Source organism: Eubalaena glacialis, chromosome 4 (assembly GCF_028564815.1).
Source record: "Eubalaena glacialis isolate mEubGla1 chromosome 4, mEubGla1.1.hap2.+ XY, whole genome shotgun sequence".
In the NCBI taxonomy this organism is placed as follows: domain Eukaryota; kingdom Metazoa; phylum Chordata; class Mammalia; order Artiodactyla; family Balaenidae; genus Eubalaena; species Eubalaena glacialis.
In genome coordinates, this window is record NC_083719.1 from 173,652,392 (window position 1) to 173,791,161 (window position 138,770).

The window sequence follows — 138,770 nt, forward strand, 5'->3', positions numbered from 1 at the left end:
CTGTTTACCTTGAGGCTGGACGCTGGGCAGGGCCGCCGAGGGCCGTCCCCGGGGCCGGCCGCGCCGCCGGCATAAATAGGCCGCGCGGGCCTCGTGGGCGGCAGAGAGCGAGCCGCTGTCCTGCTCCCCGCCGCCGTCATGGTCCTCACCGCCGCCCGCGTTCTCTTGCTCACCTTGGCTGCCCTCGGCGCATCGGGCCAGGGGCAGATCCCGCTGGGTAAGCCGCCCCTGACCCCCAAACGGACAGGACTCGCGGGAGGCCTGGGGTCGCGGCTTCTTGGGACTCGGGGACTGTTCGCCGGGGCGTGCGGGGCGGAGAAAGCAGGCAGCGGGGCGGAGGCTCAAGAAATGGGGTGGGCGTCAGGGGTCCCTGCGGCGGCGGTGTGAGGGGTGGTGATGGGGGTCTCCGGTCCCCGACGCCCCACCAGCGCCCCCTGTCAGCGCAGGTGCAGACCTGGGGCCGCAGATGCTCCGCCAACTGCAGGAGACCAACGCGGCGCTGCAGGATGTGCGGGAACTGCTGCGGCAGCAGGTGCCTGCCGGGGTTGCGGGGACGGGGGTGCCGGGTTGGCACAGAGAGGCTTGGAAGAGGGGAAGGGGGCCTCGGAGGTGGGGAAGTGTGGGGGAGTGGGAGGAGGACCGGAGAAGGGGATCCTGGTGGAGGTGAAGAGGGCCCAGAGTTATGGAAAAGAGGAAAAAGAGGGGTCCCAGGGACAGGGGGTTCCGCGGGAGAGGGGTAGGGATCCGTGAGGGGGGAAGGGAATCCCAGGGAAGGAAGAGAGGGGCTGGGAGAGTAGGGATCTCGGGGTAGGGAGTCCGTGGGGAGGGGGCCCGGGCCGAGTGGGTGGGTCTGAGGGAAGGGAGTTTGAGAGAGGGAGACGGGAGACCCGACGGGGGAGGAGAGGGATGGACCCGCTGACCACACCCCATCCCCCTTGCACCAAAGGTCAAGGAGATCACGTTTCTGAAAAACACGGTGATGGAGTGCGACGCGTGCGGTGAGCGCAGCTGGGGCGGCAGAGACTGGGCGGCGGGGGAGCGAGAAGAGATGGGGAGACAGAGACAGAGAGCGAAGGATAGACCGGGAGGAAAAGAGGCAGAGGAGAAGATGGAGGCTGACAGAGATGGAGAGATTGGATGAGGGATGGAGAGAGAGAAACAGGAAGGGGAGACAGAGACTATGGGAGGGGGAGACCCCCAAAGGGCCAGAAACCATGCGAGAGATGCTGGGAGGTAGAGAGTCGAGGAGGGAGAAGCAAAAAACGGCCGGGCGCAGAGATCCAGATACTGGAGAGACCTGGCGGGCAGAGCGCTCAGTACGAGGCGGGGTCGCAGAACAGCCAGGATCTCACCACGCCCTCAGGGGGCCATCCCGCCCACCCCGGCTCCACCCCTGGGCGTGGCCCTAACCATTCCCGCCCCACCCCCCGCAGGGATGCAACCCGCGCGCACCCACAGCCTGAGCGTGAGGCCCCTAAGCCAGTGCGCGCCCGGCTTCTGCTTCCCCGGCGTGGCTTGTACCGAGACAGCAAGCGGTGCGCGCTGCGGACCCTGCCCCGCAGGCTTCACCGGCAACGGCTCGCACTGCGCCGATGTCAACGAGGTGCGTCCGCCACCACCGCCCCGACGATCCCCCAACGCGTGACCCCACAGCTCCCCACCGCCCCGACGAACTCCTCATCCGCTGGGGGTGCTCTCCCGGAGAGCCCCCTCATCTCCAGGGGCGCAGGTACAGACGACCTCCCCACCGCCGGGGGACACCCACCACTACCACCCCCCTCTCCACCTGGGACGCCCATCCCGACGACTTCCTCCGTAGCCGGTGACGTCCGCCCCGACGACTCCCCTACCGCCGGGAGTGGTCCGCCTCAACGACCCCCCTCACCGCCGGGAGCCGCCGACCCCAGCCACCCTTCCACCACCGGGGGGCTCCCGCCCCGACAGCCTCCTCACCGCCGGGCACGCACGCCCCGACGACCACTTCCCGCCTCCTCTGGGGACACCCGCCCTCAAAATGTCTTCCCCCGCCCATGAGCACCCAGCCCACCGGGTCCCAGGAACACATCTCCTCAGGCACGCCCTGTTCCCCGCCTGGTCTTGCCCCTTCCCACATCAAGGCAAAGCCGTGTGTGATCCCTGAGACAGTGGCCTCTGCCCCACATGGCACTCCCCAGCCCCCAAGAGCTAGCTGATGGCCCTTGCCTTGAACTTTACAAGTACAAGCCCAATAAGACCTGAGGCGCCTCTCTCGGGGAGGCCCAGCTACACCTCCGTCCTCTGACCCTCCGGGGCCCTTCCTCCCCCAGTGCAACGCCCATCCCTGCTTCCCCCACGTCCGCTGCATCAACACCAGTCCGGGCTTCCGCTGCGAGGCTTGCCCGCCGGGGTACAGCGGCCCCACCCACGAGGGCGTGGGGCTGGCCTTCGCCAAGGCCAACAAGCAGGTGAGGGCCGTGGAGGGTTGGGGTGGGGAGCCAGGAGGAGCATTTTGGGGTGGGGGGCATTTTATTGAGTAAAATCGACCTCCAGCCTCGCAGCCTTTTCCTGCCTCGCTCCAGCGGGAGGGCATAGGGACCGGAGTCTGGGGAATAGAGGAAGTTAAGGGTCCACGTCAGGGATGGTCGGGGTTGGAGGCAAGATGTAGGGGAGAGGTAAGATTCAGAGGAGACGTGAACCGGGTGGGAGGTCTGGGGGTATCTGCGTGGGAGCAGTGACCTCTGCCCTCCCTCCCACCCAGGTTTGCACGGACATTAACGAGTGTGAGACCGGGCAGCATAACTGCGTCCCCAACTCCGTATGCGTCAATACCCCGGTAAGGCCTGGGAGGAGAGGGGAAGGGCTGAGAGATGGAGGATGGGACGCGAAGTGTCAGGCGGCGGGGGCTGAACTCCTGTGGCCCGGGCTCAGGGCTCCTTCCAGTGCGGCCCGTGTCAGCCCGGCTTCGTGGGAGACCAGGCATCAGGCTGCCGTCGGCGCGCACAGCGCTTCTGCCCCGACGGCACGCCCAGCCCGTGCCACGAGAAGGCCGACTGCGTCCTGGAGCGTGATGGGTCGCGATCTTGCATGGTGAGTGCGAGCGGGCCAAGGAGGGGCGTACGATGAGGGTCCGGGGGTGGGGCCACGCCGGAGCACCCACTCACTCCCCCACCCGCAGTGCGGCGTCGGCTGGGCTGGCAACGGGCTCTTCTGCGGCAGCGACACAGACTTGGACGGCTTTCCCGACGAGAAGCTGCGCTGCTCAGAGCGCCAGTGCCGAAAGGTGGGCGGGGTCTGGAGGGCGTGGCCTGGTATGAGGGTGGGCGGGGCTCCCTGGCAGCGCCCCTCATGCCCGCCGCGCCCACCCCTAGGACAACTGCATGACGGTGCCCAACTCAGGGCAGGAGGACGTGGATCGCGACGGCATCGGAGACGCCTGCGACCCGGATGCCGACGGGGACGGCGTCCTCAACGAGAAGGTGGGGCAAAAGCGGGGGCTTAGGCGAGACTAGATGGGGGCTTGGCTCGACTGAGGGGTGTGGCCTTAGAGGCTGATCCCGCGAGTCCCAGAGGGTTAGGGGGTTCCCTGCAGAGGAGGCGGGGCCTCGGAGATGGACAGTCTGGGGAGTGACATTTGCCTCTCTAGGCCTGACTACTCCCAACCGGCCCTGACCTCTAGGACAACTGCCCGCTGGTGCGGAACCCAGACCAGCGCAATGCGGACGGCGACAAGTGGGGTGATGCGTGCGACAACTGCCGGTCCCAGAAGAACGACGATCAGAAGGACACAGATGACGACGGCCGAGGCGACGCCTGCGACGACGACACAGACGGCGACCGTGAGCTCTGTGGCAGGGGGGCGGGGAGAGGGAAGGGCTGGCACCAAGGGGCGAGGCTTGGCTGGGGGCGGGGCTCGGCCTCCTTTGGAAGCCGGAGCGGGTATGCTCGCCTAGGGCTCCAGGGACCGTGGACTATGCTCCGGCGGGCAGCAAAATGCAAGCTGGGATATGATGCCGAGGAGAAAAGGAAGGAACTTTTGGAGGAGGGGAAGGTGGTCCCTGTGTTAGATGCTGCAGGGAGGAAATAAGAGGACAGAGACGTGAGCCTGGGGTTTAGGGCCGAGGAGGTACCATTTTTACATCTGGGCAGGGACTCGAGGTGGTGCATTCACAGAGCTAGTCCCCTCACCGCCGTCCATTCATTTAGTCTCTAGGAGGCTGGCGACTGGGCATGAATACTTGGTTTAACTTTGTAGTTATTGGGAGCCAAAGATGGGGTGGGACTCTGTCCCAAGGTAGCCCCAGGTCTGCACCTGCCCTGCTGAAGTCAGCCTGGCCCCGTGCCAATCTTGGGATCCCGTTCTGTCCTTCTGCTTCCCGCAGGGATCCGCAACACGGTAGACAACTGCCCCAGGGTGCCCAACTCAGACCAGAAGGACAGTGATGGCGATGGTGTAGGGGATGCCTGTGACAACTGTCCTCAGAAGAGCAATGCAGACCAGGTGAGGGCAGGCCAGACCCCAGCTGGGTCAGACCCCTGGGGGGAGCCCCAGGCTGATTAACAAGACTCCAGTCCAGTCCGAGCAGCCTGGTGGGGGGGTTCCTCCGCATCAGGAAGGACCTTGGCTCTGGAACTGGGGGTGGGCGGGAGGCTTCTGAATTCTTCTGCCCTGATTGTGGACACCTACATCCTTCCCCCGCCCCCAGACGGATGTGGACCACGACTTTGTGGGAGATGCTTGTGACAGCGACCAAGACCAGTAAGGAGGACATCTGGGGCTGAGGTGGGGACCCAGGGTGGGCAGCCCTTGATCCAGCTTTCTGGAGTCTCATTGTCTCTGCCCCACCCACCCACTCTAGGGATGGGGATGGGCACCAGGACTCGCGGGACAACTGCCCCACAGTGCCCAACAGCGCCCAGCAGGACTCAGACCACGATGGCCAGGGTGACGCCTGCGACGACGATGATGACAACGATGGGGTCCCCGACAGTCGGGACAACTGCCGCCTGGTGCCCAACCCGGGCCAGGAAGACGTGGACCGTAAGGCAGGGTGCAGGGCCTGTGGTGGGGACGGGGCTAGTGTGGAGCCACTAGGGTGAGATTTGGGGTGGGCATGGTGGGGTCAGTGGCATGTGTGAGCGGAGCTGGAGACACGGTGTGGGCAGGGCCGGTAGCCTGTGTGGGCGTGGCCAGGCTTGGGGCGGGGCCTGGAGCTGATTCTACTACGGTGGGGGGCCTCCCATCTCCTCTCAGGGGACGGCGTGGGCGACGCATGCCAGGGGGACTTTGATGCAGACAAGGTGGTGGACAAGATCGATGTGTGTCCGGAGAACGCTGAGGTCACCCTCACCGACTTCCGAGCCTTCCAGACGGTCGTGCTGGACCCTGAGGGCGACGCGCAGATAGACCCTAACTGGGTGGTGCTCAACCAGGTGGGGGCGGGGCCCAGGCGGGAGGTGGGGGGAGCCCAGGACCGCCACAGTGGGTCCTAAGCTAGGGGCGGGGAGCCGAGGGCACACACGGCTGGCCTGAGGCCCTTCTTCCTTTGAACCCCACCAGGGGATGGAGATTGTGCAGACGATGAACAGCGACCCTGGCCTGGGTGTGGGTGAGACATGGGGAGGAGCCAGGCCGTGCAGGGGGCGGGGCTAGAGGAGAGGTGGGACGGGGCGGGCCTGGACTCAGGAAAGGCGGGGCCAGGTTGGGTGGTCTGGGCTCAGGGGTCGGGCGTTCTGGACTCTGGAGGGGCGGGGCCAGGGGCGGATCTGGGTCCCGGTGCGGCAGGGGCTAGCGTCCCTTCCTCTCCCCAGGTTACACGGCCTTCAATGGCGTGGACTTTGAAGGCACGTTCCATGTGAACACGGTCACGGATGACGACTACGCGGGTTTCATCTTTGGCTACCAGGACAGCTCCAGCTTCTACGTGGTCATGTGGAAGCAGATGGAGCAGACATACTGGCAGGCAAACCCCTTCCGTGCAGTGGCGGAGCCTGGCATCCAGCTCAAGGTGCTGGGCCCGACCTGAACTCTTGGTCTCAGTGCCAACTCGGAGGCCTCAAACCCTCCCACAAATCCCCAAAGCCTTACAGCCCCCGGCCTCATTCTATGGACCTCGAAGTCTTTCTACCTAGTTCCTCCCACAGGCCCTCAAACACTCCCCCGGGATCCCCCAATCTTTCTGTGGACCCCAAAACCCTCTCACAGAGCCCCAGACTTTCCCTCAGGTTCCAAATCCTCCTGCAGGCCCCATAGACCCCAGTATTTCACTGAAACCCTAGAATTCCCCAAGTCCTCTAGACTCGAGTTTATCCCACAAACCATTGCTGCCCCTACAGCCTGCCTGCAAAGCTCCACGTGGCCCCCAAGGCTTCCTCGTGGGTCTCCCATCCAGGCATACTGGGGGCCCCCACCACTCCTCTATGACTCACAGCTCCTTGCCTGTCTGGGGGCTCTGGTGGCCTGTGTGGCCTCTGACCCCCGCTCCCCTGTTCTCCGGCGTGGCAGGCCGTGAAGTCCTCCACAGGCCCTGGGGAGCAGCTTCGGAATGCACTGTGGCACACGGGGGACACAGAGTCACAGGTGCGGCTGCTGTGGAAGGACCCCCGCAACGTGGGCTGGAAGGACAAGACGTCCTACCGCTGGTTCCTGCAGCACCGGCCCCAAGTGGGCTACATCAGGTGGGAACCTGCCCTCTGCCAGGGGGCCCGGAGGCCCTGCTCTGTCCTGGCTCTTGAGGGAAGGGGGTAGTGCTTCAGGGGGCCTCGGTCCCCTTATCTGTAAAATGGGAATAATACAGGCAGTTAGAAATAACTGTCTGGCCCTGGGGCATGATACCCCTCCCAGGACAGGGGGAGGGGCCAGGCCGTGCAGGGAGCTGCTCAGGGGGCAGAGCCAGAGGAGAGGTGGGACAAGGGGGGAGCCTGGACTCAGGAAAGGCGGAGCCAGTTTGGGTGGTCTGGGCTCAAGGGCCCGGTGGTTCTGGACTCTGCACGCAGCAGTAGGTGGGGTCTCACTCACTCCCGGTTTCTCAGTCCCCACTCTGCGCTGCCAGCAAGTCCAGGCACTATGCTTAGCACCTCCCGTGTGCAGGGCCCTAGATGTCCATCCTCTCACACAGGGAAACTGAGGCTCAGGCCAGGAGCCCCCTCTGCCCTGAGCATGGCCCAGGCAGGGAGACATATGGCCCCCTCTCCTAGAGAGGAGGGGGCCTAGCTCATGGGGCAGGACGCTGAAGCTCTGAGAGGGGAGGCGGCACCTGGCCCAGGGCCCCGAATCACAGTCCCTTCCTTCCCCGCAGAGTGAGGTTCTACGAGGGCCCGGAGCTGGTGGCGGACAGCAATGTGGTCCTGGACACGACCATGCGGGGAGGCCGCTTGGGAGTCTTCTGCTTCTCCCAGGAGAATATAATCTGGGCCAACCTGCGCTACCGCTGCAATGGTAAGAGGACCCTGTTGGGCAAGGTGGGGAGTCCATACCGCCCAGCCTCACCCCCCTCTCACCTGCTCACCCTCTCTCCACAGACACCATCCCCGAGGACTACGAGGTCCAGAGGCTGCTGCAGGCCTAGGGACACAGGTGGGGACCCGCCACTGGATGACGGCCACCCTCACAGCTGCCCTCACTGTGGAAGGCCATCAGCACCCGGCCCCAAGAGGCAGCTGGCCTGGTGGGGAGGGAGAGGGGCTCAGAGAGGACCAAATAAAGTGTGTGTGTGGCGGAGCAGCCGGCTGTGGTCTCTGCCGCGGGGAGATGGCAGGGTCGAGCCTCTGAGGGGAGGCTAGGGACCCCAAACTCAGGCCTTGGGAGAGTTGCGGGCCTGCCACTGACTCCCCCCGTGACTGGCTGGGGCCCTAGGAGCCTGACTAGGAGTGTCCGGCCCTGCTGCATCCCACTCACTTGCCTGGGGCGTCTGCCCCAGGATCCTGGGGGGTGTGTGTGAGGGGCTCACGCCTGCATGTCCGTGTGTCCGTGTGTGTGTGTGTGTGTGTGTGTGTCCCGTGTGGCTCCTGCCTGGTGCACCTGCAACACCCACAGTTCATCCTCCAGAGGGGAGAAGAGGGCAGGAAAAAAGGAGAGGAGGCAGAGATGAAAACATTGGATTTTTATTATGTTTCATTACAAAGGATGCAAAGGTACACAGACGATAGCGTCCACGCCAGAGAGGATGGGCAGGGGCCGGCCGAGTGCGCCCTGAGCGCCCGCCCCCACCCGCCGTGGGCACCCACGCGTGCGGCCCACGGGACATCTACAGCACAATGTACATGCTGGGGGTGGGGGCAGAGCCAGCCTGAGGGAAAGAGGGACATGAGTGGGACAGGGCTTGGACTGGCGGGTTTGCATATATCAGTGGTACCGCCCAGTTCCTGGAGGGGCAGGGGCAGTTTCCAACGGAGGGCATGGCGGGGCCAGTGGACCTTGACTGCCAAAGCCCTCCCTTCCGGAGTCTGGTGGCAAATGCCACAGCTGTGTCCCCTTGTCCCCGGTTGGCAGGAGGTCAGAAATGACAGGCTGGGCATCGATTACCCCCAAATTCCACAACCCTGCAAGATGGGGGCAACCCAAGTGTCACTGGCTCCTCGGGACAGGGTGCTGTGCACTGGCCAGGAGGGCAGAAGGCAGAGGGAGCTGTCTGGAACCAGCCCCTGACGTCCAGCCCCTACCTGGGATGAGCCTGGGGCCCTGAGACCCGTGGGCCTGAGCTAATGACAAGAGGGAACTGAGGCCAGGGTCACAAGGGTCTTGTCTGCCCCCCGGTGCCTTCAGGAGTACCCCACTGCCCAGGCCTGGGGGTGCAGGTCACCCCACCTCCATTGGGGGAGAACTCTTGTCTGTGGCCAGCCACCTGTGGCACACCAACAGTTATGAGAGGTGCCTGAGCCCCACGCAGCCAGGACCCCCAAAAGCCGAGGAAGCCACAAAGAGTTGGTTCAGGCCAAGCTGGCCGGGCAGGGCCTGACAAAGGAATGTCCCAAGGACCCCTGTCATATGCTGTGAGACCCCCAGGGGATGGGGCCCAGGGTCCACGGAGAACTCGGGCAGAAACAGACCTCGCTGCCCACTCACCCCAGGCAGGCCTCCCAGGGTAGGCGAGGTGCCAAATCCTCCCCCCAGCTCTTCAGGTCACGTGGGGGGGCGGGCGGAGCTCAGGTGGCCACAGCTCCCTCACCTGAAGCGTCACCTGCAGGGGTGGTAGGCCAGGCCCAAGAGCAGCAGGTACCCTTGACCTTGCACCCCTGTGCCCCAACACCACGCCAAGGGCACCCTGAGGACTCTGACTACAGCTCCCTCAGAACCCAGTGAGGGCGATGGGTGCTGCTACTGCTGTGCCAGGGCTGGGGGCGGGGGCAGGGGAGGTGGAGGGTCTCCTGACCCCATCAGGCCTCACCACACCCAGCCTGCACCCTGGGGTGGGGATGCCTTCTTTGAAAATGCAGAAGACTCAGAATTCAGTTGGGGGCAGGAGTTTGGCAGCAAGTTTGGTTATGAACTAGCTCAGGGTCAGCTGAAATGTGGAGGTCTGGGGAGGGGTGCATCATCCCAGGCGTTCTCAGCTGCCTGGAGGCCTCCAGGTCAACAAAGTCTTCTCTAGAAGCAGGTGATCATGGGGGCTCATTAGGCCCAGGAGGTTGGACAGAGGAGGGTAGCCCCTGCTGCTTGAGTCCCACCCAGCACCTCCATGGGCCTCGTACCTACTCCCATCCCCCGAGACCAGGCCGCAGCCAGCACCCGGCATGCACGCGGCCCCCAAACTGGACACCCACCCCAGCAGGATGGATGGACGACACGGGACGTCTCGCCCTCCATGCAGGAGTCTCACAGCATCTGATGGACGGACAGATGGACAGCTGTCCTTGCCCGCCCCACTGTGACATACAGGCCTCACGACGGGCCCACTTGGCTGGCCACCCTCCTGGGAGGTCGGCCGCCTGAAGAAATCAGGCCAAACACACCTACGACATCAGAACCCTCCTGCCCAGCCCTCAAAACCCACAAGGAGATAACAGCACACAGGCCGCAAAGGCCGGCCAAGCACCCCCAGTGCATACCCCCTGGGTGGGCAGGCAGGTGGCCCTGAAGCCAGTGGGAAGGCTGGAGGTGAGCATGGAGGCGTTGCTGGGGAAAGGGCTGCAAACACACACACCTGCCCTTGCCTTCCAGCCTCGCAGGCCTGGTCCCAGGGAACTCCGTGGACCGCACTGGGGTTGGGGGCTGGACCCAATGCAATTAGGGTCCCTTCTGCTGTGTACTTGTCCCCACAGGGAAGCCTGACTGGTTTTTGGATACCGCTGGCCGTGGGCCTCCAAATTTTGCTGAAGGGTCGACCTGCCCCCTGAGCTTTCCACTGAGCGTCTCAGGGCCCCCTGCCCCAAGGGACTGGCCCCTACCCTTCTTGCCCGGAAGAGCGCTGGGGGGAAGCAAGGCGTGCAAGGAAAGCGGGGAGGGGGCTGCAGGGTACCCCAAACAGTGCTGCCTGTCTTTCCTCTGCTAAGTGCACGGTGCGGGTAGAGGTCCTCACGGGTACCTGTGACAGGGACGTGATCCCCATGAGACTCCTCCTTCTCCTTCCCCAAGTCAACCCTGGGCACTGCAGGGGTGATGCTGACAGGCGGGGGGTGGGGACCAGGGGCATGAACTCTCTTCTCTGGGGGACACAGAGACAGGCTGACCCCAGGTCTCATCCTCGGCCCATGGAGCCTCATGGGGGAACAAATTTACCACCCTGGGGGCTCAGAGGACAGAGGGTAAACTGAGGCAGGTGGGGACACGCTGGTTGGCTCACGCTCCCGGAGGAAAGGTTTGCACAGCTGAGGGGGGCTCGGCCACAGCGAGCAGGTCTATGTACACGATGCAGGGGCCCCGGCTCACCCCTCACGGCGCAGCTCGCCTGAAATCACAGTATTTTCACATCACAAGTCAAAGGGCTGATTCCCTTAAGCTGTCCTGTTTCTAAAAGTCTTGGCAATTCATATTCAATATTTAGTAGAGAAATGATATTTAAGAAAAAAACCAAAATCCCCTGTTGTAGACCCCCAGAGGCTTGCCCAGGCCCAGGAGGGGGCAGTGAACCCTTTGAGGACGCCTGGCCGCTGGCTCCTGGCTGGATCCCCTCCCCGGGAAAACTCTGCACCTACGCCCCTCACGGGCTGAGGCTGCCGTGTTAATACAGTGTCACCTGTGCTCCTGGCCGAGGGATGCTAGAAACGGGCCATGGGGCTGGACAGCCCCTCCTTCCCTGCCCATCTGCACCAAGAACCCAGTGCTGGGCAGATGGGAAGTGTGGGCTGACGGAGCTCCCTCACGGGGTCCCCAACTCCTTGTTTGCAAATGGCATCCAGGAAGGTTGCTTGTAATTTTATTAAGGCCATTTTTTTAAAAAAAGTTCTACATACAAGTCTAATGGTAATCAAACCCTTCTATGTACATACGTGTAGTTTTTCTTTAAAAAAAGAAAAAAAGAGTCCTCACTCTTTGCCCCCAGCCCTGGAAAGAAGACGGGCCCTTGACCTGGATGGACTGACACTAGCCCTAACTCCAGTCCAGACAACAGCGGCGGAGGCAAGTGACCGAGGACAGGGGGCTTCCCGACTGTGGGGCCCCGCGGCCACTTGGCCACGTGCTAAGAGCCCGGCCAGGGAACAAGAGAGAGGGATGGTTGCTAGGATCAAATCTGGCTCCCACAGATAGAGGCAGGAGCTCCCAAGACCCCGACGGAGGCGGAAACGCACCAGGCAGGAGGTGCCAGCCCTGCTGGCAGGCGGAGGAGCGAGTAAGAACTCGAGATGTGACGTCGGAGGGAATGAAACGGACGTTCCTATTCCAAAGCAACTGACAGAACACAAAGCCAGCCCTGTCGCCCCCCTCGCAGGGCCTGTAGGGCAGAGGGATGGCCTCTGGTGCGCCAGTGAGCCCCGATGGATGGTCACCTGGGCCTCCTGAGGCACTTTGAGAAGCACCTGGAAACCAGCCGCTAAAATGCACACTGCTCTTTGCCTCCAAATCCAGCCCTGCCAGGAAGGGTTACGAAAGAGATGGCGGGATGGTGGGAGGGGATGAATGTCGGCTGGTCCTTGGGATGGGGGTGCTGAGGACAGGCTCGTCTCCGGGGCATCTCAGGACAGAGGGGCCGCAGCTGCTGCCGCCAGCCACGGGGTCTAGGACAGGCCTGCCCTGAGGACTGGCTGGCACCTTTGGGAAGGCCGGGCAGAGCTGGGTCTTCAGGAGACCCCTGATGGAAGCCGGGGCTCCTTCCCAGAAGTCTGTTAGGGATCAGAGCAGAGGTCCCTCTGGCCGCTGCTGCCAGCTTCTGCCAGAGTGTCCACCCAGCCCAGCGAGCCCAGCCCAAACTCATGTCCTTCTGTTTTGGGATAACGGAGCAAAAGTAAAAAGGCCGGAGATGCAGCTCAGACCCGGGCAGGCAGCAGACCGCTTCCAGTTAGCTTACAAATATTATAACGTTGGATTTCTAGAATAAAAACATGCTCTCAGCAAGTGTTGGCTTGAAGGAGTCAGTTATTCATCTACAACCAAAATGTAAATACAAACCGAAAGAAACAAACCAAAAAATGCCCCGGCCGCTTCCGACCCCCCACCCCCGGCCATTCTTTAAATAATAGTAACAGTGACCACGGTACAGAGAAAGAAAGATGGAAACAAGTCGCAAAACCCCCTAGAAATAATCCCCGCCTCCACGTGCATCCCCGACAGGCCTGGGTGGGGATTTCACAGCAAAGGTGGCCACCGAGGGGCCCAGCTGCGGGTGGCGAGGCGGGGGCGTGGGCTTCCCTACTGGGCCCCGGGGGAGATGTAGCTGCTTCGCATGCTCCGTTCACATGTTCGCATCCCACCTCCGTGGGATGGAGTCTAGTGTTCTGTGTGTGCTCAGAAATATAAAAGACGGCAGTCCAAATAGTGTTTATTTCCGCTTCATGTCCGCCCACCCCCCGCCCCCGGCGCCTTCTCCTTTTGGCGGGGTGGGGCTGGCTCGCTACCTAACCAAGGACTGGGGGCGCGGGCGGTTGGGGGGACCGGGGACAAAGGAAGGCAGTGAGAGCTGGACAACAGTCGCAAGATGCACCTCAGCCCACCACCGTCGCAGAGCACGGCGCCCCCCGAGCCCGGCGGCCCTGCCCAGCGCGCTTTCCGCATCTGACAGGGGGACGAGAGAGCAGGGAGGGTCCGCGGGGGCGACGACACGCGGCCTCACGCGGGAGGTGGACGACCGGGGTGGGCGGGCGGGTGGGCTGGGGCGCTTGGCGGCATTGCAAGCTCAGAATCACAAGCTCGGCCGTTTGCGAGGGACGGAGCGCCGCCGTCCCCAGGCTTGGGGGGACGCCGTGGGGACCACTGACCGGTGGGGTGACGGAGCCGGGGGCTGGGCGGCCGTGTGCCGGGCGTGCGGCTCACAGACGGTCCATCCGGAAGGTGTCCTCGGTGGCCGGGTCGGCCAGGACCATGTCTGGGTCATTGAGCATGTGCAGTCCGTCCAGGGTCAGGGGGTCAATCTTGAGTTCGTCCAAGGGAAACTGGTTGTCAGAATCGAAGCTGACGTCACCGACCCCGGCCAGCGTGCTGGTCAGTTCTTTAGAGAGGCTGGGAGGGGACTCTCCTGTCACTGGGGGTGAGGGGTACACACAAAACGCTCAGCTTGGCCCTGGCTCCCCGCACCCCGACTCTGCGCCTCCATGGCCCCCATCAATGCTCAGGCCATACCAGGGAGCTCACCTGAGCGGTCTGTCCCCCAAAGGACATTTGCGATGTCTGGGGACATTTTTAGTTGTCACGACTGGAGGGAATGCTACTGGTATCAGGTGGGTGGAGGCCAGGGATGCTGCTCAACACCCCACAGCACACGGGACGGTCCCGACCCAGATGTCGGGGTACCAAGGCCGGAAAGCCCTGGGATGAGGGCTGCGACACAGACTTCAGTGTGACGTGGAGGGAGCAGGGGGCTCTCAGGCTCTGCCAGGTTCTGCCAGGCAGTCTGCTCCGTGTGCATCAGGGGCCTCCCTGTGGGTTGGAGGGAAGCCCGGGTTTCCCTGCAGAGACCCAGGTTCACACCTGGGCTCCTTCCTCTACTTGTGGTGAGACCCTGGGCCTCAGTTTCCCAATCTGGGAAACGGATGTGAAAGTTTTGTTCTTTCTGGTTTGTTGGACAATCACAGAGGCCTGATCCTTCTCACACAACCTCCAAGGCCAAGGCTTCTGCACTCAGAGCATGTCCTGCAGACCCTTGGGGCGGGGAGGAGGCACTGGGTCTGCACTCCAGCCGTGGGGAGCTCTGGGCAGGAACCCCTTCCATCCTAGAGATGTCAGTGGGGACTGCTGAGAGGGTCTCACCCTCAATTCCACGACAGCCCTGGCTTATGAGGAAACCACCTCCTTCTTTGATAAAACCTAGAACCTTCAGGGGCATGACGAGGGGTGGGGGTGGGGGACTGCAGGGTCTGCGCTCTGCTGGGAGAAGACTCACTCAACATGCGCGTGCGCAAGCCTGGGTGCCTGGGCACTGTGCTCAGGCCGCTCGGGGAGGCCCGACGCAGCATGCGCGAGCTCTCACGTGTCTGTCAGCTGCACAGGACAACCCCCGGCAGGCAGGGCCTGCCCCACAGTCACGTGCATCCCCGGCACGCTCAGCTACTGGGGTTCAGGGGACTGGGCAGGAGGTGAAGGGCTGAGGGACTGGTTTCACCCTGTTCTCACTCTTGAGCCTGGGACACCGGACACCTGGTCCAGGGTCCAGTGTGCATTCCCCCAGCCTGTGTCCTGTAAGCCCAGCAGTGAGTCGAGGTTGGTGGGTTCTGGCCTCCTTGGGCAGGGACACCTTGGCCCCGTCGCGCCTCACCCTGCAGGGCGGGGACTCCATCTCCCGCGGCCTCTCACCTGTGAGGATGATATTGGGGATGCTGCTGTGGCTGGGGAAGCTGAGCTGCTGTGTGTCCGGCAGGCTCCCGTGGCTGCCCGTGAGGCCCATCATGGCCGCCTGTGAGTAGTTGAGTGTCGAGCCCGGGCTGTACAGGCTGCTGGAGCTGATGGCATTCTCTATCATGTTGAACTGCTCCAGCTGGGAGAGGAAGCATACAGGTGTGAGGCCAGCCCCCCGAGCTGGCCACCCTGGGACCCCGGTCGTGGTTGGCCAGCCGGCCTGCCTGCGACTGCCAGCACCTCCTCCCCTACAGGACGCCCAGCACCCGTGCCAAGGTACACTTGGCGCTGCCAAGCATGAGTCCCTCTGCCTTGGGGTCTCCCCGTCTCCGAACCTGCCTGGGCCTGCCGGCACATGGCCCCCTCAGAGCTTGCTGGATGGATGGATGAATGGATGGATGGATGGATGGATGAGTGAGTGAACAGCTCCAGGCAGCAGCCAACCCTTCCCGTGCCCACACGCCCCCAGTCCCGGCCTTCACGCAATGCCACTGCAACCTCCCGGCAAACCCACGTGCACGGCCCACACCGAGGCACCGCTGTAACAGCCACTGCCCGTCCCTACCAGCGTTCACCACCCACCCTTCCTCCCCCTCCGCTGGCGGCCTCGTTCTGCGGGCAGGGTGCAAACGCCAGGAGAGGCCAAGCCAAGCCACCCCCTCCAGGGCCTGGGCCTCTGCAGCCTGGAGACTGGAGAGGCTGAGAAGCTCACGCAGAGGAGCGGGCGGGGTCTGGCGAGCGTCTGCGGTGGGCGCCCGCTCACCTGGTGGGACAGAGCATTGGCCTGCCTGGCCGCCATCTGCTGCTCATAGAATGAGTCCCCGAACACGCTGCCCAGGGTGGAAGAGTGCTGCAGACAGAAGAGAGGCCCACTGTCGTCAGGGTTCCCAAAACCAGGCAGGGGGTGCGGCTGCTATGGGGTGGGGGGGGGTGCTCCCACGGGCTGGCTGCACCCATACCCTTCTCCCAGGACCTCACCACCAGCCTGGGCTGGGAGAGGATGGAGGCCTCTGGAACTTCCTGGAAGATGCTCAGGACGTAAGAGGATGATGACGTTTATCTCAGGGCTCCTGGGAGACCCCACACCCGCTGGGGTGGAGGGGTGCACCCCTAATCTCGGGATGATTGCTCCTTTCCACCGCCTGCTCCTGGGGGAGGGGGGCCTCTGCCGCCCAACTTCCCCCAAAGTGCCATCCCATCTCCTCTCCTTAAGCTCAGGTGTGGGTGAACCCGCTGTCGTCAGATGGAAGACGAGGGGCCACAGGGACCGGGAACCCCACCTGACAGGCCCCAGAGGAAAGTGTGTGAGTGGGGCAAGGCGGGAGATACTCTGGGTGTTCAGGGTGGGATGCGTACCTTGTCAGACACGGGAGACGCGGGACAGGCAGCAGGCCACACACACGTGGGCAGGAAGGGTGCACAGAGCGAGCACGGGACAGGTACACGGAAAGCCACTGCCCACCTGTCCAGCCGTGGCTGCCTGCCTGCCCACGAGGCCCTGGGGCCTGGGGGATGGCAGGCAGCCTCACTCCTGTTTGCCCAATGCCAGCTGGGGCAGGGGGATGGGGGCTGCCCCTGGGAGAGAAGCAGGGGGCTGGGGATCCTCTGAGGCAGTGGAGATGCCAAGAATAGGAGTGTGGAGCTCCTGCCCATTCTTGAGATGCTGCCAGGGAGATGGCAGGACAGAGTCTGGCGGGATGTGGAAGGGAGGAAAGGGATGGCCGTGTGTGTGGCCAGGTCACACCGGAGGCAACAGACCTGGGGAAACAGATGCCCCGCCCAGGGCCCTCGGCGTCCCCGAGGCTGGGAGCTCTGGCCTGTTTTCTCCTCTGTAGAACAGGGTGGCCTGCAGAAGTCGCTCCCCTGCGGCCGTTTCCAGGTCAGAGTCTTCACGGACCACAGGCCCTAGACCTCCCCCCTTTGAGCTCTCTATTCTAGAAAGGTCCCCGCATTCTCTGACAACTGCCAAAGCTTGACTCTCAGGCCTCCATCCCAGAGAGGAGTTGGCCACAAAGCCCCCAGCCGCTCTGGGTGTTCAGTGGACTGACCATAGAAAGGGACAGCCACTCCGGCCGGTGCGGTGGCTCCTGGGGATGGACATTCCATTCAAACACCAGGAAAGAGTTAAAAATGTGAAAGGAGTAAGAAGAAAAAAAGACAATGTGGCAAAAAGGCCACATTTGCCCTAAAAATCACCAGCTTCAGGTTTGGAAAAGGGGGCTGTGAGGTTGCTGGGTCTACCTGTGAAGGAGGCAGATGATGGCCTTGGCTGAGGCCGGGGGCAGGCTGTTCTGGGGCACCTGACCCTGTCCCCATGGCCTTGGCCCCAGAGAGGCCCGGCACACACAGGAGACCCCAGATATGGTTTCTCTTGTGAAGCTACCATGAGGGTTTGCCAGAAAGGTCTGCCCAGAATGGAAGGGTTGGGGCGGGAGGGGGCAGCACAAAGGAGCCAATTCCAGCTGCCTAAGGTTCAGGGTGCAGCTGGACACACAAGACATCCGCTTGAGGCCAAGTGGGGCAAGGCGGCTGCCTCGTGCGTCCAGGGGAGATGCTGGCTGGGTCGGGGAGGCGTGGGGTGACCCAGGCCCATGGGCTGATGAATGTGTCCCCCGAGATCCAGCTGCAGTGGGAAACCATGGTTTGCCCCCAAGCGAGCCCCTGGTTGGGGCCAGACAGCCTGCCGGCCCCGTCCTCACATCTGAGTGAGCAGCCTGCCTCCCTGGCCAGTGCCTAATTGACGGACGGACAAACCAACACACAGACACGGGCTTGATGAGACAGCAACACGCTTTCCGCTCAGAATGGCCCACTTTGGTTCAGGCGAACCTCTCCTGAGAGCGATCTGCTCCACCCTTAAATTCCTGTCCTGCCTCACGTACACCAGCCCCAGGCAGGGCTGCCCACCGCAGGCAGGCGCCCCCTATTGCTTCCCCTGCCTGGACCAACTTCTCCCACTCCCGCGTCCCCTCGGCACCACGTGACGAGACCAGACGCGAGAGCTCAGAGCCAACAGGGATGGACGGAGACCATGCAGACACCAGGCTGACCCCCGGCCGGCCCCGAGCTCACTGCACCTTCCCTGCCTTCTGCGGAGTGGGGGGCTGCACGCCGACAGTCCCAGCGGGACCCCTGGCTGCCGTGGGTGGTGGAGGGAGCGCCCTGGGAGAGACCCTCCTGTATCAGTGAGCCATGAGAACAGCCTCAGGTCCCCTGAGGGCTAGGCCTACTGTCCTGACATACAGGGCCTGGCTCGGGGTGCGTGGCTGCGAGCCTGGGAGACGGACAGCGGGGCATGTCGCCGGGGACAAGGGAGCCCACGTCCTGCCTGGAGGAACAGCTCTCCTCCCTCTGCTCTACCCGGGAAGTAAGGCCCTATCTTCCCTTGGCTGAGAAGGAGACTTCAGGGTCTTGGGCACTGCAGTAGCTCCTGAGGTTTCTCAGCTTGGTGACATTCTGGGGATGGGGTGGTGGGGTCCTGGGGAGGCTCTGCTGCTACAGCGAGAAGTCTGGGGCCTGGATGTCAGTTTTGCAGGAACCTCTTCTCCTCTGATGGAAGGTTCCGGACAGAATGCAGCCATGGGTGGAGCAGAGCCAAGAGGGATTCTGAGGAACCTGGAAGTGGTGTGTGTGTGTGTCTGTGTCAGAGATCGGGGTCCCGTAGTGCCTGGTATGGAGGGAAAACCTGAGTCTGATAGACATGATCTAGCCCTGCCTGTTACCTGGGGCAAGCCTCAGTCTCCTCAACTGTGGGAAGAGGACGAGGACACTGGATGGGCTGCTTCCTGTGCTGGGGGTCTGAAAGCGAGAGACACGCCATCCGAAGGGGCGGAGGGGGCTGAAGAGTCAGAGCCCCCATCACAGGCTGGCCATCACCTCAGCTGCACCCTGACGCAGGGGGAGCACGCCTCCACCTCCAGAAGCCTGGAAGCAGGAGGCCTCAGGGCGGGCAGACATGGGTGGGGACGGGTGCACGGGCTGCTCGATGCCTGCTCTGAGCCGCACACTGGGCTCGGCATCCCAGCCACGGGGTGAGGAGCTGGGGCAAAGCCGACACCAACATCACCGATGTGAATGGGGGGCCCGCCAACCCCACCTGGGGCTTGGCGTGGACCACAGAGGCGCCGAGGGAGTGTGACAGCTCCGGGAGGGGGTGCCTTCTCCTTGGCCACTGCCCAGGGTGGCCGCCCCTCACCGGTCCCCACCCCGGTGGAGTGAACAAGATGGGGTGGAGTGAGACGGGAGGCACAGATGGTGGACAGACAGGTAGATGGGGGACACGTGGGGGGGGGTGCCAGCTAGGCTGGAGTGGGGGAGGCCGGGGAGGGGAGGCGGCGTCCCTTACTTGCGGGGAGCTCCCGGGGGAGAAGCCTTGATTGGAGACGGGCGAGGTGGGAGACTGGTTGGCTGGGGAGCCGGCGCTAGTACGGTACTGCTGCAGAGCCGGCGCCTGTGACGACAGACAGGTCAGGATGCTCGCGGGGCCCCAGGCCTGGCTTCCCGGGACTAGCTGTTCGCTGCTGACACCCCCGGCAGGGGCCCATCCCTCAGGTGAGCTGAATACCCAGGGCACCTGCAGGAGGGCACCTGAGCCCAGGGCCTCAAGGGGCCCTACCTCCAAACCCCCCTCTGGGAGGGGTGGGGGCATTCCGTCAGAGAGCCTGGAAACCAGCCTCACAGAATCGCCCTGGGGGGCTGGGGAGGGGCGGAGGGATCAGCCTCTACTCAGCAGGTTTTAGAGCACTCACACGAATGCACACCACACCCACGTATGTGTGCACACAGCTGCACACGTGTGAACATGCACACCCGCACGGGCAGGGAAGGCCCAGGGCCAGTCAGATGCCCTCGGGCTAACAGCCAAGGCCGTCTGGGGCACACTGCAGGGCTCCTGGCGCTGGGCAGTCACTATCACTGGTATTGCTTGGGACAAGTCCGCCGGGTTATGCTGTCCACAGACTTCCAAGGACGACCACCTCCTCACTCGAATGACAAAGGGTCTTGGCTTCTTATCAGACCCCTGGGGGGCAGGACGGGCTAGGCCAGGACCTGGATTTAGACCCTGCTCTGGTCCTACCCAGTGAGCCCCTGCTGTGTGCCTCTGGGCAAGCTGCCTGACCTCTCTGAGCTTGTTCAATGAGACCCAGCCGGCCGGCCCAGGGCTCCCTAAGTGCTATGTCTCCTTCATTTCCTCAGCGGCCTGTTCTGAGCAGTTTGGGATGGCGGTTGAGCCCAGATGGGGCAGGGGGCTCGTGCAGCAGGGTGCGGGTGTCAGAGACACCAGCGTGGTCACTTGGCAATGACCAGGTCAGGCCTTCTTCGGGTTCGAAAGAGGAAAATGACCAGAGGGACATTCTCCTCGCTTGGGTGGATCTACAGAAACTCACAGAGGAGGCCACTGGAACCCGAGCCCCGCGGGAGCCACCACTCCCACGGAAGGGGAGGGGGTTGCCTGACAACAGCACCCTGACCCGAGAGCCTGGCCTGGATAGCCCATGTCTCCAATGTCCCCCCAGCTCCATAGCGAGGCACCGCCATGGCAGGGTGTCATGGAACTGGGTGCCCCAGGCAGCCCCACTGTCAGAGCCACCCCCATACCTGCTGTTTCTGCCCAAGGCAAGGCTTGGGTGCAGTCCCATCCAAGGGGACCCCTGAGGTCTGCCCTCTGAGGGATCAGAGCAGCCTGGAAATGTGGGTTTCTACCTGTTGGGTCACCTGCCTGCCCCGGCCAGCTCGGGGGGGGCCTGTTCTTCGCAGAGCACATGATGTTCTGATGACATTTATCCTGGGGCTGGCAGCCATGGGCCAAGTGAGTGGGGAGGGCTGCCTGGGCCCCAAACGTGGGTCCCTGTTCCTCTGGATGTGGCCAAAGGTAGCTGTGACCACTCCCTTCCCATCAGGGCACTGTGCTGTATGAACCACAGAACTGGCTTCATCCCTTCTTCTCCTCCAAGTTCAGCTCCATCCCTCTGGCTCTCAGAAGTCCATTCCCGAGGCCCTGAGAGCTCCGTGTTCTCCCTGCCTCCGAGGAAGCCCTGTCTTGGGTGGGAAGGGCTGAGGGGGGCAACCGGGGCCATGGGGGAGGGCTTGGCAGCCAGACGTGAGGTGGCCCGTCCTGCGTGAAGTCTGGGGCACCTGACCCCTGCTTGTGCCTCAGTTTCCCCATCTATACCGGGGTGGCAAACTTGGCTTGAGGATTCCAGGGAGAATCCCCCACTGAGCTCCCAGCCCCAGGCAGTGTTTGCCTCAGCCCCAACCCCTGGCCAAGTTGGCCTCAAAGTGGAGCCTCAAGGTGGCTGCACATAAAGCCAGGCACCCTGACACTCCTCCTGCAGGTCCGATGGGGGTCTCCCACAGCCCCTGGGCTCCTCCTGCACAAGCCCCACCCCCACCCCCGTCAGGCCCCGCCCCGGGCTTACCGAGGCAGTGTCGATCCCCATTGGCGGCTGGCCCGAGTTCTCTGGGGGGGACTGGGGGAGAGAGGACGGTACCGTGACCGCAAGCGGGGGCAGTTGGGGCCCCCGAGTCAGGCTGGCGCTCGGCATCAGGGAGCCGCCCTGGGGGAGGCCGACAGGCACCTGCGGGGCCGGCGGGGGTGGCTGCTGCTGGGACGCAGGCGGCGGCGGGGGCGGGGGCTGAGGCTGAGGCGGCGGCGGCTGCTGAGAGCCCGCCTGGGTGAAGAAAGCATAGGGCAGCTGCTGCTCCAGAGACAGGGCGTCCATGGCCACGGCCTGAAGGGAGAGGAGGGCATCAGATGGGACACATGCTCAAAGGAGTGGGCCGGGCGGGCTGTGAGCACCTGGCTCCCAGGGGACCCCCATGGCTTGGCGTGATTGACACTGAAGTGAGAGATGAACAGAGGGATGTCCAGACCCTGGACCAGGGAAGCGAAGCGGGCTTCCCCCAAGGCCCACGGAGGACTGGGCCGCAGCTCAGTAGGCCTGCCCCCAGTGAGCCTTTCTCACTGCACACCCTTCCACACCTGCAGAGACTCAGGATGCGCCACCCCCATCCCCCGCCTCTCTGAGCTGGAGTTTCCCCACTGTGGGCAGGCACAGGGCACCACACTCTGGCAGCCCAGTGGGGAGCCAGCACCTAGCCCCTGTGGGGTCCTGCCGGGGAGAAGGAACCCCCTCCCGCCACCCTGCAGCCTGGGCACCAAGGGGAGGCTGGAAACGCTGGGGCTGATGGAGGTCCCTGTGTGGTCACTCGGCAATGACCAGCTCGGGCCCCTCTTGGAGTTGGAAAGAGGAAAATAACCAGAGACAAGTTTTCCAGGCTCACGAGTCTGCGCGGACAGTTCCTCAGGCAGGCAGGCAGGCAAGGGCTCCTGCCTTCTGAGGGAGGATGGATGTGCCCAGCAGCTACAGGATGTAAACACTTAGCAGAACGCCAGAAAGGAGTTTCCGGAAAGGGAAGGCAGGCCTCAGGGGTGGGGCGTGGCGGGGAGGGAAGAAGAGGCTGGGGTCACGGATGAAGAGACTGAAGACACAGCCGCTAGGAGCCACGCATGGCTCTGTTTGGATCCTAATCTGAACGAGAACTGTACAAGAGACAGAGACACGGTGGGGAGCCGAGACCAGGCCGGGCATTGGAAGGTATAGAAGAACTACTGTTAATTTCGTTGTGGGTGGATAAGACCATCGAGGTCATGTTAAAAGCCAAAGAAACAATATTATCTATCAGGGACTGAAAAGCAGACAAAATGGACAAATTCCTCAGAACACACAAACTACTGAAACGGACCCAAGAAGGAAAAGGACGTCTGAGTAGGACCGATATCGAGTAAGGAGGTGGGATCAGCCACCAAAAACTTTCCAGTGAAGATCCGCCAAGACCGCAGCACCTTCACTGAATTCTACCAAATGTTCAAAGAAGAATTAATACCAATGCTTCTCAAACTTTTCAAAAAAATAGAAGAGGAGGGAACACTTCCTAACTCGTTCTACGAGCCTGGATTAACTAAAAAAGAGAAGATTCCAATTATGGAAATCGGAAACGAAAGGAGCAATATTACTAACCACTTTACAGAAATAAAAAGGATTATGAGAGTACTACGAACAACTGTATGCTGGCACGTGGAATAACTTTGATGAAACGGACCAACTCCTAGACACACACAAACTACCAAAGAAGCAGACAAAGCAAACATGGTAAATTGGGGGGAAAAAAAAAAAACCTTCTCTAAACATTTTATTTTGGGAAATTGCAACTAGATCCTAAAGAAGAGAACAGCATAATAAAGAATGCCCAGTCACACGGGCACAAGCTAACAGCCATGATGGGCACAGGGGAATCCAGGCCACTGATTTCTGCATTCCCCGTGTGTTTGAAAATTTGACAACAAAAAGCAAAAAAAATGTTGGCAAGATTTTCAGGATTCTGCTCCCTGGAAGGAGCGTGAGGCCTCCCAGAGAAGCAGAGCAGGGCCCCACCTCCCCCGCCCCCCTGAGCCCTCGCACCTGAGTGATGGGTGACAGTGGGGAGAGAGTGGGCGACACCTGCTGGGCCTGCTGCCGCCTTGCCTCCGTGCTCAGGGACAGCGGGCTGACGCCGGCCGGGCGGTGCTGTGGCGAGGAGCCAGGCGTGCTCATCCCTGAAAGGAAGGGAGGGTGGGCGTGATGCCAGCCACTGGGATCATGGCAGGGGGCACTCACACACCCAGGGTCATTGCTGAGAACAGTCCAATCGCTAGGACAGACGCCAGTGGGCACATCCTGATAACCAAACCCGGGATGTCCCCTCTGAGGTCCCGATACCCTGACCTCAGGGTCCCCCAGCTCTGCATGGGCTCCCACCTCCAGTGCTGACCAACACTCTCCCCACAGATCCTGCCATCCCTCCAGGAGGGGCGTGTCCCACAGGTCCTGCCAATCAGCGCTTCCCCACCTCTGGGCTACCGCATGATTGGCCCCCAGATGGACACGTGACTAGGCTGGCCAAATGAGACCCTGCCCAGGGGCTTTTGATGGAACTCCAGGAAGGGAGGTCCAGAATTGTGTGAGGAGGCATCCTGGTAACCACAAGGGAGCTGAGGGGCAGAGATAGCACCTGAGCCCCAGACCCAGCACGCTGGCACTTCCCTGGTTTCAGAGACAGTCCTCCTTTTTATTTATTTTTTCCTAAAGTGGCTTGGGTTTTGGTTAGCTCCAACCAAATCAGTGCTGCCTGATGCTGCAGTTTCTTCTTGAGCCTCATCGTTCTCCTCACCCTCATTCCGTGAACGTGCCCCTTCCCATAACTGCTCCTTTGGCCAGATCTCCTCTTGGCCCCTGACCTCTGTATCTGGCAGCCCTTCCCCCGACATCACGCACCCACGACCTTCTCCTCCCACCTCATGCACTCCCCATGCTGCAGCACCAACCCCACCAGGATGCCCGAGCAAGAAAGTCAGTTATTTTATCTTCTTCCTGATGGAGCTCTTGCTGGGGGGGAGCTCCAAGTCACCCCTTCCCTCACCCTGGCCCCCTCCCCCAGCAATCTGATCCCTGGATGTGTCTGCTGTGAAGGAGCTAAGTAAGGTCAAGTTCAGTGTGTTGGGGCCTGCCAGATGATCCTGGGGCACTGTGCCAGGGAAGCAACGGGCCCCCTGATGCTGGGGGGGGAAGGGAGCCCTGGGGGCCTGGCCTGATCACCCCAGACTCAGTTTCTTTGTCCTCTCCAGTTCACCGTGAGGCCCTAAGGAGGTCGTGAGCAGGCTCAGAAGAGAATCTGGCCCGCAGTCAAGGCCAGGTGAAGGTGCCTGACTCACTGGGGGAGCTGGGCCCACCCCGCAGAGGGCACCAGATCAACCTGGTTCCAGCGGGTGAGGTGGCAGGTTCCAGGGCTGGCAAGAATGCACCCAGCATACACTGAGGGGAGATGACGGGCAGCCTTTCCTCCACCCCAGGCAGCTGTTCGCTGGGGCTGTGTCATCTGTGCAAGGCGAGCCCGGTCACGCCTGCACTTCCCCTCGGATGCCCTGGCAGCTCCACTCGGCTGAGCACTGCTGGGGGGGCCTGGCACCATCGACAGCTCCTGTAGCAGAGCCCCCGGGGGCCAGTTTCTGCACAGACCTTGGGCCCAGAATCAGGCTGCTGCAAACACAGCAACGTCAAGGGAGCCATCGACAGAGGCCTAGTCAGGAGGAGTCCGGAAGACGCCTGCTGAGAGCACACTGGGAGTCGGGACCCTGCACTGCTCCCTCGTCTTCTCTGAGCATCCGACGCTTCATGTGTCCGGCGGAACGAGGAACGCTCAACATGCACGTCGGGAGCAGATGTCGGGGCTCAGTAAGCAGCAGAGGCAGATGCCAACAGAGAGGGGGACAGAGGGGCGATGGGGACGGGAGGGGCCCGCAGCAAACTGGAGTGCTCTAGCCCAGCTTGAGGCACACGACCTCGACCCACCATTGCTGGGCCTGACTCTTCCAAGAGAAGCTGGAAATCCAGGTTTTTACGTGCATATTTGAATGTCAATTCAAAGCATCACACACACAATCGTAGGCCAGCCAAAATATACTGGGGGGCTGGATTTGGCCCTTCGGCTGCCGCCTCTGACGTCTGTCCTGAAGACAAGGGAGTTTTTAATCCTCTGCTAGGCTGTAACGTGAGCTCCTGGCCTCACATGGGGCGGCCACCACCCCCTGAGACACCAGTTGGGCCGGGAGGGCTGAGGGATGCCTTGCTGTTGAGTTCCTTTTGACAACCTGGATCAACTTCAGGAAAAGAAGTGGGGCCAGCTGGAAGGGAAGCCTAGCGTGGGCAGGGAGAGCTGCCAGGGGAGGGCAGCCCAGGTGGCAGGAGCCCGCCCCAGTGGCATGGAAGCCCTGTGCACGGGGCTAGTCGGCCACGGAGCTGTGCAGGGAAGGAGGACCTCAGCCTGCCCACTTCCCGCTTCCGGCGCGCAGCCAGGGAAACGACTTTGGCAAACTTGGAAGGAGATGAGAGGGGCCACTGTCTCCCTGGCGGCGGAGGCCTCCCTCTTCCTCCTCCACCGGCTCACGTCCTGACTGCAGGGTGGGCCGGGTGGTGCGGGGGGGCGATCTCCATGTGTGCCAGGGGCCAGCGGCTCTGCTTGATTTAAAACACGCCCGGAGAGCGAGGCCCCTGCCAGGCAAGCTGCTGGAGCGGCAGGTTCGCAAACAACCGAACACATGTCAGACATTACCGGGCCGAAGCTCTGAGCCAGGCAGGCTGGGGTCTGGGCCCCACGCTCGGGGTCTGCACTCGTTCCCGCATCTATGGTTTTCACATGTGTTGTGTTTTCCTGTACTTGTTTAGACTCGGTGTGGGCTGGAGGTGCGAGGCTCCCGGGCGGGCGCTGGGGGGCTGCCAAGGGCCCTCCAGCGGAGGGGGTGGTGCCCTGGAGGCTGCTGCCAAGGCGTGAGGAGAAAAACGGGGGCCGGGAAACAGCGACTCTCTGCCGGAGGGCCAGCAGCCCCAGGGCCGGCCTTCTGATTTCTTGCCTTGCACAGGCATCTGTGGACGCTGCCCACCCACTGGTGTCCTGGGAGGGCCACGGATCTGGGGCTCCCCTGAATCTGCTTGTTTTGCCTTCTGGGCCTTCCCTGGAGGTGTGGGTGGGTGAGTGGGGTGCACACAGCCAGGGCCAGTATCCTCTGCCCGATGGCTGAGCCTCAGTGGGCACGGGGCCAGGTGCATGGGAAAAAGAACACAGCCTGAATGGCATCAGGCAGAATGTCACTCTCCTCTTCACCACTCTGGCCTCTATCTCCTTGCCTAAATACCTAGGGAACGTCTGCGCCACCCTCAACAACCCTCACCTGGCCCTGGCCCGGTCGGCACCAAAGCTGGGAATGACTCCGGGCTCCTTGCTCTCCTTCACTCCCTGAATCAAGCCGGCTCCAAGGCTGGCCAATTTCACCCTGAAATCTCTCTGCAAAGCTCCCAATGGGGCTCTGCCCTGGTCCAGGGGCTGCCGCCCGTTCCTCACAGTCAGCTTCTCCCCGGGGCAGTCAGAGGAAGTGTGGCAAACACGAATTTGAGTGTGTGATTCTCTCTCAGAAAACCCTGCGCGGCGCTACCCACCATGCTCGGGGCGGAGGTGCCGTGGGCCTGTGGACGGGGTGAGCGCTGACCTGTGCTGTGGCTCCAGGACACAGTGAGGGCACAGCGAGGCAGTGCTCTCACCGACCGCCGAGTCCGGAGACATGTGGGGACACACTTGAGTCCCCATGGCCCCTCCTGCCCGTCCCACCACCAGGCTGTTGGGGGCCCGTCCTGTCTCCTCCCTGGGCGCAAACCCACGCCTCCCACAGTCAACGTGGGTAGAGGGGTCAGAGCAAGGGTGTGAGAGATCAAGGCCCAGCCCAGGGGACAGACGAAAGAGCAAAATAGTGACTCAACAGCAGCACGGTGAGTGCAGAAAAGCAACCCAGTGTGAGAGGGGGCAGGGGCATGGGCAGGGAGTCAGGAAGGCCTGCAGAGGGGAGGGGAGGCGGTCTGCGTAGGGAATGGGGTGAGGAGCCTGGAGGAGGAGCGCTGTGTGGGTGGGGTGGCATGTGCAAAGGCCCCACGGTGGTCAGCGGTAAGCCTGTTGGCTGGAGAGGAGTCGGCATGGGGAGCAGGAATTAGGGGGCCCTGGGGGTCTCAAGCTTTCACTAGGGAGGAAATTGAGGCGCTGTGCAAGGTCCTGACCAGAGGAGGGCCATGAGCTGATGGCCCTTCTGGGTGGAGAAGAGGCAGGGGCTGCGCGGGGAGCAAGCAGATGGAGGCCACGCAGGGGAGAGGGTCTGAGTGGAGGAGGACACCTCCAGGGTCCCTGCCTGAGTCATAGGAGGACGGTGCTGCCAGAAGTCCCGAGGAGGAACAGGGTTGGGGCAGCACCAGGGGATACTGGGACAGGCCAGGGGCCCATGAAACATCCTCAGGGGAAGGGGCCGGGCCGGAGCATCCTAAGCAGGCAGCCACGGTCGGGGGATTGGGGGATTGGGGGATTGGGGGATTGGGGGATTGGGGGATCGGGGTGGGGGGAGTGGGAGAGGTGGGGGAGAGGAACAGATCAGGCCTGTCCCTTGATTAGGGGCATGAGGAAAGCCTGGCCCACCCGAACTCTCTGAAGCCCCCAGCCCCCCCTAAGAACCATGGTCCCATCCCTGGGGGCATGAGCTTTCCCAGCCCTGGTCCTCTGCCCAGGCTGTGCCCTCTGCCCAGATGCCTTTCCCCCTGGGTCCGCCTGGCAACCCTGAACCCCCCTGGTGGACTCTGTGCTCCACCCCCATGCCTGGCATTTTGGACGTGACCCTGCTAAGTCATCATTCAAACACACTTGTCATTCTCACTAGACAGTGACCTCTGTCAGGGAAGGGAGTGTCCCCGCCACCCAGCCCGGCCTTACCCTGGCCGGCACCGCCGATGCCCAGGTGTGTCAGGTTGGCTGCGAGGTTGCCGGTGCTGCTGGAGCTGCTCAGCGCGGGGAAGGTGGGCTCCTCGGGGTCCAGCGGGGTCGGGAGGGGGGAGGGGAAGTGGATGTTGGTCAGGTCAGGCAGGGAGCCCCCCGTGTTGTGGGTGGCAGGGATCAGGGCTGTAGTGTTTTCCTGGTCGGCGGATGGAAAGATGCTGGGGGGAAAGGCCAGACAGAGGGGGTGGTGAGCTCTCGGGGTGGCGGCTGGCCTGTTCTCCCAAGAAAGCTGTGGCAGGGGCAGGAGAAGGCTGGTGCAAAAAAATTCGCAGGCGCAAAATGACACCCCATAACTAGGCACTGCCCTGCTGGAGAAACGACTGTCAGCACCTCCAGTGGAACCTCAGGAAGCAGCCTATCCCTGTGGGATGGGGGCCGGGGTGAGGGTCCTCCCACTGCCCAGGAAAAGGGTGTGTCTGAGGGGTAAGTGTGCTGGGGCTAGGACAGGGGCTCTGTCATCTCAGGGAAGGAGGGGAAGGAGTGTCCCCCTGTGGTGGGGCTTGCTGGGTGGCTGCCAGCGGCACAGTTCCCCTCTTGTCAGGATTTGTAGCCTCATGAGTGGAGGGGAAGCCCTAGCATCGTCCAAGCAGCCCAGGGTGGCCTTGGGCACACAGGGTGGGCCCTGCTGAGACTTACTTGATTCCAGGGACCTCGCAGGACTTGGGCCTGGACCCCGTCTGAAAGAGAAGACAGCAGAGGCTGAGCTGGCCTCCTCATGTGCGCTGCTCCTCCTCACAACATGGCTTCTCCCCACCAGGGCTAAGAAATGCTCAACAAGAATGGAGTTTACCTGCAGATGAAGAACACGTGGCCCCATGGGATTGGGGGGGCCTGCCCCAGACACACCCAGGGGCAAAACCAAGAGTTGTGTGGAGATGGTCTTTCTACAGCCCCCTCCCAGCTTCAACTCTGTCTACCTGTGGGCACAGCCCAGGGGTGGTGTGGTCCCGTGAGAGCAGGCATTGGGGAAGAAGAGGAAGCTTGCCCACTCTTCACATCTGAACCCCCCAGGGCTGTACCATGGCTGTTAGCAGCCAGCCGGGGGGCAGGGCCACTGAAAACCCAGGGGCCTCCAGGCTAACACCCTGTGTCACTCCGGAATCAAGGCAGGCAGGGCTCCAGTGGCAGGGGCTGCCTCTGTTCTGTGCGCCTCTGTCCATGGCAAGGAAGGACACCACGTGGAGAAGCCTGAGGAGGCTCAAACCGCATGCCCTAAATAACACAGAGGGTGCTCCCCACGCCCCCTGCTGACCCGCCTTCCAGCGGTGCGGTGCCCCAGAGCTGCGACTCCCACGGCGACCCTGGTGCTGACGTGCTCCCTGGCCCACGCGGCCCAAGGACAGAGACCGTGGCTGCCCTGGAGACCAGCCCCGGGGAGAGGGTCTCAGAGAAACCCTGTTTCCCCTTCTGTGAACCCGGGACACTATCGCCATCCAAGAACTGCAGGCTCCAGGCAGGGTCCCCAGACCTGTTCAAGGACAAAGGAGGAAACTCTCTTCCGATGGCAGCAGACATGACTGAACAGAACCTGGCATGCCAGTGGAGGGCTCGGCTGTGTCATGTTCCCTTATTCCTCTCTGCCTCTCGGGCCCTGGCTGACGTGTTACAGGAGCGTGGACACACCGGCGGGGGGCTAGGCCTGCCTCCCATGCACACACCCAGTGCGGCGGGGTGGGGGAGGCCCGACTGGCAGTGACTGGGGAGCCCAAGGGGGGACATGTGACCAGCAGGCATTTAGCCCCTGCAGGGAATGCTGGAGGAACGGGTTTCTACTTGGCCACAGGCTCCTTAATTCCGTGAGTAAACACTCACTTCATTACCAGATTTTTTACAAAGCACTTTGACAATGACTTTTTCTAAAGAATCTTTTCAAAAGCATTCCACGAATGTTATGGGATCCTAATAGATTTCTAAACAGTATTAAAAATTCACCCATCACCCCCCACCCCACCCCCAATGAATCCACAGGAATTCCTTTACTGACATCCTCACAGATGCATCGTTTCGAGCGGCAGTTAAAGGAAGTCTCGCCAAGATGCTGGGCTCTGCCACCATCTTCTCACTCCCAGGATGCTGGGGCCGTCCCCCTCCCCAGAGTCACGACGCTGGCCATCTTCACTTTCTTTATGGCAGCAGCACATTTGGGCATGTGTAGGGACCCTGCTGTCCTTACTGACGCACCTCTCTGCAACTAGACGTTTCAGTTACTTTTTGACTTTGTTTGGGTTGTTAGAATTTTTAAGTTTTTCCCCCCACGTTTGAAAATCATATGTGTTCCTTGTGCAAAACTGGAACATGCAGATGGCGATTAAAAGGCCAACAGTGCTGCTCAGAGCTGCACTCGGGTCTCCCCCAGAGCCTGGTCCTGCACACCCAGGGATCTGTGGGCACCTTTACATGTCTTGTGCCTTTCTAAACAGCTTTATCCTGCTCTTTCCACACACCAGTTTTATCACAAGTCTCTCATGCCTTTAAAATTCCTTCAAAGATCCCAACTCATACACACAGAGCTTTCCACACGAGGGACTGAGGACAACTTCCTTATAAATCCCCTACTGTCGAACATTCAGGTTGTTTCCTGTTGATTCCAAACGTTCTGAACACATGCCTTTGAGGAACATAGTGCTGTTTGTTCATTCATCATCTGCCTCCGAGTTCCTGACAGGGACGAGCAATTCTCGTTGCTGCCCCTTCACCGCAACGTGACCGGCAATGGGTTTCAATTTTTTTTAAAAAAAACATTAAAAATCGCTTTAGTGTTAAATGCATTTTTGTTCTATTCAAATTCGTTGAAATCTGTATTCATGGCACGAATTCTATCTTATCACTAGCCGTTTTTGTAGGCTGAACTTGAGAAATTTGTTTCTGGACCTGGAAATAACACAGAAATCCCAATCCAATTGGGAATTCCAAGCAGACTCTGTACTCTAATAAAAGCTGCAATTATTGTGCAAGTGAATGGAAGTTTATGTTTAAGAATGACAACAGGGAATTCCCTGGAGGTCCAGTGGTTCGGATTCCGTGCTTCTACTGCAGGGGGCACAATTTCAATCCCTGGTTGGGGAACTAAGATCCCGCGTGCTGTGCGGTGCAACAGAAAAAAAAAAAAAAAAAGAATGACGATAAACGATGATAATTACCCAATACTGTGGGTTAGTAGAATGATCACAGGCTAAAAATTAGGAGGTATACGTTCTAAACCCTAAGTATCTTCACAGCCTCGGGCAAATCACTTAACTTCCCTGGCTTCAATTTCTTTCTTTCTTTTTTCATTGAGGTATAATTGGCATATAATATTATATTAGTTTGAGGTGTACAACATCATAATCCGATATTTGTATATACTGCAGTGATCGCCACAGTAAGTCTAGTTAATAGTTAACATCCATCACTACACATAAAAATATGGAACGCTATGTGAATCTGCACGTCATCCTTGTACGGGGGCCATGTTAATCTTCCCTGCACTGTTCCAATTTTAGTATACATGCTGCCAAAGTGAACATAGATTTTAATTCTTTACATGGTTTTCACCAGTGTAACAGGCCTGCCATTAGTATTCAAGGTTTATGCGACTGGTCAAAACTGAATGAGGTTTAGGCAATTCCCTGGTGGTCCAGTGCTTAGGACTCCGAGCACTCACTGCCAAGGGCCCAGGTTCAATCCCGGGTTGGGGAACTAAGATCCCGCATGCTGTGCAGCACAGCCAAAAAAGAAAATTGAATGAGGTTCACACTTCAGGGAAGGCGACGCTCCCCCAATGTGCTATTCCACCATCTTCACGTGGGTTGTGCTATAAAAAAAAAAAGAAAAAAGATCAAGAAGGAAAACCACTTCCGAAAACCCTTAGGCTCTTACCTTCTTGGTGTCCCACGCTTGCTTGGAAAGGTTCTTGTCCATCTCTGATGTGGTCTCCTCCATTCCAGGGACTGTTAATAGTAAGACTGGGGTGGGGTGGGGTTGGAGAAGAAGGAGAAGCAGAAAAGGAATCTTTGCAGCTGCGTGGTGGCACCAGGAGGACACTTCCCTGACATACAGAGTCACGACCGTGATATGAATGTAATTGCCCCAACAGTAACTTCTGGGGATTGTACTAAAGTAAAAAAGAGTTTCGTTAAAAAAAAAAAAAAAAAAAAAGAAAGAAAGAAAAAGAAAAGTTAAAAAAAAAAAGTCAGAGAACCTGTGACTTAAAAAGAAATGAAAATGAAAGCTCTGGAGCTAAGGACGTGTGTCGACTCTGCCTCTCACAGGACCCACTCAGGCCTCGGGCTGCAGAGAACAGCCAAGAATCTCTCCCCATCTCCCATGACTGGTCGCCTCACCCCGTGCACCCCACCTACAGCCCTGTGGACACCTGCCTCCCCCTCTGGGCTGTCAGCACCCAGAGGCCGGGCCCCTCTTGGGCTTTTGGCACCAAGCCACGTAGCTCAACGTAGTCTGAGGTCGATCCAACCATGGTAGCTACGGCTCCGTGAGTTAGCTGCAATGCCAACCAGTCCCAGAGGAGGAAAGGAGGAGAGAGAAGGTCTGAGGGACTGGATGGGCATCGTTCGAGGCCCTGGAACCAGCTGTGCCTGAAGGCCCCTTTCCTTAAAACTTTCAGTTAAGGTGAGATTAAACACTTTCTTTATGAGATCCAATTTCTTTATGCCTGTTGGAGGTTCAGTTTTTCACCTGCAATAGCACCACTACGAACATAATTAGAAGGACGAGGTTAATTCCTCCTTCTAGAAACCTGGACTGGGGGATGGGAGGACAGCAAGGCTAACACCAGACTTCATTACTGCCTGGGCCCCTCCTAGAGGAACGGGGAGAGGTGATGTGTCCCCCCCCCCCACCAAGGCCAACTGGACTCTGAGCTGCCAGGGGTCCTTCCATGGTCACAAAGAGTCCCTGGGGAGGGCGAAGCCCACTCACCCACTCCCAAAGCCCCAAGTTCCTGGAGGACCCCCCTCAGGATAGACAGCGTCCTATGAATTGCCCCCAGCATCAGGAACAGGAGGCAAGTGCCAGGTCCATTCTCGTCACCCCTAGGCATTTGGAACCCTCGCCTTTATTATGGAGACATTCCCTTCTGCAATCTCGCCTTTGATGCCCAATGAGCTGGAAAGATCACATGAGGAGAGCCCCTGCCCACCAAGGGGTGAAGTTCTGGTTGACCATCCTTCTTCTATCAGCAAAATCTCCCCAGTATGTTTACATACTCGCACAGTGAAATGCTACCAAAAAAGTGGTAAACGTTTGGACCTGCAATGTAAATGATTAACTGTCTGGTTTCAGTGTCTTGGAGCAGATCAGGCCCACATGGGTTTCTAGGGCTGGCCTCACAGCGTCACACTCCCCTCTCTGGGTGACACTGCCCCAGTTTTTAAGATGCCATGTACCTTCCTGGAAGGTCCCAGGGATGCTGCCTCCATACCTGGCTCCAAGGAGGAACTGAGGCCTGGGCACAGATCTGCCCCAGCTGCAGGGGTGTGTGCATGACCCAGTTGGAAAGGAGGCTCTGGACAAGAGTTAGGGAACAGTTAGCCTCTTTTCCACCCACTGTTGCCAGGACAGACCCTGTGAACCAAGAGGTTCTGAGCATCAGAGCCGGGAAACGATCCAGTGTGAAGCCCTGGATCAAACGGTACCTGAAGCTGAACATCTAGCTCCGACTGTTGGTCACGAGCTGATAAATGCCCTTTTTCCCCAGGGTTGCTGCTCCCAACATTTGAAAGAATCTGCAAGGCCCCCAGACTGCACGGCCATACCCTGAATCCATAATCAGAAGCCAATCTGAGTTTGCAGGGACTGTTTTCTCTGCCTAGAAAACTTCTACCCACTCCTCAAAATCCAACTCAAATAGCGCCATCTCAAAGTTTCCCTGAACCCCTCCCCTTGTCCCACAGCACCTGCTGAGTCTTCCTTCTCAGGTCTGTCCACCTACATATTTGTGACCCCTGGGAGCACAGCGGTCACCCACTGGACTTGCCTGACCCCAGGAAAGACACCCATGGGCCCTGTTGATACCTTTTTTCTGGTGTGCGTCCTGGGACCCACCCGTAAAAGGCTCTGGCTGGGTGGGCGTCATTGTGCTCTGGTGCAGGGCAGAGTCAGAATTGGTCCTGGGGAGAGGAGAGAATCAGTGAGCCTTGGCCCCAAAGGGGACAAAGGGACAGTCCTGGCTCCACTCTATCTGGGACCCACCCGATGGAACAGGGTGGCAGTCATGGGTCATTTTTGTGAGCTGCATATCTGAGCAAAAACCCTGAAGAACCACAACAGTGACTGTGGTTTTCGTCTGCAAAGGCTGCAGCAGAGCTGTCCCTCCGTTCCCAACCAGCCCCTGCCCATACCTGCCCCTTCGATGGCCTCCGCGGCTTTAGGGAAAGGGTAGTGCTTTCCTGTTGAAACCCTGAAGAGAGGGGGCCTGACAGTCCCACAGTGGCCCAGCCTTGGGGGTATGAACCCATCATGGAGTCCCCTACTGGTGACCAACGGCCAAGGGGGGTCTTGCTCCAACCAGCCCAGTGCTCCCAGGAGTCTGGGAGAGGCTCCACTCTGCCCCAATAACACAATCTGCCCCCAGCTGCAGGTGCCTGGAGGGAGGGTCCCCAGAAAAACCCCTCAGCTGCCTAGGAAACCAGGGGCAGCCATGGGGAGCTGGGCAGACACGCAAAGGGCAGGTCCAGCTGCATAGCCAATTTGGGGAAAGAGCCACACACACCCAACGGGGATGTCCCAGACACTGAGAGTGACGTGGAGGAAACTTGGTTCAAGGACAACAGCAGGTTACAGAGGGCCGGGCTGTCTCTGACCCTGGGGCCAGCTGAGCTGTGAGGAGGCAGGGGGATCCTGGCTCCCCACCAGCTGTCTGTCCCTGAGCAAGTGTCCTGACCTCTCTGCGCGCTTTCTTATGCCTAAAATGGGGAGGATAGCAGCACCAACTCCACAGAGGTCTGTGCGTCTTACATCAGTTAATGTTATGTGATGGTTGAAATAGGACCTGGTATATGAACACGTGCTTGGTGGGCATTTAATTACATTATTTTTTTAATTAATTTATTTATTTATTTATTTATTTTTGGCTGCATTGGGTCTTCGTTGTTGGGTCTTAGTTGCTGCGCGCGGGCTTTCTCTAGTTGCGGCGAGCGGGGGCTGCTCTTCGTTACGGTGCGTGGGCTTCTCACTGCGGTGGCTTCTCTTGTTGCAGAGCTTGGGCTCTAGGCGCGCGGGTTTCAGTAGTTGTGGCACGCGGGCTCAGTAGTTGTGGCTGACGGGCTCTAGAGCACAGGCTCAATAGTTGTGGCTCACGGGCTTAGCTGCTCCGCGGCATGTGGGATCTTCCCGAACCAGGCCTCAAACCTGTGTCCCCTGCATTGGCAGGCAGATTCTCAACCACTGCGCCACCAGGGAAGTCCCTAATTACGGAAGTCCCTAATTGAATGATATATTTTGTGCTGTGTTTTTTTTTAACAGCTTGCTTACTTTGGGTCTTTGTTTACTGAAGTCACCTACATATGTTTTTTTCTGTACGTGTGGTAAAATAAATATAAAATTTGTCTTTTTAACCATTTTTAAGTATACACTTCTATGTCATTAAGTACATTCACACTGGTGTGCAACTATCACCTGTGTTATTGTAGGTATTTATATTAACTATATTATTGTTGTTATCTTAGATCTTCCTAGATGATCGCATTATGGACTTTTTTTTTCATCTTCTAGATGCATTTATGTATTTTCTTAATCTTCTAGTAATAAATATATAATACTTTTCCAATCAAATTTTCTATGGCTTTTCAGGAATGTGGGAAACAATCATAACAGAGCATTAAATTAAATAAAGCAAGTAACAACACTGAATATTCACTACAATCCCAACTTTGTTTAAAAAAGAAAAGGAAAAAAAAAGTCATAAATAGAGGGGAAAAAAAAATCCCTGGAAGACCCCAAAACTGTGACCTCATTGTTTACAGGGATAGAGCTGATTTCTAGAAACTTCTGGATGCTTCTAAGTTTTGTCATTTTTAAGTGACTGCGTATTGGTTTTCCAAGCACGGCCACGATGAAAGTATAGTTTTGCTTCCAATGAGAGGGCTGGGGGTTGGCTCTGGGTCACTGACCTTCTCCAGCTGGTGTCTGCAGGTGGCGAGAGGTACACGGTGCCATATGGGCAGCTGTCCGCGTGAGTATGAGTTAAGGGGATGGTGCTGTCGGCTGAGGCCCTGCCCTGAGCCCCAAGAACCCTGCGCTGGCCAGCCCGAGTAGCCAGGCTGCTGGGAGCCGGCAAACAGCTGGGGCCTCGGGGCGGGGGCCTTTCCTGCCTGGCTGCGAGCAGCCCCCAGGGTGCAGCCCCATCCACCTAGCACTCAGCACTCACCCCCTGCAAGCGCACGTGCAGGCTGCACCCCTTCCAAGAGGGGCCTCAGCCATGAAACGGGGGCCCGTAGGGGGGGCTGCAGGGAGTCTAGTTCAGCTGACCCCAGTCTTGACTCTTTGGGCTGACGGGGTGACTCCCAGGGCCCAAGGGCTTGGTCTGGCGCCCAGTTGCTCAGGCTCGCCTAGCCCATGGAAACGAGAACCAGGAAAGAACAGGCTTCTCTCTTCTAGAGAGCCGGGGTTCCCAGGAGCAGCCATTCAGACTCTAGTGGTGGGGGAGCCTGGCTGGTTAAGTACCAAGGGGCAGCCAAGTCAGTGGTGGGGGCGGGGGATTCCTGACAACCTCTCTGCTTGGCAGAGGTGCAAAGGCAAATTTTGTGTCTTCAGATCAAGCCTCCCTCTGATCTGTGTCTGGCTCAGATCCCCCTTGGCCCCACTGCCTTGGCTCCATATGGCCCCCAGAGGGGTCCACCACCATGGCCCTGACGTGTGGGTGCCCTGCTCACAGCCTTCCTCGGACCCACTGCCCAGTCAGGCATCTGAGCATACCCTCCCAACTCTCATCTCAGGCTGTGTGCTCCAGTGGCCTCCTCTGTGTCATTGTTCCCTGTGCTCCCCTAGCCCTCGCCTGGCTAAAGGCTCCTCAGCTTGCACTGCCTCCTCCAGGAAGTCTTCCAGGGTTGCCATGCAATGGCACCCCCTCTTGGTGGGGCCCGGTAGCCCTGGAGGACTGGAGAGGCCCTGATTCTATCACAGAGCTGGCAGCAGTCAGGTCCATCAGCTGGATGAAGTGGTCCCCGCCCCCCCCACCCCCATCCTCTGGGAAAAGGATATCTGCCTTCCATGTTTGTCCACTGACAGGGGCCGGCGATGCGGGGAGCCAAGGCGGCCACGCTCCCGGTACACTCTGTCCACTAGCCCATGGTGCCGGGTAGTTCGGCTGGTGTCCAGGCCTGAGGACTGGAAGGGTGTCTGGGGGTGGGGAGGGAGGAGAGGAAGAGATGGAAAAAAAGAGAGAGGAACCCAAACCACGGTTACCAGCTGTGGTCCAAGATCCGACCCCAGCTCTGCCCCCAGGATCTGACCTCAGGGTCCCTCCACAACCCCCCTGCCCAGTTCTGGAGACACCCTCGGCTACTCCAGACGGGCTTCCTTTCCTCCTCGGCCCCTGCCCCCAGTCTCCGAGCACTGTAGGGGTGGCGGCGAGCTGGGGTTCCAGGTGCCGGGGCGGCAGGCGTGCAGTGCAGCTGGCATGCACGGGCCAGGCAGAGCGGCGCAAGCTCGGGGCCCGGAGCCGGCCAGGGTGCCAGGGGTGCAGACGGTCCGAGCACCCCCTCCCAGCCTCGCCAGGTGCAGACAGGCCTCCGCCCTCTCTCTCCGGGCCTGGCCGGCCTCCTCTCCCCACCTACGTCATCCCTGGAGGGGCCTGCCAAGAGACAGCCCCAGGGCTTCCAGCCCAGGACGTCAGGGGCCCACCTGGCCAAGTGCTGGCTCCCTGGAGGCTCCTCGTGGAGCCTGGGGCTGGTCCTGATTGAAACTCGGCCCCCACGCACTCTTCCCCACGGCCTTGTCCCAGCACCACCGGCAGCCAAGTGCAGGCACTTTCCGGAGCCCTGGCCCACAGCTTGGCCGGACGGGGCTCCCTTCCAGCACCTGGGGCTGGCATGAGGCCCCCAGTCACGCCCGGCTCCCGCTCCTGGCTCCATGCTCCTGAGGCCCCCAGGAGCCTGCTCTCCGCCAGCCCTGGTGCCATGGGTCCCTCACCATCTGACTGGGGCGAGACTGGCAGCCTTAGCTAGCTCTGGATGCAGCTACCAGCCTCCTACCTGGCCATCTGGCCCTCGGGCCCTTCTGTCTTCTCTGGGCAGCCAGGCAAAAAGCAATTTCCTCCGGAAGACTGCCACTGGCTGGCTCACTGCTCTTCTCCACCTGTCCGAACACCTCGGCTAGCATTCAGGGCTGACTGCTCTCCCTGGCGTCCGGGGACCCCTGGCGTCCGGGGACCCCGTCTTTCTCTGACCCAGCAAGGACGCTGCCAGCTTGGGTCTTTCTGTGCTTCTGCCTCCAAAAGGCTGTGGGCCCGGGAGATGGCAGTGACCGAGGGAAGGTAGGAACCTCACCGTCCAGGCACAGACACCAGAGGACAGGGGCCGTTCATCTCCTCCCAGAGACGCCTGAAAGCCCAGAGGGGAAACCAAGGCGGCTGAAGCAGAGCCAGAGGCACAGAGAAGCTCGGGCCCAGCCACAGCCCAGCTCGCCAGGCCGAGTCTAGGATCCACGCACACGCATGTGTGCATGTGTCACAGGAACGAACCATGCAGCGTTGGCACGCATGCTAGGATCCCCCGGGGAAGGGGTCTCTCGACGCGACCATACGCACTTCCCCAGACAAGGGGGTGCAGAGCGAATCTGCTTCCGTTTGGCAGACGGGACACCTCCCGCTGGGCCACGGGGGCGGCCGCACAGGAATACCCAGCGCCCGCACACGTGCCGGGGATGCCGAGGCCTCAGCCAAGGGGCTCATTTACCAGAGAGACAGGAGCCGCTGCCAGAGCCTCCCCCAGATATCCGCTGGGCTGAAAATGCAAAGAACCAAGACTTTGAGACACTCCTGCCTCGCCTGGCCCCCCAGTGGGAAGCCCAACAGGCCCCCATGCACCCTCGGCCCTCGGGGGCTCTACAGTGGCCTCAGGCAGGGCCAAGCTTGGGGATGCCCAGAGAGACACTGTCCTTGATGGAGGAGGGGATGGGGAAACAGAGGAAGAGGGGAGCCAGGGAGGAGAGGAGAAAACCCAAACTAGAAAGGGCCCTGACAAAGAGGTGAGGCTTTTGGAGCATGTCAAGATCAGCATGACAGCCCCATGCATCTATCTGCTCTGATGTGGAGGCCATCTGAGGAGGGCCGTGCTCCAACAGGCCCTGGGGATTCAGAGCTGAGCCAGCCGGACCCCAAGCCAGCCTGCGGGACCCTGGGCTGGTGCCCTGCCACATCCCAGCAGCGGTGTGGGAGGACTACAAGCAGGGGAATGACTGCGGGGTGGGTGGGGACTGAGCTCCCTGTGGGACCGACCCAGCGCCACCTGGCCTGTCAACATGCTAACGGACGTGGCTGTTTCTGGGGCTCTGTCCCAGCAACGGGACAAGTGCGTGGCTGTTTGGTGGACCTGTCCCTGCAGAGCCCAGACATCGTGCTGGAGTGGGGGGCCCAGCTATCGGCCCAGTTCCTGGGCTCACCGTGCCCCCACTTCCACCTGCAGACCAGGGTCGAGGGACATGGCCTGGGAGAAGAGGCCGGCCCTGCACCAGGCAGGCGGTGGACCTTATCTGTTCTTATATTTATGATAAGGACGTGCGCGGCAGCTATGCGGCCTGCGGGAGCCGTGCTGTGTGGGTCTCTGCCAGAAAACGATTGCAGACAAGTGGGGTCAGGCTGAGGGGCCTCCTTCTGAGAATTGCTGGGCTTGCGGATTAGTGAAGCGGGACGGAGCCAAGCCCCAGAGGCCCTGAGCGGTTCCCGCTGCCGCACAGCCGGCCAACAGGTGTAGCGGCTGCCGAAACACTCACAGCCAGACCTCGGCCTCGCTGCGGGCTCTGCTGACAGGGGATGCGATGGGGGGATCCGGGTGAGGCCTGGCCAGGCCATCCCAGGGGAAGGAGTAGGTGGGGGCCAGGTGGGCGGCGGCAATTGTCCGGTGACCCCAGCTGTTCACAGGCTGTCATGCACGCTCTCTTGCTCTGTGGCCAGGGCCCAGACTGCAACACACTCCAGGTGGGAGGTGGTGTGGGAGAGGAATGGGGGCTCACCTGGAAGGGCAGATCCACGGTGCCGCTCCCAATCTGGTTCACGTTGGGCAGGGACCCGCCATAGTACTGGCCACGGCTTGGGCCCAGCTGCAGGTACTGGGACTTTTGGAGCTGGAGCTGCAAGAGAGAAACCGACAGCTATAGCGTGGAGGGAGCGGGGGGGTGGTTCCTGAGCACACCCTGCGGAGCGCCATTCCCGAGGGCCCCAAGTAGTGGAGTCAGTGGCACCAGGCACAGAGGGTGTGGCACCCCCATGACTCAGATTCTCAAAGGAGCCATGAGTCTCTCCACCAAAACCAGCAGAATCAGAGACCCGAGACGCCCAGGTGGCCCTCCCCAGGCAGGGAAACTCGCCCTGGGGTGCTGCCTCCGTGAACTTGAGGGGGCGTCACCAGCTGATTTAGACAATTTGTGAATAAGCAAGAGTATCAAGTGGACTTGGAGCCTGGAGCCTGTACAGGAGGCCCCTCACCCACCCGGGGGAACCATTTCTTATCACGCCAAAGGCTGCGTTCCTGGGGTGCGGGCCAGAGGCTGCGAATTTACGCCCGGACACAGGAGGAATTGTCTTTCCACTGGCCTGAATCAGAGAGGCCAACTCAGAAGTGCAGTGCTGGCTTTCAAAGTGCAGCATGTACAATCCCTCTGACAGCACACACAGGGCGAGAGGGTCTGCCAGACCCCGCCTGAGTTCTAAGGGGTCCTGCCCAAGCCCCCAGGCTCCTTCTGCCTGTCCCGCCAGCCTCACGCATTACAGAGCCTTCGTCTGGGGTGGCTGCATCCCTGCACAGTCCTCTGCCCATCACTCGCGTGGGGATTCGTCCCGCTGGGCCAGGCCTCAGAACCAGGAGTCCGGGGCTCCCTGACCAGCCACGGCTGCCTTGGAGCGGGGCTGGGACCTGGCCTTTCCTCGCTGGAGCATCGATTCCACTTTGCCAGGAATAGCAGATGCTCGTGACCTGGTTGACACCACCGGTGGCCCTAGGCCCTCAGCCAGGTCCCCAAAGCCCGTCAATCTGCCCTGGCTGGGATGCAGGTGCTGTGACGGAGGGGTGGCAGCTGGGCACCCGGGGAGGGGTGGGTGTCCGCTCCAGCCGGCTGGGGCGGTTGCTAGGGTCGACACTGTGTACACAACAAGACCGGCTCACGTTCCCTCACAAACAGCTCCTGGCAGCGCTCCGTTTGCTGTCCGCCCACACCGCCCCGCTCTCCCACGCCAGTCCCGGCTTCCTGGGGGGCCTCCGACACTGGAGGGGGAAGTGAAGCTCGGGAACTGGCTGCTCGCCCAGCCGAGCACCTCACCCAGGTAAACAGCTGTTTCCTGTGAGCCGCGGTGGAGCCGGGAGGGAGATTGACCTTGCTCCGTTCCTCCGCGGGTGGTTCTCAGGCATCTGTAGGGTCCGGCCCAGGCTCTGTCTCCAATGGCTGGAGACGCTCACCGTGAACACCCCGTGTCCCTCCCTGCGGTTGCATGAGATGAAATAGGCCAACCCCCGGTCAGGAGGGAGGGGGAGGCCAAGCAGGATGGGCGATGGGCACGGGTTACCTTGGACCCGAGGCCCACCCCCCCGCCCCCAGGCCCTTCTTGTGTCTGAGCCACGTGGCAGGAACTCGCCTTACATCCACCTCTCAAGAACCACCTCTCAAGTACCATGTGGCCCTGGGGAGCTACAGCCCCCTTCTGGGCCTCAGTTTCCCCCTCTCTAGAGTGGGTGGTCCAGGTGAGCATGTGTGCACAAACGACAGGTGTGTGATACAGGAAGTGCTTATACCACACATGCTTCTGTCACAGGCTGAACTGCCAGCTCTGGAAACCCCGGCATCCAGGAAAGTACTCTGCAAAGCTGCCACGTTCCGGGCCAGAGGGAGCCCAGACTGGGGACAGGCTGCTCACGGCTCGTGCGCTGCTGCAACACCGGCCCTCTGGCGGAGCCTTTCTTTCCCTCGATGGTTCCCAACCCCCATCCACTGTGCTTTGGGAATGTCAGGCTTTGTGGTGCGGCCTCTGGAGTGGACACAGTGCGGGGCTCCACTCGTCCTTTGGGGGACCCCTGTGCTCACCCTCGGTTGTATGTGGGGCTGTGCAGGAGAGTTAACCTGGCCCAGGGCAGTTTGACCTTTGCGCCCAGCTCCTGGGAATTGAAAGCCTGCCTGATAAGAGTGTCTCTGTTTGCCTAGGTCCTCAGGCCACGCTGGGTATCTATGCCAACAGTGTGACTTCGGGTGGAGATCTCAGGCCAATGCAATACCAGCTCACCCTCTGCAGCGGCTGGAGACAGCAGTCAGCAGAGTCTGCGTGGCGAACCCCAATAAAAACCCTGGACACCAAGGCTTGGGGCGCATCCCTGGTTGACAACCCCCATGTATGCCATCACAGACTGGTGCTGGGAGAAGCAAGCACTGTCCATGTGATTCCACGGGAAGGGACAACCTGCAGCTCTGTGTTTGGAAGTCTCCTGGCCGCCGCCCCATGCCAACTGTGATCTGTGTCCTTTCACTGTAACAGACCGTGACCGTGAGTATGATGGTTTTCAGTGACTTCTGAGTCCTTCCAGTGAACTGCCGAGCTGAATGCAGTCTTGGGAACCCTCAAATTCTGCGGTTGGTGTCAGATGTGAAGGTGGTCTTAGGTACCCCCTTAACTTTTGCAGGGGCTGACTGCCATCCCAGGCCTGGCCAGGAAACCCCAGGAGTAAGGTCCTGGGGTGAGGAGGTGCCAGTCTGGGCTCCACCCATGGACCTGATGCCTCAGAGGGTCCACAAGGAGGACAGCAGAGTGACACCACCAGTCAGGGTCTAACAAGCTGCCTGACGTTGAAGCTCATGCCTCTTCCCGCTGTCAAGCCACAGTCCCTCATGCATCCCTCCACCCAGTGGTCCTCACTCTGTACCCCCTCGATGGCACTTCCTACCCTATCCAAGCCAGGGTCTACCACCCAGCAGCACCTGCTGGTGGAACAAAGGAACATAGAACACAAGAGTGAATGAACGAATCAATGAATGAACACCACTGTTCCCACTCTCAGGAGCTGACTTTCACCAGCCAGGTGACAGTCCCATTTGGAGGTCATATAAGAACCTTTCAGGACACCAACATAACTCCCGATGCCCTCAGGAGGCTTGGGCCGCCCCTTCCCCTCACCCCATCCTCATGGGTTTTGGCAGAGGTGGGCGCAGACAGGGCAGTGAAGCCTGGACAAGACCCACCGGCTCAAAGGAGCTGTGACTCCCAGGCTCCCCCTTGCTTTTCGCCTGTGGGTCAGACAGCCTGGGGTCCAAGTCCAGGCTCCCCGACTGTGAGAGTGGACCCCACTCCAGATGCTGAGGGCAGGCAGATGGTCCATCACCCACGCTTTCACTGTGGCCTCCTTTCCCTCTGCTCTCCCCACTCTTCATTTCCTCTGGCCACCTGACCCCAAAGCACCCCGAGTTTTTGACCCTCCCCCGGGCCTCAGCCTGTGACAGCTCCCTCTCCACACCCATCCTGGAGGGGTCTCCCTGACACCCCACCCAAGGAGCAGGCCCCCCCAAGCCACCTTCACACTGGCCTCTGGCTTTGTTGTTGTTTTTAATAAAGTTTTCGGTTCACAGAAAAACTGCAAAGATGGCACAGGGAGTTCCTGAATCACCCTGCCCAGCTTCCCCTAAAGCTACCCTCTTCCTTTACTGGGTCAAAAGGAAGAAAAATGACAGCACCACTGACTGACCCAGGCCTTTTCCATATGCCTCTTGGTTTGTCTAGCCACGTTTGCCCCATCCAAAACGCCTGGCCCATGAACCCTATCCATCCCCATCCTGTACCCACCAGGTGGCGGGCTCCTGACATTCACGGTCTACTGGTCACAACGTGTCTGGTGCCAGCACTGCATGGGGCCAAGCCGGACCCCCAGGAAGTGCTGCTGCATGTCTGGCCTCGCCTCCCACCAGCATCCTGCAGCCCCAGATCTTTCCAGAACAGTCCAGTTCGTGTCTCTCAAATTCTCTTGCTCTCAGGTGTGAACCAACCAACCAACGACATGGCGCCACACCCTAGGGGTCAGAAGTGTTTCAGGGTTGAGGCCGATGGGGACACAACAGATGACCAGGAAGCACAGCACAGACCTTAGGCACCCTCTGAGCCACCCTCCCACCCCAAGTGTTGCAGACGGCACCCCTGAGCCCCTGCCATGGGCCACAGAGCCCTTCTCAAGTCTCGGCACATTTAATCATCACAACTGCCCTGTCTCAAGTGTCCTGAGGCGACCATAACAAATTACCACAGACTGGGTGGCTTATAACAACAGGAATTCACTCCCTCACAGTTCAAGAGGTGGAAGTCCAAAATCAAGGTGTGGACAGGGTTGGTTCTTTCCAGAGGCTCTGAGGGAGGATCCGTCCCAGGCCCCTCCTGGCTTCGGGGGGCTCCAGGCGTCCTTGGCTCACAGCTGCCTCGCTCCGATCTCCGCCTCTGTCTCTACACGGCCTTCCCCTCTGTGTCTGTGTCTCAAATCCCCCTCTCCTTTCTCTTAGAATAATACCCGTCATTGGATTCAGAGCCCATCCTAATTTAGAATTAATCTCATCTTGGGACCCTTAATTACACCTGCAAAGACCCTCTTGCCAAGTAAAGTCACATTCCCAGGTTCCAGGGGTGAGCATGTGGACATATCTTTTAAGGGGGGGTGGGGGGCACCATGAGGCATGGGGGATCTTGGTTCCCCGACCAGGGATCGAACCTGTGACCCCTGCAGTGGAAGTGCGAAGTCTTAACCACTGGGTCACCAGGGAAGTCCCCAGGACACATCTTTTGAGGGGACACAATTCAACCTAAGACAGGCCCTTTGGGAGCTCCCTGGTGGCCTAGTGGTTAGGATTCCAGGCTTTCACTGCAGTGGCCCAGGTTCAGTCCCTGGTCGGGGAAGATCCCACAAGCCATGCGGTGAGGCCAAAAAAAAAAAAAAAAAAAAAGAAAAAAAATAGTAATAAGACAGGCCCTTTGAGGAGATTACCAGCACACTCCACTTTCCAGATGGGAAAACTGAGACTCAGCAGGCAAGGGAATTGCTCAGGGCCATCGAGCTCAGAAGTGGCCAAGTGGGGCATGGACTCCACTCCTGGAACCTGACTCTCACATAACCCTGTGGACCAGCGGGTGGCTGGGACCGCAGAGTGTCACAGAGGCCACATCACATCACAGATCAGAGCACGCCAGCTCTTCTGGGAGCTTACAGTCAGAGCATCAACCCAACCATTTCGGCTCTGTCAAGGGGGACCCAGCACAAGTCTCACTATAAAAAGCCACTTCAGGTTCTGCTTTCGCCCTGGGCCCCTCGTTTCCACACAGGGTTCCCCTGCCCCGGCCCCTGACACAGCCTGAGCCAGGACCGGCCCTCCCACCCCCATACAAAGTCCTTCTCCCCCACCCGACCCCCACTCCCCCTACAGAACCGTGTATAAATGGGTGGCTTCTCCAGCCTCTCCCAATCCCCTTGCTGACAGGACCCCACAGGGACAGAGTTGCCCAGCACAGCGTGCATCCCCAGTCTGTGTCCACATCCCTACTGGGCACACACCCCCCGATCCTGGCAGCATCCAAGGGGCTGGGAGGAGTGGGGGCCACAAGGCCGGGGAAAAACGGGGGCCCGTGGCCCTGGGAAGGCATAGCATGGCAGATGCAGTCACTTCTCCAGGGCAGCCCCCGTCCTCTGGGAGCCCCACAGGATACAGCAAATTCCCATCTGCCAACCCCTCCCAGGCCTCGCTGTCTAGAAGGAGCCGGCCTCTGTCAGGCCCATCAGCAACCACCATGGCAATTGGCCAAGTTTCTAATGAAATTAAGGGGAGTAGCTGAAGGCTGAGCTCTGTCTTGCAAAACCAGGGCAGGCATGGGGGCCGCAGCAGAGCGCCAGAGAGGAGCTGTGAGCTCTCAGCAGACCTGTTTCCCCCTCTCACCACGAAGGCCTGCACTGTCTGGCCCTCTGCTCTCCCCCAACCACTGTGCTCTACCAGCTGAGGTAACTGCCTCAGGGCCTTTGCACTGGCCCTCCCTCCTCCAGAAGGCTCTTCCCACTGGGCCAGCCCAACACTGCGCACCTCTCCCCCATGGGGTCACCTCCTTCCATGGCTCACTATCCAAAACCACCTGACCAAGGTCTATGTCCTCCCATTAGACTGTCAGCCCTGCAAGGACCCTGGCACAAAGGAGTAGCTTGGCACTCACATGGGGACTGAGAGACCAGGTAACAGCTGAACATGTGAACGCAGGAACAACTAACTGTTCGATGTGCTCAGAATCCCAGGCAGGGACAATGTTTCTCCTGCGCCCACATGGGACAGCCCACCCCCCAACTCTGGGGAAACTGAGGCCCAAGGAAGAACAGACAGCTTCCCAAGTACACAGGCAAAGAGCCACTCGTGAGAGGGAGGTGGAGAGCAAATCCCATCTCAAGTGCAGGATCCTCCTGGGACCTGAGTGCTGAGCAGGACCCCAGGGGATTCGCACACCCTGGCCCGAGCACCGCCCCTCAGGGCTCCCCTAGGTGGAGTCCTCAGGAGGCTGCCAACAGCAGATGGGTCACCTTTGGGGGTTATTCCCTGGGAGGGAGAGACCAAGGCTTCATCAGGTTCTCCAAGTATTCCAGCAGCAGTAGGGGCCTGTGGAGGGAGCCCCACAGAGCCCCTTAAAGGGTCTGATTCTGAGTCACGTGGAGCTGCCAGTACATTTTCCGGGGCCAGCAGTCCCTGAGAGGTGTGTGCACCCCAGTTAGTCTGGCTGTGTCCCTCCAGGTTCCTTCCAAGGCCTGGCCCCAAGAGGCTGCCTGGTCTTAGCTCGTGCACCAGACGTGTTTGGGGAGGAGAGACGGCCCCTCCCGGGCTCCATTCACAACATCTGTGGGTCGTGCCGTCTCTCCCCACACCTCTCTTGCCCGCTCTGGAAAGGATCGGAAACCTGGGGCTCTGGGGGAGACGGCTGTGCCTGCACAGGTGCCCAACCAGGAAGGCCCGGGACCACTCTTCTCCCTTTTTAAACATTTTTTTTCTTTGTATCAAAATAAAAGTCACACAACATAAAATGAACCCTTTGAAATTGTACAATTCAGTACCATCTAGTACATTCACAGTGTCGTGGGACCATCACCTCTAGCTAGGTCCAGAGCATTCCCATCACCCCGAAAGAGACCCAGTGCTCATTAGCAGTTGCTCCGCATCCCCCCACCCAGAGCCCCGGCAACCACTAATCTGCTTTCTGTTTCTATGGATTTGCCTGTTCTTGATATTTCATATAAATGGGATCGCACACTATTTGTCCCTCTGTGTCTGGCTTCTTTCTCTCAGCATGGTGTTTTTAGAGTTCGTCCACACGGCAGCACGTGTCAGAGGTTCATTCCTTTTTATGTCTGAATAATATTCCACCGCATGGATGGACCACATTTTGTCCATTCATCTATGAACGCAAGTGTGTTGTCCCACCTTTTGGCGACTGTGACTAGTGCTGCCGTGGATGTGCATGTACAAGTATCTGAGTCCCTGTTTTCAAATCTCTCAGGTATGTACCTCCAAGTAGAACTGCTGGATCATATGGTAACTCCGTATTTCTCTTGTTGAGGAACTGTCAGACTGTTTCCCACAGCTTACTGCACCATTTTCCATTCCTACCAGCAGGGCACGAGGGTCCCAATTTCCCCACATCCTCATCAACACTTGTTAGTGTCTGTTGCTTTGATAGTAGCCATCCTGATGGGTGGGAGGTGGTATCTCATTTCGGTTCTGATTTTCATTTCCCTGATGACTAGTGATGTTAAGCATCTTCTCATATGCTTATTGGTCACTGTACATCTTCTTTGGAGAAAGGTCTATTCAAGTCCTTTGCCTTTTAAAAAAATTGGGTTGTATGTCTTTTTCTTGTTGAGTTGTAAGAGTTCTTTATATATTCTGGATCTTAATCCCTTATCAGCTATATGGTTTGCAAATATTTCATTTTCTTGACAGTCTTTTGATGCATCAAAGTTTTTAATGTTGATATGCTCCAATTAATCTATTCTTCTTTGCTTGTGCTTTTAGTGTCACATCTAAAACTCCATCACCTAACCCAAGTCCAGGAAGATTTACACCTATGCTTCCTTCTAGGAATTTTACAGATTGAGCTCTTACACTTAGGCTTTTGGTACATTTTTAATTCACTGTTGTTGGGAATTCCCTGGTGGTCCAGTGGTTAGGACTCTGTGCTTTCATTGCCAAGGGCCCGGGTTCAATCCCTGGTCGGGGAACTAAGATCCTGCAAGCCGTGCAGTGTGGCCAAAAATAGTAATAATTCACTGTTGTTAACTTTGTTGCTGCCCCAGTCCCACCTCACCATGGGCCCCCACGCCAACTGACGGCTCCACAGTGAGGAGAGCCAGGCAGCCCCCCTGAAGCGTGCCTGGTACACTGGAGTTTCTCATTACACGTCTACCAAGCACGGGAAGGAATAATGAATGAACCCGGGAATGAATGAAAGCATCACAGGCATGTGGCCGAGCGTGGATTCCAGGCTGAGTCACCCCGGCCCCCGGCCCCCTGGCCGACTGAGACACTCCCCAGCTGCCTCCTCACTCGTTCCCAAAGTGTAAATACAGAACCAGATACACAAACACCGAGTGCGCCTCGGAATGCCTTTAATCAGGCTCTGCTGCCGCTGCCAAATCCCCAACCCCGGCTGAATCAGAGGGTCCGCTCTGAGCATGTTTTGTTTCCCTCGTTGGTGGCAGTTGTTGAGCACAGACGGTCGGGCTGGGATGTAGGAAGGGTCCCTTGGGGTCTGAGTGCAGCACAGCTGGCTCCTGGGGGGCCTCTCTCCCCTGCCTGCCAGCCAGGCACCCACTCTGGGTGGGGCCTTGAAGCAGCCCTGAGATGGGGAGACATGGCTTCACCTCCGTTTTACAAGGGGGGAAACTGAGGCCCGGGGGATATGACTGGCTCGCCCTGAGGTCACCTGGGAAACGGGACGGGGCCTCAGTTACAATCCAGGCTCTTTTCCTGGCAAACCTCAATTTCCCGGTGGCCCACAAGGCCCTCCCCTGCCTCCTGCCTCTGGACCCTTGCACCCGCCTCACCCTTTTCTGGAACCTTCCATGGAGCTCCTTCTCATCCTTTGGGTTTCAGCTCAAACATGACAAGAAGCCTACCCTGACCCCTTATTTCCAAAATAACCCTCTGTATTATAAGGACACCTGTCCTATGGGATCAGGAACCCTCCCTTATGACCTCAGTTCACCTCAATCACCTCTTGCACGCCCCATCTCCACATATGGTCACACTGGAGGCTAGGGCTTCCACACAGGAATCTGGGGAACACAGTTCGGTCCGCAGCACCCTTTCACGGGTAAGCTGCCGGCCTGTGTCTGTCTGGTGGGCCAACAGGCCCTGACAGCTGGGGCCCTGCTTACCTGGCCTCCGTAGGTGCCTCAGGGACCAGCTCCCATCCCGAGGAAGCAACCATCGACAGCTGTATCTGTTGTTGTTGTGTTTTGTTAATATTTATTTATTTATTTATTTATTTATTTATGTGGCTGCGTCGGGTCTTAGCCACAGCGCGTAGGCTCTTCGTTGCAGTACGCGGGCTTCTCTCTAGTTGTGGTGCTCCAGAGCGCATGGGCTCAGTAGTTGCGGCTCGCAGGCTTAGTTGCCCCGCATGGTATGTGGGATCTTAGTTCCCCGACCAGGGATCGAACCCGCATCCCCTGAATTGGAAGGTGGATCGTTAACCACTGGACCACTAGGGAAGTCCTGTGTTTTGTTTCGTTTCACTGCACTGCACAGTATGCGGGATCTCAGTTCCCTGACCAGGGATCGAACCCACACCCCCTGCAGTGGAAGCACGGAGTCCTAACCACCGGACCACCAGGGAATTCCCAACAGCTGTATCTGGAATTGGGAAGCCCAGAACCGCTCCACACCCTGAGTCCTCTGGGAACACCCACAGCTAGCCAGGCCCAGGCGAAGCCCAGGGACCCCAGGTCTCCCCCAGCAGGAGCCCCCAGGGTGCAGGGTGGGGTGGCCTGCGAGGAAAGGTCTTCTCTGGACCTGTCCCGGGAGTCAGTGAGGCGGAGGTGACAAGTGGTGCGTGCTGCCCCGGGGCTGCTGAAGACAGAGATGTGATGGGTGGAAAATCACGGCTGGCGTTTCCAGAATCAGTGGTCCAAATGTAAAGTCATGTGCCTGTTCACCAGGGTCACGGGTGGGGGGCCGGGTGGGGGCACGTGCAAGGCAGCACGGAGGAGCAGGAACAGCCCAGGGTGAATCAGCTCAGCCACTATAGGGGGGCTGCATGCCCACCCGGAACCTCAGGATAGGACCTTGTTTGAAAATAGTTTTTGCAGCTGTGATTAGTTCAGGCTCTTGTGATGAGGTCATCCTGGATTTCGGGAGATCCCTAAATCCAATGACTAGTGCTCCTCGAAGAAGAGAACACAGAGACAGACAGGGAGAAGGCCGTGTGAAGGTGAAGGCAGAGATCGGAGGATGCAGCTACAGCCAAGGGTTACGAGGAGCCACCAGAGCTGGGAGAGGGGCCTGGGACAGGTTCCCCCTGAGAGCCCCCAGATGGATCCAACCCTGCACACACCTTGATCTGGGACTTCTCGTCTCCAGAACTATGAGGGAATAGATTTCCGGGTTTTGTTTTGTTTTTCTTCTGTTTGTTTTTGGTTTTGTTTTGAATCTCTGGTATTTTTTGATCCTTATATTATTAAATTTTTTTTCCAAAACAACTTTTTTATTGAAGTAGAGTTGATTTACAATGTTGTGTCAGTTTCAGGTGTATAGCGAAGTGATTCAGTTACACAAATATATATATAGCTGTTCTTTTTCAGATTCTTTTCCATTGTAGGTTATTACAAGATACTGAATATAGTTCCCTGTGCTGTATAGTAGGTCCCTGTTGTTTATTTATTTTATTTATTTTTTATTTTTTGGCTGCGTTGGGTCTTCGTTGCTGCGCGTGGGCTTTCTCTAGTTGCGGCGAGCGGGGGTTACTCTTCATCGAGGTGCGCTGGCTTCTCACTGTGGTGGCCTCTGCGGAGCACGGGCTCTAGGTGCGCAGGCTTCAGTAGTTGTGGCTCGTGGGCTCCAGAGCGCAGGCTCAGTAGTTGTGGCGCACGGGATTAGCTGCTCCGCGGCATGTGGGATCTTCCCAGACCAGGGCTCAAACCTGTGTCCCCTGCATTGGCAGGCGGATTCTTAACCACTGCGCCACCAGGGAAGTCCCTGTTTATCTATTTTATATACAGTAGTGTGTATCTGTTAATCCCAAACTCCTAATTTAGTCCTCCCCCTCCCCCTCCCCCTCCCCTCTGGTAACCAGAAGTTTGTTTTCTATATCTGTGAGTCTATTTCTGCTTTGTAAATTCATTTGTATTATTTTTTTAGACTCCACATGTAAGTGATGTCATATGGTATTTGTCTTTCTCTGGCTTACTTCACTTAGTATGATAATCTCTAGGTCCATCCACGTTGCTGCAAATGGCATTTCATTCTTTTCTATGGCTGAGTAGTATTCCATTGTATAAATATACCACATCTTCTTAATCCAATCATCTGTTAATGGGTACGTGGGTTGCTTCTGTATCTTGGCTATTGCAAATAGTGCTGCTTTGAACATTGGGGTGCATGTATCTTTTCAAATTAGAGTTTTCATCTTTTCTGGATATATGCCCAGGAGAGACTTGTTGTTTTAAGCCTCCCAGCTTAAGGTACTTTGCTACAGGAGCCCTAGGAAACTAACTCTGGGGACCTAGAGAGGAGGCAGGGCCACTCAGAGCCAAGCTTGGGGGAGGTGGGGACCCTGAGAATGGATGATCGGGGAAGGCCGATGATGGGGACCCTCAAGGTGATACTCCAGGGTGAAGAAGTAAGGGTCTAGGCAGAGGGAACATTAGGGGCAGAAGTGGAAGCCCAGGAAGAGAGGGAAGACAAGGTCAGGCCAGCTCTGATGGCAGTTACTGCAGAGTGGTGGGGAGGGAAGCACAGGTGCCCAGTCCGTGACAGCACAGGGAGGCAGTGAACGCCCAGCTGGAGACCCAGGGGCTGGTGACACCATAGTGGACTCGCCAGGCGGGGCGGTCTCGGCACACTGGGAGCTGCAGAAGGGCCCCCCCAAGACACGCCCCTGGAAGGTCCTCAAGGCACCCCTCCCCAACACTATGCCAATCCCACCCCAAGGTCCTGGGGGCTGTACTAGGTGGGACAACAGGGACATGGGGTCTTACTGGGCACAGAGTTCCGCTGGAGCTGCACACCTCCCTCTGGCCTGCACCTGGGCACTGCATCCCAGCGGGCTGGGGTGGGATCAAGTGAGCAGGGGCCTCAGCAACGTGACTGCCCCCAGCCCCTTCACCACATACTGACTGCAGGGCCACAGCCCGTCACCGTCAGGTTCACGGGGTGGGAGTCGGCCCGGAGGGTGTGTGCAGCAGGCCAGGAGGGCCCAGTGTTTGCTCTCCTACCCCTGCCCTACACAAGCCCTGACAGGTCCTAAAGAGGTGTGAGGGGCCCCAAGTGGGAAGCAGGGGAGCCATGCTTTGCAGGCCCAAAGGCAAAGCCCAGTGCTGCCAGCAGGGCCAACTGGAGACACTGCTCCCCTGGTTCCACAGCTTGGCGAGGAGAGGAGGCCGGCTGCCCCACAAGCACAGGATGGCCTGCACACGAGCGCCAGCCCCGACCCCATCTGTATGGGCAGCAGGTCCCCACAGCGTGGCTGAGCCTCCCCCAAGGCAGGCAGCCGAGCCTAGCACACAGTGAGGCCCCTACCAAATGGCCAAACGCACCTGGTTTCACCTGTGACCTCAGGAAGCTCTCCCGGCCTCCACAGGGGCTACTCAGCCCGGGCCCAGCAGGAGGCTCTGGGGGGAGGCCCCGGGGCTGGGGGGCTCGAGGCCAGAGGGACTTCCAAGAGTGAGGCCAACAGAATAATCGAGTGAACTTCGAAAGCAGATCAGGCTTGAAGAAGTTACTTGGAGCTGCCCATTTCTACTACGTTACTTGATTTCTGGAGCTGATAAGATCTAGATCTCTGATATGTTTAAGTCCAAACCCCTTAGACGCTGCAGTTCTTTCCCGGTTTTGCTTATCCACAATTCATTCTGTGCAGCTAATTAAGCTGGAGAAGCCTGGGAATAAAGTTTGGAACCAGGTTAATAAAGTTCCCTGCCTAGTAACAAAAAAAAAAGAAAGAAAAGAAAAGAAAGAGTGGGGTGGTGGTTCAGGACAGTGCACACTCCTGACCCCTGGCAGCCTCGCCACATGGCGAGGTACAGCGGGAAGGGTGCTTCTGTGGGAGCAGGAACCCTGACCCCAGGGCCCTCTATGTCCACCCCCCACTCTGGGGCACTATACACGTTTCCTGGGGCTGCCGTAACAAATGATCATAAACTGGGTGGCTTAAAAAACAGGAATTTATTCCCTCACCATGCTGGAAGCCAGAAGTCTGAAATCAAGGTGTGAGCAGGGCCGGACCCTTCAGGAGGCTCTGAGGGAGAATCTGTCCCAGGCCTCTCTCCTGACTGCAGGTGGCTTTCGGCAGTCCATGGTGTTCCTGGGCTTGTAGATGTGTCACCCCAATCTCTGCCTCTGTCTTCACATGGCCTTCTCCCTATGTGACTCTGTTCTGTCTTCTTGTAAGGACCCCAGGCACTGGATTCAGGGCCCACCCTATTCCAGGATGACCTCACGGTGACTTGATGAGATCTGCAAAGACCCTATTTCCAAATAAGGTCCCATTCGCAGGTTCTGGTTAAACATGAACTTGGGGGAGAGGGGACACTCTTCAACCCACCAGAGTCACCCAATCCTGTGTCCCCTCGAGTCCCACACTAAGAACCATCCCATAATGGCAACACCTCAAAGCTCAAGCCCCAACCCTGCTCCTGCAGCCCCTGGGCCCCCCGGGCCGTGCTCTCTCCTTCATTTCCTCCACTGTCACCCAGGGGCTGAGGGGTGAAGCCAGGTCGGCACACAGACCCGCCCAGCACACGTCAGCTGCAGAGGAAATGACCCAGACCCTGAGAGGCAGGTGGCCGGCAGCGTCTGCAGAGCCATTTGGCTGCATCCATTGGGAGCCTGAACGATGTTCCTGCCCTATGACCTGTAATCCCACTTCTGGGAAGCTCTCTTGAGGAAGATGGTCCAAAAGGCAGATTTATGCACAAGGATGTTCCTGCAGCGTCGATAAGCAGAGCGAGGAGCCCGAGCCGCACGGCAGGATCCTCCAGAGGAGAGCAGGGGACACACGCACCCCCCCCAGGGCTGGAGGCAGATGATGGGGAACGTGCCTTCTGTTGCAATTTCTGGACCGTCTCTGTGGTTGGTCCGTGCAGGCAAAGGCTGACCCGGGAGAAGGCTGGGCTACCTCCTTTCCAAGGACATCCCCAAGTGGAAACAGGAGCTGGAGTGTGCAGGCTGCAGGGTGGCCGGCAGCCCCAGAAATGCCCCATGGGACATGGGAGGAACTCCAGGTCAAAGGAAGGGCCATGGCAAACCGCATAACCAGGGTGACTGGGGCCACCTGGGCTCGAAGCGGGGACCCAACACTCCACGTTCGTCCTCTACAGGCCAGAGACTGACGTGAACCCGAAAACAGGCCAACACAATGATCCTGACAGTGAGGGGTTCTGTGAAGGTGGGGGGCTCCCTGGAGGCCATGGGGAGAGACGCCCCAGCTGCATGGAGCTGGGGAAGGGGAGGCTGCTTGAGGTGCAGAGGCCCCGCAGAGGTCAGAGGTCAGAGAGGAGGCTCCCCCCACTCAGGCCAAGGGGCTTGGGGAGTGGTGGGAGCGTGATCTCACATGCAGACAGTGCGTCACAGATGTCTACCCAGTGTACCTGGGGGATGCAGAGAGGCATCCCCAGCTCCGGGCAGGCCCACCAAAAGGGCATGGGAGGTAGGAGGGACAGAGCAGGCGTGCTGGGGTGACACAAGGCAGGGTTGGGTGGGCGACAGGGTCAGAAGCCCCTAACTGACAAAGGCAACGAAGATGGTGACAGCAAGACCTAAATGGCACCTTCCCACGCCCCACCAGGTGCCGACCAAGCACCTGATGTGGCTCAGCTCAGGCACATGCAGTGGGTTCACTTATGTCCCTAAAAACTTAAGTCTACATCCTCACCCCAGAAACCTGTGACTTTGACCTTATTTGGAAAGAGGGTCTTTACAGATGTAATTAAGGAAAGTATCTTGGGATGGAGAAATCTTCCTGCATTATCCAGGTGGGCCCTAAATCCAATGACAAGTGTCCTTATAAGAGACAGAAGAGGAGACACACACAGGGAGAAGGCCATGTGGAGATGAGGCAGAGACTGAGGTGATGCAGTCACACACTAAGGAACGGGGGAGCCCCCAGAAGCTGGAAGAAGCAAGGAAGGCTCTGCCCCCAGACTTTCAGAGGGAGCCATGGCCCTGCTGACACCTTGATTTCAGACTTCTGGCCTCCAAAGCCGTGAGAGAATAAACTCCTGCTGTTTGAAGCCCCCCAGTCAGTAGTACTTGTTGCAGCAGCCCCAAGACACTCATACCCACAGATCGCCCAAGCCAGGACAGATGCAGCCGTCTCCCCTTCCCAGGGGAAGCTGACGCTGGTGGGTGGGCCCTGAACCCCTCCCCCACGCACAGATGGTGCCCTATTACCTCTCTCTTTTAACTTGAAAATGAAGTTGAACTCCAGCAAGCACAAAGAACTACATACCATATATCCACTCCCTCAGTCTAAGACCTAATAGCTGTCACTGCTCCGTCATCTTGGCCTCTCACTCTGCAAAGTGGACAACGGAGCCCTGAGGAGGCCACCAGGGCACCCACATTACTGCCATGCTTCCCACCGGGCGACACTGGATGCCATCACCCTTGACGCACTGACTCACAATCTGCCTTCTGGGGGCTCTGAGAGCACCAGGGCCTCTGAGGGGACAGAGGCTACTTGGGGACCGTCTAGTTCCATCAGGGCCCCACACGCCTCTCACTAACAGGCCCCTCTGAGCATCCAGGTCACACGGCCCTCTTAGGCACCCCCCGCCCCCAAACAAAGGGCCCAGAGGCAAAAGACACCAAACAGATGAGCACATGCCCCAGCCTTCCAGAGTTCCCCACAAGGTCCTCCGTCCAGCAGGTACCAAGCCCACTACTGGAAACACTGCCCCGAACCCACCACAGGCATGAAATTCTGACACTTTAAACCTCACGGTGGTGCCACCACATGTCCCCAGAGGTCGGACAATCCCACAGCTAGAACCGGCAGACAGAGACAGAAATGGGGAGACTGAAGGTCATATGTAAACACATTTACAAACCGCGGATGGGCTGTTCACAACTGCCAGAAGGCGGAAACAACTAAACAGACGAAGGGATAGAAAAAATGTGGTCCGGCTATACCATGGAATATTACTCAGTCATAAAAAGGAAGGAAGCACTGACACAGGATACGACGCGGATGAACCTCGAAAACATCAGGCTGAGTGAAAGAAGCCAGACACAAAAGGCCACATAGTGTAGGATTCCACTTATATGAAATGTCCAGAACAGGTAAATCCATAGAGACAGCAGATTAGGAGTCACCAGGGGCTGCAGGGGGGGGTGTAGGGAGTGACTGCTAATGGCGACGGGGTTTCCCTTGGGGATGATAAAAATGTTCCGGACCTAGACAGACATGACAGTTGTCCAACACTGTGAATGCACTAAATGTCACTGAATTACTCACTTAAAAACGGTGGATTCTATGTTATGTGAATTTCACCTCAATTTAAAAATTGGTGGCTGCTGGTAATTCTTGGTGTTCCTTGCCTTATGGCTCCATCATGCCAATCTCTGCTTCTACCCTCACACGGCCTTCTTAGAAGGACACCAATTACTGGATTCAGGGCCTACCCAACTCCAGGACGATCTCATCTCAAGATCTTTGACTTAGTCACACCTCCAAAGACCCTTTTTCCAAAGGTCACAGTCACATGTTCCAGGGGTTAGGACTTGGACATACATGTTTGGGGGACACCATTCAACCTACTCCACCAGGGTTGCTGTAAGGCTGACAGCCTGTGTCTGTGCCCACCCTCCTACTCCCCAAACCCCTGGACTGCTGCTTTCCAGCCAAGGGACCATAAGCAAATCTGTAACCTCTTGGCCTCAATTTTCTCCTCTGCAGCATGGGGCTGGGAGTGCCTCCCCGGCCGGATGGAGGAGGGGTCGGGATGATTCTCACAGGGAAGCGCTGCGGGGTGCCTGGGATGCAGCGAGCCTAGGCAGGGACACCAGGGCACCAGTGCCCACAGTGCACATCCACAAACCCCCGGCTCTGTGCCCAAACAGTGAAGACCCCACTCACACTAGGCTGCGCCCCCATGTGCTTGAGTGAAGGCAGGGCAAATCACTGCACCTCTCGGGGAGCTGGCGCCTCACTGAGGGCCAGTGGACCTGCTTGGTGGAGGGTCTGTTGTGGGTTGAATTGTGTCCCCCTAAAATATACATCCACGTCCTAACCTCCGGTACCTGGGAATCCGACCTTATTTGGAGACGGTGTCTTTGCAGGTATCATTAGTTAAAGCGAGGTCGTACCGTAGTAGTGTGGGCCCCAGTCCAATGACTGGTGTCTTTAGAAGATGAGAAGCAACACAGACACACAAGGCAGAAGGCCACGTGGAGACAGAGGCAGAGACTGGGATGATGCGGCCACAATCCAAGGAACATCTGGAGGCACCAGAAGCTGGAAGAGGCCAGGAGGGATCCTCCCCTAGAGCCTTCGGAAGGAGCACAGCCCTGCCACACCTTGCTTGGGACTTCTGGCCTCCAGAACCGTGAGAGGAGATGTATTTCTGCTGTTAAGTCACCCAGTTCATGGTCATTTGTTACAGCAGCCACAGGACACCAAGATGGGCCTGAGGTCTTACACGTGCGTGCGTACTGTACACGGGGAGAGATAGGGAACTCTGAAACTCAGTTTCTCCACCTTTACTCCGAACATACACCGCTTCTGGAACATGTGAGCACGTGTCTCTGTTTACAGCCGAAAGAATGGACCCTCTGCAGTTTAATTTTAAACCTCATCACCAACTGGAGAACACAAACCACCAGCTGGGATGCCGGCCACTGGAAACCGGGGCTGCCTCCCAGCAAGCAGCCCCTCAGCCCCAGCATGAAGAGGGAGCCGGACTCAGACGGGGCCGTGATGGGTCCCGCGCCTCCCTCTGCCCGGCCCACCTTGAAAACATCAGACTGAGTTTCTGACAGGTGCCAGATGCAGCAGGGAGCACAGCCTTCTGCACGCCGTGGGGGTCAGCACCTGCCGGCCTCCGGGATCCCCGGCGCCGCGGGGCAGTCTGCCAGCAGCTGCTTCGGGCCGATGCCAAACGAATGACTTTTAAAAACGGCCTCCACACAGAACTCAGATTCTGGGTTGAAACCGCCTCTCGCGAGTGGCTCCTTCAATGCTGCCTCCCCCTACGATGGCAGGGGCCATGGGAAGATAAGACAAAAGCGAGATGCCCTCATTACCACGGGCCCAAAATAGCTTTTATGCTCCATTTTTCAGACATAGCACAACTCTGGAGTTACATATTAACACTGCATGCTGTTTTGTGGTCTGGGAGGCAGGATCCCGGGCCTGCCCAGGCCCACCCTGTGCCTCTCGGGCGCTCTCACAGCCCTGCCTGAGCCCCTAAGACCGCCAGCCCCCAGCGGGGCCCTGGGTGGCACCTGCTCCGGGCATGGGGATGGTTAGGGTCAGCCCTAGGGCTGCCTCACTGCCCTCAGACCACAGTCGGCCTGGCAGGGTGGGCCCCACTTGGAATTGTGTCCAGTGGACATGTCCCAGGAACCGTCACCAGCCCGGGGCCACGGTCCCCCCGCCCAGGGAAAAGAAAGCAAAGACAAGGGCTGAGAAAGGTGAACGCCAAGGGCTTGTGGGGACGAGCAGCTAGGCCGGGTGACATGGCAAGGAGACCATGAGAAGGTGAGGCCAGAGAGGAGGCCGGGCCGGGCTGGAGAGGGCCTGAGTGCAGGGCCGAGGAGGCGGGGGCAGGCAGGGGAGCATCCCATGGCTTCCCCTTTCCCTCTCCCCCTTGTTGTTTCTGTGAGCAAGTCCCAGTGGCTCCCCCTCCAGGGCCCCTGTGTGCCCCGTCCACAGTCGCAGCCTGGGTCATCTTGCACCAGGATGCCCGCACAACCTCCTCCCCGATCCCCCTGCCCGAAGCCCTCTCTGCACACCGCTGCCAGGAAAGCCTTTCTTTCCTTCTTTAATTAAGTTCAAATTGTGTCACGCTCCTGTTTTAAACACACCAGTAGGTTGCTATCCTATTTAAAATCAAAGCCAACCCCAGTTTGGCAGTTCCTGAACAAGTTAAAAAGAGTTACCTCGGGATGTAGCGGTTCCACTCCTTGGTACGTGCCCCAGTGAAATGAAGACCTACGTGCACGCTGACACTTGCACACGTGTATTCACAGCGGCCAAAAAGGTGGAGACAACCCAAGTGGCCATTGATGGGAAAATGGATAAACAAAACATGGTTCATCCACACAATGGAACATCACTCAGCCATAAAAGGAACAAAGCACTGACACACGCTACAATGTGGGTGAACCTCGAAAACATCATGCCGAGTGAAAGCGGCCAGACACCAAAGGCCACGTGCTGTATGACTCCATTTAAGTGAAATGTCCAGAACAAGTAAATCCAGAGAGACAGACAGCAGATTAGTGGTTGCCAGGGGCTGGGGGAGGGGGTGGGGAGTGACTGCTCACGGGGCTGGGGTTTCCTCTTGGCGGGGGTGGGAATATTTTGGAACCAGATAGTGGTGGTGGTCGCACAACATTGTAAATATACTAAATGCCATTCAACTGTTCTCTTTAAATGGTTACTTTTATGTTACATGAAATTCACCTCAATAATCAATCAATCAGTGAAAACTGAACCCGACCCTGGGGGGCTGGCTTCTCCCTTGCCCCACTGCCCCGCCACCTGGGTCTTCTTCCTGCTCCCCGAGGTGGCCGAGTCCCTCTCCCCCCAGAACCTCTGTCTGTGTGTCCCCTTCTCCTGCCCACGCTCCCCCCAATTCTGGGAACAGCTGCATCCCGACCTGGGGGTCCCATGCCAAGCCCCCTCCTCCGAGAAGCCCTGATCTGCTCCCTGCCCAGCACTCGGCCCTGCCTCCTCCCCTGGGCCCGGGAGGATGGGAGCAGCGTCTGCAGGCCTCCGAGCCACCTGGGGTCAAGAGGGGCTGCCGATGAGGAGGGGAAGACCTGGCCACTGGGCTGTGCCAGCCCGCAGTGAATCCACCCCAGCATGCGGTGTGGGGTTGCAACCCTGATCCTCTTCACGGGCCACCGAGAAGACGGAGCCGGGCTCCAGGGCGCACTTGACCCCAAGGGCCACCGCCCAGAGACCGATAAGGGGGAGGAGCCCTCCCCTTGGCTCCTGACTGAAGTCCACTTGGACCCTGACTCCCCAATCTAGTAGCCTCTTCTCAGCCCCCATCTCACGCTTGTCAGGATTCCCTCAAAGCTCTCCAAATTCTGACTTCCAACCCAGCGCCCGCCATCCTCACAGAGAGGCTGCACAGACATCACAGGCGAGACACGCACACACCTCGCTCACATGTGTGTGCAGAGGCAGGCATGCGTGTCTGGGCACACACACTCACACGAATGTGTTCACACACACCCAATACTGGATGCACACACACGCGCACGCGCACACTCACCCACACACTCGTGTGTGCAAACCCATCCACACGTACGTGTGCTCACTCACTGGTGCACACGCTCACACCCCTCCCACCCGGAAGTGCATCTCTCAGAGACACCCTCAGAAGCTGAACAGGCAAAGAAGGATCCTCCTCTAGAGCCCAAAGAAGGAACCAACCCGGGCAGCAACTTGATTTTGGACTTCTGGCCTCCAGAACTATGAAACAATAAATTCTTGTTGTTTTAAGCCACTAGGTTTGTGGTCATTTGTTGTGGCAGCCCCAGGAAACTAATAAACACAGTGCTTGAACTGTCCCTGAAGACTCTCAGGGGGCCCTCCCCAAAATCGCCCTCCAGGTGGGTGCAGTGGCACCAGAGCCCAGTGGTAGCAGGAAGGGCCCTGGAAAGGTGCTGAGGGAAGCATGGAGGTGCAGGCAAAGGATGCAGCCAGAGCGGGGAGGCCCCCGAGGTCATCTCCACCCCTCCAGATGTGGGAATAACATCCCAATCCCTAACCCACCATCCTGAAATACAAAAGCTCTGCAGAGACCCTTCTGGTGAGCGTGGTACAGGCCTACCAGCAGTAACATGACCAGTGGATGGGAGGCTATTCCTGTTTGTTCACAGAGCATCAGTTTTTCTGCGAACATGTTCCAGGTCCACACTGTGAGGCTGCCCAGACCCCACCGTGTCTGTACACGCACAATGCCATCTTCCTAGAAATAGAGCCAATATGATTCCCAGTGATTTCTGGAGCACCCTTGACCCCCTGCTCCTCACAGTCTTCCTGGGTGTGTGTCGCTTGCCTGGTGTCACACTGCAGGCCAGTGGGGGGACTGCATGGGCCCCAGTGAGCACTGCCACTCTGCTGCCTCTGGGTGGGCCTGGGAGTGAGGGAAGGAGTCCAGCACAGGCTGCCCACAGGAGGCACGTGACTGCTATTTTCAGGGTGGGTTTCCACACTCGTAGGCCAAGCCGCCGGGACAGGGAGTGGACTGTGTGGGTACAGGGCACAGCAAGGCGGGGGACTTGCTGGCAGCCACTGCACAGGCATCCAGTGGCACCTCCTTGGGCATGCAGTTAGGTGTGCACAAAGGGGTTCCCTGCTCTGGCCCACACCCTGGGGCTCTGTGCCTGGGCGTGTTATGCAACATCCCTGTGCCTTCACGTCTTCGCATATAAATGGAACATTCCAGATGGACCAGGGCAGGAATCCCAGCCTGCATCGAGCCCCCAGACACTGAGCTAGAAGCAACCAGTGGTGAGCCTCACGGTTACAGGACTGTGTGCAAACAACTCAAACCTCCACAATATAAAATAGGACAAGCCCAATAAAATTGGGAGTGAGTGGGGAGGGGAGGTGAAGGACCAGTAAATGGGCACAAAGCTCCAGATCCCAAGCTGGGATGCAACAGAGAACATGGAAAGGGTGGTTTGCAAAACCAGTTGGCTCTTGGAAGATGGTCTGGTGGGTCCTCGAAAAGTGAAACAAAGAATTACCACATGACCCAGCAATTCCACTCCTAGGTTATAGACCCAAAGAACAGAGCTCAGGTGTTCCAACAAAAACCTGTATAGCCATGTTCATAGCAGCACAAGTCACAATCACCAAAAGGTGGAAACAACACCCATGTCCACTGACTAATGAATGGATAAACTCAATCCATCCATACAATGGAATATTACTCAGCCATAAAAAGGGATGAAGCACTGATACATGCTACAACATGGATGAACCTTGAAAACGTCATGCTATGGTACTGGCAGAAAAACAGCTACAAAGTTCAATGGAACAGAATTGAGAGCCCAGAATTAAACCCTCGTATATATGAATAATTAATTTACAACAAAGGAGCAAAGAACATACAACGGAGAAAGGATAGTCTCTTCCATAAATGGTGCTGGGAAAACTGGACAGCCACGTGCAAAAAAATGAAACTAGACCACCAACTCACACCACACACAAAAATCAACTCAAAATGGATTAAAGACTTGACTGTAAGACCTGAAACCATAAAATTATTGGAAGAAAAGACAGGCAATACACTCTGTGACATCAGTCTTAGCAATATTTTTCTAGTATGTCTCTAGATAGGCAAGGAAAACAGAAGCAAAAATAAACAAAAGGGACTAGAGGAAACTAAAAAGCTTCTGAACAGCAAAGGAAACCATCCACAAAATGAAAAGACGACCCACCGATGGGAGAAGATATTTGCAAAACATATATCTGATAAGGGGTTAATATCCAAAATATATAAAGAACTTGTATAGCTCAACAACAACAACAAAAAACCCAATTTAAAAATGGGCAGGGGAGCAGAATAGACATTTCTCCATTTCTCCACAATGAGATATCAACTCACGCCTGTTAGAATGGTTATTATCAAAAAGGCAAGAAATAACAAGTGTTGGTGAGGACGTGGGCAAAAGGGAACCCTCGTGCACTGTTGGTGGGAACGTAAGTTGGTGCAGCCACTATGGAAAACAGTATGGAGGTTCCTAAAAAACATTAAGAATAGAGAGCTTCCCTGGTGGCACAGTGGTTAAGAATCCACCTGCCAATGCAGGGTACACGGGTTCGAGCCCTGGTCTGGGAAGATCCCACATGCCACGGAGCAACTAGGCCTGTGCGCCACAACTACGGAGCCCACGTGCCACAACTACTGAAGCCCACGCGCCTAGAGCCCATGCTCCGCAACGAGAGGCCTCTGCAATGAGAGGCCACCCCAACGAGAAGCCCGCGCACTGCAACGAAGAGCAGCCCCCGCTCGCCGCAACTAGAGAAAGCCCACGCGCCGCAACTAGAGGAAGCCCACGCGCAGCAATGAAGACCCAACACAGCCAAAAATAAATAAAATAAAATAAAATTAATTTAAAAAAAAAATTAAAAAAAAAAAAATTAAGAATAGAACTACCATATCAGCTATTCCATTTCTGGGTATTTATCCAAAGACTATGAAAACACTAATTCAAAAATATACATGCAATAATACTGAATCACTTTGCTGTACACCTGAAACTAACACAATATTGTAAATCAACTATACTTCAATTAAATAAAGTATAAATATATATCAATATATGCACCCATTATGTTCATCGCGGCATCATTCACAATAGCCAAGATACAGAAACAACCTAAGTGCTCATCAATGAATGAATGAATAAAAAAGATGCGGTGGGGCTTCCCTGGTGGCGCAGTGGTTAAGAATCCGCCTGCCAATGCAGGAGACACGGGTTCAAGCCCTGGTCCGGGAAGATCCCACATGCCGTAGAGCAACTAAGCCCGTGCGCCACAACTACTGAGCCTGCACTCTAGAGTCCACGAGCCACAACTACTGAGCCCACGCGCTGCATCTACTGAAGCCTGCGTGCCTAGAGCCCGTGCTCCACAACAAGAGAAGCCACCACAATGAGAAGCCCGTGCACCGCAACAAAGAGTAGCCCCAGCTCGCCGCAACTAGAGAAAGCCCACGCGCAGCAACGAAGACCCAACGCAGCCAAAAATAATAAGTAAATTAAAATAAATAAATTAAAAAAAAAAAAGAACCTGCCTGCCAATGCTAGGAACATGGGTTCGAGCCCTGGTAAGGGAAGATCCCACATGCCGCGGAGTAACTAAGCCCGTGTGCCACAACTACTGAGCCCACATGCCACAACCACTGAAGCCCATGTCCTACAGCCCGTGCCCTGCAACAAGAGAAGCAACCGCAATGAGAAGCCCACGCACCGCAGCGAAGAGTAGCCCCCACTTGCTGCAACTAGAGAAAGCCCGCGTGCAGCAACGAAGACCCAATGAAGCCAAAAATAAATAAATTAATTTTTTTTAAAAAAGAAGCTTTGTTTGGTTTAAAATAAATTAATTTTTTTAAAAAGTCCCCTCTTAAAAAAAAAAAAAAAGAGGTGGTGCATGTATACAACAGAATACTACGCAGCCATAAAAAAGAATGAAATTTTGTCATTTGCAACAACATGGATGGAACTTGAGAATATTAGGCTAAGTGAAATAAGTCAGATGGAGAAAGACAAATACCCTATGATTTCACCTGTATGTGAAATAGTAAATAAATAAGTAAATAACCAAACCAAACAAAAACAAACATGTAGATACAGAGAACAGAGTAGTGGTTACCAGAGGGGAAGGAGTCGTGGGGGCAGAGAGGGTGGAACGGGTAAAGGGGATCAACTGTCGGATGGTAACTAAATTTTTGACAGTGAGCACACTGTAGGGAAGGCGGAAGTAGAAACATAATGTTGTACACATTAAACTTATATAGTGTTATAAACCAATGTTACCTCAATAAAAAATAAATTAAAAAGAAAACATGACAGAAGCCAGACACAAAAGGCCACATAATGTGTGATCCCATTTATATGAAATGTCCAGAACAGGCAATTCCATAGAAACAGAAAGCAGACTAGTGGCTGCCAGGGCATGAGGGGAAGGAGGGAGGTGGGGAGGGACTGCTCACGGGGACGGGTCTCCTTCTGGGGTGACGGAAATGTTCTGGAACAGACAGAGGTGGCGGTTGCACAACACCGTGAATGTGCTAAATGCCACTGAACTGTGCACTCTGAAATGGTAAGTTTTATGTTATGTGACTTTTACCACAATAAAACAATATGTAAGAGAAATGAAACGCATTCCCAAGGTTCTGGCCAAGCGCAAAGTGCACGTCAGCATGGAGGTGAGCGGTGGGTGAGGCCCGGAGCGACCTGTCCCGAGCCCCCTCCGGCAGGACAATGGCGTGGGTGGGGGGATGGTCGCCCAGGACCACGCCCCTGCCCTCAGAGCAGTGTCGTCTAACTGGGAAGCCACCACGGCCCCACATGTGCACGCAGAAGAGGAACACAGACTGCCGATCGGAGCCCCTAGGCCACGTGGCTTCTTGGCCATGGCACATCCCCTCTTGAGGCAGCCCAGGGTCAACCTGCCAGGCACTCACCCCAGGAGGGACACAGCCGCCCATGCACTGCCAACCCACAGCGCCTTGGGGTCCATCGGTCCACGTCAGAGCCTGTGATCTGGCAGGCAGGAGCACCGAGGCCACAGCTGTGGCCTTCTTGAGGTCTAAGAAGCATTTCGAAAAATGCAAACTAGTGGCCAACTTCTAAATTTTTTTGAAATTAACTTAAACATCAGAATTGCTGGCTCCTCCTGTAACACTAAAAGTGCCAACAACTTGGGGCCTGGATTCCTGCCTCGTGGTTTATTAACAGCCAGCGCAGGGCCACATTCCCTGCACTGAGACAAGGGGGCTGCACAGGTCCCCTCACGCCCCATGTGCAAGTCTGGGTTCCAAGAGGGTCGGCAGGCCTGAGGTCACCCAGCTGGCTGCAGACCCAGGGCTGCCAAGCCCAGCTTGTCCCCGCTGCCCCTCCCTCCAGCTCAGCAGCTGTGTGGACTGACCCAAGGCCTGGAGGGAGGAAGCCCCCACCCCACCCCCAGAAGCGGGCCAAGTGGGACAAGAAGGTACAGAGCTAGGATGCTGCATGTGGGCCAAGCGAGGCCCAGAACGCAGGTCTCACCCTGAGCCAAACCCCAAAGAAATCCACTGCTGCCCGTCCAGCATTTAACCATGAGCAGCCCCAGGCACAGTGGACACCAAGAGGTCTGCAAAGCCCTGGGGAGGGGACAGAAGCAAAGGCAAGGGGTCAGCAGTCAGGCCCAGGCTGGCTCAAGAGCCAGGGGTTCCTTGGGGAGAGCCCACACTACACTGCCTCCCAGAGCCCCCACCTGAGGGAACCACTCAACACAGCCCAGGAGCCCCGCCACCCTCACTGGCTCCTGTCTTCACCCTCCAGCAGTCCCAGAAAACCCTGTATGTCTGGCCCAGCCGGCGGGGCTAGTGCCCTCCAGGGAGGGTCCACTAGGCATTGCCTGGGGCCAGAAGGACAGGAGGCCCGAGCAGGCAGTTGGAGACACGGGGAGCCCGTCGCCTGAGGGTGCTGGAAAGGAGGACGGCAGGGAAGCCAGCAGGGCCAGGGACGAGCTCTGTGGCTCACGTGCTCACCCACCAGCATAAAGAGGTCCTGGGGCGCTCCAGGTACCGGGCTGGGTGGAGGCTGAGGATTTCTGAGTGAGAGGGGCTGTGCAGAAAACAAGCAGGAAATGGGGTCGGGGGTGGGGAGCAGGTGGCAAAGGAGGTGACACTGGAGCTGGGAAGAGCACTCCAGGCAGGCGGCCCAGTGAGTGCAAAGGCCCTGGGGTCAGAGTGAGCATGACAGGCGGAGGGGGACATGGGGGCAGGCCAGGCCACCCATGAGTGAGCAAGGAGCTAGGGGGAAGAGGGCGCAGAGCCTCATGGGATATCACTCTGAGTGTGATGAGAAGCTACGAGAAGAATTAAAGCCAGTGACCTAGGCTGCCTTCCCTCACACAGAGTTCCCATGCTTGGAGGAGGTGGACAGAGGAGCCAGTGTCGCGCTGGCAATGGGGGAGCAGACGGCCCATCCACAGCAGGCAGGGCACAGGGCAGGTGGAGATTAGGCCCCTGAACTCAGCCACCTTCCAGGATGGGGCCCAATGTGACACCTGGACAGATGAGTGGCTGTGCAGGCACAAGGAAAACCGCCCAGGGCAGACGGGACCTGGAGACTCACCTGTCCCAGGGACCAAGCGCTCCCAGGTGGCACCCCTGGGTGCACTTCCAGCTTTCCAGCAGGTCCCAGGAGGGTGCTGACAGGCACACCGGCTCACCCCAATTATCATCCATGGCCCCTGGCTGGTCCCCAGGCTCTATCTGTCCCTCTCTTGTCCCCATGAAGGTGCTGGCCAGCCTTCCTCCCAACGTCTCCCTCCTTCCCATCCAGACCCCAAGGCGGGGTCTGCTCCCCTGCTCCAGCGGCTGTGCCCCTCACTGCAGGCTTCCTGCCACGACCCTCAGGATGAAGTCCCACGTGCCCGCAGGAGCATGAGGCCAGGACAGGCACTCTCAGGATCCTGTCCCCTTGGTCCCCACCTTCTCACAGGCAACCCCCACCCCGCCACGCCAAGCCTCTGCAGCTGCTGTGCCCTCTGCCAGGTGCACCCTCGCCTGCCCCCCAAGGCGAACCTCACTCGGGGCACCACAGGGCCCAACATGGCTCCCCCCATGCCCCATCGGGCACCCACTGCTCCAGACGCAGCTGTAGCCCTGCACCTCCAAGCACCATGAAGGCTCAGAGCAGACACTGCTGGTCAGGCCTTTGTCGACCAGGGGTGCCTCTCCAGGCTGGTGCCCGTGGCTACCCTTGCGAGGGAACCCCCCTCTCTCCCCGTTACTTCGCTCCTCTCCCAGCCTCTGCCCTGTGGTCCCCTCCCAGCTCCCTCCAACACGGCTGTCTTAAGGACTCAGCCCTCTGCTTCTCACATGTCACCCCTTCTAGGGCGGCCCCGGATGCCGAAGTCAGCCAGCAACTCCAGTGTGCCACCTGGCCCTGTGCTCGGAACGCTCTCCGTGATGCTCACAGGAACCTCCTCCATCTCGGCAGCCCCTCACGAGGCTCTTGTCCCCCCGAGTCCTCCACTCCACACCCCCACTCCTCCTGGCCCTGGCAGATGACACCGTGATCTTCCCCATGCAGCAGCCAGAAACCCGGGGGTGGCCCCGTTCTTCCCTCGGGCCTCCCCGCCGTGGCCGGCCTGGCGGTCACCTCTCCTCCACAGCTCCTGAGCCCCCAGATTCCCCTCGCCCCACAGTCGTGCCCCAGACAATCCCCTGCAGACAATCCCCTGCCAGGTCTCTGTGCCGCAGGACATACTGTTCCTCCTCCTCCCAAAGATGCTGTCACTCCCTACCCACCTCCTGTCCCACCACAGAGCTCTCCGTCTCCAGGCAGCCCTCCCAGCTTGGCCCCACCCTCCAGTAACCTCTTCTCCCCTCTAAGTCAGTAGCTCCTCAGGGCAGTCAGCAGATGTGATTCCCTCCACAGGGCACCAACTGTGTGCAGGTACAGTCCTAAGGGTTGTTCACACACTGACATGGTTAACCCCCTCTACAGCACATCTTAGGAGCAGTGATGGGAAAACTGACAGGGGCCAGTTATGTGTTTGCCCAGGGTCACACAGCTGGCAGGAGAGGAGCAGAACTTCATACTGTTAGGATGGCAACAATACCCAAAGCAACCTACAGAGACAATGTAATCCCTATCAAAATCCCAACAACAGGGGCTTCCCTGGCAGTCCAGTGGTTAAGACTCTGCGCTCCCACTGCAGGGGGCACAGGTTTCGATCCCTGATTGGGGTAAGATCCTGCATGCCGCACAGCGTGGCCAAAAAAAAAAAAAAAAAATCCCAACAACATTTTTGGCAGAAATAGAAAAATCCACTGTGAAGTTCATATGGAATCTCAAGGGATCCCAAATAGCCAAGACCATCTTTAAAAAGAACAAAGTTGGAGGACTCATACTTCCCGATCTCTAAACTTACCACAAAACTACAGCAACCAAGACAGTGTGGTACTGACATAAAGACATATAACACCAATGGAATAGAACAGAGAGCCCAGAAATAAACTCTCACATATATGGTCAAATGATTTTTGACAAGGGTGCCAAGACCATCCAAAAAGGAAAGGACACTCTTTTCAACAAATGGTGCTGGGAAAACTGGATCTCCACATGCAAAAGACTGACGCTAAACCAATACCTTACACCATATATAGAAATTAACTCAACATGGATCCAGACCTAAAGCTAAAACTATAAAACTTTAACTATGTAACTAAAACTATAGAAGCTAAGACTATAAAACTCAGAAGAAAACAGAGGAAAAGCTTCAAAACATTAGATTTGGCAATGACTTCTTGGCTGTGACACCAAAAACACAGTCAACAAAAGAAAAATATATATAAATTGGACTTTGTCAAAATTGAAAACATTTGTGTATCAAAGGACACCATCAACAGAGTGAAAAGGCCCCATTCCCATGGAACGTGAGAAAATATTTGCAAATCATGTATCTGATAAGGGATTAATATCCAGAATATATATGGAACTCCTAAACCTCAACAGCAAAAAACAACTCAATTCAAAAATGGGCAAAGTAACACAAAAAAACTAATTAGAAAACATATATGCATCCTTATGTTCATTTCCACACTATTTACAATAACCAAGATATTGGAACAAACTAAGTGCCCATCGATGGATGAATGGATAAAGAAAATGTTTTATACATATGTATTTATACATACACACACACACACAGAGTACAACTCAGCCATAAAAAAGAATGAAGCCCTGCCATATGAGACAACATAAATGGATATGAGAGTGTTATGCTATGTCAAATAAGTCAGATGGAAAAAAACAAATACCATATGATTTCGCTCATATGTGGAATCTAAAAAAAAGAACAAACAAAATAAAATAAAAACTCATCGATACAGAGAATAGATTAGTGGTTACCAGAGGGAAAAGGGGTTGGGGGTGGACAAAATGGGTGAAGGGGTCAACTGTATGGTGATGGATGGTAACTAGACTTGTGCTGGTGATCATTCTGCAGTGCACACAGATGTTGAACTACAATGCTGTACGCTTGAAACTTACATTTTAAAAAAATAAAATGGGCAAAGGACCCAAATAGATATCTCTCCAAAGAAAATATACAAATGGCCAACATGTGCATGAAAAGATGTTCAACATCACTAATCATTAGGGAAATGCAAATCAAAACCACAATGAGATACCACCTCACACCCACAAGGATGGCTATAATCAAAAAGCCATGAAATAAAAAGTATTGGTGAGGATGTGAAAAAATTGGAACCTCTGTGCACTGTTGGCGGGAATGTACAGCCGCTATGGAAAACAGTGTGGAGGTTCCTCAAAAAATTAAACACAGGATGGCCACATGATTCAGCAATTCCACTTTTGGGTATACACCCCCCAAAAAAATGGGAGCAGGGATTCGAACAGATATTTGTACAGCCATGTTCAGAGCAGCATTATTCACAATGGCCAAAAGGTGGAAGCAACCCAAGTGTCCAATGAAGAATAAATGGATAAACAAATGTGGTCCATCCATACAATGAAATATTATTCAACCTTAAAAAGGAAGGAAATTCTGACATATGCTACACCACAGACAAACCTTGAGGACATTATGCTAAGTGAAATAAGCCAGTCACAAAAGGACAAATATTATGAGTCAGTCCATTTACATGAGGTCCCTAGAGTAGTCAAATTCATAGAGACAGCAAGTGTTTAATATGGGAACAGAGTTTCGGTTTTGCAAGATGAAAAGAGTTCCAGAGATGGATGGTGGGGACAGTAGCACCACAATGTGAATGTACTTAATGCCCCCGAACTGTACACTTAAAAATGGTTAAGATGGTAAACCATTACGTATATTTTCCCACTTCATTTATTTACTTATTTGGCCACGTCACGCGACTTGCGGGATCCTAGTTCCCTGACCAAGGATCAAACCCGGGTCCGGGCAGTGAAAGTGCTGAGTCCTAACCACTGGACCGCCAGGAAATTCCCTCCCACAATTTTTAAAAAGGAAAAATACAAAAAGAAAATTAGCATTTCACTCCTATGGAATTCCTGCCAAAAACACACCACCTTAACCCAATGGCAAGAAAACAGACAAACCGCCCTGAATGACATTCCACAAAAAGACTGAGCAGTTCTCTTCAAGAGGTGAAGGTCGTGGACGATGAGGAAACCCTGAGCATCATGGATTGGAGGAGACCGAGGTGACCCAACGACTAAGTGCAACGTGGGAGCCTGGACAGAACCTGGGCCCAAAAAAGGTCACTGAGGGACATCTGGGGAAATCCAAACGCAGACTCGAGTCTAGTTAATAGACCTGTGACAATGCTGCTGTCCTGGTCCTGTGACACGTTCATGGTGAGAGGCTATGGAAACTGTACTGTCTTTGCAACTTCCCACTAAATCTAAAACTCTCTCAAAAGAAAAAGTGAAAAGAAATGAATATTCCCCCCCCCAATAAAACTGAACAGACAATTCCTAAACTGTTTCTTGGCCATCTGTCACATGTCAAGCCAGGGCACATGGGTGCAAAGTGTAAGACCCTGCCCCATGGGGCACCCTGATGCCCACCGGCATGAGGCTAAGCGCTTAGGGTGGGCATGTCATCTAATCTGTACAACTCTACACATGGGAAACTGAGGCACAGAGGAGGAGTCATTTGGGGAAGCCGGCAGAGGCAGGGCTTTGAGCCCCAATAATAGCCACTTAGACTTGCAGGGTGGGAGGGTCGCCATGGGGCGGGCTCTTGGGCACAAGTGACCCCCAGAAGGCCCCTGCTACTGATCCTCAGGGCTCCTCCCTCTGCATCTGCTGAGCCAGCAGGGATGAAATTAGCAACTCCTTGGCACCTCGGCTGCTGGGCCCATAAATCACTCCTGAGGCTGTGCATTGATTCTGTGATGATTTAATGAGCTGCTCCCATCCTAATTACAGCTATCAAAGCCCTCCTGCTCGGGAGGACAGAAGGGATCAAGACAGCACAATGCTCACGGGTACAAAAGGACCCATGCAGGAGGGCTGCAGGAGTTTGTCTCTTCTGAACTTGATCACTGAACTTGATCTCAATGTGAGAGAGGCTCTTTAGCCGGCAGGGCATGGACACAGCAGCCCCCTGGACGTTCCGGCAGGGCGGACAGATCTCGGTCTTTGTGGGGCATGCTCCACCTCCCCGTGTCCCCAGCCCAAGGACTGGCCAGCCCTGCAGAGCCAGCCCTGGGCACTCTGCCTGGCTGGGCTGACACTTCCTCCCTGAGATTTCCAGGCGAATGACCAGCTGGCATGCACCCACCCACCCTCCGCGCCCAGGTGAGCTGTTGTCAGATGCACGGAGGAAAAGGGAAGTGCTTTGGGTTTTCTGTTTTCAATTCTCATCAAAGTTTTGAGACATAAACAATTTCTTTTATTATTGAAAAAAAAAAGTGTGGCCGAGTGCGTCCCTGCAACCCCAGCTGGCAGGGAAGGGCAGCCCTCAAAAGCTCTCACAGGGCTTCTCCCCTCATGAGCGTCCTTGCGGGAGCAGGGCAACTCAGGAGGGACCACCGAGCTCCCAGGCTGGATCCAGGAACAGAGGCTCAAACGCTCAACAGCCAACAAGGGAAAAGATCTGTCCTTCACAGCAGAGACTGACCCCTCTGGATAGAATGCCGTGCCCCGGCTTTGGGGTGAAACCCCCGTGACCAGTGGGGTGTCAGGATGGGACCACCTGACAGAGAAGGAAGTTCACATATGAAATTAGGACTCAAGGTCTCTTCTCTGCTGCAGAAATGCCTTTCCTCATTACGGGGGCCACCAGAGCATAAAGTGAGAGCTATTTGATATAAACCTCCCCCATCCCCACCCTGGGGAATCAGATTCCCGATTCTTGGGTGAAAGAACGTCTGCCAAGTCAGCAAGTCCTGGTCTGTAAGGAGTCAGCGTGCATTCCCTCAGCACCCACCACCCCTTGGGGATGCCTGCCCTGGTCCCCTCCCAAGGGACTAGCCCACCCCAGACCCCTGCATCCCCTGCCCTCACTCTCCCCAGGCCTGTGCCCATATGGTGGCTGGAGGGATCCTTGCTAAACCTACATCGCACATCACTGCCCTGCTCATAATCTTTCTGGAGCACCCCACCACCCCAGAATCAGACTCTGACCCCTCACGGGGGCCCATGACACATCACTCACGGAGCTCGGCCAGGCCAGGCTCTCCCCAACAACAGGCCTCACATCCCCCAATCCCATGGCTCACCCTTGTGCCCCGGGGCTCAGCCCAAACACCACCTCCACCAAAGGGCCCCCCTACTCCCATCCCATTTCACTCTCTCAGAGCCATGACCTTGGGGCCAGGGACCAGCTGGCTGCTGGCATGGTGTCCCCCCTGGGGCAGGGGCTCCTGGTGACTTGTTCTGCAAGGTGTCCCCAGGGCCCAGCACAAAGTAGGTGCTCAATAAATACTGACTGAAGGACTAGACTTTCCAGTCCAAACCCTGGCCGCTGCAGGGAGACCTCACTGGGGGGCCCGGTGCTTCCTACGTTGCCCAGCCCAGGGTACGTGCAGGGCCAAACAGGCACCACGCTGCCCCAGGCCCGCCCTCCGGAGCCCACAGGGCTCTGCCAGTCCACTCCAGACCCCTGCGTAGTCAACACAAACTCCAAGTTTCTCCCTAAAACTGTTCAGAAAACTGTAGCTCTGGGAAGATCCCATTACCCACCTGGCTCTGTAGCCACTCAGCACCTGGTACACATTCCCAGATGGAAAACAGGACCCCACGCCACATTCCCACTACTTAAGGGGAGAAGCCTGACTGTGTGGTGGGAAACTGGCCCTTTTAAAGGACACGTGCACCCAGAAGATTCTAAAATGAACTAGAGATAGGCCTGCCCTCAGGGGGGCACAGTCCAGTATCTGCTTAGTGCCTGTCGAAAACCCACTCTGTGCCTGCTGAGTGTCTGCTGTGTCCACTCCATGCCTGCTGCCAAGTGCCTGCTGAGCACCTGCTGCGCACACCCTGTGTGCCTGCTGAATGCCTGCTGTGCACCCACCAATGGTCCACTCTGTGCCTGCTGGGCACTTGCCGGGTATACTGTGTACCTGCTGAGCAGGAGCCGAGTGTCTGCTGAATGCCTGCCATTTGCCCACCCAGTGCCGCTGAGTACCGCCGTGCGTTCACTGTGCACACGCCTCCAGAATCTTAGCAGCAGCAAGCACGCAGCGAGCATCTACGTGCGAGCCCCATTCCGGACACGCTACCTGGGTTAACCCGTCTATGTCTCACCACAGTCCTATGAGGCAGATACCACTGTGACCCCCGCTTCATGGAGAGTGAGAGGAGCCCAGAGGGGACTCCCAGGTCTAAACTCACTCAGGAGGAAGCAGGGAGAAGCCCAGCAGCATGGTCCCAAGCTGGGTACCAGGTGCTACAGAACCCCCTGACCCCGCCCCACCACCCCAAGCACTTTCTCCCCTCCATGCCCATCTGAGAACCCTGAGGAGGAAGCCCCAGCCGCGCCTCATTTCCATCTGGCAAATAATAAATATTGACTCTCTCTGAATCCTTGGCCCGAAGAGGCAAGCAGTGGCTTCCTTGTTTGCGCACCTGGACCCCCATCCGGCCAGCGGCATCAGAGCCACCCCTGGCCAGGGCAGGGCACACCCACCTCTGCTCTGGGGTAGGGCTGGACATGGTGGAGGGAGGGAGGTGAGGAGAGGGGGTCAGAGATGTCCCAGCCAGAAATGGGGGGCCAATCCATCCTACAAGCTCCAAGATGAGGTGAGACTCTCCCATCCCCACCCCTTTCTCACTGGTTTCCCCCACCTCGCTCTCCTTCCTGTTCACCTCTGAATAAACCCTGTCATTATTACCTCTGAAATGTCCCAAATCGGCCTTCCCTCTGCCCTCACCGTGGCCGAGCCCAAGGTGCTACAGTCCCCTCCCTGCTGCAGGGGGCTCAGAGACAGACACACAGGTGGGGCAGGCACAGGGAGGAACACAATAAACGCCTGATTTGCAAAACACCAGGGATGACCGCCATGGTCCTCAACAGATGTATATGAATCGAAGCCCAGCCTCCAACAGGGTCCCTTATGGCTGCATTAAGAAAAATGTGGGCCCCAGATTCAGACACAGGGTCGATCCCAGCACCTCCACACACAGCAAACCACGTGACCTGTCATGCCTTGGTTTCTCATCTGTGCACCAGGGGAAGCAACAGGCTCTTTCTCGGGGTGACCACCACAACTTGCCGGGTGTACGCACCTGGGCTCTAGCAAGTATGGCCCCTGCCACTCCTGCACCTTCGTGTCACTCACGTCACCATCCTGCTGGAACCTTCCATGACACCCCATGGCCCACAAACAGGGCCTGGCCTAGGGCCCTCCATCACCCGCCCCACCTCCCTCCCCAGCCCTCTGCCCGTGCAGTCTATGCTCCTCAAGCCCTTCCCTCCACGCACAGGGTTCCAGCAGCCTGGAAGGCTCTGCCCCACCCCGACCAGCTGGCCAACTCCCAGAGCTGCATGAGACAGGGGAAAACGTGTGGTGGCCTGGGTCTGTCCAAAGGGGTCAAATCCCAGCTCTCCCACCTCAAATGTTCTGTGACATTTGCTCTCTGAGCTGTGGTTTCCCCCTCAGTAAACCCGGGAGGACGCCATCAGCTGCCTGGGGTGTTGTCATGTGGCCAGGCTCAAGGTCTACACCTCAAGGAACCGGGGGCCTCTACAGACCCCTTCTCGCCTGCACAATCCTGGCACGCGGGGGAGCACAGGAGCAGGGCTTCTCAGCCTCAGCACCCACCGACATCAAGGGCCTTGTGCACACTGCAGGGTGTTGAGCGGCATCCCTGGTCTCCATTCACCAGATGCCAGCAACACCCACCGCCCCAAGTCATGACAACCCAAGATGTCCCCAGATGTTGCCAAATGCCCGCAGAGGCAGAACCGGCCAGGGTGAGCACCCTGCAGCACCCATTTCTGACACTTCCCCACCACTGCACTCGGGCCGGTCTCTCCCCAGGCCAGACCCCACCCCTGACATCTGCATGGCATCTTCCAGAGGGTCCCCGTTAAAAAAGAAATTCCCAGCACCAAGGACTCTGAATCCCAACCCCTGAGGCGCCGGTGCCCTGTCTCACGGAACAGCACGGAAGGGAGCCTGTACCGCTGAGCTGAAACCAGAAGCTCCCGGCGCCGAGAGCGGCAGAGGAGGCCCAGCACTCAGCCTTCGGGACGCCCACAACGGCCCAATTCTGACCCAGAGTAACCTAAGTAACCCCGAGCAGGACCAGAAGGCCCACTGCATGGACAAGAGTCACCTGGCACTGTGCCCCCGGGCCAGCACTGGGGACAGGGACAGCAGAACCCTCCCTGGTGGTACGGACCAACAATGACCACCAGGCCACCAACCAAGGGCCAGACAGCCCACTTACCCCTCTGATGGAGACCAACCCTATCCCTCCACCTGGCACAGCCCTGGTGACCCCGGTGTCCGGGCCTCCCAGCAAGGCCCACATGGCAGGGTCCTCAGATCCCCACTCAGAACTCAGGTCCCCACCCAGACCTCCAGAAGCAGGATCTTGGGGGAGCCCAGAGTCTGCATCCTTTAGTTCCGAGGTGGTTCAGAGACCCCCAAGAGTGACAGAACCACTGCCCACCATCCTCCCAACCTTCCTTGTTGCTCTTGGTCAGTGGGGCTCAAACTGTGGGTGACAGCCATTGGCCCAGGGCCAGCAAACTCCTGTAAAGGGCCAGATGGTAGATATCTCCACCTCTTTATGCCATCAGGTCTCTGTGGCAATGACTCAACTGCCACAGACAAGGCATAAATGAATGGGCGTGGCTGTGTTCTAATAAAACTTTATTTACAAAAAACAGGTGTAGCTTGCTGAGCCCTGGATTACTGGGTTATGAAACCAATTCAGTGGGTCCCTGGCATTTTATAATAAACAGAAGGGAACCAATTATATCAACTTTGCACACACACAGGGAGGGCTGGACTCCTTGGAGAAAACTGTTTCAATTGTATGTTTGTTGGTGGCTGCTGTTATGTCACGAAACACAAATTTCTAACAGTGGGTCACAGTCAAGGAAATGAGAAGGTGGCCTCGGAACTAAGCCCTCAGCTTCCATGCCTGTCCCTCAGCCAGTGACACCCTCCTCTCACCCAGCCATAGACACCCCTGGTTCCACACCTACTGCAGGTCCAGGAAGCCCCCCTGGATTCCCCAGAGCAGGTGGGCCCCAGCACCGCACACCCTGAGCACCGGCCACCACCTAGTGAATCAATATGCCCGGCAATTCCACTCCCGGGCATGTGCCCACAAGGTGAAAACAGGGGCTTGTGCAAACACCTGCACACACATGTTCACAGCAGCACCATTCATGACAGTGAGAAAGTGGAAACAAGCCATATACTCATCAACAGGTAACAGATAAACTAAATGTGGTCCATCCACACAACAGAATATTATTTGGCCACAAAAAGGAATGACACTCTGACACATGCTACAAAGTGGATGAACCTCAAAAACATCATGCTGAGTGAAAGAAGCCAAACACAAAAGGCCACATGTTGTATGGACCCATTTACATGAAATGTCCAGACACACCAATCCATAGAGACAGAAAGTAGATTAGTGGTTGCCAGGAGATGGGGGAGGGGAGGATAGGGAGTGACTGCTAATGGGGATGGGATTTCCTTCTGGGGTGATGGAAATGTTCTGGAACTAGACAGAGGTGATGGCTGTACAACACTGTGAATGTGCTAAATGCCACCAAAATGTGTATTAAAATGGTTCATTTTATGTGAATTTCACGTCAATTTTTTAAAGGCTTTTTTTCAAAAAAAGGTCACTCAGCATGGTTCTGAGGCCCGGGCTGGCCATGAGCTTTAGCAGGGTTCTCTACACAGGACCCCAGGCTGGCAGAGCCACGCAGCAGTTCCCTGTGGGAACAGAACCAGGGCTCTCCAAGAAAGCCTCCTTCCAAATGACAACTGGACCAATTAACCCAGAAGCGTGTCCCGTGCCAGCCACAGAGACTTCAGCACCCAGCCTGATCTAGACCATGGCTTTTATGGGGAAAATAGCCATGGGCCATGCACAAAGGTGTGTGTGATGGTGTCCCAAGGCTGCCGCCTCCAAGACGAGGACAATTAGTGACAGGAAATATGGAGTCCAGGGTCCAAGTCATGGGACAAACAGGGGCATGGTTGGAGAAACTGAGTCACGGTTCGGAAAAACCAAGGCCCACGTGAGGCCAAGCAGGCTCTGGCGAGCTACTGAACGTTCTAGTTTGTGTTCTTACTTCCTTGTTTCGGACACAGCACGTGTGCTCATCCCAGAGCTAAACGTCAGTTCTGCCTCTTCCCAGCTGGGATGCGGCTCTGGGCCTCAGCTTCCCCATCGGCACAATGGCAAAGACGACACCTCCTCTCCGGTGGGGGAGGGGCTGAGCAACAAGAATGGGGTTGAGTGAAAGCCACACGGTGCCCAGCAGGGAGCAGGACCCAAGAGTGCAAAGGACAAACTTTACCCCCCACCCCACTGTGACCGTACTCTGGGTCAGCTCCTGACAACAAGATGCCCCCTCCTGCCCCAGGGCCCTTGCTCTAGCTGCTGTTTCTCAGGCTTGTTCACCATCACCACCAGGCCCAGTACAGAGCAAGAGTCCCTACCTAGTTCCTGACAATGGGTGTGTGACGGGTCCACTCAAGGCCTCAAGGGGAACATGACTGCCAGAGAAGAGCAGATGTGCACATCTGCAGACAACCCTCAGGCCCACCGCCCCGAAGCGGGTTCCGCATGGTACTTGGACTCTGCAGGCTCTGTCTCAGCCCAGGGGAGAGTGTCCCGGGGCTGCCATCACAAATGACCGCCAAAGTGGGGGGGGGGTGCATAAAACAACACAAATTTATTTTTGCACAGCTCGGGGGGCCAGACATCCAAAATCGAGGTGTCGGCAGGGCCACATTCCCTCTGGAGGCCCTAGGGGAGGATCCTCCCTTGCCTCTTCCAGCTTCTGGGGGCTCCACGCACCCCTGGCTCGTGGCTACAACACTCCAATCTCTGCCTCCATCATACAATACATGGCCTCTCATATGTGAGTCCGGGTCTTCTCTTTTTGTGAGGACGCCAGTCATCTGACCACCCTAAATCCAGGACAACCTCATCTTGAGATCCTTACCCTACTCACATCTGCAGAGACCTTTTTTCCAAATAAGGTCAGAGTCACAGGTTCTGGGAATCAGGATGTGGGCATATTTTCTTCGGGGCCCCCATTCAACCTATTATTGGGTGTGACAGATCACAAGCTGGAGAGCACTGAGACTGCTGGGGCTTTCTGGAGGTGGGGTACAGTGTACCCCATCCTCTCAACAGAGCAGCTCGGCGAGTCCTGCGTGCATGTGTGTGTGTCAAGGCTGCAGATGGCACCAGACACTTGAAGCAGCTGGCACAGAGGCAAATGGTGCCAAAGCCCAGGATGGAGGCCAGGACTGGGGGCGGCCTCCACGCTCAGCTAACCCGAGCCCCCGCTGCACGGTGCCTGAGGCCCAGAGGCCCGTTTTCCAACAGCCTGTGCAGAGCCACCCCCGTCACAGGGTAGGGCCGGGAGAACACCCTCCTTCAGCGCAGCCAGAGCCGGCAGCCCTGGCTGGGCCACCATGCACTGCTTTGCACGCAGGCTTTTTTGGGCCCAGGTGCTGCTCCCTGGGATGCTCAGTGATCAGTTACAGGCAGAGCCTCCTGTGCCCTGAGCCCCTGGCAAGTGGGTGACACGCCCCCATCTCTTCCCCTCACCTCCCACATCCGATCCACCCACACGTCCAGTCACCTCTGCTGCCAAAATATCACCAAAATCCACCGCTCTGGTCACTGCCACGGCCACCTCCCTGCTCAAGCCACCTTCTCCATTCCCCAACCGGGATGCTACAGTGGCCTCGCACCATCTGCCTGCTTCCCTTCTCACCCCGTTGCCCACTCAGCTCACAACCATCTTTGTAAGACACGAAGCATCCTTGAATGATTAAATGGAGAGTTACCATTTGAGAGTTACCAGCAACTCCACTCCTCGGCATATACACCCAAGGGAAAGGAAGACCTGCATCCACACAAGCACTTGGACACAAACGTCCACGGCAGCACTATTCACAGCAGCCAAAAAGGTGGAAACAACCCGAGTGTCCACGGATGAACAAATGGATACGCGAAATGCAATGTATCCACACAATGGAGTATTATTCAGCCTTAAAGAGTAATGAAGTAATGGACAGCGGTGGCTACAAGACACTGTCAAAGTACTTAATACCACTGACCTGTACACTTATCAATGGTTAGGATGGTAAATTAGGGACTTCCCTGGTGGTCCAGGGTAAGACTCTGAGCTCCCAATGCAGGGGGCCTGGGTTTGATCCCTGGTCAGGGAACTAGATCCCGCATGCCGCAACTAAGAAGTCCACATGCCGCAACTAAAGATCCCACATGTCGCAACGAAGATCCTGAGTGCCGCACCTAAGACCTGGCACAGCCAAAATAAATAAAATACATAAATGTTAAAAAAAAAAAGGTGGTAAACTGTATGTTTTGTATATTTTACCACAATTCTTAATAAAGAAAGGAAGGACTGATACACCCTACAATATGGATGAACCTCGGAAACATCACGCTGAGTAAAAAAAGTCAGACATAAAAAGCTACGTGTTATATGATTCCATTTATATGAAATGTCCAGAACAGGCAAACCCACAGGGACAGAAAGTAGATTAGTGGTTGCCAGGAGTGTGGGAGGGGGAATGGGGAGTGACTGCTAAGGGGACGGGGTTTCCTTCTGGGGTGATGGAAATGTTCTAAAATTGACTGGTGATGGTTGCACAACTCTGTGAATATGCTAAAAACCACTGGATGGTACACTTTATTTATTTTTTTTGGCCGTGCCGCGCAGCTTGCGGGATCTTAGTTCCCCGACCAGGGATTGAACCTGTGCCCCCTGCAGTGGAAACTCAGAGTCTTAACCACTGGACCACCAGGGAAGTCCCTAGATGGTACACTTTTTTTTTTTTGGCTGCGTTGGGTCTTCGTTGCTGCATGCAGGCTTTCTCTCTAGTTGCGGTGAGTGGGGGCTACTCTTCATTGAGGTGCGCTGGCTTCTCTTGTTGCGGAGCACGGGCTCTAGGCACACGGGCTTCAGCAGTTGTGGTGCGTGGGCTCAGTAGTTGTGGCTCGCGGGCTCTAGAGTGCATGCTCAGTAGTTGTGGCGCACAGACTTAGTTGCTCCGCGGCATGTGGGATCTTCCTGGGGCCAGGGCTGTCCCTTACATTGGCAGGTGGATTCGTAACCACTGTGCCACCAGGGAAGTCCCAGTACACTTTAAATGAGTGGTTTGAATGTATTGGGAATGATATCTCAATAAAGCTATTACAAAAACAAGCAAAGGATCAGGCCACTGACCATCACAAACCCCCCAGGGCCCCTCCCTCAGGGGCCAGCCGCATCTCTCCTCTCTCTCTCTCAATATGCCAGCCCCAACCTCGCCAAGCCCTTCCCACCTTGGGGCCTCTGCACCTGCCTCCCTCACAAGGGACACCCTTCCCTGGCATGGGGTGGGGGGGGGCCTCTGTCTCACTGTCCAGGCATCAGCCTCCCGCCCTAGCCAGTCCTAGCACATTGCTTTGCTTCTTCTCTCTGAAAGCATCTGCCTCATTTATCTGTAGCAATTCTCTCCTGTCCCCGCTAAAACCATGCCAGCTCCCCAAGAGCATGGTCCTCACATGCCTCATATGCTGCTGGCTCCCCAGTACCTAATACAGTCCCTGGGACGTGCTGGGCAAATAAAAATGTCATTTTGTGGAATAAGCAAGCTACCCTTGCTCACAGATCAGGATTCTGAGGCCCAGAGAGGTTAAGAAACCTGCCCGAAGTCACACAGCAGAGCGCCACGGCCCTCTCTGCACATCAGGCTGCCCAAGTCTGAGGACGAGAAAGGAACATTCGTGCACTCACCTCTCTACTCTGCAACCCGAAAGTGGACGTCACACCCCATCCCCCACCCGAACTAGCCCTTGGGGTACCTGCCCCTGGGTGATGTGACAGCTCGGATCTACTCATCAGGCTCAACACCTGCTGACCTTCACAAGGGAAGGCACCGCGGGTGCACCCATCACGACCGAGGACCGCGAGCAGACACACATCGACACGAGTGTCCCCGCTTGCTCCAGGAGTGGGCATGCTGACCTGTGGAATTCCCCTGAGAAGAGCAGGGACCAACTGGGCCACGTCCCACCTGTTCTCAGGTGAAACCCTGGTGTCTACTGCAGGCGGAGGCAGCGCGGAAGGCTGCAGCCACGGGAGGGTGAGCAGGAGGGGACCCTGCATCAGGCGGGTTCACTCACCTGCACCAGACACTGCTGATGTACCACGTGCCACGTGCAATAGCCGGAATAGGCTGGGAAAGAGCTTGCCCATCCTGGTCTCAGGTGCAGGCAAAGCCATCAGCCTGCCCACAGTGGCACAGCCGTACTGGTGGGTGCGGAGTTTTGAACTATCTGCCCGGGTGCAAAGCTCGCACCCCTGCCCACACAACGTTTCCTTCAAACTGAAGGTTTCTCGGCCTTGACACTGCTGACACCTGGGGCCGGATCACTGTCTATGGTGGGAGCCGTCTATGCATCGTGGGGCGTTGAGCAGCATCCCTGCTCTCTACTCAGTAGATGCCAGTAGCAGCCCTTCTGCTAGTCGAGACTACCAAAAATGTCATTGCCAAATGTCCCCTGAGGACAGAATCACCCCCAGTAGAGAACACTGCTCTGTCTGTAAAAATCTAGTATAAGCGCACCTCCGCCCAGGGCCCAAGCCCACCCTACCTCCCCAACTCCCGAAGTAAAGGAAGGCAACAGGGAGAGGGAGGAAAGAGATGGGAAACGGTTACCAGGGGCCAAGAGAACTGCTGTCTGCGAATCTTAAAAATTCTACATCCATCAACCAATGAATGGATAAGCAAATGTGGTCCAGCCATACAAAGGAATACTACTCAGCCATAAAAAGGAAAGAAGCTTCCTGATACACGCTACAATGTAGATGAACCTTGGAAACATTAGGCTGAGTGAAAGAAGCCAGACACAAAAGGCCACATCTTGTATGATTCCATTTATATGAACTGTCCAGAACAGGTAAATCCATAAAGACAGAAAAATTGGTGGCTGCCAGGGGCTGGGGGGAGGGGCAAATGAGAAGTGATTGCTAATGGGTGCGGAGTTTCTTTGAGGAATGATGAAAACATTCTGGAATTAGACAGTGGTGATGGTTGCACAACTCTGTAAATGTACTAAAAACCACTGAATTGTACACTTTAAACAAGTGAATTATATGGTACTATCTCAATAAAGTTGTTATTTTAAAGATATCTTTCCAACAACAATTCAAAAACAAACAAACAAAAAAAACCAATAATTCATTTCCAACCCTAAAGCAGAAACCAGGCCTCCGATCATGAAGAACTGTCATGAACCAGTGTGACCCCTTCTTCTTGTCATACCACATACATTTGACACCTACTGCATGCTAGCACACGCTACATGCTGGAGACTAGATGAAGTGGACACTCCTGCACTCAGAAGCCCTGACGTATGGGCAACACTCAAGCTACCATTCATTCATTCATTCACCAACCACGTCCTGAGCGAGGCCGCAAGCTGCTGGAGCAGGGATAAGCAGCACCTGGCCGACAGTGAGCACCCGACTGATACAGCTGAACAAATGCATGGAAATGAAGACACACATTCTAGTCTTAAGGTCATGATCTCAAAGAGAAACAAGCAACTAATTAAAAAATAACGTCACCCCAAAAGCCCACCTGAGGAATCAGAAACTGAGGCTCACAACATGGGAGGTAGATCTGCCTAGGACAGTCAGATCGGATGCCAAATACAGAAACCAGCGAGGTGGGTGTCTGCAGCTCCCACTCAACTCCTCCCCGAGGCCCCAGGGTACAGCACAGGGGTCCCATCGCTCTGCAGGATCGAAGCAGAGATTTACTGCCACCTGTGCTAAGCATGCTCCCCTCCCTGACCCACGAGGAAGGGCTTGCTAGACACACTCCACAAGGGAGGACACGGAGACCCAAGGAGCTTGGCACCTCACGGTAGTCGCCAGAGAGCTGGGGCCCAGAAGAAGGGCCAGGACCCCCGACCCCAGCCACAACCAAGCCCCTGCTCCAGGCCTACAGCGGCTTCCCAAGTGAGGTTAGCAGGTAACCGGGCCTGCCCCTGCACACCGAAAGCACCCAGCCATCTGAAGAACTGTCCCTCCATCCTGGTCCTGAGGGGCCAGGGGCCATCTGTGGCCAGCTGTACCTTGTCCTAGTGGGAGGAACATCACCTGGTCCCCACCATATGGGCTGCATGGGGAAGGGGCAGCTGTCTGCACTCCAAGCTCCAAGACAGCCTAATCTGCCTTCCTGATCCCGCCCAGGTCCCCACAGCGGAGGCCAGACCTTTCCCTCAGGTATCCAAAAGGGAGAGATACCTATCCCATCTCAGCTCTGCAAGTGGGGGTACCTGTCCTTCCCCCAACACTCAGGCAGTGAGTGCACAGGTGACAATGATGGAGAGACACCTGTCCCTTCAGGTAGCAATGGTGTGGGGGCAGCTGTCCCCCTCAGGTACCAATGATATACGAGCACCTATCCCCCCTCCCCAGGTAACAGTGATGCTTGCAAGCAGCACCCAGTTCACACACCTCAGTATCACTGCCCTAGGTAGCAGTGATATAAAGGCACCTATCCCCCTCAGGTAGCAGTGTGGGGACACCTTTCCCCCCTCAGGTACCAATGATGTAATGGCACCTGTTCCCTCCATGTAGTAATGATGTAAAGACCCCTGCCCCTACAGGTAACAATGATGTAATGACACCTGTCCCCCACTTCAGATAGCAATGATGCAGGGACACCTTCACTCCTTCAGGTATCGATGATGTGGGGGCACCTGTCCCGCCCACGACGCCCGGGGCGTGGGGACACCTGTCCCCTTGGGCCGAGCCAAGTCCCGCCCCCGCCGCGCGCGCCCCGCCCCCGCCGCGCGCCCCCCACCCCGTGCACGCGCCAGACACGCGCCCCCTGCCTCCCTCTCCGGCCCAGAGGGGTCGGCGCGGGCAGCCCCCTTACCCGCGCGGCCCGCGTCAGGCTCAGGTCCTTCATGACCTCCTCGAAAGCCGCCGTCTCCTCCGCTTGCTTCTGGTTGTGCAGAGCGATCTTCTCGCTGAATTTCCGCGGATTGTTCGAAGTCGCCATCTTCTCGCCGCCTCCTCCTCCTCCTCCTCCTCCACCACCTCCTCGCCCCCCCCCACTCGCCGGTGCCACCACGCAAGCGCCGGCCAGACCCGCGGGCGGCGGGCAGTGCGCAGGCGCGCCGGCTGTAGTGAGAGCGGCACATGCGCACAGGAGTGGCGCGCGGCGCGGGGGCGATGGCGCATGCGCGCGCCTCGGCGGCGCGCTCAGAGGCCAGAAGGGGAGGCGGGAGAGGGAGGGTGGAGATTTCAGCGCAGTCGCAGTGAGCCGCCTCCTGGCCCGCTGGACAGCGGCCGCCTGGCTGTTGGGCAAGGGACAGGCTGGGGCACTGGAGCTCCCAAGAGAGAGACTCCTGGAAGCAAACCCTTCCAGGTCACCAAGATGGAGCCAGCACCCATCCCAAGGACAGGTAGCACTCGAGGCTGAGCCTGGGCTCGGACCAGTTCAGCTCAGAGACCAGTTCAGGGCGTTGCTCATCCATGCATGCATTCATTCATTTATGGAGCGCCTGTGTGTGCCAAGCGTACTGGGGGAACGGCGTGAGCAAGCAGACGTGGTCCCTGCCCTCATGGGATGCACAGTCGGGGCGGGGGGATGGAACATAACCCACCAACAAATGACCCGAGAACTTTTCAGATGGAGAGAAATGTGATGTGGAAAATAAAACCAGTGATGGGCCAGGAGGAGAGTGATGTTAGGAAGGGAGGCTCCTATGGCCAACATGGTTTTGGGGGTGCGATCAGTCCCCAGCCCAAAATCCCAGTGTCGTCCTTAACACCTTTCTTTCCCTGTTCCTATTCCCTATCCAGTTCCTATTTTCTGGATCCTTAAGCTCGGAGAACTGGAACTACAGAGCTTCAGCCTCCTCTCTGTGAATTTCTCCAGTCCAGTTTTGCTCAAGGAAGCCAGCTTTGCCATAGGGTGCTAAAGGACAGGTCTAGAAATCCCACCCAGACCCAGCAGTGAAAGGGACAGCAGAGTCTCCCCAATGATGAGGTGGGGGGGCAGGTGACCTAGGGAGGCAAGAGGGATTCTGACATCTAGTTGTCCCTCCCCAGACAGAGGGACCCCCAACCACCAATGTCAAAAGTTTGTATTCAGGAGGCTCCAGGGATTTCGGGGCATGGGCAGGGCAGAAGCCAGGAGGGGCAGCCAGGGGAATTGGGGGCATCTCTAATTGCACAACAAGCACACTTTTTTACCAGGGCAAGGGAAGGCTGGAGGGACACTGATGGAGATCACAGGGGGACACCAACATTTTCCAAACATGCTTTTATTTACATTTTACAACAGTTTAATGAAAAGTCCACATTAAATACATACACATACATAGATTTTAATTTGGAGTGTCCTGGGCACTGCCACTGCTCTATTTTATCCTTCTTGTTCATATGGTTTTGAGCACTTTCTTGTACTTCTAGCCTTCTTGCCTAGCAAGTATCTGCCCCCTATCTGGGGTGTCAACAACCAACTACCTTTCAGGGAACGCTTTCCAACTTTCAGTCCCTGGTTTGTGGTAGAGCTGGTCTCACCACTCGCTCTCCCCACAAAGTCTCCCTTTCAAATTGGAAGGCTTGGCCAATCAGCAGAGCCATTGCTCTGACCAGCACGATTGGGTCAGGGCAGGCATGTGACCCAGTTTGCTCAATGAGATGCAAGTCTGGAATTTTTGTTTGAAGCATGGGAAAGAGAAGCACCCTCTTTGCTTGGGTGGCTGATTTGAAGGATAACACAGGTTTGCAGAGCCAGAGGTCACCACTTGAAGAGAGGTGGCCTGGGGAATTCCCTGGTGGTCTAGTGGTTAGGATTCTGTGCTTTCGCTGCCGTGGCCTAGGTTCAATCCCTGGTTAGGGAACTGTCCCAGAAGTTGCACAGTGCGCGCGGACAAAAAAAAAAAAAAAAAAAAACAGAGAGGTGGCCTGAGAGTAAATTTACCACACAAAGGAAAACAGAACCAAATGTAGGCAGAGACACTCTCAGAATTCCTGCATCCAGCCATACCTGAAGCTAGACACTCCTGCCTTTTCAGTTATATGAGCCAATAATTCATTCTCTTTTTTGCTGAAGTCCATTTGAAGTCCATCTTCTCTCCCTGGCACGGAGACTGAAGCTTCTGGGAGTCAGGTAAGGGACTGGACATTCTATTTATGTGACTTTTAGTCCCTGCCACCATCCTGTGAGATTGGAGAGGAAATAGTGACAGAGAGCAGGGACGGCAGCTGCCCATAACAAGTTAAGCGCCAGAGCCAGGACTGGAACTCAGGCCTGACAGCAGAGGTTGGCTTCCTTCTCTACACCAGGTTTTGTCAAGTTTAAATGAGGTTAATATATGTCAAGTGCCTGGCTCATAATAAGTGCTCAAAAAATGCTGGTTACCCTGATCACTTACATAAGGCTGCACTAAGCCGGTTTCTGCACAGAAAGATGGAGGAGAAAAGATTTGGGGGGTAGCAGGGGCCACAGCAAGAGGCCATGCCCACAGGGCAGAGGTGAGGGGCCAGTGCTAGCCCTACTCACCCCCGTTTACCCCGCACCCCAGCAGCAACTCGATCCATCCTAAACCCTGGTGATGAGTCAGAGGAAGCCACAAGCCTGCTTATTGCACAATGGCCAGACGGTGACCCAAGCCCTCCTCCCACTCCACTGACCCCCAGCCCTGAGAAGGGTGAGGCCAGGGCGTCTGATGACCCAGGCAGAACCCCACCCTGACTTTATCACTTTCTCCCTTCATCAAAGGCAGCTTCCGCCACCCAGTGTGGCCCGGGCAGGACTTCTGGAGCAGCTCATGGTCTTCGTAAAGAGGGGCGGATCTCATGCTCCCTATGATACTCAGAAAAAAATCCAGTGGCCCGCAGGGTCCTCACACACCCTGGCGCCTCACTCCAGCCACCCTGGCTTCCTTGCTACTCCACCTCCAGGTCTTTGCATGTGCTGTTTCCTCTGCCCGCACTGCTCTCCCCCCAGATCCTTTCATGGCTGGCACCTTCTCATCTTTCAGACCTCTACTCTGGCAGACCCACCCTGAGGGCGCTATCTAAAGTGTACCCTTGAATGTTTGTCCCATGATCCAGGAACATCCCACCCTCTGAAGGCAGCTGTGTCTGGAGTACTGTCTGCTCCCCTATAGACTGAGCAGAGATCAGAAGCTGAAAGTATGTTCACCCTTCTCAGACACTCCGGGGGCTTGAATTTCCTGTGTGATGCAGAAAGAACACAGACACACCCAATTCCCTACTCCTAAGGCTTGTTCTCTGTTGATGGCTCTGAGCACTTTAGGCCTCATTTTATACTCATCTGTGTTCATTCTGTTTCCCTGGATCCCCAGAGCTAACACAAGACTAGGCAGAGATGGGGAATTAGGAAGGGTTTGTTAAAAGAATATGCCTGGGAAACTCCTATCTATCCCTCAAAACCCACCTCAAATGACCCCTCCTCCAGAAAGCCATTCCTGACACCAAAGCAGACCTGTTCCTCCCTCTGGACTCACACAGCGCTGAGTCCTTCTCCAGCCAACCCTGACCCAAAGGGATAAGGAATATCCCATTCTCTCTCTCTCTTTTTTTTTTTTTGGCTGCACTGGGTCTTCATTGCAGAGCGCAGGCTCTTTGTTGTGGCACGTGGGCTTCTCTAGTTGCAGCACACGGACTTTCTACTTGTGGCGCAGTGTGGGCTCAGTAGTTGCGGCACGCAGGCTTAGTTGCCCACGGCATGTGGGAATCTTAGTTCCCCGACCAGGGATTGAACCCACGTCCCCTGCATTAGAAGGCAGATTCTTTATTTTTTCTTTTTTAATATTTATTTATTTATTTGGTTGCACTGCGTCTTAGTTGTGGCAGGTGGGCTCCTTAGTTGTGGCTCACAGGCTCCTTAGTTGTGGCATGCGAACTCTTAGTTGCAGCATGCATGTGGGATCTAGTTCCCTGATCAGGGACTGAACCCCAGCCCCCAGCATTGGGAGCACGGAGTCAACCACTGAGCCACCAGGGAAGTCCCGGAAGGTGGATTCTTAACCACTGGACCACCAGGGAAGTCCCAGGAGTATCCCATTCTTAAATAGCTTCACTTGAATTACAGAGCACATCCAAGTGTGAGCTAAGAGGCAAGTCCTATAAGCTACTTCTTGCTGCCTCCATGATATAGTTTTCTCTCCTCTGCTCCATAACTCTGGCTGGCTCCCTTTTTGTCTCTGCCAGCTTCCCTAGCATCCTCTCCCACCCTTCCCTTTCTCGTGTCCTCCATCCAGCCTTGCTGATCCTGCTTGGGCCTTTGCACAGGCTGTCTCCCTGCCTAGAATGCCCTTTCCCCTGCATCCAGGCCACAGCACCCCTCAACGTAAAGCTTCTAAATACAAGCTAAATTCAAACCTAAATTCCTGTGCGTTTCTGCGTGGCCCAGCCCTTGCCAATTCTCCAGCTGTGTGACAACAGGCAAGTGACTTCATGTCTCTGGGCCTCACTGTCCTCCCATGTGAAATGCAGATAATGGCGCTCCGCAGAGCAGGCTCTTGGGAAGATTAAATAGATAATGCATGTAAAGCACTTAGCTCAGCGCCTGCTTCCTCGCAAGCACTCAATAACTGTTAGGGAAGCAAAACCCTACATCGAGATGTTAGTTTTCATGGCTTGCTTTTCTGCACTGCCTTATATGGAATCTTAGTCAATCCAGGGTTACCCACATTGCATGAAGGTGAACTCGGGCCATTTGGAGCTGGAAGGCAAAGAGGAAAACCATCCAGGGCCCGTCTTTGACTTCCAAACCAGGCCCTCATCAGACAGAGTTTTGAAAGGCAAAGCAAGAACCAGGTTTGATTATGAAGCGAAAGGGAAGAACCCGATGGGAACCAGAAACACCAGACATGGAGCTCACTCCTTACGACCGAATAAGAGGTTAGATGAGGACCCAGGCCCCTCAGCCCCCCACCGCAGGCTGAGTGTGGGGTGGAAGGTGGGACGGGGCGGACTGCCGGACTACCAAGGAGGCTGGAGTTGAGGGGGCAGGGACCTGGGGGGATGGATCTAGGGTATGGTGGGACAGAGCCAGCCGTCCAGTCCCCACCACAACAACCACCATGCTGAAGGGACATCTGGGGCAGGCCTTCCAGTGACACCAGAATGCCCTGAGCTTCAGCTAAACTGCCTCACAGAGACCCCCCTACCCGCTGTCCAAAAGCCCAGGACACTTACAGCCCCAATCTACTCCACAATAAAAGAGAAGGATTCCCCAACCTCTAGGGGGCAGTGGCTGCAGAAGAGATACAGCTGGCTTTTCTTTTTGGTGGCCCAGCATCTGGAGGCTGGGGAGTCCCCATAATGGGAATTCAGCCTCCCCACTGACAACAGAGGCTCCAAAGCCAATGGTGTGATCATTCAAATTATGGGCCTCAGTTCCCCTTCGTTTCTGTGTCCCACCCTTTGCCACACCACTGTGCATTCTTCCTGCATAAGGTAGGGGATATTTCCCCAGCCCTGATTTTGAGCACGTCATTTGCTTTGGCCAAAGGAATATGGGTGGAAGCAACAGCACAAGAGTTCCGAATCTGGACCTTAGGAAGCCTCATGTGATCCCACTTGTCCTCTGGCACCATTGTAGGAGGAGAACATAGGTTGACTAGCTGCTGGTCCCAGGAAGATGCAAGGCAGGTGGAGCTGAACTTCCTGGTTACTCCACAGTCTTGCACCTGGAAGCAGAGCTGCTCAGCCAAGGGAAGCCTAGAACAGATACCCCACCCCAGCTGAGTCACAGACACGTGAAAAATATTTTTGCGTGCCATTGAGACTTGGGGTTGCTTGTTACACAGCAGCAGCAGCTGACTAATACACTGAGGTACTAACTTTCCCCACTCCCTAGGGCATTGGAGCGGGACATGGGCTGAGCCAACAGGATGTTTCCAAGTGATGCAAAGAAACAGCGTTGGGGCAGGAGCATGTGGTTTCCGGGGCAGCTATGGCGGAGTACCAATGGCAGTGCCAGCTGAGGCATCTGGATTCTGTGGTGGTGGCAGGAGTGACCTCACCAACCAGTTCCCTGGCATGATTTCAGCTAATCACCCTAGCCTCCTTGATTTCTACCACTTTCTGAGCCTGGTTTTCCAGCCTTCCTGCCACTTTTGTGAGGAACTGAACAGACTTCCAATGCACGTTTTTGCTATTTAATTTGGCCGGTGTTTCTGCTGCTTGCAAATTAAAACCTTGACTTACGTAAGATGGGGAGACCCCAGCATCTGTTACATTTATATTATAATTTTGGAACTGTTTGGGTTACAATTAGCAGAATATCTGACCACTAGTATCTTAAGTGGCACAGACATTGTGATTTTTCATAAAAAGGAGTCTGGAGGTAAGAGGTTCCAGGGTGGGACTGGTGCCCCCATGGTTTCAGGGCTCTGGGAGGCAGCATCTCTGTGCCTGTCTTAACTTGCTCCTCATGGCCACAAGATGGCTACAGAAGCTCCTGGCATCATGTCCTCGTAGGAAACAGTAAGGGAGGGAAGGGGGCAATAAAACCTTTCCTGTGTCCAGAAACCCCTACCCCAGACCTCCCCTTACAACTTGCTGGCCAGAACTGGGAAATGTGCCCAGATCGAGAAAACCCCCCACAAAAGACGTTGCCAAGAATGGCTCAGCCAAATCCTAAATTAACCCCCGAGGCTGGGCACCAAACCATGGCTCTGTTGGTGAGGAGGGTGAAATGATCGCCGGGATGGCAACAAGCAGGGTCAGCCACAAGAATTAAGCTGGGCCCTTTGTTGTGGGCAGGAGCACGGCTTCGTGGCCCTCTTGCCCTTGGGGTCTGCAGGCCAATGATGCCCACGGATGCTGGAGTGGATGAGACTCTGCTCCCACCACCCCACCCCAAAAGCTGTCATTTGTGCAACAAACATTCAGGCTGTGCCTCCTGGGATACATGGCCAGGTGCCCCTAATAAAACTGGTGCGCCGAGGCTCCACCATGAGAAGCAAAAGCTCCAGGGCCCGTGAGAACAGAGGGGCTGGAGCTGCATTCTCAGAGATGAAGCCAGGGGCGGGTTTCCAAGCTGGCCAGGTCTGGGGCAGATTCCCACCTCACACGGCTCCCCCGAGGCCCCCTTGGCCCTCGCTCGCTGTGAGGCCCCAGAAGTCACACTTGGCCTCCCTCTCGCGGGCCTCCATCCCGCCGTCCCAGGAGATGGCGTTTTCCCACAGCCCAAGCCCAGGTGCAGAGGGAGGCTCCTGCCGGCCACATCCAGGGCCACGGTGGGAAAGCAGGATATCTGGAAGCAGACGGGCTCTCCACAAGCTCAGTCCCTACGTGCCCAAGCTGCCCTGGGCAAAAGGTGAAGGAGGTGATGAGGTGATGAGCTCCAGACCCCTTCATGGTGCTGTGCAGAGGAGGGCCAGGCTAGTCCAGGAGCATGTACACGTGAGCTGTGTGTTTAATTGTGCATGAGTGAGCATGTGAGCACGTTACACGGCCTATGAGCAAGGCTACCTGTGAGTGTGACCACGTGGATGTGGGTGTCAGATGCATGAGTGCAGGTGTGCGTGTGAGCGTCTGCGTGCCTGTGTGCACGCATGTTCCGCCTCCCTCTGAAGGACACAAATGTGCACAAAGTAAAGATGCAAGCCAGTTTCTGCTAAATTAAAAACAGCTTTTTCGTGTTTAAAGTTTACAATACGAAAAATAATTTTCCTTTCTTCCGGGGGGGTGTGGGTGTGGAGAGGGAGGGGCAGGGGGCCCCTGAGAACATTCCATGAACCAGCCCAGACGGTTATGCACAATCGACCCGGTTAGATATGGCAGCACCTCCCCACCCCCAACTCCGCGCCGGCGCCCCTGCCAGCTCGTTGGGGACAAGATGTTCTGAGGTGTGAGCTGATCTGGGGGGACTTGCAGCTGGCAAAGGCTTCTCCCTGCCCCCCCGAAGGGGCCGTGCCTCCAGCAGGGAAGGGTTCTCTTTGGGGGAGCTCAGGTTGGGGGTGATGAGAAGGGGCTAGAATGTTCCAGTAAGTCCCTGAGGGCTGCTGTTTTTTCACTTCTATGCCCCTGGCAGTGTGGGCTCCTTATTGGTTCCCAACCAAGTTCCTATTTCCACCCCGCACCCTCATACACACACCCAGCCTCACCCCGGGCCCCGACGGCCGCTGCACAGGAGCACCAGGCCTGTGGGTATGTTTTGAGGGTGATCCCGGAAGCCTGCCCTTTCAGAAGGCTGTCAGAATACTGCATTCTCCACCAATTTGCAGCCGGGTTCGCAGAGAGGCCTGCCACAAGAGCAGGGGCCGGGGGCAATTTGAGGAGCTCTTGGGCCCACAGGGAAGCACAGTGGCTTCATGCTTCCTTTAGGACCTGCCCTACTTCTCCCCCATCACAGCCTCTGGGGAGGGGGGCTCCCCAGCTTTCCAACCTGGAGTCCCAGGACTGAGCAGATGGAGACAGAACCTGCCAGGGGCTGTGGGGCTGGCTGATGGCAGGGGGCCGGGTCACCAGGCGCAAGGAACCACCTGGAAAGAGTCTCTTGAAGGCTGCCTTGCCCCGGCTGGTTGCCCTCTGTCTTCCGGGCGCCAGGTGGAAGGAAGTCCTAGCCTCCTTTCCTGCTGCCCCCAGGCCTCTGAGCCAAAGGCCGGCCCCACTTCCAGCTCCTCTGCAATGCTGGAAAAGGGCGAGGGGGAAGAGGAGCCCCCAAACATGCAAGGACACGAGGAATCTGCGACCCATCAAGCCCCACAAGCTCAGCACTGGGCCCACTCCATCTTTTTACCATAACATTTTTATTAAATAAAAGGAAAATATTAGGAGACGACGTCTGCTAAGGTATGAGGTTAATTCTTTACATGGCGAGTGGGTCACAGAGACACGACATCAATCGTCCATTAGCAGCAGAAGAGACACTTTAAGTTGCCCCGAGGGGACAAATCTCATTTATAAGACAGTGGTGCTGGCCTCTTAAAAAAAAAGCAAGAGAGAACAACAACAAAAAAAATGGTTTTGAGGTTCAGACAACAAAACAAATGTGGCTGGAGATGCCGCAAAGCCCTTGAAGGCAGAGGCCTCACGGCCCGCCTGACTTCCCATGCAGGGTGGGCACAGGCCCTGCGGCATGTCAACCTGAACACAGGGTTGCGGGGAGCAGACGGCTGGAAAGAGGGGGAGAAATAAGAAGCACGGGACAGGCCTGTGGAAAGCAGACGCACTGTGAGATTCTGAAGCAGGCGTCCCCTTTCATTCACGGGACAGGGACAGGGAGGAGGAGAGCCAGCCCGTGCTTACTAAGGCCCCACACATCACCCAGGGCCAGAGGGGAAGGCCTGATGCCCGTAAGGACCGTCTCTGGGAGCTGGCTGTGTTTTTTTTCCTCCTGAAAGCAGATGATAGAACACCCTGAAGGTGCTAAGACCCAGACCAGGAATGGAAATGAGTGCCGGCTCCCTCCTGACCAGCAGCTCAGGCTTCCTGGGGAGGCGGAAACGTGCCCTTCTGGCCAACCCAAGCCAGGTACTTGCCAGCCGCTTCTCCTGCTCCTGGAGGTCCATATGTTACAGAGATCTGGGGTGTGTTTATTTAAAAAAGGACGCATGCAACTCATGGGGGTTGGGGGGAATTTGGGGATCAACCGTGAATGAGTTTGCATCTGAATATCTCAGACCTCTGGGCAGGGGGAGGGGAGAGAAGTGGGGCAAAGCCACACCACGACGCCCCAAAGGAGACCCCGATTCCTGCCCGCCAGCCATCCAGCGAGAACTCAAGGTGGGCGAGGAAACCGCCTTGGGTGTGAGTTTGCTGCCACATCAGCCTTGTTGCTGGCAGCCTCCCCCACCGGGCACAGAGCCAGAATCTGCTTCAGGAAGGAAGGGGGGTGAGGAGGGTGCCTTATGCGAGACCAGCCCGCGGGGGTGGGGATTCGAAGTTCCCCGCCCAGACGCGCACCCGCCAAGCCCCTCGCAGAAACAGCAGGCGGCCAGGCCGGGAACCAGGGTCTGGGGAGCTACCTCCTGGTCCTGGCCCGGGGCAGCAGGACAGGGGCACAGGCGATGCCGGCAAAGGACTCCGGGAAGTGCAGGTCGCGCTCCCACTCGTCCGTCTCAGTGTTGTACACCTGCACGATGCCTGTCACATTGTTGAGCCGCCAGTTGTAGCCTCCAACGATGTAGATCTTCCTGTCCAGCAGGCAGCAGCCGGCCTCTGACTGTCCAGCCCGCATGGGGCTCACACTGGTCCACTGGTCCGTCTCGGGCACGTAGTACTCCACGGCCAGCACGTCAAAGCAGCGGTCAACGTGGTCCATGCGGCCGCCGAGGGCGTAGATGCGGCCGCCGGCGCCCACCATGGCGTGGAGCACTCGGGGCTCGCTCATGGGAGCCTTGAACTCCCACTGGTCGGTCTCGGGGTCGTAGCAATGCAGGGCCTTCTTGTCCTCCACCGAAATGCCGTAGCCGCCCGAGATGTAGAGGCGGCCCCCAGACGAGGCACCCGCGTGGCCCCATGTGCGGCGCTTCAGTGAGCAGGCGTAGCCCCACTCATTGCGCCGCGGGCAGTACCTCTCAACTGAGGCCAGGCTGCCGGCCCGGTTGCGGCCGCCCGTGGCGTATACCATGCCGCACAGCACGTTCAACTGGAACTGGATTCGGCTCTCCTGCATGGCCTGCAGGCGCAGCCAGCGGTTCAGGTGGGGGTCGTAGCGGTAGCAGGAGTCCACAGCGCCCTCGCCACTGCGGTACTGCAGGTGCTGACCCCCGGCCACATACACGAAGTTGTCCAGCACGGCCACGCACGTGTGGCTGCAGCCCACCTCCATCTCCGTCAGCTCACGGAAGTGGCGGGCCCCCGGCTCGGGCAGCTGGTACACCTTGCTGCTGACCGAGCGGTCGCTGTCGGTGTAGGGCGTGCCGCCAAAGGCAACCAGCGAGGGCACGTCCGAGCGCACGGCTGTGCGCGGCGACTGCATCTCATGCTGCCGGAAGGGGAGCACCTGGTAGTTGAAGGCCTCCAGCAGGTACTGGCGGCACAGCACGTCCTCCACCATGATGTCCAGCGTCTGCACGCTGTCCACCAGGTCTGAGGACCGCATGAGCGGGAAGCGGATGTGGCAGAGCACGTGACTGGCGCGCAGCCGCCGGGCGGGGTCGTGCTGCAGCCAGCGGACGGCCACACGGAACAGGTCAATCTCGGCGCAGCTCTGCAGCCGGTTGCTCTTCAGGAAGAAGACGAGGCGCTCCAGCGGCAGGTGCAGGAAGTCCTCCTCCTCGGCAATCTGCAGGAAGTGCCGGAAGGTGAAGGTGTCCACCGATTCCTTGAGCGAGGCCAGGCTGAAGGTGGTGGCCATGTGGCCGATGTTGAGGCAGGTCTCCACGCTCATGGCGGCCTTGAGGAACTCCTCACACAGCTCCACCACGGGCAGCATCTGCAGGAACACGGCTGCACCCAGCACGTCCTGCACACAGTCCAGGTCCAGTGTCACCTCAGCACTGTAGGCGAAGTCGATGATGTGCCGCAGGCCGCGGGCCGACACGCCCTTCAGCTCAATAACGTCCTGGCTCGTCTCCCTCATGCCGCCCGTGAACATGGCCCTGAAGGTCAGAAACACAGCATGTGGGCTCAGGGCAGCCAAGGGGCACTGTGGCTGCCCGAGCATGGCCTGGCCCCGGGACACTGCGAGCAGGGCACGGCCGGCCAGGGGAAAGCAGGCCGGATGCTCATTAAAGACAGGCAAAAAGGAAAAGAAAGATTTTTAATCCACCCCTAGCCATGCGTCTTCCTACAAGCAGCAACTCCCCACTCTGCCCCCCTAGGTGGAGCCCTGCCTGGCCTCACCCAGAGGTGTGCGGTGCTGGGGCTCAGCTGACTCAAAGGGCGGGGACCAGGGGCTGCTCGCTGCGGGGCTGGTGCGGCTGTGCAAGAGAAGACCAAACCTTGGCTTTGGCTCTGGCTCTGGGGACAGGTCTCCAGCCCCACCTTAACACCCAGCCCTGGACGACCACGCCAGTGGCAAGTTCAGGAGACAAGGCAGGGACCCCCAAGGGCACTAGGCACTGTAGTTCACAGAGCCCAGCCCCTCACGTGGGCAGCTGGCTCCACCTTCCCCAGCCTGGGTCACTGTCACATGGGTTGGGGAGGGGTGAGGGTGCCCAGGTCAGAGTGCCCAATCAGGGGGCTGTGCTAGGGTCCCTGCCATCTCCAGAGGCTTACGTGGTCAGGAAAGCCCCCTGAGAATGGCCCAAAGGAACACCAGCCCATCGTGAGACCTGCCCCCCAGCAGCAAGTAACCCCAGCTGTCAGCCTGCTATCCTGCTCTGAGAAGCAGTGCTAACGTGAGCGCTGCTGAGAGACGTAGGCCCTGGGTCACAGCTCCCCATGGCCTTTGAGGGCCCCCCACCAGGAAGAGGGGTGAGAACCCCAGTGCCTGCTCAGGGTTCATGGCAGGTTCTAGAAGATGGCGTGTGCTCCAGCTTGGGGCAAACTGGCATTTCATCATAATTATAACTACCATCAGCACACATCTGTGACAGCCGTCTGAGGGGAGAGAACTTCCCGACCTTGCCCGACAGATGCCCGTCCCCTAGTCGCACACCCAGTGGGCCCAGCTCAGGCCCCAGAGGAGGGACAGCTGAACTTGGTGCTGCCGTGGGGCCACTAACAACCGCCCAACCCTCCACCGCAGTGCTCTACCAGCCCCCTGGACCCTGCCCCTTCTTGTCCCCGCAAGTCCCGTCAGTCCATCGAAGGCAGAAGCAATCACGGTGACGGTGACGGGAGGGAGCATTGCCTTTTAAGGCCTCACCAACTGCAGTGCCAGCACAGAGGAGCCTTTAAAGGGCAGTTCTGGCTGGGCCAGCCCGCCCGTCCCCAAATCCAGAACAAAAATAGAAGCGGCGCCCCAGATGGCTTGGCTGCTCCAACTCCCCAGAATGGCCCCTCTGAGCCCGTGGGGCGGGCAGCCAGGGGGCGCACCAGGCAAGGCACCCCAGCTGCGAGGAACATGCAGCCCGAGACGGGCACCTGGGATGGCAGGTGGGAACGCTTCGGCCACCCCTGGCAAAGTGGGGCTGAAGAACCACCCCCAGGGCGGCACCCCAGCTCTCTCTGGTGTCAGGAGGAAGCTTGCCAGCTGGTCACTAAGGGAATGAGGGAGACTGTCCCCAGCCTGTGACAGCCCCCAGCTGATGAGAATGGCCCCCAGCCCTGCTCCGTGGGGCCCTCGCTCCCCTGCTCAGCCAGGCACAGGGAAGGAGCTTTCAGGAAAGGGCCTTCAGGGTAGAGAGACCTGTACACCCAGCAAGGCCTCACTCATCACGTGGGGCCTTGGACAGAGCCTGGCACACACAAGGGCTGCCGAGCAGGTGTCCCTCCCATCCCTCAGCCTGAGCACAGGTGCCATGAGGGCAGAGCTCGTGCCTGTCTTATCCCTGCTAAATCCCCAAGGCCTAGAACAGCGCCTGGCACATGCAGGCATCAAATAAAGACTTAGAATGAAAACCTGATGGAGCCCTGCCACCTTGGCAGGGCAGAAGCTGCTAATCGGGCACCCACCTCTGTCCCCCAGGCATGCTCTGCTTGTCTGCTCAGTGTCCCCCATAAGTTTGAATAAGTAGCAAACCTGGAAAAACCTGCAGGTTTACTGGACTTCTCTCCAAACCCAAAGATGGGCTAACCCCAGCCATTTTCCCTCAGAGCCATCCCCGGCTAGATGCCCAGCCCTGAGATCTTCCCTCTTAGAAGGGCGGCACCCTCCACCCTGCCCCTGGGGGCCCACGCTCACCTGAAGTAGTCGCTGCAGGCGGCCAGGACCACCTTGTGCGCGTGAAAGGTCTCTCGGTTGATGGTGAGCACGACATCCAGGAGTTGGCCCTGGGCGCGGAGGGCAGCGAGGCCCTGCAGGAGGCTGGTGCTGTGGCCCGGGGCCGAGAAGGTACACTTGAGGGCCCCGTTCTTGTCGGCCATGCTGCGGGAGAGCAGAGGTGGGCAGGTGGCTCACAGGCCTCAGGGCCGTCTGGTCCCTGGGCAGGTTTGGCAGGGCTCTGAAGTTGCCCCGGGTGGAGGCAAAATTGCCAGAACCAGCCCCAGAGAAGTGGAAACCAGGCCTGGGTCCCAATGGTGTCTGCCACCTGTCCACTGACTGGCCGTGGCAGTGGATGCGCCTCTCCAGCCTCCATTTGCCACCTGTGAAATGGGTTTGATGCAGGACCTGCAGAGGCTCCCGCATCCCTTTTTTTTGTATTTGAGATGAGATTCACATAACATTCATCATTTTAAACTGTACAATTCAGTGGCATAAAATCCACTCACAATGTTATGCAACCATCACCTCTATCTAGTTCCAGAACATTTCAGCACTGTGAAAGAAGACCCATACCCATTACCAGTCACCCCCCCCCAATTCCCCTCCCCCAGCCCCTGGCAACCACTAATCTGCTTCCTGTAACTACAGATTTGCCTGTTTTGATGTTTCATATAAATGGAATCATGCAACATGCGGTCTTTTGTATCTGGCTTCTTTCACTCAGCCTGATGTCTTCAAGTTTCATCCATGTTGTAGCGTGTGTCAACGCTTCATTCCTTTTTCTAGCTGAGTAATATTCCCCTGTGTGGACACACCATAATTCCTTTATCTGTTCACCCATCTATGAACCTTTGGGTTGCTTCCAACCTTCTCCTCTTTAAAAATTTATTTCATTAGCTTTCATTCTAAAATGACCTGTGCCGGGGCTTCCCTGGTGGTGCAGTATTGCGGCTCATGGGCCGCTTCTATTTTTATTCTGGATTTGGGGACGTTAGGAATCTGCCTGCCGATGCAGGTTTGAGCCCTGGTCCGGGACGATCCCACATGCCAAGGAGCAACTAAGCCCATGTGCCACAACTACTGAGCCCGCGCTCTAGAGCCCACGAGCCACAATACTGAAGCCTGCATGCCTAGAGCCCATGCTCGCAACAAGAGAAGCCACTGCAATGAGAAGCCCGCGCACCACAACGAAGAGTAGCCCCTGCTCACCACAACTAGAGAAAGCCCGCGCACAGCAACGAAGACCCAACACAGCCAAAAATAAATAAATAAACAAATAATAAAAAATAAAATGACCTGTGCCTACTGAGTGCTCATTTTAAGGTATAGGACTCCCCATGTCACCTCACTGTCCCCTGTGCCCCAGTGAGCCATCCCCACGAGTAAGCCCCTCTTCTCTCCCCTGCAGGAGGCAGGGTGGGATTAGTTGCCAGCACAGAGCTCCAGCACAAGTCTGAAGGAGGAACTCAAAACCTGCAGCCTCCCGGGTGGCACTAAGCCCCGGGGTTGGGGGTGCCATGGGCCAGCTTCTCACCGTGGGAGAGGGAGAGCCACCTCCAGCAGGTGCTGACCTTCAGGTCTAGCCACTCTGACACCAGCCAGCATGGCTCTTGTGCCCTGTACCCCAGGGGAGGGCGGCCACATGACCATAAAGTCACCCTGGCCGTTTACAAAAGAATTTCGCTCTGGCTGCACTCGGTGGACACCCAGTCGAGGGGAAACGCCTGTCAGTCCTACCTTTCAGGGACACGCTAAGCAGTTTGTCCACAGCCCCAGGGCTGTAAGAGGACACAGGAGGACTGAACCCGGGCCCAGGAAACAGCAGGTTGCATGGGATCTTCCTGTCACCAATGTAAGGAAGTCATAAAACCAAGAATAACTGCCCTAAGATGGATTTACCTACGGGGGCAGTTAGCTGGGGATGCGATAAGTAAAACAGATTCCTGCACCTCAAAATGAGGATGCACAAGGCAAAGGTTGCCTTGGAATAAAAATAAAGTTTTGAAAAGGAGAGGGGTGGAAATAACCCAAATGCCCATCAGTGGATGAATGGATAAACAAAACGTGGTGTATGCATACAATGGAATATTACTCAGTCATAAAAAAAGAATGAAGCTGAGTCATGCTACAACATGGAAGAAACTTGAAGACATCAGGCTTAGTGAAAGCCGCCAGACACGAAAGGCCACGTGTTGCATGATTCCATTTATATGAAATGTCCAGAAATCCACAGAGACAGAAAGCAGATTAGTGGTTGCCAGGGGCTGGGGGAGGGGGGGTGTGGAGTGACCGCCTGAGGGTACAGGATTCCCTTTGGGGTGATGAAAACGTTCTGGAACTAAACAGAGATGATAGTTGCACGACATTGTAAAAGCACTAAATGCCACTGAATTATATACTTTAAAATGGTGAATTTTATGTTATATGACTTTCACCTCAAAAACAAAACAAAACTCAAGGACATCTGAGCCTTCTCAGGTCATGGGCAAAACCCTGCCATGACCTCCAGGGCCTCACAGCATACAAGGCCTCTGTGGCCCAGCCCCTATCACCCCCACTCGCTTCCCCTCATCCCCTACCCCCTCCCCAGCCCCTTTCCCCTTTGCTGTTTCATCTCGGAAAACTTTTGTAGAAATGCATCGATAGGGCTTCCCTGGTGGCGCAGTGGTTGAGAATCTGCCTGCCAATGCAGGGGACACGGGTTCGAGCCCTGGTCTAGGAGGATCCCACATGCCGCGGAGCAACTGGGCCCGTGAGCCACAACTACTGAGCCTGCGCGCCTGGAGCCTGTGCTCCGCAACAAGAGAGGCCGCGATAGTGAGAGGCCCGCGCACTGCGATGAAGAGTGGCCCCCGCTTGCCACAACTAGAGAAAGCCCTCGCACAGAAACGAAGACCCAACACAGCCATAAATAAATTAATTAATTAAAAATTTTTTTAAAAAAAGAAATGCATCGATAAATGAGTTTAGGAGGCCCTAATATATCACTTCCTCCTCCAAACACAACAGAAGGGAGCAATGCCCATCAGCCTCCATGGGGTCAAGAGCCTTCCCAGGACTCTCTCAGCCCCCACCCCACCCCAGGCAAAGGCCATCCTCCCCAGCCCTCTGCTCTCTCCCCATGGCCTCCGGCTCTCTGGAACTTGCTTTCCCATTCCTGGGACTGACGCCTGCCCACAAATGAGGGTCAGGAATGTGGGCACTGGTCTTCCCAAGAAAGCAGGAAGAGAAAGAAGGCTCCTCGACTCCTACTGCCCACCGGCTCCCAAAACACAACCAGGGGTAAAAGAGCTGACGCTGGGCACAAGACACACAGTCGCTGCTGACGGGAGGTCCCCGACTCGCACAGGCCGCCCACCTCAGCGGCCCTTCTGCAGAGCCTCGGGAAAAGGGGTAAACCATCCAATGGGCAGAGGGGCTGCAGGGCCCTGGGCACTGCCTGCAGGCCTGCGAGATGCTCAGGGTTCCGAAGGTGTGGGGACATGGCGGGGGGACAGGGGACGTGGCAGGGGGACACCACCTGTGCTTAGCGGAAAACCATCCTGTCTCTGGGAGGCAGGAACACATGTGATTCAGAGCCCAGCGCTGTGGTCATCTGAGCTGGTGATACTGGGACGCCAGTGGTGTCGGTAGCCAGATCCTGGGTTTGTCCCGGAGGCTGGGTGTGCAGACCGTGGAGGGAGGGAAGGAAAGGGACCCAGGAGGACCCTGAGTCTCTAACTTGGCTGAGTCGCCTCTCCCCACCAGGTGGAGGGGATGCCCACCTCACACGCCCCCCTCCTCTCCCAGGCAGGAAGCAGCCAGTGCTGCTGCATCCAGCCCATCCTTCCTGACTGGGTCACTACTCGGATCCGAGTCTCTGCTCTTTTGGTTTCCCAAGAACCCCACCTGACCCATGTTCTGAAGATCACGAAGAGAATGTCATTGGACCCTCAGGATTCAGAAGGCCTCAAACTGTACCCACCCACTGGCCAGGGCTGCCCTCAGCCATACAGGCCCTGCCAAGACATCTCCAGGGACAGGGTCTTGCTGTGTCCTCTCGGCGACACCCTGTGACGGGCCTCTGGACCGCCGAGCCAAAGCCACATCCCACATGAGCCTCCAAGGACCCTTGAGGTGCTCAGATCCATCCCCCCCTCCCCCACTCTCCTCATGGGCTTTTTTGTCAGCCCCTTGTCTGTTTCTCATGGGTGGGAGGACACAGCATGAATGAGACAGAGCAGACCAGCCCTCGTCAGGCACACAGTCCGGGAAATGGGGACCCAAAGTGGTCACATCATCCAGAACTGGCTTCACATCAAAGCTGTGAATGTCTCGCGGGGAGGAGACAGGAGCTGGGAGCAGAGAGGTGCAGAGGCCAGAAAAAGCGGGGGTGTCCCCGGCTTCTCCTCCCAGCTCTGCCACCCCTGAGGTTAGACAGTGATGCCCAGCCTCTCCCTGGGAGCAGAGGGCTTGGCTGCATCCTGGGTGTTGGCCCTAAGGCTCGACTCCCACGAACGGCTGTCCCTGTGCAGAGCCACCTCCCCTCCCAAGACGGGCCCCCTCCTGCCTGGGGCCAGGTGCTCCACCTTCCCTGTGCAGCACAGTGGCCTGGGATCAGGGACGGCTGGTGTGACCCCTTGGAACCTCCCTCCCAGGACCAGGGGGCAGAGAAGAGGTGTGTCTCAAACCAGGGACCGTGTTAAGATGCAGACACAGACGTAGACTTGGCCAGTCTGGGTAGCCCCGGGGATGGCAGTGCTGCTCTCCGCAGATGCCACTCAGCACAGCAGGGGCTGCGGGGTGTGAGGAGGTGACACGCAGACAGCACCTGTGCGCCACTTGCATCACCAGGATCCCCTAGAGTCATCCAAGCCTGGATCCTGGCCCTGAGCAGAGTGTCTGGAGGGTTGGGCTGGGACCCAAAGCCTGGGAGGTGAATCTTGGCCAGACCCACTCCGGAAAGACTGCCCGGACTGCACCACGGCCCTTGCTGCTCCAGGCTCCGGCACCTGGTGTGAGGAGCAGAGGGCAGGATTCCGAGGCTGCCCTGCTATCTGCCAGCTGTGTGACTAAGGCACGTCCCCTGGTCTTCTGGGTCTTCATTTTCTCAGCTCTCAAATGGGGCAGGCAGGACTGCCCTGGTGGTCCAGTGGTTAAGACTCTACGCTTCCACTGCAGGGGGCATGGGTTCGATCCCTGGTTGGGAACTAAGATCCCACATGCTGCACAGCGCGGCCAAAATTTTTTTAAAAGGTGGGGAGGGGAAGGGAGGAGCAGACGTCACAGAGCTGCCATGAGGCTCCTCGGCCCCCATCACCTTCTGGGAAATGAGGGACCATAGACCCACTTCCCCCAGCTTCACTTTGGGCTGGCAAGGCCCAGTGGGGGGCTACATCCTGCCACCAACCATACAAGCCACTCATATGCCTTTGAATGGGGCCAAGTGCTTGGGAACTTGAAGCTTGGAACCACCCACAGAGCACCAGCCCACGGCAGGTGTCAAGTGAGCCTGGCTGGCCTCTCTGTGGACACCTCACCTCACAGATTTTGTATATTCCCCCAACCCAGCCTTTGACATTTTGCTTTTAGCTGGCCTCAGTTTTTTCTTAGAAGTTCCTCTGAGAGTGTGAGGCAAGCTGGGAGGATTTCCTGTGCCTCCTCTGAGCTCTGGGGAATGGCGTGCCTATGCATGTTTTCACCAGAAGAAAGATCTCACACCAGAGGCAACTTCATCCTGGGGCTGCTTGGTCCCTGGACATATATTTACTGTGGTCCTCCATATATAAAGAGCACCAAGAAATCAATACAAAGCCAGCAATGTCACAGAAGGATGTGGGCTGACGGTTCCTAGGAAAGGAAGCACAGCTGGCTGGAGAGACCTAAGACTCAGCCTCGCTCACGATAAGGGAAGTGTGCTTGCCAAAGGACTGGCTTGACCCCTCAGGTGGGCAGAGTCATGGGGTGGGCCATCTGGCAGCAGACGCTCTTGTCCATTCCCAGCAGGAGTGCAAAGAGGGACAACTCCCAGGCAGGCAGTTTGGCAGATCTAGCAAAATTCTAAAGGCTCACATCCTTGACCTAGCAAGTCTACTTTTGGGATTTACCTGAGATGTACTCATATGTGCAAGTTGAGAGATGTGTGAGGATATTTACCAAATACCATTTCTGGGGGCTGAAGATGGGAAACAAGCTAAACACCCTTTAAGGGGGTACAAAGGGCTGCCCTCCAGCTGAGCACGGAGGCCGTGCATACTCTAAGCGTTAAAACGCTCCTCTGCAGGAGTTAGGACACCCCGGCCCAGGAACCCCTACAAAGCCCATAGCACTTCTGCTTACAGGGTGTGGAGCCCAAGTTGCACCAAGGGGGTAGGAAACGGCCCCTTTCTGCACATGCCTCATCCTGTCCCAGGCGCTCCTCCTCGTGCCTCCAGCAAGGCTCACGGCACCTCACAAGGCTGGTTTCCTCCTCCCATCTCACCAGTGGGACAACTGTCTCTGAAGCCCCCACCGCTACCCCACACACACCTCACAGCCTCTGGGGAACTCAAGGAAGGAGGGAGGAAGCCGGCAGGGGCCAAAGTCCCCAGCCTAGACAGAGAAGCAGGCTTGGCCGGGCGGAGGTGGGCAGGAGGAAGAGGGAGGGCCGGGGCCTGGGACCGATGACTAAGGGAAGGACCCATTACTCAGACCGGCCCAGACAGGGGGCGGCTGGCGAGGCGGGGCCCCGGGCCCCCAGGAAGGCGGCAGCGGCAGCCCTTGAGCTAGTCCGAGTCTGCAGACGGCCACCCAAGCCACGGTCACCCGCGCTGAGTCATCGGAGCCAATGCGTCAGCAGCCGGGTCAGGGCGTCTCTGGAGGCCACTCACTGCCTCCCCAGCTGCACCCTCAGCCTGGACCTGGCCTCTGACCATGTGCCCCCCGCTGTCCTGACCCCAACCTCCGCGCTGTGTCTCTCTAGCACTGTCATCAGGCACCCCCAGCCATGTGCAGTCCCGTGCTGGACACGGGGACACAGCTGTTGCCTCCCTCTGGATGTCCCTGCACAGGGGCTGACAGCCAGTGGGACTAGGTGGGGTAAATGCCCACCTGTGGCAGGATCCCCACAACCTCCAGGCATCCCCAGCCTGCTGAGCCCATTGCCCAAGCTGTCGCTGGATCCTTGCTGGCGCCCCCTGTGGGGACTCCTTCCTGCCCCCCATTCTTCATGGGGTCACCCCCCAAATACACCAGGGGCTAGAGTCCTTGCCTCAGGGCCTGCATCGGGGGGACCCAAGGCAGGATGGCCTAGTGAGGGACAGCCACAGGAGGTGCAGAGCCACACCAACAGTGACAGGGCCCCGCGACGGCGGTAGGGGCTGCCTTGGGAGCAGCACTTGGCGGGGTGGGCGCTCCCCTCCTCCTGCCCTCGCCCGGCTGCTGGCCCTGGTCTCCACTGTCGGTTTCCCAAGCCCACAGGAGAGATATGAAGCCCCTGAAAGTTCTTTTCACTGGAATGTCCAAAAAAAAAAAAATGGGAAAAGGCAAGACCAAGAAAGAATTTCATGGAAACATTTCTTTGGGGTTTTGTAAACTCCTTTCCCACCCCCACATGGAGCCCAAAACTCAGGCCAGAACAGAGTCTGACGGTATTGCCCCTTTAACATACTGTTCTGACATGCAAATTCCCTCACTTCCCCTCAAAACAGAGAGCACTTCCACTTTCAAAGCCAATTTTGGTTTTATTGTCCATGTGGCTCGATGGAGCACAGCAGCGCAGCGCAGCTGGTTGGCTCACACCCCGGCTGATGCAGTACCAGGGAGCTCCAGGCCACTCCGCCTTAGGGTCCTGGGTGCATCAGCAGGGAAGACACTGCACTTGGGGGGACAAAGGGAGACAGAGACCCAGAGAGGGGGAGAGAGACCCAGAGAGGGGGGACAGAGACCCAGAGAGAGGGGGACGGAGACCCGGGGGGGAGGGACAGAGGTTGGGGGATGGGGATGGGGCTCTCTAGCTGCAGATGGAGAAGTGCCGGCAGCCCGCTGGTCACCTCTCTGTCCTATTTCCCATACCACCAACCACTGCCTCCTATCCAGCCACACTGGAAGCTTCTCTGGCTTCCCCTTCCTGCCCGCCTCAGACCCTTCACAAAGCAGGCTCACTGACAGAGCACATGCTGGGCACAGCCCTTCACAAAGAACTTCATGAATCCCTGGCCAGCCCAGGAGGTCAGTGCAGCAAGTGTCCCCTTCAAGATGGAGAAACTGGACTTGCCTGGTGGTGCAGTGGTTAAGAATCCGCCTGCCAATGCAGGGGACATGGGTTCGATTCCCTGGTCCGGGAAGATCCCACGTGCCGCGCAGCAACTAAGCCCATGTGCCAGAACTACTGAGCCTGCGCTCTAGAGCCTGAGTGACACAACTACTGAAGCCCGCACGCCTAGAGCCCTTGCTCCGCAACAAGAGAAGCCACCGCAATGAGAAGCCCGCACGCCACAATGAAGAGTAGCCCCTGCTCACCATAACTAGAGAAAGGCTACACGGCAACGATGACCCAAGGCAGCCAAAAATAAATAAATAAATATTTTTATTAAAAAAAAAGATGGAGAAACTGAGGCCCAGCATGACCCCCCCCCATGGCTGCAGGCAGCTCCAGTACTGGCTCCCACTTCCCGCTCTACTACAGCCTGCTGACTCTGCCAAGGCCACTGCTCTGCCTTCCAGGCACGCAGCTCCATGGATCAAAGGTGCATCTGAGCCAAGGTCCCACATGTCCCACAAAGGCAGACACCCCAAGCCACTGTTGCTGTGGTTACCACAGTATTTCACAGCTCTGGGTACTGTGCTCCCAGCCCAAAGGATGGAGTCACCATGTTTTGGCACCTGGCAGTAGCCCTCAAATGCTCCGGCTGGCCAGCAGCCCCCATGCTCACGTCAGCACGCTCTCTCCTGGGGCTGCTCACCCCAGGCCGGCTCCGCCCTCCTCACCCCCAGACAGCCGCAGCCCCACGGTAAGGGGCAGCTCCTTCTCAGATGCCTGCAGTCCTCTCACAGGGCTTGATCCCTGGGCGCTCTGGGGAGCAGATGAAAGAGCAGGGCTCCTGTGTGGACAAGTGTGGAACCCAGGAGCAGATGAAGATCCTCAGAGCAGGGTCCCAGCAGGCCTGGAGGCCAAACCACTGAGAGAGACTGGGGGGCACAGAGACCCATAGAGAGGGGACAGAGACCCAGAGAGAGAGAGAGAGAGAGAAGAAAATCTGGCCAGGGCCCCAGATCCCATGTGCCCCTGAGCCTGGGCTCTTTCCACAGCATCAGCTGAATTGTTTATTTCTCCCTCCTGGTCATCATACTGGTTACTTCCTACATCTTCTGCGATAATTTAAATCAGGATGCCCAGTGGCAAGGTGGATCTGCGCACCCCATGGGAGGCCAGGTGAGCCAGGCCGCCAGGCAGGGGCAGAGCCTCATCCACTCCTTCCCACCTGCTCTGCCTCCTCCAAGAGCTGGGCCGTGGACACATCTAGGGCCTACTGTGAGCCCACCCTGGGAGCACGTCGCCCACAGAGACGCTCTCCCTGAGCCCTGCAAAGGGGCACCAGGCCACACTCGCCCACCTCATCTTCAGGGCATCACCAGGCAGGGCCACCCCCCACACGTATGTCCTTGGCTCCTGCCTGTCTGTGCCTGCAGTGCAGTGACAGGGTGACAGAAGAGAGGCGGTGCTGGGTGCTGGGGAGTACCGGCAGGAGGGAACCATGCAACCTGCCGGCACCCGGGACTGGTGGCTCCTGAGAACCCCCACGTGACAGCCAGGGAGGCTGAGGGTCCAGAGGGTGGTAGGGAAGGCAGACAGGTTCTAGAACCCACGTCCACCTTAAAAGAACCATCATGACGCCTCTCAAGGACCCAGAGAGGTGACAGGAGCAAATTCCTAGGGGCTGGGAGTAGAGGCAGGGGTGTGCCTGGCCCCACAAGTCACCAGCCTCACAATAAGACCCCACCAGCCATCCCCAAAGCCTGGCTGGGATCCTGCGCGCACAGAGCCTGGCGCTGGACAGCCTCGCTCAGTGCTGGTTCCACTCAAGGCAAGTGGAACCACCCGGTCAGCTCCGTCATCCCGCCCTCCTGAGACAGGGACAAACCGTGTGGATTCCCCCACTCCCGCAATACTCACTGGGTTACAGCCAAGAACTCTACAGGTATGGCCCACCCTCCCACAAGCAGAAGGCAACAATGACGTCAAAGTCCATCACTCTCCTGCCTAAGCCCCCTGTGGCTCTCCGACAGTCTTGCTCTTCAGGGGCCACAGTGAGCCCAGTGCCCCTGAAGCCCAGCCGTGACCTCTTGCCCAGGCTCTCTGCCCTCACCCCAGCCTCTGACTGGTGCCCCAGGGAGCCCAGGATGCGTGAGGATCTGGCCACTGCTGATGGACAAGAGGACCCTGTAGGCAGCACTTCCCCAGTCCCAGACCTGCCAACTCCAGCAACTTCTCAAGGCTAGGAAGACAGAAGGGGGACACCCAGACCCTCCTTCCCTCATCATCAGCAAGCTCTCTGCCTCCACGTACCCCCACCTCTCCCCATCCTGGCAAGCGAGCATCCTCCCACTCCATGCAAGACTGTGGGCCCGGGGCAGTGCCAACCTGGTTCCCAGCTCGCCTCTCAGTGGGCAGCCTGGAGAGGGGTATACCACTATCGTCACCATTTTACAGATAGGGACATTGAGGCACAGAGAGGTTCAGGCACCCACCCAAGGCCACACAGCACGTAAGAGGCCTGGCCAGTGTCAGCCTCTCTGTAGCCCCAGGTGGATGGGCCCCCTGATCACCTCCATGATGCAGATGGGGAGACTGAGGCTGGGAGAGCTGAGACCACTCACCAGGAAGGCCAAGCCAGGAGGTGGACGTGGAGCTGGACAGCAAGTGGGGCAGGATGTGGCTCCTCAGTGGCAGCCAGGGCAAGGGTGTGGACTATTCCACTAACCCCCCGTTATGAGGGAGGTAACCCCATTCTGCCAGGTCACAGTGGGAAAGCCCCACCCAGGCCTCCACACCTCTCCGACCCCAACCCAGCTCTATTTGTCTTGCCTGCCCATCGCTCCACCTGGTAAACCATCCGTCTGTTTCCAACCTGTCTCCTCGAAGCTGCAACAGGAGCCTCACCAAGCAGGGCAGGGTGGGTTCTGTCTCCTGCTGTGTACCAGCACCTGGCACCATGCCCAGCATGTACTCAGAGCTCAGTCACACTTGTTGATTAAATGGCTGGATGGCTGAGTGGGTGGGTGGATGAATGGATGGATAGATGGGTAGATGGATGATGGATGGATGGATGGACAATGGGTGATAGGGTAGATGAATAGATGAATAGACAGATGGGACAGATGGATGGATGGTTGGATGGAAGAGTGGGTGGATGGAAGGATGGGTAGATGGATGGATGCAAAGGATGGGTGAGGTGGCAGGTGGATGGCTGCTAGGTGGCAGCAGTGGCCGGGGCCTGACTCATATCTCTGCTTGTTGCAGGTATCTGCTGCATATATCTGCTCTGTTACCCGCTCCACGCAACCTCTGGTCCAAGTCCTGGGACTAGGTATGTTATCCTCTGACTGGGCTCAACCAGGAAGCCCTTGGCAGGCTCCTCTCTGGGATGTCTGGCCTCCACACTTTACTCATGCTATTCCCCAGGTTGAAGGGCCAACTCCTTCTGCCCCCCACCTCCACCCCTCCTCCCTATGCTGCACTCTCAAGCCCACTAGCTCTTCCACGCTCCTCCATCACTTTCCCTTCCAAGCCTTCTCGAAGTAGAAGGTCCCCCCCATGACCTCCCTTGCCCTCATGGCCCAGTCAGGGTTCCCCACAGCCTCCGTGACCCCTCAAAGCCCAGCCAGGGCCCCAATGCCAGGGGCAGCAAGGGCGACTAATAAGCAGGTCTCAGGGTGAAGCTTCGCCTGTTTTGTTCCCACCCACTGACAAGAGGCTGATCCCAGTAAGAGCCCATCCCCCCACATTATCCCTGCTGCACTGGGCTTGGAGATGGGGCCACTTGAATGAGCAAAACCCCTTCACTCTACAAATTAGGCAAGTAGGCACATGACTGCATGGCCCCAGAACACCACTCGGAAACCCTGTGAGAATCCAGCATTGCAAATGCCAGCATTTCAGGACCCAGCCCAGCTGCCTCCCCTGGCAGGGCAGGTATTGAAAGGGACAGTTCCACCAAATGGCATGTGCTCATGCCCAGTGGTGCTAGGCCATATGCAGGCAGACACAGTATGGGTATGGCTCAGCAAGGACCTTCCAACAGCAGCACAAACTTAGGCATCAAAAGGGGCCTCTCACGAATATCTTCATTTTAGGGGGTGCCAACATCCCTTCCTTCTTCTGTTAAGGGCCCCCTGTTTTCCTCAGGGAACCTCCTTCACTCTCAGCCCCAGTGGTAAGGATCAGGAGACCCACCCCTGGGCTGAAAAGGGAGAATTCATAACCCAGCCTGGCCAACCAGAGCCTCCCAGGCCCCCAGCCATGCTGATTGATCCCAGGATGGGGAGTGTGACCCATTCGACCCAACCAAAACCTTCCCTGGGACTTTTGCTGGAGCCACCAGGATGGAAACTTCCCTTCCCCCTAGGGTTGCTGGGATGATGGGGAGCAAGGTGAGGTTACCTTGCCCAGCCAAGAGCTAAGAGACGGGAGTCACAGGTTCCAGAGGAATCATCTGAGCTCTGAATTTAATGAATTTAAAAACCGGAATTCTCCCTGAACTTATTTTCTATGTGAACGATGAACTTTTATTTTTTAACTGAAGGCAGTGAGTTGAGTTGAGTTTCTGGCTCTCGTAACCAAAAGGGGCCTTCAATGTCAGAAGCCTCTGATCCGGGGCTCGAATTCTGGATGAGCCTCTGGAAAAACCACTGTGGAGTTAATACTTCTCCAGCTACCACCTCTCCCTGCAATGCACACTGGCTTCCTACCCTGGGAATGGGGATGAGGAAGCCTCACTGGTTGATCTGCAGGTGAGTGGGTGGTGACCAGACCCAGCCTGAGCCCCGCCTGCCCGTAAAGAGACGGCCCAGCTGTCTCCCTGTGAAAGGTCAGCAAGCTACCCATGCCCCCTACTGTGAAAGTTCAGCAACTCTAAATGCTAAAATACTGGAAGCACGCCCAAGGCTGGAGCTGCAGGGCAGCCCAATGCCATCAGCCTCGGCAAGGAAAACACCACCCAGAGTTTCTGCAAGTGACTCACGTGGAGCGTAAACATTTGTGTGTTCCCAGTCTCCCTGCCTTACGGCCCACGGGCTGCCATTACCCCTTGCACGACAGAGGTGGGGAAAAAAGAGAGAGAGCAAGAGAAGCCCTCCTAGGATCAACCAGACTTCACCAAGCCAGCACACAGTTATGACTTTAACTATAGTCCTGGAAGTTTTCCAAGTTGAGGCTGCCTTGGGGGTCTGCAGCGGGGCTCCCCTACATGACTGTTGCTTCACGGGCATTTTGTCACCCCCCCCTCCAAACCCTTCCTCAGGAGAATGTCCCACTCTCAGCTACAGTCATGGAAGATTCTGAGTGATCACGTCTCCCTGCTCCTGCTTCCTCCGGCAGACTGCTTCAAATTCTAACATCCCTTTGAGAGGCGAGCTGTCCAGATATCCAGCCCAGCCCAGCCCAGCCCAGCCCAGCCCGCTCCTGCTAGGATCCTGTCTTTGACCCCTGTGGAATTTCGCAGTTGTGGCGTCAGAAAACGTCTTCGGCCTCGATCCTTGATCCTCGGGTGACCCCCCCTTGAGGCCTTTAAAAGCCCAAAGGTCCACCCCTCAAGATTTCCTCCAGGCTGAGCGTGTTCAATTCCGGAAGCTGCTTCCCTCATAGGAAAGGTCTGCGATTCCCCAAAGGCGCCGGTTACTTCCTCCCGAATCACAATATTTTCAGTGTGCGGCGAGGTGGTCTGCGGGAAGAGCTCAGCAGCAGGGCTGCTCGGCGAGGGGTCTGAAATCACGCTGGATGCGCCCCAAAACCCACTCTGCCAAGGAATGTTAGGGAAACGCTCTCATAGACATGGGGGATGAGTTCTGTGAATCCTGAGCAGCCCTCTCTGAAGGGAAATGGGAAAGGGGCGGGGAGGAGGAAGGGACTGGAGACTCGGGGTTAACAAGTGTTAAGAGCCCGTCTGCACAGCTGCGGAGCGGCTACCACAGGAGGAGGGCGGGTCGGCCCGGTGGGGACCCAGCGGGCCCCAGCCCCCACTTCCCCCGGCAGGCAGCTGGACAGGGAGCACGGCTGGTCCTTTCCCCATCTCCAACACGGCGCTAAGATCCTGTCCGTGAACTAAATGGAGCGCGTGCAAAAGGGTACTGCTCGCTGGCTTCTCTCTAACGGGGCTGATTCACTGACAACACACCTGTGAGTCTCTGTTTCTCTACCCGGACCCTGCCATTAACAAAAATCAGGAGAAGAAGAGTGACCCTTGCTCGGCTGGCCGTGGAGGGCCGTTCCAGAAGCCTCCCAGTCAGGCCAGCTCCTCCTGCAAATCCATCGTAGATTGTATGTAGAATATCCGCTAGACTGTATCAGAGCCTCCACAGTGAAGCCCTGCCTGCGGGGAGCACACATTCTAGGGGACACAGATCCTTAAGAACACAGAATGGACCATGAGCCTGGGGCAGAGGACGAAGAGGGGCAGACGGGGGGAGTCATGGTGGACAGAGTGGCCAGGCCCCAAGGAGGCAACACAGGAATTGTGCAAAGCTCTGGGACAGGTCACCCCAGCCGAGGGAGGGTGAGCTCACGAGGCCCAGGAGGGGCACCAGCCTGCTGTTGGAGATGTGGGCTGTGGAAGCACGGGGGCCCGTGGACGGTCAGGGCCTCGCCGTGGGAGACAAGGGGATCACGTGGAGAAGTGAATTTTGTTCTGAGACTGTTCTGAGAGTGAGGAAGCCCCCGGCAGGTGTCAGGCAAGGGACGGCCTGGTCTGATGCCTGCCTTGGGAGGGTCCCGCCAACTGGAGGTGGGGGGACAGCAGCCAGGAGGGCAAGAGTCGATGGCAGCTCAGAGCCAGGATGAGGTGGAGGTGGAAGAAGGGGCCGGACGGGGATGTGGCTCAAAGGTGGAAGCAACACAGTGTGCCAATAGATTAAAGGAAGAGAGAGCAAATAAGTGTGCATGTGGTGAGTGCTCTCAAGGAGGTCAGAGAGGAGAGGCAGGAATCGAACTGGGAAGGACCAGGTCCTGGTTGTTAGAAGACCAGGGACCCTCGAGCAAGGAGAGGCACGAGGACTTTCCAGAACAGAGGGGGGACCTTGAGCCCTCCAGGCCAGATGTCCATGTCTGCTCCCTGTCCCCACTGGATGCTCTCAGGCAGCAAAGGCTCTCAAGCCAAGTGGGGCCTCATCCTCCTGCCTGATGCGTCCTCCACCAGCACTCACTCTTTGGTCCACGGCAGAAACCTGAGAGCTGGTGACTCCCAACCTGGCTGCCACCATGGGTCAGCATGTCACACAAGTTCAACCTTGAATCTTCCCCAAACCCATGCCCGCCTCACCATCTCCACACCCGCCCCTCAGCCCAGGGCCCCTCATCTCCTGCCAGAGGGATCCTTCCAAAACACGAATCTGACCCAGGTGCCCCCTCACCCAAACCCTGCACCAGCCCCCAGTCTCCCCACTCCTCCCTCTCACCCTCTCCAGCTCCCCTCTGCCCTCTGGACCCCTAAAAAGCCAGGCTCCTCCCCCTCCAGAACCTGCACATGCCACTTGCCTGTACCCAGAAAACAGGCCACCTCCCGAGACTCCCTTCCCCCAAGCTGATGGCACTAACCTTTAGACTCTGCTCAACCTCATCTGTAAGGAGACTCTCAGAACCTTCCAGAGAAGGCAGGAACCTCCAACTCAGCCTCGGGACATTTTATGGCAACCGTGGGGAAATGACGGCCCAACTGTTTCACTTGCTGGCACATAAGTGTCCCACACAGGCACGGCCCATCTGTCCGGGGGCCCCATATGCCCAACACCAAGCGCAGCGGCAGGCACACAGGAGGCATGAGACCACCGACAATCGCCAGGGGAAGAGAAAGGTGTCAAATGAGTCCCATCCACAAGAGGAAGGAGCTGGGGATGCGGAGAAGTCACCCTCCCTCCTCCCCCTTCTCCAGGGCCTTCAACCCTAAGTCTGAAACATGCCCCAAGACCAAAGGGCAGGAGTGCAGAGAAGCCCCACTTTTAAAGTGTCTGGGGGGGAGGCAGGCGCAAACCTCCAACCTGGCCCCTCTGAGCTCTCCCGTGAGGATCGGCAATAAAACATAACCAGTTAAGGAAAGTGGGATGACACACTACATCTACTCCCTAGAGATGGCGCAATGATAGCAGAGGCTAATAAAGCCTTTCTACCCCATAACTATGGCTGACAAGAAGGCCATCCCCGGGGGGTCGCAGCTACCGGATGGAAGTGGTTCAGCTATGAGACAATCAGGCTGCACAATTCAGGGCGAAGTGTGCAGTTTTCAGAGCAATTTCACATCGTGACCTCAAGGGACCCTACCGGTGAGAAGGTGAGGAATGGGGCGCCTCACTCCCAGAGGAGGAGCTGGGCTGCGTGACCCAGCCCCCGAGCACCTCTGCCCAGCACTCTCTCCAGCTCACCCCAGACTCAACTGCCCCACCCCAATACTCTGCCAAGACCCACCAGCTCATGCTCTACACTCTGTTCCTAGGTGCCAGGCTCACATGGCAGCATCTGTTCTCTCAATGCTGCAGAAGCAGCTCAGACTTGACATGTTCCATTCTCCCACTGGCCCTGCCACTGTCCCTCTCATGGCCACCAAGTAATGATACTACCATCCTCTGAACTGCTCAAGCTGACAACCACAGAATGAATGCTTGTATCCCCCCAAAATTCACACATTGAGACCTATTCCCTAATGTGATGGTATTAGAGGGCAGGGCCTTCGGGAGGTGATTAGGTCATGAGGATGGGGCCCTCATGAATGGAATCAGTGCCCTTATAAAAGAGACCCCAGAGAGCTCCCTAGACCCTTCCACTATGTGAGGACTCAGCAAGGAGGCCACGTCTATGAACCAGGAAGAGGCCTCTCCAGACACCAAATCTGTCCGCGCCTTGATTTTTGACTTCTCAACCTCCAGAACTTCAAGAACTAAATTTCTGCTGTTTATAAGCCACCCAGTCTATGGTATTCTGTTATGGCAGCCCAAACAGACTAAGATACCAACTTTCTCTTCCCAACCTGCCACATTGGCTCGTTAGCAAGACCTGCCAAACACCCCATGATCCCTTCTTGGTCCACGTAGGCACAGCGGACAGAATGCTAACAGCTTCAGGACCGCAGGGCAACATTGCCACTTCCACACTCACACACACACATGTGCAACATGCTGGGCACCCTCTGAGCATACCCTCACCCTAGTTTGCTTCTTCCCAGCTACCCTGCCCAGTAGGTCTGGGGTCCCACTTCCTGGATGAAGACTAACACACAGAGGGTTGCAGATGTGCCCAAGGCATGCAACAAGCATGTGGGTCTGATGAGGTGCCTGATGCCACCAGATCTCCCAGAATTCCTAGGAGGAGTTGAGTTCCTGTCTCTGAAGGGTCAAATTCCTGTCTCTCCCTCTCAGCTGAAGAGAGGATGAGGCCAAAGGAACAAGAATCTTCTCAGAAGGCCAAATCATTGCCCAGTCTTTCACACAGGAGTTGGGGGGCTGGACTCTTCCAGAGCCTCAGGGATTAGTGGAGACAATCTAGGGTGCAGCCAGAGAGGGCTTATTAAGAAAGTTTAAACAAGCAAAGGCCACCAAGCCAGAAGCAGACGCCTCAGCTGAACTGTGCCAAACCCACTCACACTGTGTCCCAGTCACGACTTCCCAGAGAAACACCTATGACTGGCGTGCCCCTCACCCAGATACTCCTGCCTCACCCCCCAAGAAGCAGTGTGAATCAATGAGACTAGGCCCCATCCAGACACCTTTAGGAAAGATGGGCGGTGAAGAGAGGATGCCAAAGGCCCAATGTCTGAAGAAACTTCATGGTGAGACGGTTCCTCCAGAACTAGGCAGGCCAGGTACCTCACAGCAATGGAATTGTAGCTGGGGAGGTGCGACTCCTGGGAGAGTTCCTCCACCCCCTCACAACACACTGTAAACCTCCTCTCTCTCCAGGAGCCTGGACCCCCTCAAGGGCCTGAGGTGGAGCTGAGAGGGGGCCTGCTGCAGAACAAGTTTCTTTTGTGTGAGTGAGCCTGCAGCTAGGACCCCACCTCCCCTCAGCAAGCGCCCAGCCAAGGCAGCCATGCTCTGTCCATCCCAGAGGTTCGGCTTGGTCATTAACGACCATCTCTACTAGGCAACGGGTTTTTTGTTGATCCCTCGAGATAGGAAGGAAGGAGAATAAGCTTTTCTCTTTCTTTTTTCCCCCTTGGTTGCAGAAAAGTGAAGTTGGAACAAACAAGTTATATAATGCTGGGGGCGGCTGGGGGAATGCAGTCCCTCCTAAGGACAGTTTTTCAAGTTGTGGGACCGTTGGAAGGGCCGAGGGGAAGACAGGAACCGCCCCCACCCCTGGCCAAATGACAAAACCCTTCATGGGACAAAAAGGCAGATGCAGGCACCACCTGGAAGGCTGGAAAACCAGCCTCACAGACAGGGCCAGCCTCCCCCCCGGTCCCTGGCAGGCCCACAAGTCTCCCCGAGAAGGCAAGGGACAGACCTGACCACCTAGAAGGGACTTCCTACCAGCCAGACTACAAGCCCTAGAGAGCTTTTCCACACTCCATTCATCCATCCCTCCCTCCCAGCCATATTTCCTTTTTTTTTTTTTTTTGGCTGCTCCAGGTCTTAGTTGCGGCTTGTAGACTTCTTAGTTGCGGCATGCAGACTTCTTAGCTGCGGCATGTGGACTCAGTTGTGGCATGCATGCAGGATCTAGTTCCCCAGCCAGGGATCAAAACCGGGCCCCTGCATTGGTACCGCAGAGTCTTACCCACTGGACAGAACCCCAGGGAAGTCCCCCAGCCATATTTCTTGAACACTTCTTTCCTCTGGGCTGCCTGTGCTCCAGGCATACAAGACCAAGACTACACGAGACAGACATGCTCTCTACCCTCAATGCATTTCCACTAATAAACACACCAAGTAGTGTTGGGTGGTGACTGCATATTCAAGGACACACAACAGCCATAGGACCCAGCAATTCTGCTCCTGGTATATACCCCTAAGAACGGAACACAGGTATTCAGACAAAAACTTGTACATGCATGTTTATAGGAGCATTATCCAAAACAGCCAAAAGGTAGAACCGACCTAAATGTCCTTCAGCTGGTGAACAAATAAACAAAACGTGGTATGTCCACACAATGGAATGTTATGCAGCCATAAAAAGAAGTGAAGTACTGACACACATTACATTGTGGATGAACCTCGAAAATATTAATATGGAGTGAAAGAAGCCAGACACTAAAGGTCACATATGGTATGATTCTATTTATAAAACAGGTAAATTTAGGGAATTCCCTGGCGGTCCAGTGGTTAGGACTCTGTGCTTCCACTAATACGTTGCATAGTCGCGTGGTGAGGCCAAAAAAAAAAAAAGGTAAATTTATAGAGACAGAAAGTAGATGAATAGGGACTTCCCTGGTGGCGCAGTGGTTAAGAATCCGCCTGCCAATGCAGGGGAAACGGGTTCGAGCCCTGGTCCGGGAAGATCCCACATGCTGCGGAGCAACTAAGCCTGTGCGCCACAACTACTGAGCCTGCGCTCTAGAGCCTGCGAGCCACAACTACTGAGCCCGTGTGCCACAGCTACTGAAGCCCGCATGCCTAGAGCCTGTGCTCCTCAAAAAGAGAATCCACCACAATGAGAAGCCTGTGCACCGAGTGAAGAGTAGACGCCGCTCGCTGGAACTAGAGAAAGCCCGCGCGCAGCAACAAAGACCCACCACAGCCAAAAATAAATAAATAAGTAAATAAATTTATTTTAAAAAAATAGGAAGCAAAAGTACAAAGATTCAATGAACAATTTTTTATATTTTCTGGGATGGGGAGGCCCTGCTTGTTAAGAACCTCAATTGCTAAGGCGAAGGGTTACGCTACAATGTGCATCATTGATTTCCTCTGCCTCTTTTGCTCTGTTTTATTACAACCCCTAATTTGTTCATCACTCTAGTATTTGTAGAAAGATGTTTTGTATTTTGCCACATCATGATAATAAGAGTCCCGGTCTGACTGGCTGGTTTATAAGTTTAAGTACAAATAAATAAAAGATCCATTTTACCTTGAAAAAAAGAAAAAAAACTTAAACCTACACCTACCATAGGACCCAGTCATTCCACTCCTAGGTATTTACCCAAGAGGATGAAAGTATATGTCCACACAAAGACGCATACCCAGATGTTCACAGCAACTTTATCTGCAATTGTCAAAATGGAAACAACCCAAATGTCCATCAGCCAGTAAATGGATAAACAAATTGTGTCCATCCATATAATGGAATAGTAGGCAGCAGTGAAAAAGAACGAACTTCTGATACTTGTGACAACACAGATGAAACTTCAAAAATATTCTGTTAAGGGACAGAAGCCAGACACAAGAAGCCACATATTATATGATTCCATTCATGTAAAATTTCTAAAAAGACAAAACTACAGAGAGCGAAAGCAGATCAGAGTGTGCCTGAGGCCAGGGGTGGGAGAAGGGTTGACTGCAACGGGCTTGAAGGAATTCATTGTGGTGATGGACGCGTTCTGAAAACCTGGATTGTGTTAATGGGTACATAACTCTATAAATTTATTAAAACTCAGTGAGGAGACTTCCCTGGTGGTCCAGTGGTTAAGACTCCGTGCTCCCAATGCAGGGGGCCAGGGTTCAATCCCTGGTCAGGGAACTAGATCCCGCATGCCGCAAAAGCCCACCTGCTGCAACTAAAAGATCCCGCATGCGGCAACGAAGATCCTGTGTGCCACAACTAAGACCCGGTGCAGCCAAAAAAACAAACAACTCCAAAAAACTCAGTGAACTGTTCAGCTAAAATGAGTGAATTGTATAGCATGTAACGAATTATACCTCATTCTTGCCGCAGGTTATCCCTAGCCAGGGCTCAAAGCAGGCACTAGGGTTCACTGTCCCTTACATGCCACCTCCTACTGGTCACCAAATCCTGTCCACTCTATGCCCTGCATGTCTTCCCAAATCCCCTGATCTCTCTTTGCTCCCCACTACAGGCCTCCAAAGCCCAACTCATGCACCCGGACCCTCAGGCCTTTCTGAGGCACACGAGTATTGACCATTTCATCATTTATCACGCTGACGGAAATTATTTGCTCCCATAAGCTCACCAGCAAGAAAAAGTCCGAATTTCTTCCTTGGCCAGCCAAGGGTAGCAGACTGTCCTGGGGGACCGGGATGAGAGGGTCTAGACTACTCTGGCCTTGTGCAATGGGAAGAGGGAGGGAGGTCTTACATCCTAAGGCAGGTGTTCTTTCCCTCTGAGAACCCAGAACAATGCATAAAAATACCTTCAATTGCTATGCCAATTCTTCGGTTCAAACAACCAGTCTCAGGACTTGTACAAAGGGAAAGGGGGCCTCTCTCAGATCAAAAGGGGTGAATTCTTCCACCTTGATCTGAGGGCAAGACCTTGCTTCAAGTTCTTTGCCCTGGGGATGAATGGGATTTACACCCCATGGGGCTTGTAGGGAGGAGCCACAAGGATGGACCCTTCTCATGTATTTTTTAAACCTTCAGCGCTCTCTCACCATCTTCAGGCTTCCCAAGACCCACTCTAGCCCCTCAGGACCCCTGGGACCCCAAGACCTCTCCCTGCCAATCAGGACTCACTGGGACCCCCAGGGCCCCTCAGCTCCCTCTCTCAGGTTCTCCCAGGTCCCTCAGGCCTCTTTCAGGCCCTTGGGTTCACTTGAGCCTCCTACTCCCAACCTTCTACAGTCCTCACCCCTCCCAGGTCCCCTCAGCCTGTCCTCAGGACCACCTTTAGAAACCTCGGGGTCCTTCAGCACCCTCCAAGAAGCCGTGGGCCTCAGCCCTGCAATTTCCCCTCAGCCCCTCCTCAGAGTAGCCCAGACAGCCTCAACAACCTCAAGACTTCCTATGGCCCCTGCTCAGGACCTCCCTGCCTCCCAGACCCCTTGGCATCCCCAGTTCCCCCATGGCCACATCACAGTCAGGAGCCCCTGGGTTTCCCTTCAGATCTCCACACCCCTCAAAGCCCTCTCAGGCCCCTAGGGCCGCATGCAGACGCCTGGAGGCCCTGGGGCCCCCAACCCGCCTTCGGATGCCCCGTGAACAGCCCTCAGTCCCCTCAGTACTCCATAGCCACCTAAAGTCCGCAGCCCCCGTAAAAATCCTCGAGTCTGCCCAGGCCGCTCCTCCAGGACTCCCCTTAGGTCACTCCAGCCCCGGGGCAGGTGCAGGCCCACCCTGTGGGCTGGTTCTCACCTGTTCGGGCGCTCGGGGCCCGGGCCCGCGCCGAAGCCGCCGCCACCAGCGCCACCACCGCCACCGGACGCCGCCATCTTCCCGCCGCCGCCACCGCGCGTGCTAGTGACGGGAACCGCGCGCGCCGGCCCGGGAGACTAAGTCTCGGGGGGTGGGGAGGGGCCTGCTCTGAGGAGGGGCGGGGCCCTAGGCGAGGGGCGGGGCCGGGTCTGAGGAGGAGGCGGGTCCTGGGCCGCGAGGGGGCGGGGTCTGCAGATGGGCGGGGCGGGCAAAGGCAAGTGCCGGTTCAGCTGGAGGAGAGGGGGGTGGGGCCTGGGGAGAGGGGCGGAGTCTGGGACGAGGTTCGGTCGTGGGTCTGAGGAGGGACGGGAGACTGGTGGGACAGGGACAAGGGGCGGGGGGCATGGTCTACGGAGGGACGTGGCCCGAGTAAGGGGAGGGACCTGTCTGGGAGAGACTGGGCAGAGGAAACCTGTGCGTGTGGGGGCGTGGCCTGGGGGGGCGAGGAGTGAGGCGAGGGTGGGACGCAGCAAGGAGTAGGGGCAGCCCGACGGTTAAGTGCTGCACTTCAGGAGCGGGGTTGGCTCTGGGAAAGGGGAGCGGCGGAGGCGAGCCGAGATGAGAGGAAGGACATGGAGAAACTGGTCGAAGAAATCTGAGAACACCCCCCCCCCTCTCCTTCCAGGGTCACTCCCTCCCCAAGACCTCCCTCAGACTCAGGAATTCACCTGGTGCCCAGGCCTCAGACTTCCAACCCATCTTTGGGTCCCAACCCTCCCCCATCTTCCCAGAGCCTCCTCTCTCACATCCAAGAACCTCCACCTTCAGATTCCAATCATCTGCCCTCAGATCCCCATACCTCCTGCTTCACCCTCAGTTCTGGTTCCCATACCCCCAAACCCCTGCCCTCAAGTTATCTCCTCCATCCTCCACTCAAATCCCAACTCCACTCCCCCAAATCCTTGCCCACAGACCCTTCAAACCCACACTTACACCCCCAAAGTCCATTCCACCAGACCCAACCCCCTTGGACCTCCCAGCTCCAGTGCCACAAACACCCCAGTCTTCAGCCAGGGCGCGAAGTCCTGTATCTGTTTCCTTCCTTTTTCTCTTTGTTCTTCCTTGTTGCCTCCCTTTCCTCTCCTCCCTTCTGGACCCCATGGAGCCCGGAGCCAAGAAGGTAAAGTTTCCAGAACCTTTGAGGCCACCCCCCACCCCACCCCCAACCCACTGAACGCCTAGAATCTTCACCCTGGAAGGATCCAAGCTTCCAGGATTTTCTCTCCAGCCTTGAACCCATTTATTCTTTCACCTTCTGAGTTGGAAAACCCTCCCTTGTGCAGCCTCAGACAGGGTCCAAGGGTCGAAATGGGGCTCAGAGCCTTCCTGCAGTCAGCGCTGGGGAAGGGGGGTGGACATGGGGCTGGAGGGCCCAGAGGAGGAAGCAAGGGGCCTCCCTGGGTGGGCTCCTTCAGGTAGAACCAGACGCAACTGATCAATCTCCAGCAGAGGGTCAGGTACACAGTAGGTACTCAATCATTTGTGTAAAATGCTCAGGACACTGAAAGTTGATAGATACCAGGTGCTGAAGGGCCCTGCTAACTCCTCCAGCACACAATAAGCGCTCGATAAATATTGAATGTGTGAGAGCATGAGCAGCTCACGTTCCGGCTAGCTCTGCACACATCCCCTCACCTGCCTGTGGTCTGCCTGCCACTTGAGCCTTTGTTCCGGACGAACCATATGCAGGCATCAAACCCCGCTCAGCAGAGACCTTCAGCTCACACGCCCGACACGTACAGCTGTAGTCAATGGCATCCATATGCACCCACACTTCATAAACACCCAGATTTGACCCACATGTCAGACACACAGTCAAAGATAAGCAAGAAGAGGTTCACTGGGCCCCTGGCTGTGTGCTTACACGTAGCACACTGCAGACACGTGGTCTGTGGACACACTAGTGACTTCAAGATCACATTGCACAGGACAGCCAGTGCAAAGGCCCTGAGGTAGCATGCCTGCAGTGTTGCCTGGTGGGGGAAAGTGAGGGAGAGGGAGAGGGAAGGAGAAGATGAGGTGGGCAGCCACGAGGGGTGGTCTAGGTCATGGAGGACCTTGTGGACCACTGTGGAGGCATTTTCCCTGTGTGAAATGGGGGGGGGGGCTGGTGAGCAGAGGGAGTATAACCAACACTGACAGTTGGAGGCAATATCTTGACTTAGAGACATTACTTAGGTGGCAAGATTTCCTGGCCAAAAGATGATGCTCATCCCAGGGTGGTGGCCAGGGAGGAATGGGAGGCAATCCTTGCCAGGATGTACTTTGCAGGTGGAGCCAACAGGTGATACAGCAGATGGGATGTCGGGGGGCAGGCAGAGCGAGGCCAGGGATCCCCCCCAGGGTTCCTGGCCTGAGCCCGACGGGCTGCAATACCTGGAATGCGTCACGGGCAGGTGGGGACAGAGAGGACCCAGGAAGGTTACTGCACACAGTCATCCAATAATGATGACCTATGGTCTGGCAGAGCCCACAGGCAGAGACATGGCAGGCAGCGTCTGCAGGCCTGGCCGCCATCTGGCCCACAGCTGGCACAGCTCTCCCAGAGGCAAGGGCCTCACCACCTGCTCCCCGCTCCAGACCAGCTGTGGGACTCATGGCCCCAGGTTGGAGCTGGGAGGCCTCCTTATAACCCCCAGGTGTTACAGAGGAGGAAATTGAGGCCTGGGGGATAGGAGATGCCTTGCTTTCCTACAGCCTCATGCTGGGGCCTCATCCACCCTGTCTGCCCTTCACCATTGAGTGGCCTCAGAGCAAGCTGCTGACACTCGGGCGCCTCCTTCTGCTTCTCTATGAACTAGAGAGGTCACCATCAAATAAATTCTCACAATCTTTGCTATTACCCTTAGTTGTGCATCAACTTCTTATGAGCCTCAAGGCCTTGAGTGGGTTGCTCCAGCTCTACACATCAGTTTTCCCATCTTTAAAATGTCCTTGTGGGACAGAGCAGAAGCCAGGATAAAATAAACAATGTACAGTGCTCAGGGCCACTCAGGTAGTAGATCCTAACTCCATGCCAGCTGTGGGCATTTCCCCTCTCCCACACTCACTCTTCGACCCCCAGCCCTGCTTGATTTTTCTCTCTATCTAACAAACTCTGTATTTTAGGTTTCCTTTTTTTAAAATTGAGATATAATTCCCATGCCGTAAAATTCACCATTGTAAAGTGTACAGTTCAATGGCATTCAGTGCATTCATGATGTCATGCAATCAGCACCTCTATCTAGTTCCAAAACATTTCCATCACCCCAAAAGGAAACCCCATCCCCGTTACCTGTCACTCTCTGTTCCCACTCCCTCAGCCCCTGACGATCACTAATCTGTTTTCTGTCCCTATGGATTTACCTATTCTGAACATTTCATATAAATGGAATGACATGTGTCCTTCTGGGTCTGGCTTGTTTTATTTTATTCGGCATAATGCTTTTGAGGTTCATCCACATTGTAGCATGTGTCAGTGCTTCATTTCTTTTTATGACTGGGTAATATGCCATAGTATGGGGATTTCCCTGGCAGTCCAGTGGTTAAGACTCTGAAATTCCACTACAGGGGGTGTGGGTTTGATCCCTGGTCGGGGAACTAAGATCTCACATGCCGTGCAGCGTGGCCAAAAAAAAAAAAAAAAAAAATTCCACAGTATGGATGGACCACATTTCGTTTATTCATTCATCCATTGATGGACATTTGGGTTGTTCCTCTTTTGGCGATTGTGACTAGTGTTGCTGTGAACATGCGTATACAAGCATCTTTCAGAGTCCCTGTGTTCAATTTTGGGGGGGCACATAGCTAGGAGTGGAATTGCTGGATCACAGGTTAGCTCTATAAGGAATTTTTTGAGGAACTGTCTCGCATTTTCTTTTCTTTTCTTTTTTTTTTTTTTTGGCCTCATGGCATGCGTGGCTTGCAGGATCTTAGTTCCCCAATCAGGGATTGAACCCGGGCCCTCGGCAGTGAAAGTGCAGAGTCCTAACCACTGGACCACCAGGGAATTCCCTGCATTTTCTTTTCTTCCTTATCCTCTGTCATCTCCTCAAGGGATGGGAACTCTGTTTTCTTCCTGGCCACTCCACAGAGCCCTGGGCAGCACCCAGAATGTTAAGTAAATACACGATGCATGAACAAATCAATGTGACTCTTGGCTGAACAATAACTCTTAGGTTCTCTGGGATCTCAATTTCCATATCTGTGAAATGCGAATGGACTCAATCCTTCCCTTGGTAAGAATTAGTCCTGGGCTTCCCTGGTGGCGCAGTGGTTAAGAATCCACCTGCCAATGCAGGGGACACGGGTTCGAGCCCTCGTCCAGGAAGATCCCACATGCCGCGGAGCAGCTAGGCCCATGGGCCACAACTACTGAGCCTGCACTCTAGAGCCCGCAAACCACAACTACTGAGCCCACGCGCCACAACTACTGAAGCCCATATGCCTAGAGCCTGTGTTCCGCAATGAGAAGCCACCACCATGAGAAGCCCATGCACTGCAACAAAGAGTAGCCCCTGCTCGCCGCAACTAAAGAAAGACTGTGCACAGCAACGAAGACCCAATGCAGCCAAAAATAAAATAAATTAAAAAAAAAAAAGAAAGAAAAGAATTAGTCCCCCTTCCTCCAAAAAAGCTGTGAGCCTGACACTCAGATGTCCACAGTGTAAGCACCATGGGCTGCTAAGTCTCCCCAAGCAAACAATCACCAATTCTGCATTTCTTCCTCCCAGTGCTGCCTCCACAGATGCTCAATGGCCGGAACCTGAACAGCAGAGAAGGTCAAGTGCAGAGATGGGGAGGGGCTCCTGCAGTTACACAGCAATGGCTTTGGGCTCTGCGCCTTAAGGAGTGGGCTGTCTGGGAGGCTGAGACAGAGCCAGTTCTGGGGAGCCCCACCTCAGTTGGAGCACTGGGGGCAGACGCCATTCCACAGCCAGGCAGGGCCAGGACTGCTGCTTAGAGGTGAGCCAACCCCAGGGGACCTCATGTAGAGTGGGCAAAGGAGGCCCCAGTAACTGATCCCTAGTGGGAGTGGGCTCTGGGCAAGGGGAGGAATCCCAGCTTCCCCCGTTGTTACTATTAATAACATAGTAGCCACTATGGACCAAGTGTTGTGACATGTCCTCCCAGAAGCTTCTTCCTATGAGCCAGGGGTCCTGGTAGCTCCCCAGGACCAAAGTCACATGTGAGTGTCCGGCAGAGCCCAGCCTCAAGCCAGATCCAAATCTCACCTCATTTCAAATCTACACTCTTCACAGCTGACTCATCCCCTCTCAGCCTCAGTTTTCTCATCTTTAAAATTGGCGTACACCCAAGGGAAGTGAAATCGGGTGTTTAAACAAATACACATGCACACATGTTCACAGCAGCATTAGTCACGACCGCCAAAAGGAGGAAACAGCCCAAGTGTCCATCAAGTGACGAATGGATAAGCAAAATGTGGTCCGTTCATACAATGGACTATTACTCAGCCATGAGAAGGAATGAAGCTCTGACACAGGCTATAACGTGGAAGAACCTAGAAAATATGCCGAGTGAAGGAAGCCACACACAAAAGGTCACCTTTTGTATGATTCCATTTATATGAAATGTCCAAAACAGGCAAATCCATAGAGACAGAAAGCAGATTAGTGGTTGCCAGGGGCTGGGGGAGGGGGGGTGAGGAGTGGCTGCTAATGGGAACAGGGCTTCCTTTTGGGAAAAATGGAAATGTTCTGAACTAAACAGAGGTGATGGTTGCACAATATCGTGAATGTACTAAATGTCACTGAATTGTTCACTTTAAAATGGTTAATTTTAGGGAGTTCCCTGGTAGTCTAGTGGTTAGGATCTGGTGCTTCACTGCCAAGGGCCTGGGTTCAATCCCTGGTCGGGGAACTGATATCCCTCAAGCTGCGCAGCGAGGCAAAAAAAAAAAAAAAAAAAAAAGGTTAAGTTTACATTATATGAATCTCACTTCAGTGGAAAAAAAAAAGGGGAGGGGCATAGAGACCACTTCCTTCCAGGATTGTGAGCAGGGCTCAGTGACAAATAAACACAGTTGCCCTTGATCTTCTTCTCTCTCGCTGTCGCCCCAACCGGCCTCACTGCAGCGCCCCCTTGAAGTCAGATCTGCACCGGGTCCACCTTCTCTAACTTTACCTGCCGTCTAGAACGTTTCCTGCCTGGGTCGCCCTCCCGGCCCACCACCATAGCTATACCTCCTAAGATCGTACTGGGTACTCGGTGACCTCCAGACTTTGACCCTCATCCTCACAACAACCTTGCAAAGTGGGGAAAGTGAGACTCAGAGAGTGGAAGCGTCCTGCCAAGGCTCAGGAGCTGGAAATGGAACCCCCAATCTCCGACCCCGAGGCTATGCCCTCTCCAGCACCCCATGCTGACTCCCTCTCCTCCTTTTCTTCAGGCATTCAATGAGCACTTATTGACAGCCTCCTATGCCCCAGACCCTGTGATGGGCACGGAGTACATGCTCCAGACAAGGCTGAGACGGCCCTACCCCCAGGAGAACAGTCTCTCTGGAAAGAAATTGAACAAATGCCCTCACTGTACTGGGTTGAATGGTGTCCCCCCAAAGACATGTCCACCTGGAACCTCGAAATATGACCTTTTTTGGAGTAAGAGTCTTTGCAGATATAATTAAGGTAAGGATCTCGAGATGAGATTATCCTGGATTGGGTGAGGGAGTTAAATCCAATGACTGGTGACCCTAGAAGAAGAGGTAAATCCAAACAGAGAGAAGGCCATGTGAAGATAGAGGCAGAGATTGGAGTGATGTGGCCACAAGCCAAGGAATGCCTGGAGCCACCAGAAGTTGGACGAGGCAGGGAAGGATCCTCCTCTAGAGCCTCCAGAGGGAGCACAGCTGCCAACACTTTGATTTCAGACTTCTGGCATGGCAGAAGGGCTGGTCAGTGTGGTCCTGTGCACCCTCCCATGTTCTTCAAACCCACCACAGGTCTCTTCCTCCAGGAAGCCTTCCTGGCTGCTCAGCAGAGATCCCGTTTCCCCTCTGCCTAGTCTGGCTGCCTAGCCTGTGTCCAGATTGGGGCCTTGCCAGGCTTCCAGCCTCTTGAATCCAGCATTGACTGGCAGCAAATCTGTCAGTGAATGAATGAATGAATGAATAATATTTTCTTGTGCTGGCTCTGCTCTGGGTTTCCTTAGTTGCTTCCAGCCTTGCAGCTCTCTTGGGCCTCCCAGTGTCCCCATTATCACCCCAGAACCCAGCCCCCACCGGCTTCTCCTACCGGGGGAGAGGGTCCCCACTCCGAGCTCCCTGTGTGTGACTTCTTCTAGAGAAGAGCAGAAAAACCCAACATTGAAGACAGATGGAGCCGAGTTTGCACCTTCTCTGCAATTTTTTTTTTAAGTTACCATTTACAGAGTGTTTTCAATGCCCAGAACTGTGCATTCTCGTGTATTCTCACCACACCTCTGAACAGTTATTAGTGTCCCCATTTTAGAGATGGAGAAGCAATGGCTCTTACGCTCAGCTGGTGGGAATGTCAATTGGTACAACCACTTGGGACAGCCGTTTGGCAATATTTGCTAAAAGGGAGTATTTGTACACTCTGTGGCCTAGCAATTCCATCCGTGGGCATTTTACGAGTGTCCTGGGGCTGCCACAACAAATGACCACAAACGGATGGTTTAAAACAGAAATTTACTCTCTCACAGTTCAAGAGGCCAGAAGTCCGAAATCAAGAAGTTGGCAGGGTTGGTTCCTTCTGAGGGCTCCGAGGGAGAATCATGCCTCTCTCCCAGCTTCTGGTGTTGTCTGCCATTTTTGGCGTCCCTTGACTTGCAGCTATATCACTCCAATCTCTGCCTCTGTCTTCACGTGGCCTTCTTCTTGTGTCTCTCTGCGTATTCATTTCTGTCACTTACCAAGACACTCTCATTGGATTTGGGGCCCACACTAATCCAGTTTGATCTGGATTCTTAGCTAAATTCCATCTGCAAAGACCCTATTTCCAAACAAGGTCACATTCTGAGGTTCCAGGTAGACATGAATTGGGGGGGATTTGGGGCACCACTCAACCCACTACAGGTATCCATCCAACAGAAAGGAGGACAGGGATTCACCAAAATATGTAAACATAAATGGTCATAGCAGCCCCAAACTGGAAACAGCCCAAAGGTTCATCAACAGGTTGATGGATAAACAGACAACGACATGTTCAGTGGTGGAATACTATGCAACAAGGAAAAAGAATGACCCACTGCTACATGTATCCCACAAGGGATCTCACCAACACTAAGCAAAAGAAACAAAAAGGACACATGTTGTGATTCCATTTATGTGAAATTCACAAACAGGCCTCACTAATCTGTGGTGACAGAGGTTGGGCCAGGGGGCCACCTGGTGGGGATCATCAGGGAGGCAAATCAGTGACCACAAAGGGACACGGGGCCTTGGGGTGATGGAAATGTCCTATATCTTGATTATGGGGCAACAGGGGGGATTACATTTGTCAAAACTCATTGAGCACTTAACATGGCTATATTATTAAACGTAAAGTTTGCCTCATTAAAGCTGATTTAATAAACAAAAATAGGGAGTTCCCTGGTGGCCTAGTAGTTAAGATTCTGGGCTTTCACTGCCGTGGCCCAGGTTCAATCCCTGGTAGGGGAACTGAGATCCTGCAAGCTGCATGGCGTGGCAAAAAAACAAAAACAGAACAAAACAGAAAAACAGGTTGGGGCTTCCCTGGTGCACAGTGGTTGGGAATCCGCCTGCCAATGCAGGGGACATGGGTTCGAGCCCTGGTCCGGGAAGATCCCACATGCCGCGGAGCAGCTAAGCCCGTGTGCCACAACTACTGAGCCTGCGCTCTAGAGCCTGCATGCCACAACTACTGAAGCCCGCGCATCTAGAGCCCGTGCTCCGCAACAAGAGAAGCCACCGCAATGAGAAGTCAGTGTACCACAACGAAGACTAGCCCCGACTCGCCGCAACTAGAGAAAGCCCGCGCGCAGCAACGAAGACCCAATGCAGCCAAAAATAAATTAATTAACTAATTAATTTTTTAAAAAAGCAGATCGGATGGAGCCAAGGGGACAGAGGTCAGATGTGGGGCTGCCTCTGGGAAGTGACTGGAAGGGGGTACAAGGGAGCCCCTGGCGGCTGGCGGGTACTCTGTATTTGGGTCACAGGAGTGTTACCATTCATTGGGCTGCACAGTAAAAATTGGTGCACCTTGCTGTTTGTAAGTTACATTGGATCGAAAAGAAAAAACCTGGGGCTCAGAGAGGTAAGTAACTCACCCAAGGTTCCAGCAGGATAGTGTGAGAGCTGCCTACCCTGGAGCTCTCATCACCACCTCCTGGTCTCATCACGCCCTCTCTCCATTCAATCAACAAGCACTTATTATGCACCTGCTATGCACCAGGGGCTAGGGATTCAACTGTAAGCACACCAGACCCGATCCCTGCCTTTCATGTTCCAGAATATTCTGGAATATATATTCTAATGGGAAGGACAAACCTGAGACATACAAACCAATCAATGGCCAAGACCTTTCCAGATGTGATCATTGCCATGAAGGCAATGGGCTGAGAGTGACCGAGGGGGGAAGGACTGCTTTAACCAGGAGGTTGGGGAGAGCCTCTTTGAGAAGGTGATGTCCCAGCTTTAATAAAGCAGGAGACAGAATGTTCTAGGGTGTTCTGGGACATTCCAGAACATTGTGGAAGGGCCCAGAATGTTCCAGAATATTCCAGGTGGAGGTAATGTGTATGGATCAAGCCGGGTGCCTGAAAGAGCCTGAGGGACAGAGATGAGACCACATTGGCTGGGTTGACATGGGCAAGGCTTGGAGCTGGGAGGGAGAGTGTTGACAAAGATGTATTGAGAGCAGTGTGTGGGACACAGCTGTGACCGAGACTGCTCCAGTGTCGCATCTGGCAGAGGGAACATTTATTAAACCAATCATCACACAAGCAAAGAAGCAATAACTTAATTGTCAACATGATAGAGGCTTGAGCTGGGGCGTAGTGATTTAGGGGGGCTGGGCTGAGCCATGAGATCAAGGAGGGACATTCGGGCTGAAAAGTTGGCTAGGAAGAGAACAGAGCCTTCCAGCCAGAGGGAACAGACTGTGTGGGGACCGTGAGGAGGGAGCGTACCAGGAGCCACTTGGAACCTGGTGGGACTGGGTGTGAAGGGGGTGGTGGGCAGCATCACGTGACACAGGACCCCTGGAGACTTCAGTTTCCCTGTTGGGTTCACACCTGGCCCCAAGCAGGGACTTAAGCAATCCTCAGCTGGGATCTGGTCTGCACCTGCCCCCCTCACAGAAGAGAAAGACATGAGTCCCCATTCTTCCCTCCAAGATCTTACAGAGTGTCTCCAGGGACGCCTCCCTCCCTCCCTTCCCACCCCTAGGCCCAGAACTCAGGCCTGTCGCCAGGGAACCAGGACTGCAGGTTGCCGTGGCAACTCTCACTACCCAGATACATGGGCGCTCCTGCTTGTTGCCATGACACCAGTCACCCACCCACCTTCCACCAGGCCTGCACTGGGGTATGAGAGGAAGGCGGAGGGAGGGGCAGAGAGGGTGGCATCCCAGATGCCTTGCGGAGCTGGGGGGGAGGGCTGAGGACAGACGAGGAAACTGAGGCTCAGAGAGCTGCAGCAAGTCAGGACTTATCTGTGAGTAAGCTCTGTGGGGCCCTGCCCCTGGGAGGAGCCTCTGATGGAGGTGAAGGGCTCTCTCTCTCCTAAGACTCCTGAAGAGTCTTCACTTGGCACTTGGGGCCCCTTCTCCAGTGAAGCCCTCAGAACGGCAAGTTATGTGAGTAGGTATTACTTTCCTCTGAATGTACACACACACCTTCAACACGCATACCCATGCACCTGGAACACACTCCCTTCTCCCCGGATTCTACCCATCCTTCAAAGCCCAGTTCAGCTGCCACCTCTTTCAGGCAGCCACCAGCTTGGAAGGGAATCCTCTCTCACCTCCACACATCCACAGGGCTCACAGTTTCTACCCGCACCATATGGCATTACGCATTCCACAACTATGAGGGATCTGATCTGGGCCCAACCCTGGGCTGTTCACTGGGGTTTCAAGAACTAATGCACTAGGGACTTCCCTAGTGGCGCAGTGATTAAGAATCCGCCTACCAATGCAGGGGACGCAGGTTCGAGCCCTGGTCCAGGAATATCCCACGTGCTGCAGAGCAGCTAGGCCCGTGCGCCACAACTGCTGAGCCTGCACTCTGGAGCCCGCGAGCCACAACTACTGAGGTTGCGTGCCACGCTACTGAAGCCCACGCGCCTAGAGCCCGTGGTCCGCATCAAGAGAAGCCACCGCAATGAGAAGCCCACGGCACCGCAACCAAGAGTAGCCCCTGCTCACCGCAACTAGAGAAAGCCCGTGCGCAGCAACGAAGACCCAACGCAGCCAAAAATAAATAAATTAATTAATTAATTTTTAAAAAATAATTAATGCACTAGGGAATTCCCCAGCAGTCCTGTGGTTAGGACTTAGTGCTCTCACTGCCAGGGGCCCTGGTTCAATCCCTGGTCCGGGACCTAAGATCCTGTAAGCCATGAAGCAAGGCCAAAAAAAAAAAAAAGATTTAATGCACTAGACACACAGCAGCATACAAACAAAAGTCTCTGCCCTTGCAGCTCAGTCTTGAGAGAGGGGAGGGAGGACAAAGAGACAGGGATCAGTCACAACTTTTCAGTTCCAAGGAGCCCAACACAAACTGGCTTAAGCCAAAAAATCAAGGACAAGATGGCTTCAGGCACAGCTTGATCCAGGACTTCCAGCAAAGGCATGAAGATACCGTCTCTTTCCATCCCTCTAGCTTCAGACTGACATTCTCCCAGCTCAACAACCCCACTTAACAGGGCATGTCTCTCTCCCAATAAATCCCACCAATACCAGAGGAAGCTTGGGTCATGCTGCTCAACTTCCCCTGAACCACATAGCTTTGATCAAACCAAACCAGAGTTCTGTTAGAAAGGAAGATGAGGGTGACAGGTGACAGGTAGATTCCTACCAAGTCTATGATGGTGTTCTGAGCAGAAGGAGCAGCTACAGCAAAGGTCTGGAGGCTGGAACATTGACGTCCCTTATGTCTTCAGACTAAAAGTTTGGAGGAACATAAGAGGTGGTGGCTGCCAGCTTGGTGAGGATGAAAAGCCCTTAAAAGGTAAGCAGACCATTGTAAAGCAATTATACTTCAATAAAGATGTTTTAAAAAAAAAAAAAGGTAAGCAGAGGAGGTACTTCCCTGGTGGTCCAGTGGGTAAGACTCTCACGTGCATGCCGCAACTAAGAGTTCACATGCCACAACAAAAACAAAAAAATCCCACATGCCACAAGTTAAAAAAAAAAGAAAGAAAAGGTAAGCAGAGGAAATTAGGTGGTGTCCGAGGGCAACAGGGAGCTTGTAGGAGAGGGACAAGGTCAGACTCCGTGAAGAGAGTGGACTTGACTGGGTGAGGCTGCTTCTGGGGTCTGAGAGGGAAACAGGGAGACACCCAAGCAAAAATAATTACTGGTCACCTGCTCCATGCCAGGTCACATGTGAGACCCTAGGGAGCTGCCTTCATGGAGCTCATAAAATTATGTTAAAGGAGGCTGACATTGAAGCAAATAATTATTAATCGACTGTAAATGTGGTAAGCACAGGGAAGACGAACAGGGAGCTGAACATGGGTATAACAGGGGATGCTGGCCCAGTCTGGGGTGGTGGGGATGTCTTTGGTTGAGGAGGAACCCTTTTTGTTGAGAACTTTGGTAGAACAGGGCTTTGAGGGTGTTCCTGGCAGAGGGAGATGCGAGTGTAAAGGCCCTGGGGCTGGAAGGAACAAGGTAGGTTCGAGGGATCCAGAAAGAACCCATGTCAGCAAGGGACAAAGCCTCTGTAGAAGCAGTTGGAGATGCTAATTGGGCCAAGTCATGGGGGTCCTTGTTGGTTCATGTGGATATTTGGGCTCCTCATGGCAGCACTAGACCCCAGAATGGGGTGATGTCTAGGATCAGATTTGCTTTATACCAACAGCTCCCCGGCTGCTGCCTTTAGCTGGAGGGTGGCTGGAGGGGAAGCAGGGAGCTCTGAGAGGAGATGGGCACATTTGTTGGGCAAGAGATGATGGCAGCTTGGACCTCAGCTGTTGCCATGGAGATATAGAGAAGCATGTGGGCTGGAGGCTGAGAGGACAGGCCCTGCTGATGGGATAAGGTGGAGGGAGGACAAAGAAAAATCAAGACGCCACCCAGCTGTCTAGAGCCATTGAAATGGGGAGGCCAGAGGCAGGGCAGGTCTGCAGGGGAAAGGACGGCCAAGGTCCCCTTTGAGCTGGGCTGAGGAATTACGGTAATCATTTAAATAGATAATGGTGATAATTGCACAACATTGCAGATGTACCTAATGCCACTGAATTGTACTCTTAAAAACTGGCTAAAATGGCAAATTTTATGTGATGCATATTTTTTACCACCACGAAAAAATAGAGGAAAAACCTTAAATGTACATCAACTCAAACTAAAGAACCAGGAAACACAGTCCTTGAGTCGCACTAGCCAGGGCTCTGCAACACCATGTGGCTGGGGGTGGCGCAGACAGAATGTTTCCATCATCACAGAATGTTCTACTGGGCAGCTCTGGCCTGCCATCACTTCTCACCTCTGCCCAGGTCTTATTTCCTGGTGACGTTCCCGGGGCTGCTCTGAAACCCCACACTGGGCCCAGAAATGTACTCAGGGGCCTAAATTGCCTTTATGTTGAATCCTGATGCTCTTGATATCAGGCAGGGTCCTGGCAGCAAGCAGGAGCCAGTCAGAATGGACGATTCAGGAGAGCAGTAATAAAGGGGATATTTACAAAGGTGCAGCAGGGTTGGGTAACTGACATGGGGTGGTGCAGCACACAGGATGGGCAACAGTGGGGAGCTGTTAACACGCCCAGGCTGAAGGCTCACTTGGTGGAGTTGTGGCATTGGGTTGGAGGATGCAGGGAGGGAAACAGGGAGAGAAACCCCCGACTTCTCACTCCTCATTCCTTCCACCTCCTGCTGGTGGCCCCCCGGCTGACTCTAGGAGAGGCTGAGGGCCCAAGTGAATCAACCTCCCGGGACACAGGGCGGGGTGAAGGGTGGCGGGGCAGATAATCAGCCCCACTCAGCTCTCTCTAACTCACCTTCCCCCAACCACTCACCCATCACCCACAGGCCTCCATCAGCCCTTGGAAACCTCTGCCACATTGACCACCATGTCCCTCATCCCAAACTCTTCCCAGGAGATGCAGCCTCCACCAGCCAAGAATCTCTGGTTGCCAGCAACAGAAACAACTCTAGCCTACTTAACCAAAAGATATATTGGGAGGATCTTGGGGAGTCTGCAGAATGGACAGGAAGGATGGAGTGTCATGGCTGTGGCCTCATCAGGGTGGGCTGTTCCTGTCCTACAAGACTCCTCTTGAATGCAAAGTGCAGGAAAGAACGCCAAGTCTGGACCTCTTGCGTAAGGAAGGGGAAAGAACCTGTGGACAGGACCCTGAGACTGCCCCCAACGGGGCAGAGCTCCATCCCCAAAAGAAAGGCGGATGGAAGCCAGGTGGCGACAAAACTAACAAATGTCCTCTTCAAGATGTGACCTGTCCATTTCACAGGAGCCACATGGAGGCCCAGGAAGGGGCACTGACCCACCTGGGCCAGGCAGGTGGCACAAGCCGCTTATCCAGAGTCACCCCTAGTTGGGAATGTGATGTGCACTGGGTAGCAGAGGGGCTGTCCTTCCAGGTGTCAGCTGGTTCTCACCACTCAAGCCACGGGGAGTTCCCGAAGTTCCCCTCCCCCATCTCAGAAAGGGCCTGGTGGGCAGGGGTCATGGACACGCTCAGGCCACTCCCCAGGAGGCAGGTGGAAAGACCAACAGAAGCAGGCTCAGTCCAAGATGGGTTTTATATACATGGTTTATTCCTCCCGACCCCCATGCTGCAACTCCCAGCATGGAGCTACCCACCACCTCCTCTCTTGGGGGGGCCTTCTCTCACGAGGCTACATCTCCGGTGGTGGGGTGGGGAGAAAGGGGGAAGCCCTAGAACAAAGCGGCTCCCCTGTGGCCTCAGCCCCCCAGAGAGGGGAGAAAGGAGGAAGGAGGAAGGCAGCACAGAACTGGGGTTGAAATACTCAAGAAGCTACACGATAGAAGACAAAGGTAACACACTCTGGGGAAGGGGGGTGTGGAGGAACCAAGGTCAGATCCCGCCCCCCAGCAGGGGCATGGCAACCCCAGGATGGGGGGGAGGGGGGGAGGGGCAGGACTGGGGAGAGAAGAAGAATCTGGGGAGAGGAGGAGCCCAAGGACCGTCCCACCCTGACCCGGACCTCTAGGCAACGAGCAAGTGAGACCCAAGGAGCTCCTGAACTTGGCAATGGAGGCCTACAGCTTGGTCAGGTCCAGCTTCAGCTTGTAGGGCGGGGGGTTGTCTGCAAAGGCATGCGACGGGGGAGGGTACAGGGGCCAGTCTGGCTCTACCATAAAGCCCTTGTGTTGCTCCAGAGACAGGGGCTGCAGGGGGAGGAAGAGGGAGCGAGGGCTATGAGTCACCAACCTGGCAAGTCCTTCCCACCCCTGATCTGAAGTCGCCCCTACTAAGGGTGGGAGTTGTTTCCCCCATTTCATAAGGGAGTGAAGAAACTTGCCTAATGTCATGCAGCAAGTCAGGGGTCCCTGCCTCCATGGGAGAGGGGGTAGCCCTATCCAGACGAGGGAGCAGTTCTCCTCCCACCCTGCCTGTGGGCCCCGCCCACCTGGAACTTGAGGTGCTGGCCGGGTGCGGTCACCAGGGTGGAACAGCTCAGCCACAGCATCACCAGCACGGAAAGAAAGAGGCAGCAGGCCAGGATCCAGCGAGGAAGCCCAGAGCGCCTGCCCCACCCGGCAGGCACACTCAGTGGCCCTAGTTGGGCCAGATAGTCACTCCCCTCTGGCCCCACCCCCCTCCGCCATCCCCAGGGTTCTGGACCCACCGGGACATGCAACTGAGGAAGTCGTTGTCCTGCAGCTCATCGGACTCCACCTTGGCCTTGCTGCTGGTCTTGACTCGAATCTTGGCCTTCCTTACCTTGTCCAAGGGGCCTACAGGGTCTGAGAGAATAGGTCACCTCTCAGCAGCCTCCAGGCCTTCGCCAAGAGGCGACAGCAGCCATGGAGAACAGAAAGGAGGCCAGGACCTGGGGCAACGGGGCATTGGGTCCTGGAATAAATCAGAACCCTGAAAGATGGACCACGGACCCCTGGGAGATGAACCATGGAACCCTGGGAGATGGACCAAGAAACCCCAGGAGTTGAGAGATGGAAATCCCAATCCTCAAGGGTTCATTTGTCAGGAGAACCCCTTGTGGCAGTGGAGCCACCTGTGGAAGGAACACTGGTCTAGGCTTGGACCTTACCAACATGCACCTCCAAGGCCTCAGGGTGGGATCCCCGCCAGGTCACTTCCACTCGCTGCAGACGGGCCCCCTCGTGCCCCAGGCTCTCTACCACAGGCTGGGTCTGGGCCAGGAACAATACAGCACAGAGAAGCCCTTTAGAAAGGCACCATCTTGGCCCTAGGAGGCACCTCTCTGTGCCCCCTGTAGGTTACATTGTCCCAAGCCCAGCTGGCACCTAGTTCCACTGGGGACAGAGAGGACACCCTCTATGGAGCTGTGGGCTGTG

The 138,770-nt window shown here is 56.4% G+C and overlaps 4 protein-coding genes and 1 non-coding gene across 10 annotated transcripts in view; 1 reads left to right on the forward strand and 4 right to left on the reverse strand.

The window, feature by feature from the left end:
- Window positions 1–132: 132 nt before the first annotated feature.
- COMP (cartilage oligomeric matrix protein) lies at window positions 133–7,566 on the forward strand. The gene is made up of 19 exons (XM_061188618.1): window positions 133–217; window positions 447–532; window positions 947–998; window positions 1,434–1,603; window positions 2,307–2,444; window positions 2,738–2,812; window positions 2,908–3,066; window positions 3,155–3,259; window positions 3,348–3,455; window positions 3,656–3,815; window positions 4,359–4,477; window positions 4,683–4,735; window positions 4,836–5,017; window positions 5,231–5,409; window positions 5,537–5,585; window positions 5,788–5,984; window positions 6,482–6,654; window positions 7,275–7,414; window positions 7,498–7,566. Exons 1-19 carry the CDS (start codon window positions 139–141, stop codon window positions 7,542–7,544), a joined length of 2,271 nt encoding a protein of 756 aa, XP_061044601.1. The 5' UTR covers window positions 133–138; the 3' UTR covers window positions 7,545–7,566.
- Window positions 7,567–12,497: 4,931 nt separating this feature from the next.
- Window positions 12,498–85,891, reverse strand: CRTC1 (CREB regulated transcription coactivator 1). Of its 5 annotated transcripts, XM_061190207.1 has the most exons (16): window positions 85,756–85,891; window positions 40,469–40,585; window positions 37,499–37,636; window positions 36,409–36,470; window positions 34,313–34,407; window positions 32,159–32,244; window positions 28,937–28,977; window positions 28,238–28,458; window positions 23,362–23,495; window positions 21,478–21,630; window positions 21,319–21,369; window positions 19,245–19,349; window positions 16,256–16,588; window positions 15,663–15,749; window positions 14,858–15,038; window positions 12,498–13,589 (listed from the first exon to the last, which is right to left on the reverse strand). In XM_061190207.1, exons 1-16 carry the CDS (start codon window positions 85,879–85,881, stop codon window positions 13,378–13,380), a joined length of 2,142 nt encoding a protein of 713 aa, XP_061046190.1. In that variant the 5' UTR covers window positions 85,882–85,891; the 3' UTR covers window positions 12,498–13,377. The 5 variants fall into 5 exon arrangements, with proteins under 5 accessions (XP_061046190.1, XP_061046192.1, XP_061046189.1 ...); XM_061190209.1 differs by lacking the exon at window positions 16,256–16,588; XM_061190206.1 differs by having other exon boundaries at window positions 21,319–21,630.
- LOC133091579 (U6 spliceosomal RNA) lies at window positions 31,700–31,806 on the reverse strand. Its single transcript, XR_009700920.1, has one exon. It is a non-coding gene; the product is annotated as a U6 spliceosomal RNA (small nuclear RNA).
- Window positions 85,892–94,654: 8,763 nt separating the features above from the next.
- On the reverse strand, window positions 94,655–122,138 carry KLHL26 (kelch like family member 26). The gene is made up of 3 exons (XM_061188619.1): window positions 122,038–122,138; window positions 99,610–99,792; window positions 94,655–97,420 (listed from the first exon to the last, which is right to left on the reverse strand). Exons 1-3 carry the CDS (start codon window positions 122,112–122,114, stop codon window positions 95,839–95,841), a joined length of 1,842 nt encoding a protein of 613 aa, XP_061044602.1. The 5' UTR covers window positions 122,115–122,138; the 3' UTR covers window positions 94,655–95,838.
- A 14,863-nt stretch (window positions 122,139–137,001) lies between these two features.
- The window catches only part of TMEM59L (transmembrane protein 59 like), a 4,938-nt gene continuing 3,169 nt past the window's right edge, over window positions 137,002–138,770 (reverse strand). For both annotated transcript variants that reach the window (XM_061188622.1, XM_061188620.1), the window contains exons 5-8: window positions 138,503–138,605; window positions 138,080–138,197; window positions 137,861–137,978; window positions 137,002–137,618 (exon numbers count right to left, since the gene is read on the reverse strand). In XM_061188622.1, the coding sequence (XP_061044605.1) occupies window positions 137,490–137,618; window positions 137,861–137,978; window positions 138,080–138,197; window positions 138,503–138,605 (468 nt within the window). In that variant the 3' untranslated portion in view covers window positions 137,002–137,489. The remainder of the gene's footprint in view (window positions 137,619–137,860; window positions 137,979–138,079; window positions 138,198–138,502; window positions 138,606–138,770) is intronic.

Coding starts and splice junctions, on each gene's coding strand:
- COMP (XM_061188618.1), top strand. CDS start 139: ATGGTCCTCACCGCCGCCCGCGTTCTCTTGCTCACCTTGGCTGCCCTC. Junction 218..446: donor CCAGGGGCAGATCCCGCTGG/GTAAGCCGCCCC, acceptor CTGTCAGCGCAG/GTGCAGACCTGGGGCCGCAG. Junction 2,813..2,907: donor CCGTATGCGTCAATACCCCG/GTAAGGCCTGGG, acceptor GCCCGGGCTCAG/GGCTCCTTCCAGTGCGGCCC.
- CRTC1 (XM_061190206.1), bottom strand. CDS start 85,881: ATGGCGACTTCGAACAATCCGCGGAAATTCAGCGAGAAGATCGCTCTG. Junction 36,471..37,498: donor TGGACAAACATGGAAGGCAG/ATATCCTTTTCC, acceptor ACTCATACTCAC/GCGGACAGCTGCCCATATGG. Junction 32,245..34,312: donor GGACGCACACCAGAAAAAAG/GTATCAACAGGG, acceptor ACCCCACCCCAG/TCTTACTATTAACAGTCCCT.
- KLHL26 (XM_061188619.1), bottom strand. CDS start 122,114: ATGGCGGCGTCCGGTGGCGGTGGTGGCGCTGGTGGCGGCGGCTTCGGC. Junction 99,793..122,037: donor GGCCCCGAGCGCCCGAACAG/GTGAGAACCAGC, acceptor GCTCTCCCGCAG/CATGGCCGACAAGAACGGGG. Junction 97,421..99,609: donor GCCTGCAGCGACTACTTCAG/GTGAGCGTGGGC, acceptor TCTGACCTTCAG/GGCCATGTTCACGGGCGGCA.